The sequence below is a fragment of the Pagrus pagrus genome (genome assembly GCF_965226575.1).
Source record: "Pagrus pagrus genome assembly, chromosome: 14".
NCBI lineage: Eukaryota > Metazoa > Chordata > Actinopteri > Spariformes > Sparidae > Pagrus > Pagrus pagrus.
The window spans coordinates 6,000,716-6,122,611 of NC_140198.1; the positions used below are offsets into that span (position 1 = coordinate 6,000,716).

The 121,896-nt window shown below is 40.7% G+C and overlaps 9 protein-coding genes across 9 annotated transcripts; 3 read left to right on the forward strand and 6 right to left on the reverse strand.

Annotated features, from left to right (window-relative positions):
- Positions 1–189: 189 nt before the first annotated feature.
- LOC311269032 (uncharacterized protein) lies at positions 190–16,634 on the reverse strand. Its single transcript, XM_084373013.1, has 19 exons — positions 14,953–16,634; positions 14,400–14,503; positions 13,464–13,618; positions 13,054–13,225; positions 12,717–12,843; positions 12,010–12,110; positions 11,593–11,807; positions 11,182–11,364; positions 10,725–10,860; positions 6,760–7,234; positions 5,240–5,343; positions 4,998–5,152; positions 4,661–4,832; positions 3,563–3,689; positions 2,886–2,986; positions 2,569–2,783; positions 1,638–1,820; positions 1,330–1,465; positions 190–505 (listed from the first exon to the last, which is right to left on the reverse strand). The coding sequence occupies exons 1-19, from the start codon at positions 15,358–15,360 to the stop codon at positions 427–429; spliced, it is 3,348 nt and encodes a 1,115-aa protein (XP_084229139.1). The 5' UTR covers positions 15,361–16,634; the 3' UTR covers positions 190–426.
- A 10,201-nt stretch (positions 16,635–26,835) lies between these two features.
- On the reverse strand, positions 26,836–32,994 carry LOC311269961 (organic cation/carnitine transporter 2-like). The gene is made up of 10 exons (XM_084374528.1): positions 32,314–32,994; positions 31,788–31,891; positions 31,531–31,685; positions 30,793–30,964; positions 30,459–30,585; positions 29,753–29,853; positions 29,364–29,578; positions 28,925–29,107; positions 28,480–28,615; positions 26,836–27,173 (listed from the first exon to the last, which is right to left on the reverse strand). Exons 1-10 carry the CDS (start codon positions 32,818–32,820, stop codon positions 27,095–27,097), a joined length of 1,779 nt encoding a protein of 592 aa, XP_084230654.1. The 5' UTR covers positions 32,821–32,994; the 3' UTR covers positions 26,836–27,094.
- A 789-nt stretch (positions 32,995–33,783) lies between these two features.
- Positions 33,784–41,837, reverse strand: slc22a5 (solute carrier family 22 member 5). Its single transcript, XM_084374526.1, has 10 exons — positions 41,244–41,837; positions 41,040–41,143; positions 38,582–38,736; positions 38,260–38,431; positions 38,029–38,155; positions 36,958–37,046; positions 36,536–36,750; positions 34,804–34,986; positions 34,547–34,682; positions 33,784–34,231 (listed from the first exon to the last, which is right to left on the reverse strand). The coding sequence occupies exons 1-10, from the start codon at positions 41,631–41,633 to the stop codon at positions 34,126–34,128; spliced, it is 1,677 nt and encodes a 558-aa protein (XP_084230652.1). The 5' UTR covers positions 41,634–41,837; the 3' UTR covers positions 33,784–34,125.
- Positions 41,838–47,116: 5,279 nt separating this feature from the next.
- On the forward strand, positions 47,117–59,650 carry LOC311269960 (organic cation/carnitine transporter 2-like). Its single transcript, XM_084374527.1, has 10 exons — positions 47,117–47,568; positions 49,151–49,254; positions 50,191–50,345; positions 50,444–50,615; positions 51,198–51,324; positions 53,571–53,668; positions 54,669–54,883; positions 54,980–55,162; positions 56,855–56,990; positions 58,756–59,650. Exons 1-10 carry the CDS (start codon positions 47,170–47,172, stop codon positions 58,838–58,840), a joined length of 1,674 nt encoding a protein of 557 aa, XP_084230653.1. The 5' UTR covers positions 47,117–47,169; the 3' UTR covers positions 58,841–59,650.
- LOC311269033 (organic cation/carnitine transporter 2-like) lies at positions 59,566–67,684 on the reverse strand. The gene is made up of 11 exons (XM_084373014.1): positions 67,454–67,684; positions 66,726–66,908; positions 65,895–65,998; positions 65,484–65,638; positions 65,155–65,326; positions 64,908–65,040; positions 64,569–64,669; positions 63,166–63,380; positions 62,399–62,581; positions 62,170–62,305; positions 59,566–60,042 (listed from the first exon to the last, which is right to left on the reverse strand). The coding sequence occupies exons 1-11, from the start codon at positions 67,658–67,660 to the stop codon at positions 59,973–59,975; spliced, it is 1,659 nt and encodes a 552-aa protein (XP_084229140.1). The 5' UTR covers positions 67,661–67,684; the 3' UTR covers positions 59,566–59,972.
- Positions 67,685–69,812: 2,128 nt separating this feature from the next.
- On the reverse strand, positions 69,813–78,031 carry LOC311270022 (organic cation/carnitine transporter 2-like; the record flags this gene model as incomplete). Its single annotated transcript, XM_084374638.1, has 11 exons — positions 69,813–69,899; positions 71,315–71,450; positions 71,544–71,726; positions 72,392–72,606; positions 73,766–73,866; positions 74,105–74,237; positions 74,352–74,523; positions 74,682–74,836; positions 75,092–75,195; positions 77,128–77,310; positions 77,825–78,031. 11 exons carry the CDS (start codon positions 78,029–78,031, stop codon positions 69,830–69,832), a joined length of 1,659 nt encoding a protein of 552 aa, XP_084230764.1. The 3' UTR covers positions 69,813–69,829.
- Positions 78,032–79,745: 1,714 nt separating this feature from the next.
- On the reverse strand, positions 79,746–93,307 carry LOC311270023 (organic cation/carnitine transporter 2-like). Its single transcript, XM_084374639.1, has 11 exons — positions 92,892–93,307; positions 90,951–91,133; positions 90,015–90,118; positions 89,728–89,882; positions 89,399–89,570; positions 89,152–89,284; positions 88,813–88,913; positions 87,476–87,690; positions 80,698–80,880; positions 80,469–80,604; positions 79,746–80,086 (listed from the first exon to the last, which is right to left on the reverse strand). Exons 1-11 carry the CDS (start codon positions 93,096–93,098, stop codon positions 80,008–80,010), a joined length of 1,668 nt encoding a protein of 555 aa, XP_084230765.1. The 5' UTR covers positions 93,099–93,307; the 3' UTR covers positions 79,746–80,007.
- Positions 93,308–94,753: 1,446 nt separating this feature from the next.
- Positions 94,754–101,548, forward strand: mks1 (MKS transition zone complex subunit 1). Its single transcript, XM_084374637.1, has 18 exons — positions 94,754–95,095; positions 95,280–95,401; positions 95,887–95,939; positions 96,151–96,318; positions 96,427–96,524; positions 96,650–96,778; positions 97,559–97,663; positions 97,898–98,006; positions 98,114–98,170; positions 98,481–98,523; positions 98,609–98,671; positions 98,799–98,869; positions 98,958–99,027; positions 99,160–99,267; positions 99,598–99,731; positions 100,276–100,358; positions 100,856–100,953; positions 101,213–101,548. Exons 1-18 carry the CDS (start codon positions 95,019–95,021, stop codon positions 101,314–101,316), a joined length of 1,692 nt encoding a protein of 563 aa, XP_084230763.1. The 5' UTR covers positions 94,754–95,018; the 3' UTR covers positions 101,317–101,548.
- A 1,001-nt stretch (positions 101,549–102,549) lies between these two features.
- Positions 102,550–118,279, forward strand: ap2b1 (adaptor related protein complex 2 subunit beta 1). Its single transcript, XM_084373939.1, has 22 exons — positions 102,550–102,647; positions 104,732–104,786; positions 104,924–105,029; positions 105,447–105,582; positions 105,848–106,093; positions 107,004–107,194; positions 107,629–107,850; positions 108,015–108,135; positions 108,532–108,627; positions 108,904–109,019; positions 109,359–109,524; positions 109,633–109,731; positions 109,872–110,131; positions 110,569–110,761; positions 111,656–111,697; positions 112,564–112,716; positions 112,833–112,978; positions 113,138–113,267; positions 113,539–113,623; positions 113,919–114,005; positions 114,921–115,075; positions 115,989–118,279. Exons 2-22 carry the CDS (start codon positions 104,750–104,752, stop codon positions 116,061–116,063), a joined length of 2,862 nt encoding a protein of 953 aa, XP_084230065.1. The 5' UTR covers positions 102,550–102,647; positions 104,732–104,749; the 3' UTR covers positions 116,064–118,279.
- Positions 118,280–121,896: the final 3,617 nt, after the last annotated feature.

The window sequence follows — 121,896 nt, forward strand, 5'->3', positions numbered from 1 at the left end:
GATAAAACTCACCTTTTATATTATCCCGTAAAGAAGTTAGCTTTGAAAAAAATGTACACAAATGTAGTAAACTTTGGTTAAGTGAACAAAGAAGCAGCGTTTGGCTCATATGTCAGTGCAGTCTGTGGTTTCAATTTTATTTCAGTCAACATTCAGGCAAAATCAGCAACGTCGCTGCAGTAACTCCACTTCTGCAGGGCTGAGGTCAGTTTACAGCAAACCAAAATACTGATTGATAAAATCAATAAATACATAGCATCAGGGTGTTCAATTATAAATACATAAAATTAGTTGTAATAAAGAAAAGTCTTGAAGTGCAGCATTGTAGTCTGTTGACAATCTGTGACCATCACTGTCATCTCATGAACCTTTGACGTTAAAAAAAGAAAAAAAACAAAAATACAAACAAACAAAAATCAGAACTAACTATAACTTGGATTCTTTACTCTGGTTATCAGCGGTGATCTCTCCATTTTCAGCTTCCTTTCCTTGTTTTCCTCGTCTCCTGTTTGAAGTGTAACAACAGTGTTATCAATGTTGTGTTATCAAAAACATCGATGCATCTATTCACATCGCTCCTGGTTACTTTAAATAGTTTTAGAAAGTGTGATATTTAGTGTTTACTAGTCTTTCTGCTGTTTTTGACTACTAACTATGAAAGGTTGTACGACGTTTCATTGTAACCTTACACACCAAAATAATAATAAATTGGTAAACTTCTTATGTGGCATTTTTGTGGAGCGGTTTAGAAAAGGGCTATACTGTAACATCAAAATAATTAAACAACACAAAGGAAAAAGGTAATAAGCTTATTGTTATGTCTGGCCTTAACCCACACTGTGTCTGTCAATAAACTATCTGCACTGAAAAATGTATTTGCATCTCATTCATCTCTCGTTATAGTAATAGTTGTCTAAATAGCTTAAAGTTCCCATGAAGTCAAAATTGCTGTTTAAGTGTTTTTATCATATGTGTCTTGCTCCATAACTCACCTATACGCCAGTATCAGGTCCAACTATGGCAAAAAAATTGTTCTGAAAGTATTTTTAATGGTGTTTTAGAGTTCGTAACTTCCTTGCACCATACACATCAATTTGGCGTTGCGGCAGGTGGGACCCTATTGCAAGCAGGCTTCTTGTTTCTCTTAATTTTTGACAATATAGTAGTGGAAGAAGGATTGGTCACTGGTGCACCTGGTTGACAGACATTTTATTCTAACTAGCAGCCAAACATAAAGCTGTGATCTTTGCAGTGGCTGCGTCTGTGCTGGTTGTGAAACAGTGTCCAGTGATCATGCATGTACGTGTATGTCCAGTGTGCAAAACTCACCCACATATCTGCTGCATTTGCGGTATGGTCTCTGGCAAAGGCTTTCCATAAGTTTCTGGCAGCAAGAGACTAGAGATGGCACCACAAATGGCTAAGCTTCCCATCAATACGTATGGGAGTGCCTTGTAGTATTGTCCTGCAAAAGAAGACAAAAACACCATGAGAAGCGAAGAGAAGACAAATTGACACATGTCCTGAAGTCACCATTTTGAAGGAGAAAAAAACCCCACAGATATTATGCTTCGTTGAAAAGCTATTCCTCTGTCGCTTTCTAAATGCTCAAAATAGAAAAATAAGTATAAACCTACCCAGATAAATGATGAAGGGGGAGATGATGGTTCCAATTCGAGCGGCCATGGAACAACATCCCATCGCCGTGTTTCTGATAACAGTGGGGAAGAGCTCTGATGAAACGGCATACACCACACAAAATGAAGACGTGACGCCGAACTTCCCCAACATCTCAAGGAACACAGCCACTCCCGGTAAAGCTAAGGAAATAAAAAAAATAGTCTTAATTACAGCAAACACTTAAAAGTCAAATGAGAGTTACATAAAATATCTCAAAGTACATTAAAGGAGTGAAAATAGACCAATTCTCAAAATAAATTTTTGGCGGTAAGTCAGTTCACCACTTTGATGAAGACTAAGAAATATATAACTATTGATGGAATGCCGAGAGATTTGGTACACCAATTTGGTCGTCACAGTTTGTCATAAAACTAAGCAGTGAACCACTGGGTGGTGTTGTCGTGTTTAACACTCACCAAAGCCCAGAAACAACACCTTGAAACGCTGGTCCCTAACCTTCCTTTCGCTGTAGCTGTCAGATTTGTTGTGATTTTCTTTGCTCTTGTACAGATGACGTAATTCATGGAGCAGTTTTACACAAAACTAAACCATAAACCACTAAACCATTGATTAGGTTTCGGATAAGACACTTTGGGTTAAATTAGACCCTTTCAACAACATTAACCACGTGCTACGAAGGATGACTCCTCCCACTTGCAAAGCTATGATATTGGAAAAACATGCTTGGTCAGCTGCAATGATGGTCCTGGAGCAACATTAATGGTCATGTTTGGGCCTTTGCGTTCATCATGAATTACCATATATTTGTTGTATTAGCATTTAGGTCAAAGCACAACTCTGCCAAAGTACAGCCTTACAGAGCTGCTAACGTGGCTAAATCAGAGCCTAGATCAATATGCTTTAGGAGCTAAAGGTTTTGAGTTTTACCCATTGGGATGAGGTGAACACAGAGGATCATAACGCCTCCAAGGAAGAGTGTGGACGACTGGCAGAAGCGCCTGGAGCAGTACTGCAGCAGTAACAAGGCAATAATGTAAGCCGGCACTTCGGTCAGAGCAGACAGGAAGCAGTTCATGTAAGGGTCGCCGTGCAGGTTTGATGTGTTGAGGATCAAAGCGTAGTAACTAATGGTGATGACGACCCTGCAGAGACATTCAAACAACATGTGAATACACATGGGATGGGAAACACCGAAAGCTAAATCAAATTTTTGATTCTAATTTGGGAAGGAAGGTGAGACTCACCACAGAAAGGAACACAGTAATGTAACAGAGAGGACATTGCAGCTGCTCAGGATAGCTGAAATGTTGTATTTCTTGTCTTTCATAGCCAGTGCATCTTCAATCTGGGAAAAACAAGAACAAGTGCAACAATTAAACCTAAAAAAGTCTGGTCCTGAATCTGTAGAAATGAAAACACAAGCCCTGCCAAGCACATAGCATGTTGTTGAGACATGGATTATTCATACAGCCGTATAGATCACTTAGACATAACGGGAAAATGTAATGAATTTGACTGTATCTGATATCGTAACTTGTCACACCTGGTCTTAAATCGTGACACAACAGCATTTGTAGCGTACTGCATTTTAAGAATAAAACATGAAACACCACTTTTGCCATAAAGACAGTTTGTTAAGAAGGTAATGACACACAGGACTGATGATACAACACGGACGGACAAAGCGTTCGGATGTGGCTTATTCTGGTCTTTGCCCCACCATAAAAATAGGATCCTGCATGGTATAATGAGTCACCTAACAAAAACAGGCTAACCTGAAATGTAAAAGTGAGCCCGAACACTGCTTTAAATGACTTGAAAATGTTGAGTTTCATGTCAAATTTAAAAAAAACAACTGCTGAGGCATGTGTAGTTTATGTTAATCATATGAGAAAAATAAAAACTAGCTGACAAAACTTACCTCAGCTGGTGTAAAAATGTCCTGTGGAGCCTTGATGTTGTTCAGTTTGGCAGCTTTTCTCAGAATGGCTTCAGCCTCCTCCACTCTTCCCTGATAGAGCAGCCAGCGAGGAGACTCTGGGAGTAACCTGGAGAGTTAAAACACAGGGTACAACACTGTCAGAAGATTCACACAGACATGCAGGACTACGTGCACCAAACTACCGACATGCTGGTGGAAGTGAAGTAAGGTGAGCCACGTGTGGAGGAAGATTGTTGAGTGGGTCTTTTTTTTTTTTTTTTTGCCTTTTTCTAGTGACCCTATCCCACACTGGAGTAAAAACTTCTAGAGAGAGGTTCTTTAAAAACAGAGAAGGCTTTAATGAAAGAGCAGCTGAGAGCGAAGCGTTCCCAAGCTTTGCTCCAGTAAAGTCAGTCCTACATGGGCCAAGCAAAATATAAACTGCTGGGCAAATGTTGCAGACTGGATTAATGAGCACAGACATTATGTCATCTGGAGTCCAGCACCCGCTTTTTCCAGGAACAAAGAAATGCATTCTGATGTGCCACTTTCTTGACATTTCTTCTGGCAGTATAAATGTTTTTAAACGTCATCACAATGACCCACAAAGTTAACCACCTCAAAATAATAGAATGATTCACACAAGGCTGTCTTTGTGTAATTTAATAAAGTGGCAAAAGCAAAGAGTAAGCAGAGTTAACCCATTTCAGCTGAAAGGTCAGCCTCATCCACCAGGCAATTCTGGCAGAGACTGACAGTGAGTCTCAGACGACACTCAGAGATACCTTGAGAACGGGAGATTTCACAAAACAATAGCCTGATGGCCAGATGGCCTTGGATGTACCAACAACACCAGATGAGCAACCGGACAAACACTTTTCCGATATATCAGCGAGGTCACCGTTCAAAAGTAAGTCAAACAGTTCACACTTAGGCCAGGTCATAATTCACAGTGCTTGAAGGTGTAATAAACTGTGAGGTTATAGGTCAATAAGTGAAGAAAAACAGTGCAAGGTAACAAAAATATGTGTGATAAACCAAATTTATAAATGTTGCTGTGTGAGGGCAAGCTGAAATATGATGTATGCATATTCTTACCACCATAAAGGAATGTAAATCAGGCCAATGGCAGCCATGGGAATCAGCAGCAACCACCATTCACGGAGGAGGTAAGCCACACCTGGCATTACCATGTACCCCACAGCAGAGCTCATAAACACCCCAAGGGAGCAGAAGACCAGTCGGGCTTTTGGGCTGAGAGTTTCTGTCCCTGTAGGTGAGATAAATTTAAATTTAGCAGAATAAATCTGAGACTTTCTTGGTGCTTCAGTCAGTTCTGACCAGGCAAATTTCATGTGAGATAAGTGACTAAGAGGAAGAGTTTATGATCAATGCCACTGTCAAAGCGAACGCAAGTGCTTGATGGAAAACATACCCAGCACAAATGCAATGGTATAGTTGGAGAATCCTCCTGCACCCGCGAAGAAGAAAAGGAGGGTGAAGACCTCCCAGCTCGGGGAGAATATCTGCGCTGTGATGGACACAGTCTGAAGAGCCATCATGAGAAAGAGAGCCGGCCTCCTCCCATATCTGTGTAAGAAATACAGTTTGCAGCTGAGTAAGTGATGAAAAAGGTTCTCTAAAAATGTTTGGACAATCGTGAGTACGGTACAGCACCTGTCAGACATCTGGCCTGAGAGAAACGCTCCCACTAGCACACCGATGTAATGGATGGAGGTGGTCAGTGGAATTTTGTACGCGTTCTCACACACCAGGTCCCACTGCAAAATCAACACATTTTGAAAATTAAAAAGAAGCAGCTTCTATCTCACACAGATCTCTCGTGTGAGATAGAAGTGAAAGCTAAATCGTAAACTGAAGCTGTTAAAATCGCTTTATCGATTTTATTTAACTAACAGTATCCAAAGTCTAGTCAGAGCTGTCTGCGCTGGAGAAAGGTTTGCCTGCACCAATATTAATTTTGGTACTGGGGTAAAAAATGCTCTAGCTTGTTTCTTTAAATCAATCACGGTCAAATTGGGCAGCACTAAACCCTGGATGCAACCATGCCCCTGCAAAATAGCGTAGTGGGGAACTTGTTTCACGTGTGAGGAGCCAGGCCCTGGACAAAACATTACTAATATCCTGCAAAAGAAAAGGTAAGAGCTGCTAGTTTGTTTGTGCTGTTAGTGATGAGGTTAGGGTTAGGGTAAATTCTTATTTTCAGCCTATAGGATGCTAGCTGGGGGACTGTTGTTGTTGTTTCCCATTGTGATAGGGACTGTAACACGAAACTAGGTCTGATATTAATGTTGTATCATGCCCAGCCCAAGCTTACAAGGCAGACAGTCAGCATGTACCCAGATGTGACTTGTGAGAACAAATGTATACAAACGGGAGAAAGACATGATTAGTACAGGCCCTATTCTGTGTGCCTTCAAACTTAGCATTGCATGAAATCTGATCTAATTGTCAGAGCTGCAGAAATAAAACGAGGCCCTACTTTCTGACTCAGTCTAACAGCACTCTCAGACAGGTTTTGCAATATCCTCCCACATATAGTCTCACTTTCATTCCCCAACTAGAAGGAACAATAACAAACATCCCCCCCAAACGTACGTACACTATTTCACACGTAGATAACTGTAATGACTGACAGGCTTGAAAGCTTCTAAGCTTCACTGACTTCCTAGAAATCCAAGGGACTGCAATAAACAGTCAGTTTTACCTTGGCTGAACTCTTGTATCTTATCACTCTTATCACACTCATAGCAGAGCAGTTAAACACAGACTTGTCACCCAGCCTGTTACAATATTTACAGGGAAGCAAACATTACTGTGCTCCGGTGCAGTAACTAGTAACTAATGTTATCAAATAAATGTACTGAATAAAAAAATGCAGTATTTGCCTCCAAAATGTAGTGGAGACGAAGTATAAAGTAGCAGAAAATGGAAACACTCAAGTAAAAGTACCTTGCAAAAGTACACTACTTGAGTGACATTACAACGTTTCACTCTTGCAAACCATTAAAAATACAAACTATGCAAACTAATAAACAAAGAAAGCAATGAGTTATCTTATACTGGATTATATTAACTCCTCCTGAAAACTAGACATACTTACACAAGGCTTCTAAATATAATTCCTCTGTGAAAACCTTAAAGTATTTAAAGTTAATCGATGACTTATCACTCACCTCTGTGACAATAGTTGACTGGTAGATCTTCTTGCTGTACGTCCAGCCATCCAGACAACTCTCCAAAGGAATTTCACTCACATTCACGTTCACGTTTGGGATGATTTCATTCATGGAGTAGTTCCTGACAATTTCCAGGTTGAGCCTCGAGCAAGAGCTGCGCTTTTCAACGCCATCGACTGTCTCCAGTGGGATCGTCACATTTCTCCACATTTCATTGATGCTGTAGTTTTCAGGGATGTAGCACTCGTGAGGTGGCGTATCGGCAACAAATACTATGTAGATGCCAGTAAACCCATTCGGAAAGATGCTGATGGCCAGGGCTAAAAAAATCCTTAGCTGAAAGGGTCCCCAAGATCCAAGAAAAGATGTAATACTGTCATAGTCTCTAATTTTTGAGTTGCCCATTACCTCACCAGAATCCTCAATATTTAAAAAAAGAAAGGAGGAACAATAAGCAGACACTTCTCCAATACTGAGAGGCACGAAAGAGAGTGTGATCTACTGCTCGGTCAGGCTTATGAGCCATCAAGCATGATTCAGGTTTTATATGCCTGGGAGGTTACACAACTACAGTTCACACCGTAGAGCGCTCTGGAAAAATAGTATAACTCCCTCTTTAGCTTATGCACAATTTGATGTGTTGCAAAGAGCTTTCAAATATATGTACTTCATAGATTTAGATGTTCTCTATAAAACTTGAAAAATAAGAGAAAAATAGTCCTTGTGTAACGTGTTATAAAAGGAAACATCATTCCAGGAATCCTTGGATAGAGAGTTAATCATTTTCAAACAGAGGTGAAACATTTATGAAGCCTATCAGCTTGTGTTGTTTTATTTTTCTTGACAGGTGGTTTAAAGATAGGATAAAGAAGACGTCGAGGCTCGAGCCTGTGTTACTGGCAGTTTATCCATAAAAACATGGCTTCTTTGTAACCAGTATCAAAGCAACAAAACTGTTAAGTGTACTCTGTACTTTCTGAACTTGCATTTTAATTAGACTCCAATAAAAGACTCACTTTCGCTCCCCAACTTTAGCTCATGCACAATTTGTTCTGCTACAAAATGCTCTCAGGTTTATTCTTTTCAGATTTAGATTTTTTCTATCAACCTGCTTTGCATTCAGTCTCCTTCAGATAGTTTGCAATGGGGGTCACTTTAGTAGTTTTTTTAAAAAAACCTTTCATTTTACCTCACTTTAGTAGTTTGCCGTCTCAGTTAGAGTTTATAACGTGGCCGAGCATACACGTGCATGAGCGTGACCATGTATCAAACTGAAACAAAAAATGAAAACTTATTTATAAGAATAACAATTCAATTTAAGCATTCTAATTGGAAATGTTGCAATATTTTGAGAGTAATAACTGTATGTTTTTTAATTAATTTTCACTTTTTCAAACGCACATCTGGAACTCCTCTCCCTACCTCTAGAGGGAGCCTCCATACCACCAGTGGTACTCATGCCACAGTTTGGCAATAGTGGATGTAAATGATTGCTGACCCTACCTACAGTATGTCCTATCTAAGCGACTGGTATGTACTTACACATGTTCTGGGAACGTTCTCCAGTGGACAGATTTTATGCCTCAGTTGCCTCTAGCCTCTTTAACTTTACTTTAACTTTATTTTATTTGTATGGCACTTTTCATACATACAGTAACACAAAGTGCCTCACAGAGGATAAAAACATAAAACACATTTTTTAAAAACCCAACCCTCCCAACCCCACAAATGAACACATATAAATACATAAATACATACACACTCAGGCACAAACGCAGGCGTACACACAGACACACACACCGACAGACAGACACACACACACTCACACCCACACACCTACACTGACTGTAACTGAGGAGACATGGCTGGGCACCAAGACCTGAGGTGAGGAAGAAGCTACGTTTGGGGGCCACGCACACTGAGAGAAATCATGGTCTATAACCACAGGGGGCGCCGCCATAGGGACCACCCCAGCCCAGGCACACAGGAGGTCCCACACCACGGTGCAAAGCCCTCTAGGCACCCTGGCCAGAGCCGTCCACGGGACAGCACCCCCATCGGCAGACCAAAAACAACTCCCAGTGTGGTAGGCCCCCATTATGGAAACACCGGAAATGCGAGGGACTAAAACAGTAAAATAAGATAAAAGTATAAAGCTAAAAACTGAAGTAATAAAAACGATTAGGACATTAAAGAAAAACAATAAAACAATAGGATAGCGTAAAAGGTAAAAAGGCTAAAGCTGATGGATTAAGAGAGTAAAAGCTAAATTTAATAGTAAAAAATAGAATAGAATAATAAAAAATGATAAGAATAGGGGGAGGACCTCAGGGTCCGCGAGGGAGATGTTTGAGATCAGTGTGTCTTTAAACACTCTTCAAATGAGCTTGACACGGTTAAAAAAGAGTGCTTTATCAGGTGTTTCTTACAGCAGCGGAAAAAACTGATTGCAACACGCTGGAAGCCTCCTCACTCGCTCTCCTTTCAAGAGTGGGTTTGAACATAGCTATCAGTTATCTAAATTGAACGATGATAAAGATGTTGTATCTGCTTTTCTGGTATCTTCAAAAGCCTTTTTATTATGATCATCTGTTGGGGCTTGGATCTGAGGGTTAGAGGGGGTGTCCTTTTCATTTTCTTTCTCTGTTTTTTCACCTTTTCTCTTTCTTTCTGTTATTTTAAGTATTGGATGCTGATTATGCATACTGTTGTTATTCAACACAATCCTGTCCTTGTTCATCTGTTAGTTTATATTGTAAGTACATGGTTATACTGTTAATCAAAAGGTATATGAACAGCTTATTGTTAAGAGCCGTATCTCGCTGAATGACTGAATGAGTGTTTATCAAATCAGAACAACCACCAATAAAATTATAGTCCAGTCAGGCATGAGAATGGAGACATGTATGGGACAGAAGATAGGTCACCGTAAGAGTCCTTCTCTCTTGTGAATGCAATAAAATATATTTGTGTTCACAGAGACATTGCTTTTGACTTTTATTAAAGAAAAGTACACAATTCCTCCACAACAAGGGTCAAACTATTGCTAAGTGAAAAGAGCTTGCACCATTAATCTCCCTTCATTCGAGAGAACCATAATAATCCAGAACCATTTATATAAAAGACGAAAACAGGAGGCTTACAAGACACCACACAAAATTGTCATAGCACTTAAAAAGTATTCAGTTGAAAAATCTTTATTGATCACTTTTAAAAAGCAATGTGTTTACAGTAAGTTGAGTAGGATGCAAAGACACTTGTAAATTGGGACATTTGAACAGATGTTGTCTTGTTACAGTCTATGTCCACCACTGTCGTCCATGACAGAGCCTTTGACACTAACAAAGAACAAAGGAAAAAAATATAAACAAACAAAAATCATAACCAACTATAATTTGGATTCTTTGCTCTGATAATCATCGACGGTCTCTCCTTTTTCAGCTTCCTTCTCTTGCTTTCTTCTTCTCCTGTTTGAACATTAAGAGGACATTTAACATCAGTGTAACAGCAGAGACATAAAAGTGAATTGTTCAACTATAGATTCGTAACAATGCACACATCTTGGCATGTTGCACAAATAAGAGCAACAAATGGTAATAATCCTGCTGGAAAAGGACCTCGCACCCAATGTGTGAGGTCCCAGATGAGCACATTCTTTGTCACTATGAAAACCGGAAAAACATTTAGTGTACTATTTAATGTTATCGATTTAATTTCCCATTGAAGTTACTCGTAAATGTATAAGTTGTGTGCACAGAGAGCTATGTTGGCATGTGGTTTAATGCTCCTTAGTGACTAAATATTTTAGCACATGATAACGTTTGTGCTTTAAAATGGCCAAATGAGTACATTATGATGTGTGTGTAGCACTAAAACAGAGCGGAGTAGATTAATCATTAGACAGATAGACAGAAGATGTCACTGAGTTCAGTTTCTTAGCCTGCCTCAGTGTGTAAACTCACCCGCATATCTGCTGCATTTGTGGTATGGTCTCTGGCAGAGGCTTCCTATACGTTTCTGGCAGCAGGAAACATAAGACGGCACCAAAAAGGGCCAAACTTCCCATCAATATGTATGGAAGTGCCTTGTAGTATTGTCCTGCAAAAGGAAGCCAAAAATACCACAAGAAGGGAAAAGAAAACATAAATGAGAAAAACTGACACCTGATTGAGCTGAGATTGAGATTGAGCTTATTGTCACATCTAAGAAGCTGGAACCAGAGAATATTTTGCATTTCTGCTTGAAAAATGAATGAAGTGATTAAATGATTATCGAAATAGTTGTTGATTCATTTTCTGACTGACTAATTGTTGCAGCTCTGCAGAAATGATTACAACTGCGGCTATTTCGGTCAAAGGAACAAACCTTATTACCGGCTTTAAGTCCAAAACAGAAAGAAATACAAATAAATATACTTACTCAGATAGACAATGAAGGGGGAGATGATGGTCCCAATTCGAGCAGCCATGGAACAACATCCCATTGCTGTATTTCTGATAACAGTGGGGAAGAGCTCTGATGAAACGGCATACACAATACAGAATGAAGACGTCATGCCGCATTTCCCCAACATCTCGAGAAACACAGACACAGCCGGTAGATCTGAGGAAATAAAAAATAATAACTTTAATTATAGCAAAGAAAAAGAAAGTCAAATTAAAAAAAAGTCCATTAAATACTAAACTAAGATGGTGAGCTGATATACCTGCTAACCTTTACCTGCAAGATACCTTGTGAAGTCAAATAAATCACCTTGCACACTACTCTCTGCCTCACTGTCCGCTTTTGGGTTCAACTACCTACAACGAAGTGTAACAATTTCAGATGTACCTATTGGGATGAGGTGAACACAGAAGATCATAACGCCTCCAATGAAGAGTGTGGACGATTGGCAGAAGCGCCTGGAGCAGTACTGCAGCAGTATCAAGGCAATAATGTAAGCTGGCACTTCGGTCACAGCAGACAGGAAGCAGTTTACATAAGGGTCGCCATGCAGGTTTGAAGTATTGAGGAGCAAAGCGTAGTAACTAATGGTGATGATGATCCTGCAGAGACATTCAAAACAATGAAGTGAATACAAATAAGAGGGGAAACAACAATTTTTAGGTGTGACTATCTTTTATAACCAACAGTTTTTTTAATTTGGGCATGAGCTGTGAAGGAAGGCTTGAAGTGTGACCATTACTGATTTAATCAACTTTTGGTGTACAGGAATCACTGTATGTTGTGAGGAAATCGTAGACGTACCACAGAAATGAACACAGCAATGTAACAGACAAGACATTGCAGTTGCTCAGGATAGCTAAGACGTTGTATTTCGTTTCTTTCATAGTGAGTGCATCTTCAATCTGTGAAAAACAAGATAAAAAACAGTTGTAAGAGTTAAATAAAACACGAGCCCTGCCAAAGACAAGGGGAACATGGAATTGGATTGATTGATTGGAACATGAGTTGATTTTATTCAAATAAACTGCATGTAGACTCCTTCCAATGTTTGCTCTTAGGCTGAGTGCTGCTTGCGCTAATTGTTGTGCCGACTCAAAAATTGAGCAACAGTGAGTCAATACGACACGAACACTGCTACGTAGGACAAATGGTTTTAAAGCTATATTAATTTAATAAACATGTTAGGGTCTCATGTTGGCATGTTATGTTGTTACGTTAGATTACGTTATGTCGTGTCATGTTATGTTGTAATGTCTTTTGTTATGTTGTGTTATGTTTAGTTCTGTTTTGTCATGTAGTGTTAAGTTCTGTTGTGTTGTTTTGTGTTATGTCGTGGTTATGTTGTGTTACGTTACGTTACGTTGTGTTAAGTTCTGTTGTGTTAAGTTCTGTTGTGTTGTGTTAGGTATTATGTTTCATTATGTCATGTTATTAAATATGTTATTTTCATGTTGTGTTGTGCTGTGCTGTGTTACATGTCATAGATAAAAACTAGCTGATACATTTACCTCCTCTTGTGTAAAAATGGCCTTTGGAACCTCTACTTTATTAGCCTTGGCAGCGTCTTTCAGTATGGCTTCAGCCTCCTCCACTCTTCCCTGATTAAACAGCCAGCGAGGAGACTCTGGGACTAACCTTTAGAGTTAAAACACAGGGTACAGCATTATCAGCAGATTTCACACAGAGATGCAGGACAAACTACAGCAAACCAAACTGAGCAGCAATTGTTTTCAATAAATATTAAGGGATATTAGTCTGCACTGGTGGTGCCTGACGAGAATTCTTACTTAAACCAAGCATGTAAAGGCTGCTGTGTAAAATACAATATATAATAATTATTCTTACCACCATAGAGGAATGTAGACCAGACTAGAGGCAGCCATGGGAATCAGCAGCAACCGCCAGTCACGGAGGAAGTAAGCTGCAAGTGGCGTTGCCATGTACCCCAAAGCTGAACCCATAAAAACCCCAAGGGAGCAGAAGGCCACTCGAGCTTTTGGGCTTAGAATTTCTGTACCTGTAGGTGATAAATTAATAGACTTATGAAAAAAAACAGTCTTCATGTGCACATGGGGGCTCTGTTGGAGGCTGCACAGAGTGACTGGGAATGTCTGTCTCTGGGGACTCTTCAAATTTCAAACCAGAATATTACAGATGTTTTTTTCTGTTTTCAGGTCAATGGGCTCTAAGGACATAATAAACACATCAAGCAGTGTCAAATTCTCCATGTTGGAAATCCTTTCTGGAAAACGTACCCAGCACAAATGCAATGATACAGTTGGAGTATCCACCCGCACCCACGAAAAAGAAAATGAAGCTGAAGATCTCCCAGCTCGGGGAGAATATCTGCGCTGCGATGGACACAGTCTGAAGAACCATCATGAGAAACAGTGACGGCCTCCTCCCATATCTGCATAAGAAATACAAGAGTTGAGTTAATTACATGACGATGAAGCTTGGAGTGTTTATATGTCTAAAAATAGACTAAATAAACATAATCTAAAGAAATTGTATATATTTTTTTGTGGAAGTTTTTGGGGTTCAATGCCTGTAGGCAATATTGTACAATAATGGTGCATAAATTCAATACATTCATTCTGTAATTGGAGGAAAATACAACTAATAATAATAATAATAATAATAATAATAATAATAAACAATAAATAGTACAATATACAGATTATGATGAATGGTATGCTTTTAAATATCATATATACCTAAACACACACTACCAACATTTCATGCTGCCATGGTGATTCCATAATGATTCACTGTTGCCTCAAGGCAACATATGTAATTTTCCATAATGGTACATTGTTGCCTCAAGGCAACAGTTGCATTTTAACAAGTTTCCACTATTTAATGAACAATTAAATTAGTAGTAAAGTTTTCTCCCCTTTGAGTGTGCATATATTTTTTTCACGACGGAAAAGGGCCAGGAAATTATGTTTTCAGCCACTTTTTAAGGAGCAAAATGGCAAAGCTTTTTTCTGTCTGGGAAAAGGGGTTTCAAGATGGCTTCCTTCTGAAGGCCATGTGACAAATTATAGCATCGGTATTGGTTCCTTATGGTCTTCCCACTCTTTTAAAGGATTACATCCTTGAAAGGAATGCATTGTGGTGATGTGACAGGCCAAAAATGGGTTCATGGTACCATAGAGGGTTAAGACAACGTTGTATACAATACAGACCTGTCAGACATCTGGCCTGAGAAAAACGTTCCCACTAGCACACCAACGTAATGGATGGAGGTGGCCAGGGGAGATTTGTATCCGTTCTCGCACACCAAGTCCCACTGAAAAATCAACACATTTTTCTTTTCACTATTTTAGTTATCAATATTATACAGTAACAATATCCACTGTCTAGCACCAGCACACGTCTTAGTATTTATTGTAATTGCAGCAGAGTTATGAATAATAAACAAAAAGTATAAATAAGTACACTATTTCCAAATCGATTACACATGCTAAGTTGAAAGGTAAAAAAACAATAATGATGATAATATAAAAAAAAACCCTAGATACTTTTATACACTTAATAATAATAATAATAATAATAATAATAATAATAATAATAATATTCATATATTCAATTTCTTCCAATAGATCCCCCTTGAATTCTGCACACTGGGACTTAGTTTGACCTTTGTAAAAATACCATTTTGTAACTTCTAAATACAATTTCTTTGTGGAAACCTTGAAAACATTTTTCAGGGGAGATAAGTGATATCTTATCACTCACCTCTGTGACAGTAGTTGACTGGTAGATCTTCTTGCTGTACTTCCAGCCGTCCAGACAACTCTCCAAAGGAATTTCACTCACATTCACATCCACATTTGGGATGATTTCATTCATGGAGTAGTTCCTGACAATTTCCAGGTTGAGCCTCGAGCAAGAGCTGCGCTTTTCAACGCCATCGACTATCTCCAGCGGGATAGTCACATTTCTCCACATTTCACTGATGCTGTAGTTTTCAGGGATGTAGCACTCGTGAGCTGGGGTATCACTTACAAATACTACATAGGTGCCGACAAAGCCATTCGGGAGGATGCTGATGGCCAGGGCTAAAAAAATCCTTAGCTGAAAGGGTCCCCAAGATCCAAGAAAAGATGTAATATTGTCATAGTCTCTAATTTTTAAGTTGCCCATTGCCTCAACAAAATTCTCAAGATTTAAAAAAAAAAGAAAAAAAAAAGAAAAGAGGAACAATGAGCAGACACTTCTTCAATGATGAGAGGCAATAAAAAGAGTGTGATCTAAGGCTTTGTGACAAGGGTTATAACACCTCCAGCTGAGCTCAGGTTTTATAAGCATGGGAGGTTTCATAACACACGAATTTAAATTTCGCTGCTTCCTACTTCCGGTGACGCCCACTTTGGTACCTCCGCGGGACCGAAAGCCTTTGTTCACTGTGTTTCTCTCCTTGACTATCCATCTTAGTCGTTTATTCTTCGATTTCTGACTCTTTCACAGTCCCCAACTGGTTTTGTACCGTCGCTAACTTTAGGCTTTTAAAGCGTGTTCGTATTTTGTTGAACCGATCTTCTGTTACTGGGTAGCATGTTGCTACCCGGGTTAGCTTTCCTCATCCTAGCTTAGCTTACTGGCTTGTGCCTTTCACCACAGTGAACAACGAGTGTTACGATGGCTTGCTAGCCTCAGCATTAATTCAGTGTCGCCGGCAGCTGTTGTGGAGTTTGTCCCCGCTCGGTCGCGGCGTTTTCTGTCCTCGCTAGCCCGGTTGTTGTGGGGCTAAACTCGGGATGGGAGACTCCCATTAGCCGCGACGTTAAGCTAGCGTCGCCAGCCACTGTCTGCTGCATACCTGGGGTCAGGGCTCCCGACATAGAGGCTAATCACAGCAGGCTTACAGCTATGAGCAAGGATACTGGTTATTGGATAACTGGCCCGCTTTCTGGGGTCGCTACCACAGACAGCCTTCATCCTACTGGAGTCGGCGCCGCTGTTTCATCTAGCGATATCGCCAGGTGTTTGAAGCAGGTGTGACGCGAGGGATGTAGCACTCGGCAGGTCGCAGGTGACTAGAGAGCCTGCCAGTAACAGTAAGCAGACACCTCATTAATACTGACAGGCATGAAGAGAGTGTGATCTACTGATTTGTGACAAGGTTACGACACCTCAAGATGAGTTCAGGTTTCATAAGCCTCGGTGGTTTCATAACAGGTGAATTTAAATTTAGCTGCTCTTGTGACTAGAGAGCCTGCTAGTGACACAGATAGTGCTGATATGGGGTCCACTAGCCGGTTAATGTGGCTAGTCAGGGATAAAGTGCATAATATAAGACTGAAACCTTAGTATATAGCATTGAGGCTGTCACCTTCCCTCGCCACTCTCTCATCGAACCATCCTGTAAATGTATAAATCACAATAATCTAATTTGGATCTGCGCCCCTGAAAGTGGGGACATGTCTCAGCAAGCACCTTACACAGTCTTACATAAAATAAAATACCAAGTTAATAACTACTGCATCCCATCATCCCTACCTGCAAAGGCAGCCAAAACATACTATTACTAAAAGGTACCTTGTTCCTATTCATAGATTAACTGCCATGAACTCCAATGAGAAACTGCCGCTCCAATTAGCTCAAAACCCTCAAATTTGGCTTCGTTAATATTATATCACTGTCCACCAAAGCTACTTTTCTGCCATTATATGAAGCCTCCCCTCCTGACTACAACTACGCCCATGTTGCTTGGGCTTCTAAACGGGGGGGAGGTGTTGCTCTAATCTACAAATCTATTTTCAGTTTAACCTCCAACCAGGATATTAAATTTACTTCACTTGAGGCTCTGGTTTTAAAACCATCTTCATCAAGTAGTAATGGCCTTGTCCAGGTGACAGGCTTTCATCTCGTGGTAATCTACAGACCTCCAGGGCCTTACTCCCAATTCTTAGAAGAATTTGGTGAAGTTCTCGCAGATCTTGTGACTTGTTCAGATAAGATCCTAATTATTGGGAATTTCAATACTCACTTAAATAAGCCTTCTGGCCCTCTAAGTAAAGCTTTTCTGGCACTTCTTGATATTTCTGGATTCATTCAACTTGTTCATGAACCTACTCATTCCAGTGGTAACACAGCCCTGAATGTCGCTTCTGTCTCTTCTGCCATGTCGGACCACTTTCTTATTACATTTGGGGCATCATTAGCCTCTCCTTGTACCGGTGATGTAAACGTTTTTACTTCTCATTATATCAGCCTTGCAGTCATGGCTGCAATGTGTGAAAAATTGCCTGGGGTCTTGGCTCCTTTTTGCAACAAGACAGAACCTGTGGAACATTTCACAAAGTACTTGTTTCTGGCTTTGACTCTGTAGCATCTGTCTTGATGAAGACAAGAGGACCAAAGAAATCTACTCCCTGGTTTACTGGTGAAACCCGAGATCTCAAGCAGACCTGCAGGAATATGGAACGTGCATGGCGAAAATCCAAATTGGACATGTTTTATCTTGCATGGCGTGATAGTGCACTGAATTATAAATGCGCTCTTAATGCTGCTACTGTACAACAGCATATTTCTCAAAAACCAGTCTGTGAGCTGTGCACCCTTTAATGCAAATTATTTCTCAGATTTCTTTTGCAATAAAATTGATGAGATTAGAATCAAAATGATCTCTTCATCTCTGGCTTCCTCGGCAAAGTTGATTGTAAAACATCCCTCTGCCGTTTCTCAGTTAGTCTCAGCTCTTGACACTTGTTGAAGTATCTCTCTTGAGAAATTGTATAAACTTGTCTCAACCTCTAAACCAACTGCCTGCATCCTGGATCCCCTTCCGGCATTCTATGACATTCTACTTACTATGGACTCAAACTCTACCTCGGTGCTTCTGTGACTTGATCTCAGCGCTGCATTTGACACCATAGATCATGGCATAGTGTCAGACCGACTTGAAATTCGGTTTGGCATCTCTGGCCTGGCTCTCGCTTGGCTAAAGTCTTACCTTTCGGAAAGAACACAGTGAGTTTCTTACAATAATATTACCTCTCCTCAGGGGGGCCGCTAGGGATTTTGGGCCCCATGAAAAGAATCTTTACAGGGCCCCCCAACACAGCGGCAAAACTTTTTGATGCTATTTTAGCATATCATTTCATCATCATTAGGGGCCTCTCTGGGCCCCCCTCAATCATGGACCCCTAGAATCCGTCTCCTTTACCCCCCCCTTTTCGGCGCCCCTGCCTCTCCTGGCTCCTGCTGTCCTGGTGTTGATGCATATGGATCCTCATACCCTGGTACGTGTTATGAAAGGAAACATCATTCCAGGAATCCTTGAAAAGAGAGTTTATCATTTTCAAGCAGAGTTGAAACATGTATGAAGCATATACAGTGAGTCCAATATGTATTTGATCCCTTGCTGATTTTGCCGGTTTGCCCACTAATAAAGACATGATCAGTCTATAAATTTATGATAATATGTATTCAAACATGGAGAGACAGAATATCAAAAAAAAAATCCAGAAAATGAACCTAAGGAATATATATTAATTGATTTGTATTTCATTGAGGGAAATAAGTATTTGATCCCTTAGTATTCATTAGGAGTTCTGGCTTTTACAGACCAGGTAGACACTCCCAATCGACTTGTTACCTGAACTGAAGCCACCTGTTCTCACTAATCACCCGTGTGAAAAACACCTGTTCACAGAATCAGACAATCAGACAGATTCCAAACTGTTCACCATGGGGAAGACCAAAGAGCTGTCTCAGGACCTCAGAGTCAGGATTGTTGATCTCCACAAAGCTGGAATGGGGTACAAAAAGATTAGCAAGGTGTTGGATTTGAAGGTAACAACCATTGGTGCAATTGTAAGAAAATTTAAAAAGCATAACATGATCATCAACAGACCTCGGTCCGGTGCTCCTAAGAAGATTCCACCTCGTGGGGTAGCAATGATTCTGAGAACGGTCAAAAATCATCCTGCAACCACTCGGCAGGAGTTGGCAAATGACCTGAAGGCAGCTGGGACCACAGTTTGCAAGGAAACAATAGGCAACACTTTGCGCAGCAATGGGTTAACATCCCGCAGTGCCCGAAAGGTACCCCTTCTCAAGAAGGCACATGTGGACGCGCGCCTTAAGTACGCCAATGATCACCTGAAAGATGAACCAAGTTATTGGGAGAAAGTTATGTGGTCGGACGAGACCAAAATTGAGCTTTTTGGCCTCAATTCTACCCGTCATGTGTGGAGGAAAAAAAATGCTGCTTATGACCCCAAGAACACTGTGCCCACCGTCAAGCATGGAGGTGGAAGCATAATGTTTTGGGGGTGTTTCTCCGCCAAGGGTACAGGGCTACTTCACCGCATCACTGGGAAGATGGATGGAGCCATGTACCGTACAATCCTGAAGGACAACCTCCTCCCCTCTGCCAGGAAGCTGAAAATTGGCCGTGGTTGGGTCTTCCAACATGATAATGACCCGAAGCACACAGCAAAGGCAACAAAGGATTGGCTCAAGAAACATCACATCAAGGTCATGGAATGGCCCAGCCAGTCACCGGACCTCAATCCGATCGAAAATCTATGGAGGGAGCTGAAGGTCAGAGTGGCCAGGCGACAGCCCACCAACCTTCATGATTTAGAGAGGATCTGCAAAGAAGAGTGGGCCAAAATTCCACCTGGTGTGTGTGCTAAACTTGTGGTTAACTACAAAAAACGTCTCACTGCTGTGCTTGCAAACAAAGGCTTTGCCACTAAGTATTGAGTGTGTTTGGCCAGAGGGATCAAATACTTATTTCCCTCAATGATATACAAATTAATTAAAATACATTCTTTAAAGTTATTTTCTGGAATTTCTTTTTGATATTTTGTCTCTCCATGTTTGAATACATATTATCATAAATTTATAGACTGATCATGTCTTTATTAGTGGGCAAACCGGCAAAATCAGCAAGGGATCAAATACATATTGGACTCACTGTAAGTATGCTTGGGCTGTTCTATTTTTCTTGACAGATGGTTTAAAGATAGGATAAAGAAGGCAAGGCAAGTTTATTTGAATAGCACAATTCAGACACAAGGCGACTCAAAGTGCTTTGCAGTGGCATAAAAATTAGATTAAAATAAATCAAAAAATTGCATTTAAAATAAATTAAAAACAAGTAGGGAGACACCAAGAAACAAAACATAAAGTCACAATGCAGTTCAAAGCCTTAAAATTGCTTCAGTCTTCAGCCTTGATTTAAAAGAGGTGAGAGTTGGAGCAGGTCTGCAGTTTTTAGGGAGTTTGTTCCAGATATGTGGAGCATAATAACTGAAGAAGACGTTGAGGCTCGAGCCGGTGTCACTAGCAGTTTGTTCATTAACACATGGCTTCTTTGTGACCAGTATCAAATCAACAAAACTGTTAAGTGTACAGTGTACTTTCTGAACTTTTTTTTTGCATTTTTAAGTTGCTCATTACCTCACCAAAATCATTTTGAAAAAGAAAAATAAGCAGACACTTCTTCAATACTGAGAGGCACGAAAGGGAGTGTGATTTACTGCTCTGTGACCATCAAGCTGAGTTAAAGATTTAACTGGGGAGGTTACATAGTCACTGTACTCACAGTGCTGTAAAACAACATGCAAAAAAGTACCTTCAGTTTACCACTTAAGCTCGAAGGTGACATGCCACAAAATTCTTTCAAATAAATCCTTTTTAGATTAGATATTTTCCTTCAAACATAGCGATACGACAATTAAATTCATTATATATAAGTTGTTACATAATTTAAGGCATACTTGAAAAGGGAGTTTATCATTTTCAAACACATATAAAACATTAATGACACCTGTAACTGTGAAACATAAGGATGTTTGAGTTATTCTTTTACAGTCAAACTGTTTAAAGATAAAGTAGTTACGACATTTTAGCTCACGTGCGCATCTGTGCTCCTCCATAAACAATTGCAGAGGACCAAAGTCCTGTAGGAGAGCAGCCCATGAGGAGTTTTGCTCAATCATTACTGTAATACAGTTTTGGCAAAAGAAAAAATCTGTTTAAACAATGTATAAAGCCTTCTTTTTATAATCAATAATATTTATGAATTTTCAAGCCTCCTCTTAATCTCTGATTGGCTTGACTGCAAAGATAAGCAGAATAGAATAGGTACAACACAGGCTGATGTATGAAATATGTCTTAATTTGAAAGCTTTATGCATCCCAGATTCAAAACTCAGCTGTGTGTTTACTTGTTGAAGCATGTAAGGTTTTAAAACCACCACCAATAAAACTTAAATACATATGCAGTCACGTGATTTATCTGTCGTGATATATAACCAGTATAACTGAAAAACTGTCATCACAGGCATTGATTCAGTATATAGTCCACATTACTCCAAAATGTTTCACCTTTTCAAAATTGTCTGGACATATTCAGTTCAGCCTATAGGGTTGCCGCGGTGATGAAAATTTCCTGTAACACAGGCTAATGAAAACTGAACATTTCCTACTGCTTCACATTAAACACATTTAACTGGCTTTGATTTTGAAGTGGGCTAGTCACAGGAAAGGTAATGTGTTCAGTGAGTTAAGGACTTACCACTATCTTTTATCAAAAATGCATCTACAGTCATTTTTTTAATTTGTTGACGGCAGAGCAGTTCAAATATGTCAGGGAGTAGTTTATACAGTTTGTGGGAGTAACAGAACAAGAAGCCGCTGTTAGTTGAAGAGCTGCAGGCGACAGGATGCACACCTCCAACTTCTCAGTGAGGTAACCAACTCCTAGTCCCTCATTAACGTTAAATAACGTTGAACCCTATTAGCATTGGATTTAAATCCAAAATATTTAACATTTTTGCATTTCGCTTTGACAACAAATCCATCATCTCTTTGGTCAACATAAGTGAAATGCGACTCCTTTCATTTTTTGAGTTCATAATTGTAGCATCAGTTGTCGAACAAAGTTTTGATTTTTAAAATAGAAAAATAACAGTGGGAGCGGTTGGAAAGTAATGTAATCAGTGTATGCCTGAACACAGAGTAATGCTGGCTATGGCAGAAAGCTGAATGTAGAAAAGTAACAGCATCCCAACATTGTGTAGGGTAATCTGGCTGCTGAGAAATCAATCTTCTTGCACATAACTTTGACCCAGAAGGAATGGCATGCCTTTGTAGGACAGAGGGGTACTTCTCTTTGTGTGGGTGCAGTTGATCTCGTGCAAGTCATCAAGGCTGGGATATAAACTGTAGGTTTTATAGATTTGGATTCAACTTCAACGAGTCTGCATTAGGTAAACTGTATTGTATGAACTGTATATAATTGTTTATCAAACAAAATAGAATTTGATAAAGAGAGGTGTGAGTTAGATGGATTTTGTTACCTTTGGACGGACCCATGCTAATTCTTTCACCTATTCCAGTCTTCATGCTAAGCTAAGCTCGCCAGCTGCTGACTGAAGCGATCATTTTCTCAAATATTTCCCAAAATGCCAAAAAGTGAAAAGAGCTTGCACAACGATAACACAGAGATCCATATTCATTCAGGATCTCTTTTTTGAAGGACAAAAACAACTCAGACTGTATGAGGAGGGTTCAAATGTTCATATTTTAATTACACATACTGTGTGAACGAAATTAGAGACCAATCAGACGTGTTTCAATTTCATACAAAAATTTGAGGATCTAAAAATTTGCAAATACTTTGCAACATTTCTATTACAAAAAAAATAAATCTGGAATTAGCCAGCATCATATGAGTACAAAAATAGTTTGTTTTTTTGTTTTAAACAAGTGGACATGTGGATCCCACTGTGCATGTTTTGGATTTCATTTTCAGTTTACTGACAAGCAAGAGAAATGTTCTTTCACTTTTTCCATTTAAAAGTGAAGCAAGAGCATTAAAAAAAAAGAGTTAGAGTTTGCAAATCAGATTTGGTCTCAGGTTGTGTGGATGGGTTGCCACTTCCTCCATTTTCTACATATTTCTTCTTTTTGGGTCCGTTGCACAACCTATAATCAAAAGGAACACCACGTCAGAATAGCCAATAAGCAACACAGCTCCCACAGATGAAAAAAAAGGCAATTTCTACACTTACATTTCTACTTTTCTTCTGTTCTTTCATTGTGCTTGATTGTGCATCGTGCCCGGTGAAAACTATGTCTGTTTTTTAATTCCCTGTTATCGATATAGTCATAATGTGCATCAGCACATACTAAAACTACTGTAACTTCATGTCTGTACATCAAGTTCTCACGTGACCGAGGAAGCGAGTTCATCTTATCTAATCAAGTGTGCTTTAAAACAATGTTTTTATGGTGACTTGAAAATTATGTGAACGACAGTAACCTGAGTGAAAGCGTACCTACCCCTGACATTCTTGCATTTGATCCACTGTTTCTGGAAGATCTCTATTGAAGGTCTCCGGGAGGAAGAGGTTCACCACAGAGGAGGCAATTGTGAGACTTCCCATGAGAATATAAGGCAGGACCTTATTATAAGTACCTGTAAACAACAAAGGAAAAGTTCTACATGAGAAAATGACGAAACTTTTACTTGAATATAGATGAACATTTCTTACATTAAGACATATCACTGATATTATCCGGTGCAGGCTTTTACATTCCTAAATAGATGACATAAGGAGCTGTGATACTGCCCATGCGAGCAGCAGAGGAGCACATTCCCATGCCGACGTTTCTGAGTACAGTCGGGTAAATCTCTGCAGTGTAGATGTAGACGATGCTAAAGCCATGGTGAAGCCGAACTTCCCAGTCATTTCCTGGGCCAGAGCAACGTGCTGGAGGGCTAAAGAGGACACAGAGAAGTTATCTGGAGGGACTTATGATTGAGCATTAACAAGATCTATATTTTTTAAAAGTTGGCTTCATTCAGTCTGGCAAGGAGTCTTGTTCATGACAGAATGGCTTTTATATAAACCTCTTACTCCCAACTCGTCAGCTTGATCAGTGGCCATAAACTTTAAACAGTGACACTCTACTTAACCCTCTCACATCAGTTCTTCATGTGAAGGGCTCTGCGGTCAAGTTAGGAATACAACATAATATGCAACTTGCGGTTACACTTTGCTGACAAACATCTTATGACCTTTAGGCACAAAAAACTACTTGGTTAAGTTTTGGAAAAGATCATACTTTGGGTTAAAACTGCATTCAAGTCTCGTAACGTAGGTGACACAAGTTACGTCATTTACGTATGTTCACTCGCCTTCATAACATGACTTGAAAACAAGTCACTGTTCCTTGGTTACAGGACTCATCCAACCACCCTTAGCACCCTCTGACACAGATTTTTCTCGATCTTTACTACTGAACAGAGCGGTTCTTCAAGAAGCGACACTAGAGAAGTACCTACAGCCTCCAACTTAGAAGTGTAAAGTGAATGACCATGCTGCTGTACTTGACACTCTGGGAGAGAGAACATGCTGACAAGTGCCTGAAAAATGTCCTCTTTTCTGTGACGTAGTCTTTTGCACTTCAACAAAACAAAAGCAGGAAAGTGATACCCCCATGAACTCACGTTCAACAAATTAAATAATCGGAGGATGCAATCATCTAGAGGTCTTCAACACCGTGAAAAATACAGTAGAGGGTAGAAGGGTGAAGTTGCTTAGCTCACGTGGCTCTGTTTAATGTAGCTCCATAAGTAGCATGTGATGAAACGCTTTCATTTTTTTTTTTTTTTTACAGATGTTGCATCATCTTTCCTGGAAGAAGGTATGTTACTTATATATTCATCACGTCTGTGAACTTCAGACTGCCTAACCCTCAGTGGACAGACCTGAGTTGCAAAATCAGCAGCATAGACACTAAATTATATTTGTGATAATCCCATTTCTGAGTATTTTGCATCATACTTTAGCAACATGGGTACATTAATCGACATAAGTTAATGTAGTAATAACCATTAACTAATAGTTACCTAATGTGTTCATGTTAATTATGGTGTTAACACATTATTTAATTATTGTAAAGTGTAACTCAATCTGCTTTTGCTTAAAACACATTGTAAGCCTACACAATAACTTTCATTGCGTGTGATGTGATGCCACGTTATAGAAGATGGTTAGCTGTATGCAAAGACCCAGAGTCTGTGTGAAGCATAATTCAACTAACGTCAAATTAGTCGTGTAGCAAAGCAAACTACCTATAACCTGACCTGAGATCACAATAACAACCAAACAGTGAACAAACACATAGATTGAACACATGTGCATTACATCAACCAGAGTTTAAAGTCCTGTGCTTAGCCATGCTATGCTATGCTGTGTGCTGTCTAGGCCCAGTTCAATGTTACCAGCCTTTGAAGAAAATGTGCTGGTGGTTCCTTAGCTGATGACCCAAGCAGGAGAAGGTTGTTATTCCAATATTGAACAATGCTGTTCGCGCTGTGCAAGGTCTGATGAAAGACAGCAGGTGGAGGAAACTGGTCACTTCTTTCCTGTGCAAAGATAGCAGCTTGTTGCTAACTTGCTTGGTGTTCCTTGATTTGTGGAGTTAGCTGGTAAGCTTTGCGGTTAAATGTAAAAACCTTTGGCAAAAGGGTTCAAGATGTGGATCTCAAATTTTAGCACTGGTCAAATTATGCTGAAATTCATATTGCACAATTATGACTGATTGCCAACAGTGCATTGCCTCACACGGGGTACCATATATATTGCTTCATGCAACATTAGGGAGTTAGGGGACAATAGGGAGTTTTGGGTAAATTTGGCTATCAATAATAATTAATGATTATCAGGGATAATTAATAATCATGATAAATAAAGAAGAAGGGAAAGAAAAGAAAGCCAATTTACCAAATCAGTCTCAGGAAAAGGTACTAAACTGTCACTAAACTAATAATTCACTTAATAACTACAACCCAATATTACCATAACAGCTAGTAATGGTCGAAGGATTTTGGAGTCCTTGACAGAGTAGAGGTTGGCAACATTCACTCTTGTACAATACAATACAGTACAGCACAATATTAAATAGACAGCATGAAGGTTCAGAAGGCTTTTATTTAACACAAAGATGAAAACACAATCTAACATGTACTGTATACGTGTGTGTGTGTGTGTGTGTGTGTGTGTGTGTGTGTGTGTGTGCATGTGTGTGTGTTTTTTTGCAGTGGGATCTGGTGTGTGATGACAGGTGAAAGAACCTGTGACTGTAAACAGCAGCAACAAGATTGGTGATGATGATATGGTCTGCATTCTTCTCTCACAGGATCGCCGGCAGCCCAGCCAATCGGCAAACCTACTCAAACACCCCATATACATACTGTTAATCGAAAGTTATATGAACAGCTTATTGTTAAGAGCCGAAGCTCGTTGAATGACTGAATGTTAACATTCAGTCATTCAAAGAGCTTCAACATTCTAATATTGTCTTGCTAAGAGAGCATACTTGAAGTGTGTGCAGCAACCAGTCCAGTCAGGCATGAGAATGGAGACATATATGGGACAGAAGATAGGTCACCGTAAGAGTCCTTCTCTCTTGTATATGCAATAGAATATATTTGTGTTCACAGAGACATTGCTTCTGACTTTTACTAAAGAAAAGTATACAATTCCTCCACAATAAGGATCAAACTATTGCTAAACGAAAAGAGCTTGCACCATTAATCTCCCTTCATTTGAGAGAACCATATCAATCCAGAACCATTTATATAAAAGATGAAAACAGGAGGCTTACAAGACACCACACAAAATTGTCACAGCACTTAAAAAGTATTCAGTTGAAACATCTTTATTGATCACTTTTAAAAAGCAATGTGTTTACAGTAAGTTAAGTAGGATGCAAAGACACTTGTAAATTGGGACATTTGAACAGATGTTGTCTTGTTACAGTCTATGTCCACCACTGTCGTCCATGACAGAACCATTGACACTAACAAAGAACAAAGGAAAAAAATATAAACAAAAATCGTAGCCAACTATAATTTGGATTCTTTACTCTGATAATCATCTGCGCTCTCTCCTTTTTCAGCTTCCTTTTCTTGCTTTCTTCTTCTCCTGTTTGAACATTAAGAGGACATTTAACATCAGTGTAACAGCAGAGACATAAAAGTGAATTGTTCAACTATAGATTCGTAACAATGCACACATCTTGGCGTTTACACGCAATTGTGCATGTTGTGGGTGGAGAAAATGTAAATATATTAATTTAGCACATGCAAAGTGATTTATCAAACCGGAAAGCAATTTTGCTCATAGAAACTGCGTCTATATTTAACACGTCTCAAAGGGAGGTGCAAACGGTTTGTATGCGTAATTGCGCACACATGCCTGCCGTTATTGTTGCAAGAAGGAGACGCCGAAACAATGGAAGGAGACGCCGAGAACGCATTTTTCACCCTCGTGTGAACATTTTTGGGATGAATGAGGAAACTATCATTAGAACATACCGCCTATCAAGCCTTGCCATTTTGGATCTGTTGGAGGGACTCAGAGCGGATTTGGAGTCACGCAATAACCGCAATAACAAAACTCCTTGCAAGTTTACTATAATTATCATATTTATATTATTATAGGCCAATTTGTCTTTGTTCTTCTTCTGATGTCTTGGTATCTCCTTTTCACTTCATCCACTGTTTGCCTGTTTTTTCCAACAGCATTAACTTTTTTACCGATTTTCTCCCACACGGCGTTCCTTTGCGCGACCGTCGGATTCCTTTGCTGCAGCTCATTGAAATGTTTATTCGCTTCCTCTACCAACACTTCTAATTCCAAAGGGTCCAATTTCACTTTGCGCCTTCGCTCTCTCAAACTCGCCATGCTGAAAACCATGAAACACGCTAAACCCTCATTTAAATAGGCGTGTCTCCAACACGTTTGCACCTGTTGTCATTAACGCAATCACTCTTAGTAAAATCGCCCGCAAACCGCGGTTCAACCCCACACGCAAATTTCTAGATTGGCCACGCAGATTAGTACAAGCAATTTGGGATCTTAGTAGATCCGGCCCTTAGTGTACTATTTAATGTTCTCGATTTAATTTCCCATTGAAGTTACTTGTTGCCTGTTCGTGAATTTTGGATGCATTTGAAATCTGAGAATTAGAGAAATGTATGAGTTGTGTCAACAAGATGATCTATGTTGGCATGTGGTTTAATGCTCCTTAGTGACTAAATATTTTAGCACATGATTACGTTTGTGCTTTAAAATGGCCAAATGAGTACAGCTATATTAGAATGCGTGTGTGTAGGTGCACGCTGTGTCCATAGCACCAAAACAAAGCGGAGGAGATCGATCGAAAGACAGATAGACAGAATATATCAATGAGTTCAGTTTCTTAGCCTGCCTCAGTGTGTAAACTCACCCGCATATCTGCTGCATTTGTGGTATGGTCTCCGGCAAAGGCTTCCTATACGTTTCTGGCAGCAGGAAACATATGAAGGTACCAAAGATGGCCAAACTTCCCATCAATATGTATGGAAGTGCCTTGTAGTATTGTCCTGCAAAAAGAAGCCAAAAACACCACAAGAAGGGAAGAGAAAACATAAATGAGAAAAACTGACACCTGATTGAACAGCTTATTGTCACATCTAAGAAGCTGGAAGCAGAAAATATTTTGCATTTCTGCTTGAAGTGATTAAATGATTATCAAAATAGTTGTTGATTCATTTTCTGTCGCTTGACTAACATTGACTAATTATTGCAGCTCTGCAGAAGTTATTACAACTGCAGCTTTTTCGGTCAAAGAAACAAGCCTTATTACCGGCTTTAGGTTCAAAACAGACAGAAATATGAATAAATATACTTACTCAGATAAATGATGAAGGGGGAGATGATGGTCCCAATACGAGCAGCCATGGAACAACATCCCATTGCTGTATTTCTGATAACAGTGGGGAAGAGCTCTGATGAAACGGCATACACAATACAGAATGAAGACGTCATGCCAAATTTCCCCAACATCTCAAGAAACACAGACACAGCCGGTAGATCTGAGGAAATACAAAATAATAACTTTAAGTCCATTAAACACTAAAATAGGATGGTGAACTGACATACCTGCTAGCATGGATGCTGTGTTTGTATGTTGACGGTAGCATTTAGCTCACAGCATCACTTTGCCTAAGTACAGCCTCACAGAGCTGACATGGCTGTAGACTCTTTGACTTGTTACAGTTTTGGTAATATTAATCCAACTCATGTTAACTGTTCCTGTCTAGGTGTCAAGCTAAAGCACTTCAGCTGTACCTATTGGGATGAGGTGAACACAGAGGATCATAACGCCTCCAAGGAAGAGTGTGGACGATTGGCAGAAGCGCCTGGAGCAGTACTGCAGCAGTATCAAGGCAATAATGTAAGCTGGCACTTCGGTCACAGCAGACAGGAAGCAGTTTACATAAGGGTCGCCATGCAGGTTTGAAGTATTGAGGAGCAAAGCGTAGTAACTAATGGTGATGATGATCCTGCAGAGACATTCAAAACAATAAAGTGAATACAAATAGGACAGGAAACAACATTTTTTTATTCAAATATTAGCATGAGCTGTGAAGGAAGGTTTGAAGTGTGACCATTATTGACCATACACTATTTTTGGTGTACAGGAATTACTGTATGTTGTGAGGAAATCATAGACGTACCACAGAAGTGAACACAGCAATGTAACAGACAAGACATTGCAGCTTCTCAGGATGGCTGAGATGTTGTATTTCTTGTCTTTCATAGTGAGTGCATCTTCAATCTGTGAAAAACAACATAAAAAACAGTTGTAAGAGTTAAATAAAACATGAGCCCTGCCAATGACAAAGGAGAAAATGGAAGCATGACAACAGTCGAGAATCATATTGTTGTCTGAATGATGCAGAGCGGCACGTTGTCAACACACAGCACCACAAATCTGCAGCAGATGACAGATGGTGTTGATTTTTATTGAATCTGAGGTGATAGAAACAATAAATAATAAAACATTGTTTGATTACCTGAACAAGATGCTTATACAGCAGAAAGTATAAGCAGAAATATTTTTCCATATAAGTATATTTATCCCATTAGCATTCCAGTTTTTTTCTCATTACTTATTTCAATTAAACAGTGTTACGATAACATTTTCACCTTGTAATTATGTTAAGTTGTGTTAAGTGGCGTTGTGTTGTGTTAACCTCTGTTGTGTTGTGTTTTGTTATGTGTTGTTATGTTTCATTATGTCATGTTATCATGTGTTATTTTATGTTATGTTATGTCATGTTATGTTATATTGTGTCATCTTGTGTTGCATTATTTTATGTCATTTTATGTTGTGTTGTGTTAGATTACATGTCATGGATAAAAACTGGCTGATACATTTACCTCCTCTGGTGTAAAAATGGCCTTTGGAACCTCTACTTTATTAGCCTTGGCAGCGTCTTTCAGTATGGCTTCAGCCTCCTCCACTCTTCCCTGATAAAACAGCCAGCGAGGAGACTCTGGGACTAACCTTTAGATTTAAAACACAGGGTACAACATTATCAGCAGATTCACACAGAGATGCAGGACAAACTACAACAAACCAAACTCAGCAGCATTTTATTTCAGTAAATATTTATGGTATATTAGTCTGCACTGGTGGTGCCTGAGGAGATTTCTTACTTAAACCAAACATGTAAAGGCTGCTGTGTAAAATGCAATATATAATTATTCTTACCACCACAGAGGAACATAGACCAGACTAGAGGCAGCCATGGGAATTAGCAGCAACCGCCAGTCACGGAAGAAGTAAGCTGCAAGTGGCGTTGCCATGTACCCCAAAGCTGAACCCATAAAAACCCCAAGGGAGCAGAAGACCACTCGAGCTTTTGGGCTTAGAATTTCTGTACCTGTAGGTGATAAATTAATAGAGGACTTAAGAAAAAAAAAAATGTTTTATTTGTGTCTTGGTGCTTCATTGGTAGTCCGTTCTGTTCAGACAAATATGTGAGATCAACGACACAGAGCAAGAGCATGCTTTTTACTGCAGAATTTATGATTATATTAAACTATTTTCCATTAGCAGCAAGCATTTTTGGGAAAGTATAGAAGAACTTTAGCTGCTGAGCTTTAGTATGAGATGGGAGGCACACCGAGGATGCAACTTTCAAAGTTAAGCACTAATTCCAGCCCTTTTACCACCTAGACCTACTGTGGTAGGCACTGAAGATTTTCTTTAAACATACATTCAATCTACATGAACTCACCTGTATTTTATTCTTGCACACTTTTGTACACTACAATGATACATTGTATGTACATTTTTTTGTTTTTACTTGGGTCCCCATTAGGTTTCAAACCAGAATATTACAGATTTTTTTTTTTCTGTTTTCAGGTCGATGGGCTCTAAGGACATAAAAAACACATCAAGCAGTGTCAAATTCTCGGTGTTGGAAATCCTTTCTGGAAAACGTACCCAGCACAAATGCAATGATGTAGTTGGAGTATCCTCCTGCACCCACGAAAAAGAAAATGAAGCTGAAGATCTCCCAGCTCGGGGAGAATATCTGTGCTGTGATGGACACAGTCTGAAGAACCATCATGAGAAACATTGCCGGCCTCCTCCCATATCTGTGTAAGAAATACAAGAGTTGAGTTAATTACATGATTTTTTTCTTTTACCCCTAACAGCAAAATAAGAGTGTTTAAGACAACATTGTATACAATACAGACCTGTCAGACATCTGGCCTGAGAGCAACGCTCCCACTAGCACACCAATGTAGTGGATGGAGGTGGCCAGTGGAGATTTGTATCCGTTCTCGCACACCAAGTCCCACTGAAAAATCAACACATTTTTCTTTTCATTATTTTAGTTATCAATATTATACAGTAACAATATCCACTGTCTAGCACCAGCAGTCATCTTATTATTATTTATTGTAATTGCATTGAGTTATGAATAATAAACAAAAAGTATAAATAAGTACACTATTTCCAAATCAGTAACACATGGTAAGTTGAAAGATAAAAACAAAAATAATAAAAACATTTAAAAAACTAGATACTTAGATTTAGTTAATTATACACTGAAAACATAATAATAATAATAATAATAATAATAATATATTCCATTTCTTCCAATAGATCCCCCTTGAATCCGACACACTCGGCCTTTAACTTGTAACTTCTAAATACAATTTATTTGTGGAAACCTTGAAAACATTTTGCAGGGGAGATAACTGATATCTTAACACTCACCTCTGTGACAGTAGTTGACTGGTAGATCTTCTTGCTGTACTTCCAGCCATCCAGACAACTCTCCAAAGGAATTTCACTCACATTCACGTCCACATTTGGGATGATTTCATTCATGGAGTAGTTCCTGACAATTTCCAGGTTGAGCCTCGAGCAAGAGCTGCGCTTTTCAACGCCATCGACTGTCTCCAGTGGGATCGTCACATTTCTCCATATTTCACTGATGCTGTAGTTTTCAGGGATGTAGCACTCGTGAGGTGGGGTATCACTTACAAATACTATGTAGGGGCCAACAAAGCCATTCGGGAGGATGCTGATGGCCAGGGCCAAAAATATCCTTAGCTGAAAGGGTCCCCAAGATCCAAGAAAAGATGTAATGCTGTCATAGTCTCTAATTTTTAATTTGCCCATTACCTCACCAGAATCCTCAATATTTAGAAAAGAAAGGAGGAAAAACTTCTTCAATACTGAGAGGCACGAAAGAGAGTGTGACTGCTGCTCTGTGACCATCAAACTGAGTTAAGGCTGTATAAACTGGGGAGGTTACAGAGTTGCACTTCCAGTGCTGTAAAACAAAAAACAAAAAAGTACCTTCAGCTTACCACTCAAGCTTGAAGGTAACATGCCACAAAATTCTCTCAAATAAATTCTTTTTAGATACGATATTTTCCTTCAACATAGTGATAAGACAATTAAATTTATTATACATAAGATTTTCAGACACATGTTAAACATTAACGACACCTGTAACTGTGAAACAAAAGGATGTTTGAGTTATTCTTTTACAGTCAGACGGTTAAAAGATAAAGTATTTACAGCTTTTTAGCTCACATGCTCGTCTGTGCTCGCAGACGACCAAAGTCCTGTATGAGAGCAGCCCATGAGGAGTTTTGCTCAATCATTATCGTAATCCAGTTTTGGCAAAAGAAACAATCTATTTAAAGCCTTCATTTTATAATCAATAATATTTATGAATGTTCAAACCTCCTGTTAATCTCTCGCACAACAGAGGCTGATATATTGAATATGTTTTCATTTGAAAGCTTTATGTACGCCAGTTTCAAAACTCACAGCTGTGTGTGCTTACTTTTTGAAGTATTTCAGGCTAAATAAGGTTTTAAAACCACCACTAATAAAACTAAAATACAAATGCAGTCACATGATTTATCTGTCGCGATATATAACCAGTATAACTGAAGCACTGTTATCACAAGGCATCAAAATAGAATTTGTTAATGAGAGGTGCGAGTTAGCTGGATTTTTTCCCCTTTGGATGGACCCATGCTAGCTCTTTCACCTGTTCCAGTCTTGATGCCAAGCTAAGCTCGCCAGCTGCTGACTGAAGCCATCATTTTCTCAAATATTTCCCAAAATGCCCAAAAGTGAAAAGAGCTTGCACAACGATAACACACAGAGATCCGTATTCATTCAGGATCTCTTTTTTGAAGGACAAAAACAACTCAGACTGTTGAGGAGGGTTCAAATGTTCATATTTAATTACATTACAAATTACAAATTAGAGACCGATCAGACGTGTTTCAAATTCATACAAAAATTTGAAAATCAAAAAAATTGAAAATACTTTGCAACATTTCTATTACCAAAAAAAAAATCTGGAATTAGCCAGCATCATATGAGTACAAAAATAGTTTGTTTTTTTTGTTTTAAACAAAAGACAGTTTTTGGCAGTGGACGTGGATCCCACTGTGCATGTTTTGGATTTCATTTTCAGATTTCAGATCACTACTTTCAAGCAAGAGAAATGTTCTTTCACTTTTTCCATTTAAAAGTGAAGCAAGAGAATTGAAAAAAAAACTATGGCGTGAGAGTTTGCAAATCAGATTTGGTCTCAGGTTGTGTGGATGGGTTGCCACTTACTCCATTTTCTACATATTTCTTCTTTTTGGGTCCGTTGCACAACCTATAATCAAAAGGAACACCACGTCAGAATAGCCAATGAGCAACACAGCTCCCACAGATAAATAAAAGGCAGTTTCTACACTTTTATTGTCTACTTCTATTCTTTCATTGTGCTTTTACTGGTTGACTGGTGAAAACTATGTCTGTTTTTTAATTCTCTGTTATTGATATAGTCATAATGTGCATCAGCACATACCAAAACCACTGTAACTTCATGTCTGTACATCCAGTTCTCACGTGACCGAGGAAGCGAGTTCATCTTATGGTGACTTGAAAATGATGTGAACGACAGTAACCTGAGTGAAAGTGTACCTACCCCTGACATTCTTGCATTTGATCCACTGTTTCTGGAAGATCTCTATTGAAGGTCTCCGGGAGGAAGAGGTTCACCACAGAGGAGGCAATTGTGAGACTTCCCATGAGAATATAAGGCAGGACCTTATTATAAGTACCTGTAAACAACAAAGGAAAAGTTCTACATGAGAAAATGACAAAACCTTTACTTGAATATAGATGAACATTTCTTACATTTGTACATATCACTGATATTATCCGGTGCAGGCTTTTACATACCTAAATAGATGACATAAGGAGCTGTGATACTGCCAATGCGAGCAGCAGAGGAGCACATTCCCATGCCGACATTTCTGAGTACAGTCGGGTAAATCTCTGCAGTGTAGATGTAGACGATGCTGAAAGCCATGGTGAAGCCGAACTTCCCAGTCATTTCCAGGGCCAGAGCAACGTGCTGGAGGGCTAAAGAGGACACAGAGAAGTCATTTGAAGGGATTTATGATTGAGTTCTGTTGCTCTTTAAGATGAAGATGAAGATGAAGAAGGTCACAGAAGAGAAAACATTCAGGCACTCGTAGGAAGAGCATTAAAAAGATCTATATTTTTTAAAAGTTAGCTTCATTCAGTCTGGCACGTTGGATAAAACAGCGACCAGTTTGTAACCTCACGGAGTCTTGTTCATGACAGAATGGCTTTTATATAAACCTCTTACTTCCAACTCGTCAGCTTGATCAGTGGCCATAAACTTTAAACAGTGACACTCTACTTAACCCTCTCACATCAGTATTTAATGTGAAGGGCTCTGCGGTCAAGTTAGCAATACAACATAATATGCAACATGGGGTTACACTTTAAAAAGAAAGCTTGCTGACAAACATATTACAACTTTAAGGCACAAAAAACTACTTGATTAAGTTTTGGAAAAGATCATACTTTGGGTTAAAACTGCATTCAAGTCTTGAAACACAACTGACATAAGTTATGTCATTTACATTTTTTTTACTTGCCTTCGTAACATGACTTGAAAACAAGTCACTGTTTCTTGGACTCATCCAACCACCCTCAGCACCCTCTGACAGACTTTTCTCGCTCTCTACTACTGAACAAGAGCAGCGCTTCAAGAAGTGACACTTGAGAAGCACCTACAGCCTCAAACTTAGAGGTGTAAAGTGACTGACCGTGCTGCTGTATTTGACACACACTTGGAGTGAGAACATGCTGAAGAGTGCCTGAAAAATGTCTTCTTTTCTGTGACGAAGTCTGTTGTACTTTAACAAAACAGAGGCAGGAATGAAAGTGATCAATCGGAGGATGCAATCATTCTTCAACGCCTTGAAACATACAAACATTACAGAGATTGTTTGGGTGAGGGTAGAAGGGTGGCGTTGCTCAGCTCACGTGGCTCTGTTTAATGTAGCTCCATAAGTAGCATGTGATGAAACACGTTCATTGTTATTACAGACGTTGCATCATCCTTCCTGGAAGAGGTATGTAACTTATATATTCATCACGTCTGTGAACTTCACACTGTGTATAACCCTCAGTGGACATACCTGAGTTGCACAATCAGCAGCATAGGCACTAACTTACATTTGTACATTTGCACAACCCACTTATATAAAGGCTAATTCTTTGAAAAAGCCTGCTCAGGGAAACTTGTGAAAAGCTATACATTGAACCTGCTGGACTGATTCCAAAACTGTGAAAACTTCTCTTATCTTACTTAACACCTTGTTTTTTAGCTTTCTACAATAAAACAATAGTCTTTATATATGAACAGTGTCCTGTGGATTATCCAGAGTAACGGGAAACTATTTTTTGAAAGAGATGTTGCTTATCTCTTTATTTTGTTGTTACGTGAGGTACATGAGAAAATATTTGTTTCGTATTAATGAATGCTTCTCATCCATGTCTGTTTCAGTCGCAGGACAAGCTGTTATCATGCAAATCGCTGTGAGTGTTAGATATGTTGTCAAAATGCTATTTAGCATAAATGAAAAATAAGTCTTACTATCAGGGATGAACTGGATGAGAAGAAGAACTCCTCCTCCAATGACGAGGAACGATGACAGCAGTGCTCTTCTTGGACATTTCCTCAGCAGCCAAGTAGAAACAACATAGGCAGGGACCTCCGTAGTAGCTGATAAAAAACAGTTCATGTATGGGTTGCCGCTCAGGTTGGAAGTGTTCAGGGATAATCCAAAATACCCAATGTTTATTGCCATCCTGAAAAGAAAGGAAAAACAAAAGACAGCTGTAATTAATGGTGCACATTTGTATTATCACATAAATGCCTTGGGTTATTTTGTATATTTTTCCTCAAGTTTATCGTTGTCGGGACATGCTTGGTGCATTCGTATAAACAGACGTCTATCTCGTTAATAATTACAAAGGTTTGAATTGTGAATGATCAAGTAAAAAACAACTGCTTACCACAGAAGGAGACACATCAGTGTGATGCATCTGATGTTCTTGGATTTCAGAATATCAAGCATGGTATACGTCCTGAATTGAGACGTTGCCTGTAGGTTAAAAAGAATTCATGTGGTTACACTGTCCAGACAAGTCACAGGTGAAGGCACTGTTTTGAGGGTTTCCATGTCTGAGAAAAGTCATTTTTGACCCAAACTTTCTTTCTAATTCAAATGTCACAAATGATAAAGTGCAGTCCCTCCTCATCAGAAGAACAACCACATAGGTCATCAGTGCAAGCAGCTTATTACAGCCCATATTTGTGTCTTGGTAGGCGGTGACCTCTAGTGGCTGTAGTCATTATTAAGGCAAGTTAGATGAAGTCTTGTTGTCAAAAGTATCAAAAATATAGATACATATCATATATACAGATTCTCAATATTTGAAATGCATTCAATACCAATTTTTCACAGTATCGATACAACAGTACTAGCTGTGTCTTAATCGATTTCTTTTGGGTTTTTTATCCCACCTCCTCCAGAAGTAAATTAACTTAGATGCTGGTGTTCTTATCACACTGTACACAAGCTTTGTTATATTTACAGTTTAATAAAAATCTAATGTTTTTTTCCCTGTGGTATCCAACATGGTATTGAATACTGATATTTTTCATTGGTACTGGTATTGTATCAAAAGTTAGAAATTATACTATCGCGACAGCACTAGTATAAAGAGTGACAAGTGGGCATAGTGAGGAGGACAGTGATGGATGGTTGGGTCAAACAAGCACAGGACTTTCACCCAAGACACCACTGTGTGAAAGCAAAAGTGGACGGTAATTTATGTTATGTACATAAGTTGGTGCAGTCATAAATTAAGTTGCATAATTAACATAGTTATTTTAATCCAAGCCATGTTTTCTTACATCCAACCAAGAAGATATGTTGCTGAAACCTAATCAATCTGCAATCGTACGATGAAGGTCATGTTGTTTTGGGAATGGTGATCTATGTCGTTATGGTAATCACGGGATTTTTGCATGGGAATGTGTTCATAATGTGATATCATCTAAAGAAAAGAAAAAAAACTCACCTCAGACTCTTTAAAAATGACCGCCGGTGCCTGAACTTTATTTTTCCTCGCAGCTTCTCTCACTATGGCCTCAGCTTCTTCCACTCGTCCCTGAGTGATCAGCCACCGAGGAGACTCTGGGATGAACCTGTGCAATCAATTCAGATTTACCATGTTGAACCATGGATGCTGACAATGGGACCAATATATTCATGCACCCAATATTAGCTTAAAAATCCATGAGGAACGTACCACCACAATGGGATGTAGACCACAGCAGTCATGGACAGAACGGCAAGAAGAGTCCTCCATTCTCTGATGCCGTATGCGATCCAGGGTAGCATCATGTAGCCAATGCAATAGAAAAGAAAGGCCCCAAGACTTGTGAAGATCACTCGCATGGTTTTACTCAACACCTCCGTTCCTGCCCAAGATCAAATATAAATGTTTAGTGATGAGTCAAACTATTTATTTATATAGCTGGCAAACACAGGATGATAGATAGATAGATAGATAGATAGATAGATAGATAGAAAACATAAATGCAAACATATAGTAAAAGATCAATTCATACCTAGTACAAATGCAGAGATATAGAGGGAAATCTGAGAGGCTCCAACAAAGAGGAACATGATGCAGAATGTCCTCCATGACTGAGAGAAGGACTGGAGCAGGACCGAGACACACTGGGCCGCGAGAGAGGCGAAAATAACCTTTTTCCTTCCGAACCTGAATAGAAAATAATTGCATATCAAAGACAGTGATTCACAAGCACTGTACATTTAGAAAATATGACATTAAAACCTGTAATCTGGGGGAAAACAGTTGGGAGGTGATCATAAACATGAAAACGAGAAATGTTCCTGACTAACCACCTAACTAAAAGTGAAACAACAAAACAAGCAACAAGTAAAGAGCAAAGTTATGCAGGTGTTGTGGATTTCAAAACGTGCTTAAATTCAAGTTTAGAGGTGGAACTTTACCCTTATAGTCGTTTCCTTTTAAATGCAATGTGCTGGAGAACAGAGCCAAACCTTTTTTTTTTCAGTTTTCCAATGAACCGTTTCTGTATTCACCCAATTTGTTTGCCTCCCCCCGCAAGAAACAACAATCTGCGGGTCACTTTGTTGCGAGGGTACATTAATTAACATTAGTTAATGTAGTAATAACCATTAACTAACAGTTGCCTAATGTGTTCATGTTAATTATGGTGTTCACACGTTATTTAATAATATATAAAGATTGGGTTAACAGTTACAACAATAATGATACATCAGTTTACATTAGTTAATGATTATTACGCTATTAACTAATGTTAATTAATGTATCCTTATTGTAAAGTGTTATTCAATCTGCCTTTGCTTACAATAGACACATTGTAAGCATATACAATAACTTTCAACATTATCTATATGCACTTGAAATGGTGCAGTTTGGATTGTTTGAAATGTTTTGTGTAGAAGTGAAGGTCATGCTACTCCTCAGCACAACAATTCACATGTATTGTTTTATTGCATAATGCTATAACCTTTAAGATACTGTGCCTTTAACATGCAGATGGCCACAGCATCACAACTCCAGAGCCTGAACACTACAAACTGATCTCAAAAAGCAAACATCAGGAGAAACCAGTTTAAATGAGCAATTTAAGAAAAAATTAATTATGCAACATGTCAGACCGTCGCAAATGTCTCTGGTTAAGGATTGCAGGTTTACTTTTTAGCAGCTTTAACTCCTCAACGTGACCCAATGCTCCAAAAGTCTTGAAAACTCTTGCCTGTTCCTCCCTCCTTCTCAATCATTGACACACAGTTTTCACAGCTGCAAAATAGTTGAACACACAAGTGCTCCACGCTGCTGTGTCCTGAGCCCCCTGCTGTTCTACTGTCAGAGCTGCACAACAGTGTCTGTCAGGAACTCTGAACACAGCAAACATCAAATACTTTAAACTCTGCCACTACTCAGCACACACTTAACGAGCTTCTTCTGATCGCTGATTGATCAAGCTAATTTGCATTTGCCAGTGATGGAATGTAACTAAGTACTCAAATTCTACAGTTATGAGGCACTTGTACTTTACTCAAGTACTCCCATTTCTGATCATTTGTACCTACTCTACTACATTTTGGAGGCAGATACATACTTTTTACTCCACTACATTTATTTGATAGCTTTAGTTACGGGTTGCTGTGCAGATTGCATGCTGCATCAGAGCCGAATATTCATTTATTTTATCTGCAGTCAATTAAAAAAACACTAAAAGCTGACAGAAAATTCTGAGTATCAGATCCGATAATGAGCCAAACAAGTATATACTTACTTTTTGAGGTAACAGTATACTTACATGTAAATATATGGATTATTTTGCTTTCACTTACTACTAAGCACATTTAATGTCAGATACTTTTACTCAAGTGCTAATAGTATGGGTTAAAAAAAAAAGAGGCTTTTAGGTACTTTTGAAAAACACTGCTGACAGCTAATTGTCTTCTAATCAAGCTAATTTGCACTTGGTTTCCATGGGCTTGGACGCACAACCAATACTCCACGACACTGCTAAACTACCAAGTAAGTTTCTGGGAGAAATTCAATTCTTAATTCAATCAAATAACCACAACAAAGAACAGCTACAGTACCACTAAGGACATGATTGTGTGGTAACAATTTGAAACTCTTCTTAACTATTGGTGACGGTACACATGATAACAACATCCATCCAACACCATCAATATTAAACAAATTTGTCCATTTAAGATCTCTACTTGGTACTCTACACCTGGGTCAATCTCTCTCTGTCATCCCAGATCCTTAAATAAATTGTTTTAATGTAAGACTTTAGTAAAAACAATTCCTCTCTTCAACTTCAACAGTAGATGGAGCTGTTGTCATGATAATGACAGTTCATCAGGTTCAAGCCTCCAGGAACATTCACCCTAACACCCTAACTTTCAGCATAAGTTCATGAGTGATAAAAAACACTTTAGTCTTACTACATGTTTATGGTGTGTTTGGATAAGAAAAGGATAAAATACCTGTCAGAAAGCTGGCCTGAGATTAGGGACCCGAAGAGGTATCCAACGAAGAGAGTTGAGGATGCAAAGGGAACTTTCCACTGGTTGTCACACACAAGGTCCCACTGTGAAGGAGACAGGAATTTGACACGTTTCAAACAAAAATAATTAAAAAAATGAAACTTTCTGCTCACAGTGAAAACACACATGCACTCTCACACTAACCTCAGTGACTATGTTGGACTGGTAGATCTCTTTGCTGTAGTTCCATCCATTCAAACATCCCTCCTGCTGCAGGCTCGTGAGGTTGACATCCCTTCCAGGAACGTATCCCTCAGCAGAGAGATTTCTCACCACATCCAGCCTGTATCTGCTGCACTGGCTCTGCACCTCCTCACCATTCACCAACGTGACAGGAATGATGGCGTTTCTCCACTCCTCAGTTAAATTAACGTCTGGAACGAGACAATGGTGCTTCGGAGCCGCCCCAATGAACACCATGTAGAGTCCATTGAATCCAGTTGAGACAAAAACTGTGTTCAGGAGGAAGAATGTGGCCCAGAAATAAGGACCAGTCTGTCCGAGGAATGCTGTGTCTGTATCATAATCTCCCATTCTTTATAAAAAAAAATGACTCCCTGCTCTCGAGGGAGTAAAAGATCCTCTGAAATTCCTCAGAGTATGAGACGTGGTATCCCTCTCAAAGTCCTCGGCTTAGTACCAGAGTGGTCGGGTCGAGCTCTCTGTGGGGTAGACTGAGCTGGTCCCCTCGGAGGGACGGAGTCACAATTGAAAAGACAGTTTCCAGTCCTGAGTGAGTATTTAACCTCCTTTTCAGGGGTGACAACTCTTTGATCCCAAAGACTGCTTCCTCCACTGTCTCTCAATTTACGAGCAGACATGGAAACAATTGATCTGAGATTAATGAATGGAACACCTCTCATCAATGATTTGATTTGATTTGATTTGATTTGATTTGATTTACTAAAAGGGAAATGATCAAAAGTTTCTGAGTGGCCAATCTGTCCACCCCGCCCCCGCACCACTGTGGTCAAAGTGGCATTTTCTCTAAACAACATTCCTCACTTTTAAATACCCCAAAGTCGTGCACGTGCCTGTACTCTAAATGTTGCTAAGTAGCGAGTAAGTAGACTCCCATTGGACTGTTTTTAAGCCACACTGCAGAGGAAAGAGGCCTGTATGAAGCAGTCCTGTATGAAGGCTTTGAATCGTATAATAAGCAAGTTCATTCAGCTGTTTTTAGAAAAAAAACTGCTAAATGGGCTTATTTACAAAAGAAAACCTTACACATTTGAGCCTGTTGCATAAACATGTTCAATTCTAGTTATAGAATGTAGTTTGGTACATTTACTCAAATGCTGTGCTTAAGTTACTTAAGCACTCGTTACTTTACTTGAGTATTTACATTACATTACATCTGCTATTTTATACTTCCACTTCACTAGATTTTGGAGGGACATTGGAGGGTTGTATTTTTGTTTTACTCCACTTCATTTATTTGATAACTTTAGTTTGTAGTTACTTTTACAGATTGCATGTTGCATCAGAGCCAAAGTAGTGAATTTTTGAATAAATGTATTTTATCGCCAATCATATTGAAAAAAAAACACTAATTCTGATAAACAGATAATTATTTGAGCATTTAGTTACATTTATTGACAAAAAATACTTGAGTACATTTAATATCCGATACTTTAAGACTTTTACTAAAGCACTGTTTTGGTGCATCCCTTTCACTTTTACCAATGTAACATTTTAACATGATGTCTTTATTTTTACTCAGGTATGACTTTTGGGTACTTTTTAAAACACTGCTTAAGTATATAATTTTGAGGTACTAGTATTTACATTTTCTGCTACTTTATGCTTCCACTTTCATAGATTTTGGAGGCAAATCTAGTACTTTTTACTCCACTACATATGTTTGATAACTTCAGTTACTAGTTACTGTGCAGTTATATGCTGCTTCAGAGCCAAAGTAGCAAACTTTAAATTTAAATTAATATTTAATTGGCAATCTGATAAAAGACAGAACTTAATCTGATAATCAGAAAAATGCTGAACATAAGAGCCAATAATTGTCCAGGCCGATAACATTACATTTACATTTGTTTTTTCATTTATTCCCAATTAATTTTTATACTTAAGTCCATTTAGTTTCAGACACTTAAAGACTTCAACTCAAGCACTATTTGTATGGATAACTTTCACTTTTACCAAAGTGATATTTTAACACCATATCTTTAATTTTACTCAATTATGACTTGGGTAATTTTTAGTACACTGTTCAAATAATGCTTTTATCATATTAAATACTTCTACTCCACTACATTTTGGTAGCCACTATTGTACTTTTTACTTCACTACATTGAGTTGCCAACATTAGCTACGAGTTACTTTGTTGATTCAAATTATAAATACAAAATATAAATCAACTAATAAATGATTATATTTTATTATGGATTAATCTTCCTGACAGTGTATAAAGTAGTTCATGTAAGCCTTTACCAGCTAACACATTAATGAACTACTACTTATAATAAATACATTATACCTTTCAGGAGGATAATCAGCTGATATAAAGAAAAACGGTGATTAAAGACATGATCAAGGACCATCGTCTCCTGTGGTCTTCCATCAGTGATGACACCAAATGGCTTTCAGAAGAAACTCGTCAAAGGTCTGCTGATTGAAACAAAGTAAACTGATACTAAGGATGCTCACATGCTACTGTAGGTTTAATATTGGAGTAAGTTAGTGACTGTATTCAAACTCAGTTTCTCATAAGTGGATAATCAGCTTAAATGATTTATTCTAACCAAGTTATAATCACATGACAGTCCTGACAAACAGCAGTTTACTGTACTCAGAGTGAATTTCTCCAACCCATTAAAACACACTTTTATAGACTTTCTTCGAAGTCTTCTTTTTCTTTTATTACTTCTAGTCTTTCAATTATTTTCTCCTCACTGTTCTAAGTCTTTTTATATACCTTCCTATTTCGTCTTATGTGGCGTATCTTTTTATTGTCCTTTTATTGCTTCTATTATCGATCTAAAATTGTCTACACAAGGCAAATGCTTGCCAATACCAAGCAGAGACTTTCATCCAACGTTTTCCATGATTTATTACAGGAGGAAGTAGATATAGAATGATGCACAATTAGATGCATTTTACATTACATTGCAAGATGCAAATAAAAACAACCCCTTTTATAATGTCTGTTTACGTGGTCAAAATGGTGTATTATTACTACTGTCTACAGCCCAATGCAATAAACAGGAGTAAGATGATGTCTCATCCAACATAAAGCCTGTGGCTTTAGTCATTTCTGTCTCATGCTGACACAGACAGGGTAACTTATTCTACTTTTGTTTATGCAGTTGTGGAAATAAATGTTTCTGAGTCTGTTTAATTACCTTATTAACTTTGTAAATATGACCTTCCAGAGGTTGAATTTCTAATCCAAAACTACATATCGCACCTTTAACACAGGAAACTGTTTCTCTCTCAGCAGGAGTGGATTTTTCCTTACATGGATCAGAATTGCATTGGTTGAAGGACTCACTGCAAACTAAGTCTTATCTTAAAGATGTGACACTTTGTTGTAGAAATAAGACACACACACGCTCGACTCACGTATATAACTGACACACTTTGTTGCAGAAAATGTGGAGAAAACAACAGTTTCCCTGCTGCTTGAATATATAGGTTGACTGGAACATGACTCATCAGGGAGTTTAAACAGTATGCGGTCATAATGTTAAATAACTAACTTTCAAAGCTTTCTTTGTTGATATTTTACTCAGGTGTTAAGTGAATATTACAATGTTTTAGTTGACAACTCCGAGCAGGTGATTTGTGACTTAATATAAATCAACTTTTAACATTTTAACAGGGGGGACACCACCAGCATCCCTTCTCAACAGAGATGAACATTCAAACTCAAAGAGGTCAAATTAGCGAACATTAGCAAAGGTTCAGAGTCTCACTATTTCTAACTTGTGTTATGACTCAGTATCATATGAAATATTTTGTTTCCTGCGCCCTCCGTTCTTATTTACGTTTGCTCAAAACATGCTCTGTGCTTTCTCTAGTAGTGCTCCTTCACAGTGCCACTTTTCATAAACTTTACTGGATTCATATATGAGTCATACAAGGAGCAATAGAAAGCATCCTGACAGGAGACATCACAAAGTAGTATGGTTTGTGCACGGCCAGGACAGGAACGCTCTACTGCGGGGGATAAAAAACGCCCAGGACATCACTGGTACCCATCTACAGAGCATCAGCGACATCGACAAAGTGAGATGTTTGCACAGAGCCCCGAAGGATGCTAAAAGACGACACCCACATTTTTGAGATCTGATTGGCTGAGTAGCGTCACCTGAGTGTTGCCAAACTGTTGTGTCTTTTTCATTTCTAAACGTTTTTCAGCTTGTTTTTAACTTGTTATTTAGATGTTTATTACAGTTGAAAGCACTGATACACATTGGAGCTGGCAGAAACAGTATTTCCTTTCATTTTGTGTATACAAATACTCCACAGGGAAACAACAATACAGTGAATCTGAATCTGAATCTGATTTGTGTAACCTGTCTGAGAGTTTCCTGGACTTTAGTCCTGTGAAGGCTTGAAAAGCTGCAATGGTTTGAACTGAAACGCTCCGTCAACACAAAATAATTTTCAAAGATTCAAAGGAAACTTGGGTATTCTCCGACTCTAATCTCAGACAACATCTGAGATTTTTCTTGTACATTTCCTACTTTAATCTCAGAATTTGACACTTTAACTGGTGGCCAACAAACACAAAGTCCACCTACCAGCTCCTCTGATCACTGGCCTGTTTGTTTAATCCATACAAAACCAGAAGGTTACAATGGGTAACAAGGGTTATTTCTTGGCTCTGAGCTGTTACGAGGTAATATCCTAAGAAGAAACTCAGAATTTCCAAGATTAGAGTGTTATTATTAACAAAAATGGTAAACTATTCCCTTTCACGATCGTTGTGTTTGAGGTTATGGCTCTTCCCTGTCACCCATGTCTGTGAGAGGCACTGGACAGGAAGTGTCTGCTGTTCTGGAAAGGGAGACAGGAGACCGTGAAAGAGTCATAACAAAGGAAAGTACACAGCCTTGTGTTCTGACCTTAGCCCAAAGGTAATATCTCATTGCAGATAAAAAAAGGTGCAGAGTGCATCTCATCTCTCTTGCGGGGCAAGTACAAAGTGTAGAAATTCATGAGCTTCTCCAGTTTTCCTGTGCCTCCAGCCTCAAAAGATGGTAGACAGTAGTGTTTGGAGTGGAACAACCCAATCGCCAGGATATACGTTAGCTCGGTATTTTTCTGCAAATACACAGATAATATAAACTGAATGGTTTTTTATGTTGCACCTTTACTTGTTTGTTATCTTGAACTGATCACTTGGTCAGGGTCAGTTTTAATGCCTCAATCACGGATGGAGATCTGAAAAATAGCCCTTTTTTTGGCAGCCTCGCTAGCTTGTTATATCGCTACCAGGTATTTGATAACAACTGAGACTTAACGTTAAAACTGGGAAAAATCTGTGTATATATGAATGTCAGACGATATTTCGATATCGGAATAATTTTATTCCCTAATGTCGTTATCAGCATCGATCCCAGAAATCCAGAATCGGTTGGGCTGTAGTTATCATATCATATCATGTCATGTCACAATGACATTATAGGAGATCATCAATTGTGCAAAACTGAAAATTTAGGCTTTTTCAGCTCACTGTCCCAGGCAAACCTTTAACCCCATGGAAAGCACAGAGAACACATTGATTGTACTATTGTGTGGCATTTTATCACAAGGTGTATTATTCTTCTATTGTGCAATAAAAGGCCAAATAATGATTCTCGGAGTGATAAGAGACCACTGTGTTTTGATTAATCCTACATTTTGATCTCGGGTTGTGCCTTTAAAGATCAGTTAATTTAGGGTGGGTGGGATGTTTCTTTCTTTCTTTTTTTCTCCCCCCTTTTATTCCAGCTGGGAAAAAAACCCACTGCTTCTGAAATGCCCACTCCAAAGTTCCTCATTCCTGTCTGCCTTTAAGTCCAGCTCCACTCTGTGCGCCCTGCGCGTAAAAGCGACCACAAGCAACATGAGCGACGTTGAGGATGCAACCGCCTTCCTCGGGGAGTGGGGAGGTTTCCAGCAGCAAGTTTTTTTCCTCCTCTGTCTGACCGTCATTCCCAACGGTTTCACCGGCCTGTCCATCGTTTTCATCGCCGACACGCCGCCCCACCGCTGCCTCATCCCCGCGCACGTCAACCTCACCGCCGCCTGGAGGAACAACAGCATCCCGCTGGAGGAGGAGAGCCACAGCGGCGCTCTGGTGCCCAGCAAGTGCTCCAGATACAAACTTGAAGATGTGCAAAGTTTCTCGGACAGAGGCTTGCTGCCCGGCGTCGATGTTAATATGTCTAATGTGGCTACGGAGCGCTGCTTGGACGGGTGGGAGTACGACCGGAGTGTGTACATCTCTACCATCACAACTGAGGTACCTGCGCTGCTCCTCAGCTGCTTTCGTGACGACTTTACAGCCTGTTGCTGGTGTTACTGTCAACAGGAAGTGTGCTGGTTCAAAGGATAATGTGCCTCTTTGAACATAACTTAAGATCAAATTTGATTATTTCATCTCAGAAGAGAGTTTATATTCTCCAGACACTCAACAATGTCCTGAATATTTGCAGATATCATCCTCTGAAAACTTGCATATTTGCATATGAGCATTAAGGGGGTTTAAAATTGTGTGTCCACCCTCATTGGATGCATGTTTGAACATACATATTAGTTTCTTACCGATACATTGTTTAGCCGATATTGGCCAATCGTAAATGTATCGGTATTGGCGTTTGTGTGCGGATATGAGACCATATCTCAGGATTATTGGGCAGTAAAGGAAGGAGGAGGAAAGTGAAGATCCCATTTTGGGACCATTGCAAAAAAAATGTGTGTTTATGTATAGATCCTGTGTGTACAAGAATATCATCTGTTTTATTTTTTTGCTCCCCAATATCGGTGTGAGCGCCGACCCCCCAAAATTGCTTATCGGTCGGGCTCTGAAAAAGCAAGTGAAAAAGATGACAAATTAGGAAATCACCTAGTTGTGTCCCGGGGCACCACCTCCGAGGGCACTTTAAAATAAAAACACATTTTCTTAAAGGTGCAATATGTCAGAATCGGCCACCAAATTCATACTCAAAACACATAGGGGGCAGCATATCACCAGTTACTGTTCTAACTGTATAGTTCACGATCGGGGCTAGCTGGTTAGCATGCTAACTTCAGTAGATATTCATGCAACATAGAGATAGACATCACAACGTCAAAACTATCTATGTACGTTCAGTTGATAATTGTAGTTATTTTTTGAATGATGCCAACTAGAAATTCATACATATCTTTAAAGTGCAGGACATCCACTACACAACTAAGCTGTCAAACAAAACAAAAATATAATATGCACAAGATACAAATCAAATGGAAAACAGTTTATTTTCTCTTTTGGGAGAAAAAGAGAGAATGTATATTTCTTCACACATACACATGCACACTATACAGCGATTGTAACTGATGTTTGGTTTATTAAAGCACAGCAGCCAGGAGGCCTTTTTTTTTTTGGACAACACTGACATTGTCGTTTCCGTTTAATTCCCCATGACTCTGTCCTTAGATCAGATCCAGACCCTCTCAAACCCTGCCAATTTCAAGAGCTCAATGGATCTATGAATCACACAAATGAATTTTTTGGATCAACGGAAAAATAAAATCGCTGATATCCAGTGAAACACCAGAGAAATTTGGAAAATGGCCTGAAATTTGAGTGCTTAAGTTAAAAAAAAACAGCTCAAATAAAAGTTAAAAGAACTTTTTTTTGTTTTAGAAATATGATAAATGTTTTTTGTTCTTATTGCTGTAGAAGGTTGCACTTTTTGATACACACTTTATTTTCTATAACTGTTTTTCTTGTCAAGGAATTCCAACATCAAGACTGACACTTGTGTACTTAATGTACTCGATGACCTTCGTGTGTGTGTGTGTGTGTGTGTGTGTGTGTGTGTGTGTGTGTGTTTTTGCAGTGGGACCTGGTGTGTGATGACAGGTGGAAGAACCCGTTGACTTCCTCTCTCTACTTCTGTGGCGTTCTCACTGGCTCCTTCATTTCGGGACAGTTCTCTGACAGGTCATGGACAAGATGAACTCAGTTGTTTTCAAAAATGCACACATCACTCAACACGTATGTAGTTTTCTGCCTAAACCCAAAGAATCCATGCATGTGGCAGGCTAATCTGTACAAGTAACTACAAGAGACTACAAGTTTAACAATGACAAAAATCTGTGAGTGTGGAGTGGAAAAGAAGTGAGGTTACCGGACCTCTGCAGCCTGCTCACCGACGCTTGAGGCTAGCAGCTGGAGGCTAGCAGCTGGAGGCTACCATAGCTGCTACAAGCATGCAAAGATTTATAATAGAATTAGAAAGTGAATAAAAAGATGGCGTCTATTCAGTCGCAAGTTGCACATAGTTTCCCCTGCTGGCCCCGTCTGCAAGTTCCCACTCTGCTCGTAGACTTTATGTTGTGATGACGTCACAACTTTTTAAATCGCTTTCCAAATATAACAAATTTTAACAAATAAAAAAACCTCAGTGGATTAAAAAATCATAACAGAGAGAGCCATAACCAACCTTGTTAACAGTCCAAGGTGTCCTGCAAACCTGGAAATCGGTTAGCATTTTTGCACATCCTGTTCCCTCATCTCAAAGCGTATGAATTTTTTTTAATTGGTTTTTCGGTTAAATGCCTGAAATAAGGTCTTTGGTTACCGCAGTCTTAAGATATTTATGTCGTTTGCTCTACAACATGAAATACATCATTAAATGTCCCACAATTTAATTATAAAGCGCTTGTGTGTCAGTGGTTACCAAGAAGTGGGACTACAGAAGTTGTCACTGACGTTAAACGTCATCATGCCGAACACGAACACTCATCTACTCACTTGTTTGTCTTTACAGGACAGTAAAGTAATTGTCTGTTTATAGCCTGACATTAGCTGTTTACTTCTACCACTACATCTACACAGCATGCTTATATGCTTACCTGTGCGTTGTATCATTTTCAGGTATGGGAGAAAAATAGTGTTGTGTGTTACCGTGGCCCTCCAGACAGTGTTTGCGTTCATCCAGGTCTTCGCTTCATCCTGGGCCGTGTTCTGCGCCATCTACTTTCTCGTTGGGATGGCACTCATCTCCACTTATGTGACTGCGTTTGTGCTAGGTACCTCTGTACTCCTCTACTCACTGATTCTCAGATGTATTTAGTTGCTTGACTGTGCAGGACTGTGTAGTTAATTCCTTGTGTTGCCCCCCCATCAGGAACAGAGATATTGGGCCCACGTGTTCGGACCATTTACTCCACCGCAGGTGTAAGTCTTTTCTTTGCCGGGGGCTACATGCTGCTGCCGGTGTTTGCTTACTTCGTCAGAGACTGGAGGATGCTTCGCTTAGGCCTGGCCCTGCCTGGCCTCCTCTATGTGCCTCTCTGGTGGTAGGTGGGTGTGTGTTTGTCTGTGTGGGTTTTTTCTTCTTCTTTTTTTAAAGGTATTTAGCCTGGGTGATCACTCACATCTCTTGTCATACATGCTTTTTATCAGGTTTTTAGAGTTTTAACATCTGTCCAGGGATAACAGATGAAATCCAGTTTTAACTGTCAATCAATCAACCGATCAGCATAGTTCCTGCAAAAATAACTACATCAGGAGTACCCAAAAAACTGAAAACTGAAACTAAATAGTGGGTAACGAGCCATATCACAATTATTGTCACTCCTCAAGTATAACTAAGGCATCCAACATATTTAAAGAGCATTTTTGCATCGAAAAAATAATAGAAAGGTATTATAGTACTACTTTTTTTCATAATTTTACTGATAAAATCATTGGCCGATTAGTTGATAATGTCATAAGTTGATTAAATTATCACTGATTGCACCAGTGCAACCACAACAGCGTCAGCTCATTGAAGACTTTGCACGGAGACGCTTGTTTTAGTACGTAAGGAATCAAAATAAGTAAAAAGAAAAGCCTCAGTCGATTGAACCTCTGTGTCTCGCTGTTGTTAAATCACGCAGGTACATCCCAGAGTCTCCTCGCTGGCTGCTCTCTCAGGGAAGAGTTGAAGAGGCAGAGGCCGTAATAAGAGCTGCTGCCAAGAGGAACAATATTGAGCCCCCGCCGGTCATCTTTGGTTCTTTGAAGGTGAGATCTCACCATAAAACTTCTGTACTGTAAGTGCATAAACACCAATGCACTGGGCAATTTAATGACTTGTGGTAACCAGATGTAAGTATACAATATAGTGGTATATACACATATAGGTACAAACTAGGGTTGGGTAGGTTACTCTGTTGATATGCTGCCCTCTACTTGTTTGGAGTGTGAATTTGGTGGTAATTTCTTACATGTTGTACCTTTTAAAAAACAGGTCATACCTGTTTTCCTGATGATTAGGGTTTTCTTTAGATCAGCATGTTTCCATCCCAGATAGGAAGAGACAATGAGGAGTGACCCTTTCATGGTTCACTGCTCAGTTTGATGTAATCATTTACTTTTCTGCACAGGGGTGTGCACTAATCTGGATGACAGCTGACTGAGACTGTGCCAAGATTTGACCTATTTTGACCTGTGAACTTTCCTTCAGAAACTAAATTGCAGCATCCATGACTTTACTCATTGCATATGCACGTTATCCTGCATGTTCCTCCTGGACTCTCTGCTTGGGCCGGACAGTGTTGGTTTGTTAAATCAGTTTTACTAATTCATGTTATACACAAATCCAGGGAAGCAGTGGAACTAGACAAGTTGCCATAACTGTTTCCCTACAATAGCTGTACATTTTCATGCAATCTGTTCTAAGAGGTGAACAATTTTCTTCGCTCACCTTTACTTTCTATGCAACATTACATTTGACAATGATGCCTCGTGAACCAGAAAGAGCCTTCAAGCCTTTACTTAATTACTACTATATGGTGGTACACACAAATCGATTGCCTCATTCATCTATACTATTCACTCAGCAGTCCAGCTTTGTGTTTATGTATGCATTTCCTCGGTGTTGCCATATTGCTGCGTGTGTAACCACTACTTTGCACCACTAATCTTTCTTTTGCCTCTTCTTGCTCAGTCCTGAAATCTGGCAGCAGACTTGAGGAGATGGTGTTGTTTTCTCCTGTATGTCAAACAAGTCCATATTTAATGGTTTGTGTGGGGCCGGTCATTTTTGGCACGTGGCGAAGATTTGAATCCTTCTTTTCGGCAGTCTTTTTGTATTGCTACATCTTGAAACTTTTCCATTTTGTTTGGAAAATCTTACAAATATAAAGTGGTAGCGCTGCCAACAGCAGCTGCACAGAGAAAAAACGAAATGTGAACAGGGTGAAGGTACTGATAACGACAACAATATTTGTGAGTTTAAAAAAATCCAATAATAGTACAGTTGTAATTTTGACTTGTTTTTGAAAGAATGTGTTAAATCACCAGTTTTTTCTTGTGGACAAACAATGTAACAGTGACACTTTACCTGAAATCACCCTAAACCCTACAGTAGTTTCTGTGCTACAGTTTTTCATCACTTATCTGCAGTGTCGGGTTGTGTTACTTTCTGAAAGTAACTTATGTTTCAGCGTTACCTACTAAGAAAAGTAACTCGTTTTAAGTACTTTTGCGTCACCAAAAATGAAAACCCCTTTGCCATTCATTGTGTATATTGACTCTAGCAACACTGAATAGCATATTCTATGACAGACGCAATATCCACTTCTGGCTAATTATATATGTTTGATTATAAAACATGATTCAGCATGAGGGCTCATGTAACCTATAACAAGTTCATACAAAATTTACTATAACCAGAAACTGAGTTTAGGTTACTAGACATGTTTTACATACCAGTTTAGCAGCTGCTTCTGTGTCAAAAACAAGACTATGCTGGCTCATATGGCCTACACTGCACCATGTTTCAACATGTGTCTAATGAGCCAGAGGCTGCTGCTCTGGCTATGAGAAACAGAAAGGTAGGACTGCATCAGGGATTTTTTTTGTTTTGTTTTTAGTGGCAACAAAAGGAACAGGGAAACATGGTGAGATTCGTACAGTAGCGGAACACATCAGGTTACTTGTTACCACAAAAAAGTAATCAGTAATTAAAGTCATTAAAGTTACCTCCAACACTGCTTATCGGCCCAACTTCAGCCGATTTATAAATCTAGCTCAGCTCTCAATTATTATCAGCATTTTCCCCTCCGTTCTTCATTAGACATTGAACTTTTGCCTCCATCAGTCCTCATCCTGCCGTTTTTGGTACGGTATGTGTGCACACGTGCACATGCATGTGCCCACTCAGCAAGTGTCCATGCATTCACAAGCCTCTCTCTAATGAAATTATTTCCAGACTGATGGCTGTGCTTACTAAGTGTTTGTTGTTCCACGTGCTCCGCTCCCCACAGAAAGAACTTCAATCTGAGGGGAGGAGAGCCCACAACATCTGTGACCTGCTCCACTCTCGAAACATCCGCTGGATCTCTGTCACGCTGTGGCTGGTCTGGTGAGTCCCTGCTGTCCCGGCCTGACCTCCACATTCAGTTCAGTGACCCCGACATGTACTGTACACACGCTGTTACAAACACACATACGTGCACGGACAGTTTCAGCCTGTTCATGCGTCACCTTCGACCGCGTCAGCTCCATTTCACTAACAACACTTAATGACCTGTCAGGTGCTGTGAAGAGCTGCAACTGAGGCCAAAATCTGTTTTGTGTAACTGCACAGTATGCCTCTACTGTCCCTGTGCTCACCTCTGAGAGTCCGGAAACAGTTCGATTTTTTTTAAAGAAAAACGTTGTTAGTCGATCAGAGCAGATGGATAAACGTGAAGTTGAATGTAGTTTTTGAAGGACTTACCAACTTTTAACAGTTCAACTCATCCCTTACCATAGCTCAGTTAAATGCTGTATAAACCGCACTGCTAATTGCATTTACAGTTTAGCAGTTAGCAGTTAAAACACAGTCCGTTTATTATGGAGAAGGCGGCACACATGTTGTCAATCAGATCAGGCAGAGGAATCAGAATCAGCAGGCAGAAAAGGCAGCCAATGGTCAGATGACTAAACTCACACAACACAAAGACTCACACAAGACATCAAGGCAAACTGGCACAGAGGGAAGGGAACACAGAGACTAAAGGCTTCATCCGAATATTGGGACTTCACTGGTCTTGCAGACTCGCAGAATTTGTGGGCACGTTTGTAGGAAGTCCGTGAGTGCTGTCCAAACCCACAACTCATCCAGTCCACAAGGGCCCACAAGAGGACTTTCTACAGACTTCCAGAGAGTACAATTGACTAATTAGCACTATAATTTCGTTATCTGCCGTAAATCATGCATCCCTAATAAATGGCTAAAACAATTACTTTGTTATAATGTTACTTGAATCATGCAGGCTGCAAATAATCTTCAAACACATTATAATACATAAATATTTAGACTGTAGAGGTCATCAAACATTTTTTTAGTTTTGATTTATGCTCAACAATTGTCCCCACAGGAACACGTTGACCATCGCCTACTTCGCTCTTTCCCTGAACACGGCGAACCTTCACGGCGACGCGTACTTCAACTGTTTCCTGTCGGCGGTGGTGGAGATTCCAGCCTACTTTTTGTCGTGGGTTATGTTTCGCTGGTGTTCCAGACGACTGAGTCTTTTCTCAACCCTCTTCATGGGAGGATTGTTCCTACTCTTCATACAGCTCGTACCAACAAGTATGACCAACTTTTCAGACATTTCAGTTCAAGCTGAATTTATTTGAATGGTCAGCGCATATAACCCCGAATAATGCAATGCTGTCTTCCCTCTAGACCTGATATATGTAGCCATATCACTCGAGATGATGGGGAAGTTTGCCGTGACGACAGCATTTGCTCTCGCGTACGCGTACACAGCAGAAGTCTACCCGACTGTACTGAGGAATACCGCTGTGGGCGCCTGCTCCATGGCCTCCAGGATAGGCAGCATCACTGCCCCATACTTCATTTACCTAAGTAAGGATGAGCTTACCTCTGCCTCAAGTACACTATTTTCAGCCTGTTGATCACTATGGGGATAAATGTAGAATGTGTGTCCAACTCTTTCTTCTCCTTCAGTTTGTACAAAGCAATTCAAATGTGTGTCCTTACCTAACTGATCAACCCAAATTAACTACTACACTTACTATACTGTTCTTTGTCTTGTTCTCTCTTTATTTTTCCTGGCCCCTCAACCTCAATGGGCCTCATGCAAAAACGACTCACTGAAATACAGATTTGTTCTTCAGTTGCACAAACAATTCATTCAAGAGAATTTATGGCTTTCACCAGTTTTCTCTTAACTACAAACAGTTTCATGAGTGTTGCAGAACAGTCACGAAAGCACTTGGCTTTTATGGCTTATGGCTTGGCAATTGAATGTGAGGTTTATTTATTTCGACACAGCAATTTATAAAGCTCACTTATTGTTTGGCTCTTTATGCTGGTCTCTGTCCAGGATAATCTTTGTTAACCCTTTTTTTGTAGCCCACAAAACATTTCTGGAGCCTCACAGCAAAACAGCCTTGCAGCATTCTCCCAAACAACTGAAGAAGATGGGGACTTGTTTTAAAATGTAACATACATCCACCCATCGTAGGCCAATTCTCTGGAAGCCCAAGATACCAAATTGATTTGAAAAGACATTATTTACACCCTTGTTTAAAATGAATTTTCCGTTGCAGCGGCTAAGTGTTAGCATGCACCCCATCTGAAGTGGGTGCACGAGTCTACAGTACCTTTGAGAATTTGGGATCTCGAGGCTCCCAGAAACTCAACTCCTAGTTTATTTCCTCTGGGACTCTTTTGGTCAAAAAAAGAAAAACATGTGATACATCACTACTTTAATTTTCTCATGCGTGGTGTTGAGTGTTAAATGGTAACTCCTCCAATTTTACACATTGAAGAGGAAGCTGCATGTGATCTGATAAATTGCCTGCAGTGATGTCACCCAGTGGCTAAGTTGCATTGTGGGTAATGTAGGCATCAGGTTTAACACGTGAATTTCCCCACTGAGGGATTAATAAAATATTATCTTCAGCCGGCCTTCAACAACCACAGCAATGATCCGGTTGGATCAACGACCCACAAGTGGCCCTAACAACTCTGTAAGGACACTCCCACACAGAGTATAAAAGCCTGCAACTCCCCTCCGGTTAGTTAGAACTAAAGAAGCCTCTTGGATGAGAGGTGAAACGTCTTCAAGAAACTGAAACACACCCAGTTGCCTACGATACAGCTCTTAGAAATGCCACTTAACCACTGAGTGACATCACAGGAGACAATTTAGATCAGAATTGGTGGAGTAACCCTTTAAGAAAAGCTGTTTCCCTTCTGATTCCTGACTTGCACTAACACTGTTACACTGAAACAAAGGGCTAGCAACAAGCTGGTGCCTCCACAGAAACAAAACAAGAACAAAACTCGCTAGAGCAAGAACAAAAAAGCAGACTTAATTAGCACTCAGCTCAGACGGACCAGTCTGCAGAAAATCCAGAAGCTTTCAGTTAAAATTTAGACGCTGCTTTTAAATGGATTGGATTTAAACTCTACTGATGCAGCCACATCAAACTCCTTCAAGTCTTTCCAACTTTTGTGTTTAGCTTCGCTGCGGTACCGTTGTAGCAGGGGATGTTTTTCAATGTCTCTTCCTTTGATGTGTTGCCACAGGAAGCTATTCCATTTCACTGCCTTACATCCTCATGGGAAGCCTCACAGCTCTGTCGGGGTTGCTGAGTCTCCTGCTGCCTGAGAGCTATGGAATGCCCCTGCCTGACACCATCACTCACATGCAACACTTCCCCGGGTAAGAGTACACCAAGTGTCCAGACGTTAACCAACGTTACTGTAGATTTGGATTGGTCCTTCGTTTTTTTCTATTATTGTACAGTTCTCCGTTTCAGCGTAGTGTCAGTAAGGTCATCTGAGTGTTTCATTTTTCGATTAGAATCTTTTAAAATTTGAATTGAGCCGGTATCACATGTAGACAAGAAAGTTTTATGTCTCGTCTATGTGGGTGTTGTTCCTAGATCATAAATAACGTCATGCCAGAACCATCACTGTAACAGCCCAATCACGCTGTTGTGATGTGACATTGTTATACTGCTCATGTATCTTTTTTACACTTATTTTCCGGTTTTTTTCTCCACTGTTTGTTGCAGTTTGGTTCGGTTTGAGAATGAAAACACTAACAACAGGTTCAGGCGGCAAAAACACTTCATGAGGTTTAGGAAAAGATGGTGTGGGTAAAAAAAATAAACCCTTTCACAACATTCAATGCGTATTTGAAAGTATAACTTCTCTCGTGAGCATATTTTCAGAGATGGCTAAAGTACACACATTCTTCACTCAAGTAGAAGTACAGATACTTTAATACTAGAGTAATAAAGTACAGGCTCTGAAATGTACTCAGAGTATAAAAGTAAATAGCATCCCTCTCCCAGCCATTTCTGTGCAAAGCTAACTGAACCTCACCTCATATCAATATAATTTGATGACTAATAAACTTAAAGGTAGAACCAGTAGGATTTGTCCGATCTCTTTGTAAACACACAAAAATAAATACTCAAGTAAGTTACTTCCCACCTCTGCATATTTTTCCAGTCTTTATCTCTGAGTCACATGGCTATGACATTACAACAACGTGATTGGTCAGTTGCCATGATGGTCCATGGTCCAACACCAACACGGCGATGTCTGATTGTGCATCCATATGTTAATGTAAAGTAGGACAAAACAAGTGCGTGGACTTTTTGTTTTTCTCTCATAATACATCATTAATTTGTTGTTCAAGGGCCAGATGTGATTAACTTTACTTTGTGCTCACAAAGCATTTACCTTTTGAACGTCAAGCTCAACTGAACGTGAAAGAACATGAGGTTATACCCGCTCAATAAGTAACTACTGGCAGTGCTAAAATCACTTTTACATGCCCTCATCTTACTTGCTTTGTATCTGCACGCAGGCCTTAACATTAATTAATACTGTACCTCGGGTGCTGACAGGCAGATTTTGCTGCCTTTCAACAGAGCCAGGCTAGCTGATTCCTGTCTTTGTGCTAAGCTAAGCTAATCTAACTTGCTGCTGACTGTAGCTTCATATTTAATGAACAGATATAAGAGTGGTATTGATCATCTCATCTAATTTAACACCAGGAAGTGACACTTGTTTCTCAAAATGTCAATCTGTTTCTTTAAACAGATTGAGAAGTGCTTTGAGTCTTGTACACAGGTATGAATATTTAACTAAGCATGTAGAGTATGGTGCAACGTATTGCTCCCAATAGATGTTACTTGTAACTTTTACAGAAGTTTAAACTTGGTGTCACAGAGTCATTAGAACCTTTTTAGTCATTTTAAAGAGTGGGCATCACACATCAGCCATACAATCAAACTTTATTTATATAGCACCTTTCAAACAAATCAAAATGCAATTCAATTGTTCAACGGTTATTTTTAAAAGCTTTAGCTGCCTGACGAGTCACCTGCATTAAGTATAAAAATGGGCACTGACAGCTGTGTTTTATGTCCTGTTAATAATGTGGGAAACTGTGTCACTGTTTTTTTCTCTAGATGTTGTCAGAAGACACCTTACACACTCACGCACACAGAGGAAAAGGAAAACAAAGCTGGAAGGAAGTCTCCAGTTGTCCCCTGAACAAGGAGCAGCACTGACATCGGCCTTGAGGCAAATAACTGGACAAAAAATCTTGTCTCTGTCCACGTTGGCTCTGTATGTGTGAAATGATGCGACTTCAACAGGACGAAGGAACATCACAGTTATTCAAATAATATAATGATGCTTTTAAAATAGCCTGTCAAAACTGAAGTGAAAGTCAAAATACTGTGAATTGCAGCATGTAACAATCTTGTGTTTAGTGACAGACAGCATGCACTTGGCTGGCATGGACTCCACAAGTTTACCAAAAAAGAAAACAACTGATGGATCCTGTTATCCCAGCATGATTTGACAGAAAGATCTTTGGAACACTGTCAAATCATGCTGGGATAACATGAGTCACCAGGTTTTGTGCAAACTTGTAGAGTGATGTGCATGCAAAAGGGGAAAAAAACCAACAAACACGTAGATATTCAGAAATTCTTGGATTTTATTTTTTAAAGATTCAACTTTTCACTCACATTTTTAGGCCGATATAATCATTTCTACTGGAAAACAGCATTACATTCGAAAATAGAAGCATCTTGACTAGTGGTCTCAGTATTTTTGACCCTACTGTACAAAGTTTGTAATATTTTGATACCAATTAATCAGAACCAGTGGCCACATTTAGGGTTTTATGCACCTTTAGCTTCACATTTCACACTTAATTTGTGAATATTTTGTATAGACCTTTAGATAGAGTCCAGGCACAAGTAGGAGTATGTAAGTACTCGGCAAGCTTTATTTTCTTTGAATTCACTTCTTACAAAAAGGTCATGTAATGTCATTAAATATAATTGTACCGATTGACTGATTGACAGTTGCTACCTCCCCCTCCAACTGAGGTCTAACACTAGACAAAACAACAAGTTGTAGGTTAAAAGAAGGTAAATGTATTAATTAAACAGCAAACACTGACTGAGACAAGAGCCTAGTGCCCTCCTCTTTTTATTGGCCATCCTTAATCAGCCAAACCACCATCACCTGGAAAAGCAGGAGGCCAAGAATCAGCCATAGCGACACATCCTGGCCAGCAGAGGGGGAGCATGTATCAACAGTTAACAGTAGGAATGGTACTCAAAAACAGTATTTATTAATAATTTGTACATGCAAGTGAAGTTTTAGACAATCAGAGTCGACTTTCCACACCAATCACAGGTTTTGAATGTTCCTCTCGAGTGGTGAATGGGCACGTGATGCTGTTGGGACAAAAAAAAAAAACCCACAAACAAACAAAATACAATTTTAGTGTTTGAAAATAGGTGTTTCACTTTTTTACATCGCTATTCCCATTTTCTCTTGAGTGTCACGTGTGTCATCACGAATGCGCAGCACTGAGCAGTAGAAAGCAGCAGATCACATACCTCATCAGACTATATCCAGAGACGTTAAAACATGTTTTCAAAAGTCTTAATCAATACAATTCTGAGTTAGACACAGTTTTTTTCTGGAGTTGATAATGGAAGCCACTAAGGAGAGTCTTGCCTTCAAGCTCAGCACAGACTGAATGATGTTCAAGTGCTGCTTGAACAGAGATGGATGAAAAAGTATTAACAAGCAGCCTTAACCTCAACACATGTCATGGCATTGCGTCTGAAAAGGGGAGTAAATTAGCGTGCTGACCGGTGTGTTTTCATCACAGCCGATCAAAGCTGGAGCCGATAAATACCCATGACTACTGCAGAGTCATTTGACGCAGGAGTAACTTAAGACTTAGGACTGAAACGTGGTCAGATGAGTTCAGATGTCAGATAAAACCATAAAACCATAAAAACAGAACCATAAAATCTTCAGAGAAAGAACCAGGGCTGTGATTCGGGCTAAGCACGCAGGCCTACTATGTATAATATAGCCCCGAAGATTAATCTACACTGGCTGTGTGTGGGCTGTGACAACTGACTAATTATAGACTTTTTTGATGGTAGATATGCTTTAAAACAATTTATAAATCCACGTAAAAGTTAAGGGTTTAAATCACCATTGTTGTTGTTCTCTTTAAAGGTCCCATATTATACTGTTTTTCATCAATTCCACACAGCTGTCAGAGGTCCAACAACACTTTATTCGAAATGTATTGCCCCCAAACCCATCAGTGGTCCTGAATATCAGCTGTCTAAAAGTGCTGCTGAGAGCAGGCTGTTTCTGTGCCTGCAGCTTTAATGTTAATGAGCTCCGTCCTAACACACGCCCCTCTCAGGAAGAGGATGCCGTTCACGCTAGCAGTAGCATGTGCTAATGTTTACGGTGGATGTATCACTATGGCTCGCGAGATGCTGTTGTTCAACCACACCAGTTTGACCCAGAATCGGACCCAGAAGGAGAGGCTCAGAAAACTACAGACTCTGCGACTGAAGCAGGACTCCCCAACACAACCACCGGCTCCCATCCCCCACTGACTCGCAACAGGTAACATCTAAAAACAGCTAGCGAAAGCTGTGTTTGTCTCCAAACTCTTGGACACTGTTCGCATAGTCTCTGTCTCCAGTCTGCACGTTTCCAGACTTTTCACTGTGACAACCAAGCTCCCTCGTAATGTTAGTGACATTAAAGTTGCTTCAAACGCCGTTGCATAGCGGACCGAAGCAGAGCAAACTAGTTAGCCGGTTTCAGGCTGACTTCACCATACTCGTAGGCAACTGTAAATACTATCAAAACGTGGCGACACTGACCTGTGGCTCGGGTGCAGTTGCTGGGTCCCGTATGGTTGGGACTGATCCTTTTACGAGGGTCAGTGTCGAGGCAAAGCCAGCTTTGTACTGACCCTCGTTACCAAAGCAGTCCGATGTGAAGTGGTTAGCACACACAAACAGACTTAGAGGAACCGTAGCCGGCACGTTGTCATTGAAAATGAAACGCAACCACTGTCTCTTCTGTAGCTGGGACAGAGTATAGGCACTTATGTTGATTTTTACAAAACAGAGCACTACTCGTTGCGCTTCGACACAGTGCTTTTGATAGCGTAATGGCGGATCTCCGAGACGGTAGCGCTGTACCTGGTGGTTGGACACTGTGGGTGGGATTATTCAAATTGCCGGTCGTCGACGTCGACGACTGGTCGAGATTTGACTCGCTCATCTGGAAACTGCAGGCAAGACACCGTCAGAAATCTGTATCTCACTCAAAAAAGCACGGATGGTCTTTTTTCAAAGTTTGTATGCTATTGGCAGCACCATAGACCCAAAATAACACCCCAAATCCAAGAAAAAGTGAGTTTTTCATAATATGGGACCCTTAAAACATAAACAGATTATTTATAATTTATGAAGTACACTTATAATGACATTTAATGAGTTTATAAAGATGTATGTGTTCCTTTAGGAACCCACCTTTTTGTCTTACACATCTGTTGAATGGTTTGAGGTAGAGGTTGTCCGAAACTCTCTGGCAGGAAAAAAGCACCAAAAGCAGACACAGCAGCCAGAGTCCCAAGTATAATCTGAGGCAGGTACTTAAAGTATAAACCTGTACAAGGAGAAAGGAAAATTAAGTCCTTTGTTAAGATAAATCCAGGTTAAACAAATATTAGTCATTACAATTAAAAACTAGTTGACTCACTCAGCTTTAACAAAAAAGGTGCAAGGCAGGATCCCACTCTGGAAACTGTGCAACATGTCCCTGTTGCTGTGTTCCTGAGGACCGTTGGGTAAAGTTCTGCTGTGTACGCTAACATCAGGGTTACACCAACAGAGACGGCAAATTTACCCAGCATCTCCAGAGCAAAAGACAGATGTAATAGACCTGAAAAGAAAGAAATGGTTTGTCGAGGAGCAAAAGAAGAAAGTCTGTCGCTGTATGATCCATTTTGCAGCAGATTAAATTAATGGAACTGATTGTGAAGACACTTCTGCTGTTTTCTTCCTCTTTAAGTCTTCCTCTTATTTGTATGGAAACAATGCAGAAACAAAAAAGACAAAGCAAAAATCAATGTACAGGCTGACAATAATCACTTACAGTATGACCCACAAGAAGTGTGTGGCGGTGTCTGTACCTGCAGAGACCCTGCCCTCTGCCTGTATTTTCCTATTGAGACACCTCACACATTCAGGTTTCTCTTATAATTCAAAACTGCCTTCATCTCACAAAAAATGTCACACTTCCTTAACACTGTGCCACTGCAACCAAATTTGGTGGACGTGTAGGGTGAGATGTCTGACTGACCATAATAAATTTGGTGCCATTTGGCCAACAGGTGGCACTGAAGCAGCATCATAAATTTAACTAGCGCATAATGCTCCTGTTTGGCCCTAACCATTTTCTGCCTCTGTATATAAGCTCCCATTGAAGCCTAAAACTATTTGCTTAGAAATATGACAGTATCGTACTTTGAGGCACCAGTGGAAGGGAGTAGAGTGACACTGCTTCAAGCAGCAAGACACTGATGACAGACACTCGTCGTGGAAGGTATCGCTGTGCCAGCCAGCTGGAAATGTCAGCTGGTACTTCGACCGCTGCTGAGAAGAAGCAGCTGATGTAAGGGTTTGCATGAAGCTGAGAAGTGTTCAGAGACAAGCCTTGGTATCCAGTGCATATAGTGACCCTGAGAAGACAGAGATACAGAAGAGACAGATGGCTGAAAATACATTTGCATGAAGAGCATTAGACTCACTGCCATCAAGACAGAACAGCTTAGCGAGCAAGACATGGTTAACAGCAAACATAAATCAATAACAAAAAAAACAAAAGAATACCAAAGAAGAGATAACAAGGTGTGGTGAAATGACAGTACTTTGTTTATAACAGTGATTAGTGTCTGCTCCTTCTGGGAAAAGGGATCCCCATCTGTGTCTCTTCCTGAAGTTCCTTGCTAAAAGAGTTTTTTGTTAGGAAGTTGTTGCTTACTCAAATCAAGGGTCCAAGGACAGAGGAGGGGGTCATACACTGTACAGATTGTAATGCCCCCTCTAGGGCAATGTGATTTGCGATATTGGACTATAAATAAAAACGACTTGACTTGAATCAGTGTTGATGGGTGTTTGAACATTAACATACCAATGTTAGCTCAATACGCCGTTAAACTTTAAAAAATGTAACTCTTGAAAACATTTTCCAAACGTACTGCTGTACGTATAGGACCTTTGAACCTAGACTGGGCTAGCTGGTTGGCATGCTAAACATAGCAATACAATATGTGTCATAACATCAAAACTGTTATTCCTCCACATTCTGTTGATAATGTAAGTGAAGTTTAGTTTTCAACCCAAATTCTGGGAAAAAATTTTGCACTGATATAGAGGTCAAACATGAGTAACTACAAATTAATATTCAACCGTGTTTAACATTACAATATACATGAACATATATTGTAAAAATTAGCAACTGTTATTTAATGCCTAAGATTTACTTTGTATTTGCTGCTTGAAATGCGCAGACTGGTGGTTACATGCTGGCATTTCGACATACCGCCATTCCGACATGTCACCATTCCGACATGTCACCATTCCGACATACCACTATTCCGACATGCGAACATCCCGGCATTCCGACAAAGTTTCACCATAATCCGCAACCCATAACCCTAACCCTAACCCTTTTAAAAGATGTGTCGGAATGGCAAGACATTTAAAAAAGAAATAAATACCACCATTCCAACCTTAGGAGGCAAAAAATGTCGGAATGATGGGATGTTTCATTTAAGGTTTAAGTGTTGCCATTCCGACAATTAGGGCCTAATGTCGGAATGGCGTTATGTCGGAATGGCGGTTGCCTCCCCAGACGGGTTACTCACCACAACAGGCACAGGATGAAAGTTGTGTTTCTGATGTTTCTTGTGCTCAGAAGGTGGACGAAATTGTGGTGGTTCTTAGGATGTATATTAGTCTCATCCACCTGCAAGACACAAAACTCACTCTGACTGTTTCTTGTTTTGTAGTTGGATGGTCTATAACTACAACTACCACTTTGGTTGAAAATTAATCATCTCAACAACTACCAAAGGATCACCATGAAATTTGGTACAGACATTCATTTTCCCCACAAGGTCAATTGCATTAACATTGTGTGTCCTGAAGAAGTCCTGTTGGTTGTTGTGTCTGGTCCTGCATGATTTAAGTCAAAGTAGACTTACATGAGCACTGTAGTCTTCAAAGATGACCTGAGGAGCCTCAACTTTGTTGATTTTAGCAGCCTTTCTTATTATGGCCTCCGCCTCTTCCACTCTTCCCTGAGAGAGGAGCCACCGAGGAGACTCTGGGATCAACCTGCCACAGTATTCGACAGAGATGCACAAAGGTTCAGGTGGGGATCAGTGGGGCTTCTAAGACAAAGTGAGGTCAGCTTAACATGACAAATTCTCTCTTACGAGTGCAACCTACCACCAGAGGGGGATGTATGCAAAGCAAGGTAGAGAGAGACCCAACAGCAGAGATTTCCAGTCTCTTAGAAAGTAAGCAAAGAGAGGTAGCAGCATGTAGCCGAGAGCAAAGCCCAAAGACATTCCCATGGTCGAAAATATGTCCCGCGCGTTGCCAGTCAAAATCTCAGCACCTGCACAGAAACAGAAAAAGAGAGAAAGAAATGCATATTAAGTGTGATACAATAAAACACGTACAGTATACAAAATATATGTATATTATTCAAAAACACTGACCACTGTATAGAAGTATTATTTAATGTTACTAAAGTATAGAATGTTCACATTTACCGAGCACAAAACCAGATATGTAGTTGGAGATCTGTCCCAAACCATTCATGAAGAAGAGGATGGAGAACACCGTCCAAGAAGGTGAAAAGATTTGAACAATGGTAAAAATTGTCTGAACTGCCATGGTTGCAAAGAGAACAGGCTTTCTTCCAAACCTAAGATAAGAATTCAAACAATTAAATAATAAAGTCTACAGGAAAGGTTGCTGAAAATGATATGTGAATGTAGAGTATCCTTACTCTATTACTATCTCATCTTCAGGAATAATTATAAAGACTTACACTACACTGTTCACTTAAAGAACTATACATACTAACAAGTTAACCAGTGTATAAGGAAGAGCATTAGCAGAAAGTTTAAATGTCATCTTTCCATCCCTTGTGTTTACTTGTGAGATGGTGTTTTCAGTACCTGTCTGAGAGCTGTCCTGAGATGAAGGATCCAAAAAGAACTCCCAGTAAAAAAAGCGTGGTGGTGAACGGCTGCTTCCACTGGTCCCTGCACACCAGGTCAAACTGGAGTATGAACAATAAAACAATTGAAAGTTTAATATTTTTAAATTATAAATCCACTTTTTAATTTTCCAGAAGTTCAGAAGTAATCCCTGAGGTCTCCGGCTCCGTATCCGAGCAGCATCCGAAGTGACTCCAGATGTTTATTTTCTAGCTCTGAGCTGTGTAATGTTAGCTCGTGACTCTAATGTTAGCTAGTGTTAGCGATGTTAGCAACGGTAACATTAGCTAGCTAGCAGTAGCAACGTGCAACAAACTGACAACCATTTGGGGGGGCAATTGATCTGAACAACAACGGTGTTGTAACGTGAATGCAATGGAATTATAGCGGCTTCTTGCTTCCGAGAGCTGCTGAGAGGCTGAGACTGGGAGGATTCATTTTTGTATTACACGCCGTCCAATGATTAATGTCCACTCCAACTTGTTCCGTTTTAAAGGTTGTATTGAATTCTTCAAAGAACAAAAAACTGGTAAAGACTGTGAGCTTATCGTGCGGTAAAATAAAATGTGCACTCCCGGATCACCCCCCTCTCTCCAGCCATGGATGCAAATTCTCCACAGAGTACATGCAGTGCTCTAGTCAGGTTTAATGAGTAATTATGATCCTGAGAGAGCCCTGTTGATGTATAACCTGTGTAACCTGTATTACTGTTGCGTTCAGTTACTTTTACAGATGTAAACTCTAATTCACACAAACACACATAGGCCTTCAGCCTGGGTGCACACTCACCTCAGAGACTATGGTGGATTGGTAGATGTCTCTGCTGTAGCTCCATCCGTCCACACAGCCCTCCTGCTCCAGATCCGTGAGGTTGACATCCCTGCCAGGAACGAGTCCCTGAGCAGACAGATTTCTGACCACATCCAGCCTGTATCTGCTGCAACTGCTCAGCTCCTGCTTCCCGTCCACCACCTCACAGTCACAGTGACATAAACTAGATTGGTAACATTTCCGACCACTGTACGTACTGTGCATGGTGCCAGCTGTGTACAGTGTCAACAGAAACTGTACCTTTCTACCTTCACATAAACGTTGGAAGTAGCAATATGGCTTTATCTGCATCTTGAGGAGTCGATTTTGTACAGCAGATGCAGAACAGGTACATATATAAACTACTCCTACTAAAAGAAATTGTAATTTAACAATAACCATTACGTTTCAAGCCTGCACTGAAAAAAGGTCTCACTGTAGTGATTCCACATCAGTGAATGTTTGACACTGAGGTCAAACAGTATCTAATAATATTAGAAACCAATAATAAATTCAACTTCTGTGCATGTCTGTTGTCTGAAAAATGTATTTATGTTTGATCAATTCAACAATTAGCCTACGAACATAACAGTAAATACAAAATATGAACCCTTTAAGTAAACTAAATATCTATTTGAATATTAGAATAAAAAACTGTTACGCTCCACCTTTTGCTTTTTAGGAGTTGTGTTCCAGACCTTAATTACCTCTGTTGGGATGGTAGCATTGCGCCAAGCTTGGCTCAGGTTGACCTCAGGAACCAGGCAGTGGTGACTGGGAGTGTCAGTCAAGAAGACGGATAAGAAAGAGCTAAATCCATTGGGCACTATGCTGGAACAGAGCAGGAAGAAGACAGTCTGCTGGAAACGTCCCCACTGACCCAAAAAAGCGATGGCATCATCATAATCCTTCATTGTTCTCTTGTTCCTTCATTGAGTCCTAACTGTGCTATCCACTGCTTTTATCACTGCCTTCACTACTGCAAATAAAAAACTAATCAGTCTGCCTTCATGCCATCTGCTAATATGCCCCACCCCTTACGAATTAATTTTTGCATGCCCAAGGATAAATAAGAAGAAACAGTGTTCAAGATTTCTCAAGCAAGTTTTGACACGCCTGACTGCTTTTTATTTCCATGAACTGAAAATAGTGCTGTATTACAGCTTTTTATGGTTGCATTTATTGTCCTTAGAGGGGAACTACCGTTTTTTACAACCTGGACCTTATTTCTAGCATAAAATACGATCATTTACTCAGATAACTTTGGTGTCATTTGGAGTCGTTAGGACAAAATTAGATCCAGTGGAGTGCCGCATATATCCATATAATGCGAGTGATCAGGGCACTGAAGCGCAGCCTCTATATAACGCATTATCTGCCGCAAAACTAGTTCATTTCACCAATATTTTGTTATGATACGCTAGTGCTATTACCCTCTGAGTCCGGGGTTGCCTGTTATCAACATCCGGGGTCTGTAGGTTGATCTACTAAGCTCTGACCTGGATGATGTCATCTCTGAAAGCTGCGCGCACTGGCGACAGCCGGCTTGTTTGCCTGTAGTTTGCTACTGCTAGTTTTTTGTAACATGGCTGTATATATTTTTTTAAAATCAATATTTACTGATGTAAAGTATGGAGTTCCACAGGGCTCTGTTCTGGGCCCTTTGCTTTTCTCTTTATATATTTCACCTCTTGGCCAAATTATTCGGAGTTATGGAATACATTTCCACTGCTATGCAGACGACACTCAGCTGTATGTGCCCATAAAAGCTGATGATGAATCTCAAATCACGAAACTGGAGACCTGCCTGGGTGCAGTGAAGAACTGGATGTCAGAAAATTCCCTGCTCCTAAATTCAGATAAAACTGAGATGCTGGTCATTGCTCCCCCTCGTCAGAGACACCACTTTGGTCACGTGACAGTAACTCTCGACAATTGTGTTATCTCTCAAAGTTCAACTGTTAAGAATTTAGGTGTTACTTTTGACTCTAGCCTCTCTTTCGATCAGCACATAAAATAAATTACCAAGATTGCTTTTTACCACCTGCGCAATATAGCTAAAATTAGGTCCTTCCTGTCCACAGCTGACGCAGAGGTCTTGATTCATGCCTTTGTTTCGTCCAGGCTGGATTGCTGCAATGCCTTATTTTCAGGTCTTCCACGTGAAAGCACTAAAAGTCTTCAGATAGTTCAAAATGCCGCAGCTAGAGTCTTAACACGTACAAGAAAATTTGATCATATTACACCAATCCTAGCCTCACTGCACTGGCTCCCAATACATATAAGATCAGACTTTAAAGCTCTGGTCTACGATCTGAGAAAGGTTTGAAAAAAGCATCCCCCCCAACACACACCCCTCCCCTGTGTGCTCCTAAATCGCTCCCCTCCGAGCTCGTATCGCTCTCCCCTCGGAGCCTCCCGCGACACGCCCCCTCCCGCAACAAGAGCAACAAGCCAGCAGAAACCAAATACAGCCCAGCTTTGAATGCGGAGTAATGATGTCGGATTCACAGGTAAAGTTATTACAATGCACGTTGAAACTCACTTAAATCTTGTAAGTCATTACAATGTCCACAGCCAAGCTAGCGTAACGTCATTAACATGTTACAGCTACGTTACGTTACAGCTAGGTAATAAGTTACTATTTATTAACAGCTAAGTTAGCCACTTCTAAAAGTTATTGAGGGCCAAGAGACTAACAGATGCTGCCGTCAGCTTTAATCACAACGATCGCTTCTACATTGTGGCTGAAAAATAAACCTGTGTGAGTCCCGGACCAGCTGTGTCCCAGCTGTTGTCTGAGTAGCACCAGACCGCGACACAAACGTGCCCGTAAACTGTAATCTCTTGTTTATGACAGATATATCTTTTCAGTTTTGCAGGCGTTAGAGAGAATGGATTTATTTGGTTCCTTTTACTCTTCACATTGTGTAGGTGGTACTATTGGGCCATAACCACCATCTAAATGATGTTTATAATAACGACAACAAATCTTTCAAATCGTAGACCATAACTTTAACAGTAGGAATGGTACTCAAACACAGTATTTATTAATAATTCGTTCATGCAAGTGTTTTAGACAATCAGAGTCGACTTTCCACAGCAATCACAGGTTTTGAATGTTCCTCTCGAGTGGTGAATGGGCACGTGATGCTGTTTGGACAAAAAAACACACAAAAACAAAATACAATTTTAGTGTTTGAATATTTTTTCACTGCTACCAAAATTCATTAATATCGTCATGGACAGTTCACTGCAAAGACTGATGCCACCATTGTCACATCCTCACAGAGTGATGATATTGATTGTTTTTGGTGTTTAATATTAAAATAAATAATTTGTGACATTGTGTGTTGTTGTTGTTTTGGTATTTCTGTGTTGGGAAAAAATCTTAGGCCTGAACTTACAGCAGTATATTACTACTGTCACAACAACATTAGTGAATACAAGCAGGTCTTTTAAACGCGGGTAAACACGCTCAAAATAGGCGTTTGACTTTTTTACATTGCTATTGCCATTTTTTTCTTGTGTCACGTGTGTCATCACAAATGCGCAGCACTGAGCAGTAGAAAGCAGCAGATCACATACCTCATCAGACTATATCCAGAGACGTTAAAACATGTTTTAAAAAGTCTTAATCAATACAATTCTGAGTTAGACACAGTTTTTTTTCTGGAGTTGATAATGGAAGCCACTAAGGAGAGTCTTGCCTTCCAGCTCAGCACAGACTGAATGATGTTCAAGTGCTGCTTGAACAGAGATGGATGAAAAAGTATTAACAAGCAGGCTTAACCTCAACACATGTCATGGCATTGCGTCTGAAAAGGGGAGTAAATTAGCGTGCTGACCGATGTGTTTTCATCACAGCCGATCAAAGCTGGAGCCGATAAATACCCATGACTACTGTAGAGTCATTTGACGCAGGAGTAACTTAGGACTGAAACGTGGTCCAAATGTCAATCCTCAAGGGGGCAATATAGAGCTACTCAGAGCATTTCCATTGTCGCAGCAGTGAACCAACATTGTGTCTTTGGAGGAATGTGATCTGCTGTGTCTACTGCACATATGGAAGAGGAAAAGAAAAAGAGAAGGGAGCAGGTGACAAAGTGTCAGAAATATGCTGATGCATACGGAGATGTTCAGCTAGAGCTTCAAACTGGTAAACTGTAGTTGTTTACATTGACCTTTGAGTTTAGATGTCAGATAAAACCATAAACCATAAAAACAGACAATAAACTCTTCAGAGAAAGAACCTGGGCTGTGATTCGGGCTAAACACGCAGGTCTATTATGTATAACACAGCCCTGAAGATTAGTCTACACTGGCTGTGTGTGGGCTGTGACAACTGACTAATTATAGACTTTTTTGATGGTAGATATGCTTTAAAACAATTTATAAATCCACGTAAATGTTAAGAGTTTAAATCACCAGTGTCGTTACAGTTGTTACATTTCAGATCCAAACATGGGGACTTTAAAACATAAACAGATCATTTATAATTTATAATCTGCACTAATATTGACATTTAATGAGTTTATAAACATGTATGTGTTCCTTTAGGAACCCACCTTTTTGTCTTACACATCTGTTGAATGGTTTGAGGTAGAGGTTGTCCGAAACTCTCTGGCAGGAAAAAAGCAGCAAGAGCAGACACAGCAGCCAGAGTCCCAAGTATAATCTGAGGCAGGTACTTAAAGTATAAACCTGTACAAGGAGAAAGGAAAATTAAGTCCTTTGTTAAGATAAATCCAGGTTAAACAAATATTAGTCATTACAATTAAAAACCAGTTGACTCACTCAGCTTTAACAAAAAAGGTGTAAGGCAGGATCCCACTCTGGAAACTGTGCAACATGTCCCTGTCACTGTGTTCCTGAGGACCGTTGGGTAAAGTTCTGCTGTGTAGGCATACATCAGTGTTACACCAACAGAGACAGCAAATTTACCCAGCATCTCCAGAGCAAAAGACAGATGTGATAGACCTGAAAAGAAAGAAATGGTTTGTAGAGGAACAAAAGAAGAAAGTCTGTCACTGTATGATCCATTTTGCAGCAGATTAAATTAATGGAACTGATTGTGAAGACACTTCTGCTGCCTTCACTTCTTGCAGCCATTTTATCCTCTGCCAAAGAAACTGAAGTTTTCTTCCTCTTTAAGTCTTCCTCTTATTTTTATGTAAACAATGCAGAAACAAAAAAGACAATGCAAAAATCAATGTACAGGCTGACAATAATCACTTACAGTATGACCCACTAGAAGTGTGTGGCGGTGTCTGTACCTGCAGAGACCCTGACCTCTGCCTGTATTTTCCTATTGAGACACCTCACACATTCAGGTTTCACTTATAATTCAAAACAGCCGTCATCTCACAAACACAAACACAAACACAAACAATACATACAATACAAAAAATGTCATACTTCCTTAACACTGTGCTACTGCAACCAAATTTGGTGGACCTGTAGGTAAGATGTCTGAGTGACCATAATAAATTTGGTGCCATTTGGCCAACAGGTGGCACTGAAGCAGCATCATAAATTGAACTAGCACATAATGCTCCTGTTTGGCCCTAACCATTTTCTGCCTCTGTATATAGGCTCCCATTGAAGCCTAAAACTATTTGCTTGGAAATATGACAGTATCGTACTTTGAGGCACCAGTGGAAGGGAGTAGAGTGACACTGCTTCAAGCAGCAAGACACTGATGACAGACACTCGTCGTGGAAGGTATCGCTGTGCCAGCCAGCTGGAAATGTAAGCTGGTACCTCGACCGCTGCTGAGAAGAAGCAGCTGATGTAAGGGTTTGCATGAAGCTGAGAAGTGTTCAGAGACAAGCCTTGGTATCCAGTACATAGAGTGACCCTGAGAAGACAGAGATACAGAAGAGATAGACGGCTGAAGATACATTTGCATGAAGAGCATTAGACTGTGGACTTTCTTCACGCTTCACTGCCATCAAGACAGAACAGCTTAGCAAGCAAGACATGGTTTACAGCAAACATAAATCAATAACAAAAAAAACAAAAGAATACCAAAGAAGAGATAACAAGGTGTGGTGAAATGACAGTACTTTGTTTATAACAGTGATTAGTGTCTGCTCCTTCTGGGAAAAGGGATCCCCATCTGTGTCTCTTCCTGAAGTTCCTTGCTAAAAGAGTTTTTTGTTAGGAAGTTGTTGCTTACTCAAATCAAGGGTCCAAGGACAGAGGAGGGGGTCATACACTGTACAGATTGTAATGCCCCCTCTAGGGCAATGTGATTTGTGATATTGGGCTATATAAATAAAAACGACTTGACTTGAATCAGTATTGATTGGTGTTTTATCATTAACATACCAATGTTAGCTCAATATGCCGTTAAACTTGGGAAAAATTTTTTAAAGAGAGATGCATAGAATTGATCAGTCAGGAAGCTAATTTCTTTATGCTAACTTTCTTTGGCACAGAGTGTCGCAAGAGTTGCATTTTTTAAACGTACTGGTGTACGCATAGGACTTTTGAACCTAGACTGGGCTAGCTGGTTGGCATGCTAAACATTGCAATACAATATGTGTCATAACGCCAAAACTGTTATTCCTCCACATTCTGTTGATAATTTAAGTGAAGTTTAGTTTTCAACCCAAATTCTGGGAAAAAAATTTGCACCGATATAGAGGTCAAACATGAGTAACTATTAATTAATATTCAACCGTTCAATCGTTTGCTATGCTAGCTTACATAAGTTAGCATCTCACCTTTGTGAGTGAGGCCTTCCACTGTTTATTCGATATCCAACATCTCTCCTCGTGCATTTTTTGTCTTCAAAGAGACGTGAATCCCAACTCTAAACTTTTAGGATATCGGCTGTAAGTCAGACTTGCAGGTTCCATAAGTACTGGAGGTTTACTGGATTGAATTGTGCTGACATGTTTTTAAAACATTACAATATACATGAACATATATTGTAAGAATTAGCAACTGTTATTTAATGCCTAAGATTTACTTTGTATTTGCTGCTTGAAATGCGCAGACGGGTTACTCACCACAACAGGCACAGGATGACAGTTGTGTTTCTGATGTTTCTTGTGCTCAGCAGGTGGATGAAATTGTGGTGGTTCTTAGGATGTGTATTAGTCTCATCCGCCTGCAAGACACAAAACTCACTCTGACTGTTTCTTGTTTTGTAGTTGGATGGTCTATAACTACAACTACCACTTTGGTTGAAAATTAATCATCTCAACAACTACCAATGGATCACCATGAAATTTGGTACAGACATTCATTTTCTCCACAAGGTCAATTGCATTAACATTGTGTGTCCTGAAGAAGTCCTGTTGGTTGCTGTGTCTGGTCCTGCATGATTTAAGTCAAAGTAGACTTACATGAGCACTGTAGTCTTCAAAGATGACCTGAGGAGCCTCAACTTTGTTGATTTTAGCAGCCTTTCTTATTATGGCCTCCGCCTCTTCCACTCTTCCCTGAGAGAGGAGCCACCGAGGAGACTCTGGGATCAACCTGCCACAGTATTTGACAGAGATGCACAAAGGTTCAGGCAGGGATCAGAGAGGCTTCTAAGACAAAGTAAGGTCAACTTAACGTGACAAATTCTCTCTTACAAGTGCAACCTACCACCAGAGGGGGATGTATGCAAAGCAAGGTAGAGAGAGACCCAACAGCAGAGATTTCCAGTCTCTTAAAAAGTAAGCAAAGAGAGGTAGCAGCATGTAGCCGACAGCAAAGCCCAAACACATTCCCATGGTCAAAAAAATGTCCCGCACGTTGCCAGTCAAAATCTCAGCGCCTGCACAGAAACAGAAAAAGAGAAAAAGAAATGCATATTAAGTGGTGATACAATAAAACACGTACAGTATACAAAATATATGTATATTATTCAAAAACACTGACCACTGTATGGAAGTATTATTTAATGTTACTAAAGTATAAAATGTTCACATTTACCGAGCACAAAACCAGATATGTAGTTGGAGATCTGTCCCAAACCGCTCATGAAGAAGAGGATGGAGAACACCGTCCAAGAAGGTGAAAAGATTTGAGCAATGGTAAAAATTGTCTGAACTGCCATGGTTGCAAAGAGAACAGGCTTTCTTCCAAACCTAAGATAAGAATTCAAACAATTAAATAATAAAGTCTACAGGAAAGGTTGCTGAAATGATATGTGAATGTAGAGTATCCTTACTCTATTACTATCTCATCTTCAGGAAGAATTATAAAGACTTACATTACACTGTTCACTTAAAGAACTATAAATACTAACAAGTTAACCAGTGTATAAGGAAGAGCATTAGCAGAAAGTTGAAATGTCATTTTTCCATCCCTTGTGTTTACTTGTGAGATGGTGTTTTCAGTACCTGTCTGAGAGCTGTCCTGAGATGAAGGATCCAAAAAGAACTCCCAGTAAAAAAAGTGTGGTGGTGAACGGCTGCTTCCACTGGTCCCTGCACACCAGGTCAAACTGGAGTATGAACAATAAAACAATTGAACATAATATTTACTATTTCTGCATTAAAATGTCTGAAAAAGACTAGCCCTTTGTTATATATTATGTTGAGTTTTGTAATTACATTATCCCAAATGCTTGGGATACGCGCCAACAGCGTGTTTGTTTCTCTGTGTTTATTGGCTGCTCACAAAACAACTGTAAAGGTACATACCACTAATTACTATGTGTAGATGCTGAACTTGTTAAGTTACCAAAAGCAATTTTGCTTTGTATTATTGGCTCTATTTATTTGCTATAATTTCTCTATCTGCTGATAACCGATAATGTAAATTTTCCATTATTGGGCCGATAATTTATCTTTCCGATATATAACGTGCATCCCTAGTTCAAACCCAGAGATATCCATAAGGTTACTCAAAGTAACAGTACATTTAATTAGGCCACGCCACTACTTCCAGGATATATTCATGCAAATAATATTATCTCTCTGCCCCAAACAGCCAGCTAACTTTACTGTAAACCAGCCTTGGGCTAATGTTAGCGAGAACAGCAAATATCGAGGGTGTTTGTATCCGTCTGGTCAAGTTAAGGAGAATTCTCAGTGAATTCAGTAGATTCTGCTTCTCTCTCTACCTTTTCTTTTCTTGTTTTTTTTTTACAGAACATAAACACCTGAAAACAGAGGGCTCCTCTGCAGATCCCTGCTGCAGTCAGGTTGATAAACAGGAGTGGAGATAAATCCACTTTTTAATTTCAGAAGTTTAGAAGTAATCCCTTAGGTCTCGGCTTCGGATCCGAGCAGAATCCGAAGTGACTCCAGATGTTTATTTTCTAGCTCTGAGCTGTGTAATGTTAGCTCATGGATCTAATGTTAGCTTGTGTTAGCGATGTTAGCAACGGTAACAATAGCTAGCTAGCAGTTGCAACGTGCAACAAACTGACAACCACTTGGGGGGGCAATTGATGTATTTGTATTACATGCCGTCCAATGATTAATGTCCACTCCAACTTGTTTAAAGGTTTCATTGAATTCTTCAAAAAATGAAAAACTGGTAAAGACTGTGAGCTTATCATGCGGTAAACAAAAATGTGCACTCCCAGATCACCCCCTCTCTCCAACACCAACATCCAGATGACAGGTGAAATTATATAGTTTAATAATTAAGGGGTCCACCCCACAACACATGACCACACCAAAATAAGTGAAAATAAACAAAAAACAAATCTAACGCAAATATAATTTGATATTATCGGGCAGCCTCAATCAGTCTGTGAGCAGTTGAGGAGGCTCAAGAATGTGTACACCCGTTCTGTACACCCCTCACATTACCAGATAATCGATGCCAAAAAGCACAGACACTGCATTATTCATGCAACTAACTTAACAAAATAGGCTCAGTTGTATTTTTTTTACTCCTTGTGGTTTCAACTGATCTGCACATTTCCCCTTTCAGCATACTGCTTAGTGACTTTCTCTCATTCACAAGTGTTGTTGACAGTGCCAATGAGAGGCCAATGAGAGGCGGATGAAGGTGTGGAGCCATCAAACTACTGTAATTAACAGGGAGACATTTCCAAGAAGACTCATTGTTAGTGTACCATTGGTTGAACTGCCAAAATTTGCCAACTGCTGATGTATTCCCACTAAACTGTGACACATTATTGACACATTCTCATTGACTACTGTATCTCTATCTGTTGAAATCAACAAAAGACCATTTGTAATTAAAAAATGATCAAACACTGCCGTTCTGAGCAAAATACTAGAAAAAAAATGTCAAGTAGGTGAATAGTGTCTTTGTGCTCTACTCAGGTTTCATGAGAGAAGAAATAACCTCCCAGGTGTATAACCTGTGTAACCTGTATTACTGTTTGGTTCGGTTACTGTAACAGGTGCAAACTCTAAACCACACAAACAAACATACAGCCTGGGTGCACACTCACCTCAGAGACTATGGTGGATTGGTAGATGTCTCTGCTGTAGCTCCATCCGTCCACACAGCCCTCCTGCTCCAGATCCGTGAGGTTGACATCCCTGCCAGGAACGAGTCCCTGAGCAGACAGATTTCTGACCACATCCAGCCTGTATCTGCTGCAACTGCTCAGCTCCTGCTTCCCGTCCACCACCTCACAGTCACAGTGACACAAACTAGATTGGTAACATTTCCGACCACTGTACGTACTGTGCATGGTGCCAGCTGCGTACAGTGTCAACAGAAACTGTACCTTTCTACCTTCACATAAACGTTGGAAGTAGCAATACGGCTTTATCTGCATCTTGAGGAGTGGATTTTGTACAGCAGATGCAGAACAGGTACATATATAAACTACTCCTACTAAAAGAAATTGTAATTTAACAATAACCATTACGTTTCAAGCCTGCACTAAAAAAAGGTCTCACTGTAGTGATTCCACATCAGTGAATGTTTGACACTGAGGTCAAACAGTATCTAATAACATTAGAAACCAATAATAAAATTCAACTTCTGTGCATGTCTCAACAATTAGCCTACAAACTTAATAACAAATAACAAATATGAACCCTTTAAGTAAACTAAATATCTATTTGAATATTAAAAATAAAAAAACTGTTACGCTCCACCTTTTGCTTTTTAGGAGTTGTGTTCCAGACCTTAATTACCTCTGTTGGGATGGTAGCATTGCGCCAAGCTTGGCTCAGGTTGACCTCAGGAACCAGGCAGTGGTGACTGGGAGTGTCAGTCAAGAAGACGGATAAGAAAGCGCTAAATCCATTGGGCATGGCGCTGGCACAGAGCAGGAAGAAGACAGTCTGCTGGAAACGTCCCCACTGACCCAAAAAAGCGATGGCACCATCATAATCCTTCATTGTTCTGTTGTTCCTTCATTGAGTCCTAACTGTGCTATCCACTGCTTTTATCACTGCCTTCACTACTGCAAATAAAAAACTGATCAGTCTGTCATGCCATCTGCCGATATGCCCCACCCCTTACTAGATAACAGATGCATGCCCAAGGATAAATGAAACAGTGTGCAAGATTTCTGAAGCACGTTTTGACACGCCTGACTGCTTTTTATTTTCGTGAACTGAAAAAGTGCTGTATTACAGCTTTTTATTGTTGCATTTATTGTCCTTATGCAAGAACTCACTTCTGCAACAAACATGAACCTTGTAACTTAGTTAACAGATGACTGATTAGTATTTACAATTCCTCAACAACAACAAAAAATAAATCATGATGGTTGGGTAAATAGTTAATAACTGCTAGAGTTCAAGAAGAGTTAATGACGTTGAAGACTTGATAGTTGTTAATGGCAAGTCTTAAATTGTGTTATTATTACCGCTGGTGATGACTATTGTGAGTGTGTGTGTGAGTATGTGTGTGTGTGTGTGTGTGTGTGTGTGTGTGTGTGTGTGTGTGTGTGTGTGTGTGTGTGTGTGTTAAAACAAATGGGACTAGTAGTTGCTGCCTGGATGATGTCCAGTTTTGTATGAGTATGTGCATAGATAGGCTAATAAACATGGTTACACAAACTCAGTGCTTCAGTTTACTTTAACTGCGTCAGACGTAAAAAACAGAACACCTGTCATACTCGGTTTGGGCTTGGTTAAAGCTCTCTGAGGTTCAGTCGGGTTCGGAACAGAAACATTCGGCCAGAGCCGCACTCTAGTCTACATCGGTGGAGCTGAGGTCAAGTAGTACCCCTTCGACCATGGTGAACCAAGTGCTGGTTCTGGGCCGGTGCTGGTTCAAAGTTGGTTCAACATTAGTTGGTTCAAACTTTTAAAGAACCAGTTTGCTTTTCCACAGGCACAAAAGCCACTGTCGAATCACATCATTAAGTCACTGCATAATTATGTTTTCAATTTACCAACACTGCCAGGAGCAACTATGGTGGACTACATTGATTCTCTCAAGTGTTGCTCCTGGCTTTGCATGCCTACATTGGAATCCAAAATTGCTTGGATTCGGCATGCATTTAAAAAAGCTTTTGTTTGTTCCCCTGTGGTTCAGTCAGAGCGGTCTATACTAACTTGGTCCTTGGACGTGTCAACTCCACCCTCAGCCCCTGACTTAAGTGGTTCTTTGTCTTAGACCAGCAAAGAGTTGGTGCTGCTCTGGAACCAGTTTTTCTGTCCGGGAGCTGGAGAGCTGCTTATGTCAGGTGATGAGATTCAATGTGTTTGTAATGAAACAAAATATCTGGGGCACTCAGATGACATGTATGGTTAGTGCTGTATATTATATGCTCATGCTAATCATGTTGGCAAGAAAATTCTACATGTTTTCAGACCGTGTAAAGGTAAGTCGCTTTAGAACATATTGTAGTCAAGTCTATACTGCCCCCTTGTGGTCCAAGTTTAAAAGGTTGTGCTTACAGTACATGGAGCACAGGTTGCCTCTGTTACCATTGTCATGCTGCTGTCAAATCCTAGTTTTAGTGTTGTACGATCATTGTGATTTAAGATAACATGCACAGAATATTATTTACTTAATTTACTCCAAAATGGTCGTACTGTTTGTTCAAATCAATCTTTAATTATTTTAATTTCACCTCTTCCAAAAAGTTCATGTGATGTCATTAAATCTTCTTACATTTTAGGGAGGCTTTTGTCCAAAGCGACTTACAGTTATTCATACATACATACACTGATGGCGGTGGCTGCCATGCAAGGTGCCAACCAGCACATCAGGAGCAGTTTTGGGGTTCAGTATCTTGCCCAAGGACACTTTCACATGCAGACCAGGGGAATCGAAACCTTGTTGACATTTTCTGATTAGTTTCTGAATACTGGATAGTGAGAACAAGGACTGATACTCAAAAACAATAATTTTTGATAACTCATTCACGTAGGTGATGCTTTACACCATCAGAGTCGGGTTTCGAACGTTGTTTTCGAGTGATGAATGGGCACTTCATGCTGTTGGGGCAAAAAACACACAAACATAACAAAATGTTAGTGTTCAGCAAAAAAGCTTTCAATATGTTTTTACTGCTACCAAAATTCATTTTCATCATCGCCATGATTCACTGCAATGATGGATGCCACAATTGTCACATCCTCATAGAGTTACGATGATGATTTGAGTTGGTGATATCTTTGATATGATACATTAATTATCTGTGACATTTTGTGTTATTTTTTTTACTCGTCTGTACACCCAGTATCAGGGAGGTCTGTGTGGAGAAAAACCTCAAAGCTGCCACTGCGACCACACCCCAGATAAGGGAATGACAATGGATGGAGTAATGGTGTTTCTGAAGGGGTTAATAAAGATGTATGTGTTCCTTTAGTAACTCACCTTTTTGTCTTACACATCTGTTGAATGGTTTGAGGTAGAGGTTTTCCAAAACTCTCTGGTAGGAAAAAAGCAGCAAAAGCAGACACAGCAGCCAGAGTCCCAAGTATAATATAAGGCAGGTACTTAAAGTATAAACCTGTACAAGGAGAAAGGAAAATTAAGTCCTTTGTTAAGATAAATCCTGGTAAAACAAAATGTTAGTAATTACAATTAAAAACAGTTGACTCACTCAGCTTGAACAAAAAAGGTGTAATGCAGGATCCCACTTTGGAAACCATGCAAAATGTCCCTGTTGCTGTGTTCCTGAGGACCGTTGGGTAAAGTTCTGCTGTGTAGGCATACATCAGGGTTGAACCGGCAGTGACAGCAAATTTACCCAGCATCTCCAGAGCAAAAGACAGATATGATAGACCTGAAAAGAAAGAAATGGTTTGTCGAGGAACAAAAGAAGAAAGTCTGTCACTGTATGATCCATTTTGTAGCAGATTAAATTAATTGTACTGATTGTGAAGATATTTCTGCTGCCTTCACTTCTTGCAGTCATTTTATCCTCTGTCAAGAAACTGTTTTCTTCACCTTTAAGTCTTCCTCTTAGTCTTATGTGAACAATGCAGAAACAAAAAGGACAAAGCAAAAAACAATGTGGCAGAGCCCACGCCAGGTACACTCGCCCTCACAACCCTACCGACCATCCACTAAAAATATTTGTCCCCAGGGGGGACAATTAAAGGCACATGGCGTAGTTGTACACAGACACAGTCAGCACGTTAAGTACACAGTCAAATCTAGTGTAGGATCCAGCACATCCCTCTAATAAACACAGTGGGAAGCCTTCTATCATGAAGACCTGGCTACATTCACAGACACAGTACTGTCTTACATCAAGTACTGTATTGGAAATGTCACTGTGGAAAAGGACATCTGGGTGTCCCCAAACCAGAAACCCTGGATGACAAGCCAGGTCCGCACGATCCTCCGGGCCCGTGACTCAGCCTTCAGATCAGGTGACAGAGCATTGTACAGCGCCGCTCGCGCCAACCTGAGGAGAGGCATTAGGACTGCCAAAGCAGAACACAAGAGGAGGATAGAGGAACAGCTCAACAACCCCCAGCAGGTGTGGCAGAGCATACAACACATCACCAATTACAGAGGCTGTGCTGTGACACCCGGGGACTCAGATGCGGCACTGACAGAGGAGCTGAACAGCTTCTTTGCCCGCTTTGAGTCTCAAACACAGCACTCAGCCACATCACCCCAACCACCACTACAACCCCCACCAGCCTCCAGCACCCCCCCACTCACTCTTGAGGTACAAGACATAAGGCGGGTGCTCAGTGCAGTTAACCCCAGGAAGGCTACAGGTCCAGATGGAGTACCAGGGAAGGTGCTCAAGGCATGTGCCAACCAGCTATCACAGGTCTTCACTGACATTTTCAACCTGTCTCTGGAACAAGCCGTCATCCCATCCTGCTTGAAATCTGCCATAATCATCCCGATCCCAAAAAAGTCACCCACAACCAGCCTCAATGACTTCCGCCCTGTAGCACTCCCCCTGGTCATCACCAAGTGCTTTGAGAAACTGGTTTTGAGACACATCAAAGCCTGTCTCCCCCCCACCCTAGACCCGCACCAGTTTGCATACCGGACTAACAGATCCACAGATGACGCAATAGCCATCGCTCTCCACTCAGCACTGAGTCACCTGGAGCAAGGGGGGAGCTACGTCAGGATGCTCTTCATTGACTTCAGCTCAGCTTTTAATACAATAATACCGGACATTCTGATCCCCAAGTTAGCCAACCTGGGGCTCCCACCACCCACCTGCTCCTGGATAAAAGACTTTCTGGTCAACCGACCCCAGCAGGTGAAATTGGGTCCTCACCTCTCCTCCTCTTGCACTCTCAGCACTGGCTCTCCCCAGGGCTGTGTGCTGAGCCCACTACTCTACTCCCTCTACACATCTGACTGCAGTCCCGCCCACCCAGAGAACATCATTGTCAAATTTGCTGATGACACAACGGTGGTGGGGCTGATAACAGGGGGCAACGAGGCAGCCTACAGAGATGAGGTCCTGAAACTTGGTGAGTGGTGTGAATCAAACAACCTGGCACTGAACATCACCAAGACCAAGGAACTCATCCTGGACTTCCGACGGAACAGAGCCGCCCCTGCCCCCCTGTACATCAACGGTGAGGGTGTAGAGCGAGTTGAGTCCTTCAAATTCCTCGGGGTCCACATCTCTGCTGACCTCTCCTGGTCGGTTAACACCTCAGCGCTGGTCAAGAAGGCCCAGCAGCGGCTACACTTCCTGAGGGTGCTCAAGAAGGAGCAACTAAACACACAGCTGCTGGTGACCTTCTACCGTTCCATCATCGAGAGCCTGCTGACCTACGCTGTGACAGTGTGGCACTCCAGCTGTACGGAGGCCGACAGGAAGAGACTGCAGAGGGTGGCAAACATCGCACAAAAAATCATTGGCTGCCCTCTGCCTTCCTTATGCACCATCTACAACTCCCGCTGTCTCAGCAGGGCCAGAAACATTCTGGAAGACACCACCCACCCCGGCTTCCATCTCTTCAACCTGTTGCCCTCTGGCAGACGCTTCAGGACCATACGAGCCAGAACAAATAGACTCAGGAACAGCTTCTTTCCAAAAGCTGTCACCATATTGAACTCAAATGCACATTGAAATAAAACTGCGCATTTAAATTTCTTGTGTATTTAAATTTCTTGTGTATTTAAATTTCTTTTAATGTAGAGTTTTTATTTTGTGATAACTGTGTGCACTTTTAAGGAGCTGCTCTTTGAATTTCATTGTACTATGTATAATGACAATAAAGCTTTCTATTCTTCTATTCTATTCTATTCTATTCTTCTATTCCTCGGCACCATCCCCGACACACCTACCTCCGAAGCCTCCCTCCCAACCGGGAAGCTACACCTTATCTCCTCCGCTGCACTAAGCACCAGCTCGACCCCCCTTCTTTCACCGTCCAACGCTCTCGAACCTCCTTCCGTGTCGCGCAACAATCTCGAACCCCCTTTCCGTTTGCAGCACACTCGACCCCTCTTTCCTTCATCCTACACACTTGACCCCTCTTTCCTTCATCCTACACACTGGACCCCTCTCCTGCGTCCACCTCTTTTCCTTTCATCAACCTACCTCGACCCCTTTCCACACAACCCCCTTTCCATTTCATCCAACGCACTTGACCCCCTTTCAGTTTGTCCAATGCACTTGACCCCCTTTCAGTTTGTACAACGCACTTGACCCCCCTTTCCATTTGCGCAACGCACTCAAACCCCCCTCTCCTACATCCACCTACCTCGACCCTTCTCTCCCTCATCCATCTACCTCGACCCCTCTCTCCCACATCTAACTACCTCGACCCCTCTCTCCCTCATCCAACTACCTCAACCCTTCTCTCCCACATCCAACTACCTCGACCGCTCTCTCCCTCATCCAACTACCTCAACCCTTCTCTCCCACATCCAACTACCTCGACCCCTCTCTCCCACATCCAACTACCTCGACCCATCTCTCCTACCCTCATCAAGCCTTCTATCAATTCAAATAAAATTTAAACTTTACGCTACTCTTTACCCTTCAAAACCTCCCTTTCCCTTCCATCGACATTGTAAGAATAATCAGCTTCATCACATACGCCCACACGGTTCTAAAAGTCAGAACCTCCACCATCCAAATATATTTCAGCGGCATCAAATTCTTCATCAAACTGCTCTCCAGAGCTCCAGCCCCCTCCATTTCTCATCCCCACGTCACCATGCTGATTAACGGCCTACGTAAGGCAGAACCCCAGCTTGCACCGAAACACTTACCCTTAACCGCAGACCTCCTCAACTGCCAACTGAAAAGCTACTATGTACCTCCTTGTTCATATCCAACTACCTCCTTGCCCACCACTGCACCAATCACCAGCTTCTCTCCCTGCTCAGGCGACTCAATTATGTCATCCGCATTATCTCCCAGGGCCGATCCTTCATCTCCCACCTTCTATCCCTGTCGTCTGCCATTCCATCCCTCCACGACTACGTCACCCTGGATGACTCCTGCAACATGGAGCCAAGAATGTGGCGTGATTTTCTGTCTTTGTGGAACGGCATTTCTTTCCTTAAGATGACTGAATCACTCAACCAGAGGACATCCAGCTTTACACGGACGCTGCACCCTCAGTGGGTTTTGGAGGCTATTACGGCGGCAGATAGTTCGCCTCCGTCTGGCCCCCAGAACTGTCCCCACTCTCCCCTTCCTCTGCCCGCTATGAACTTTATCCGGTCATAATCGCCAAACTTCTTTGGGGGCTTGAATGGTCCAGAAGTCATCCTCATCCACTCAGACAACCTCCCTGCCGTCTACATCATCTACACGGCTGCTCACAATCACTGGACATCACAAAATTCATCCGATGCCTCACCTCAGTCTCAGCCACCACCAAAGTCCTCGGCCGCTGGTCCTCCCAACCCTACAACAGCTACATCCGCAGCCACCCCAGCAATATCCATCAAGCACATTTCTGCATAACCCAGTAATACCTTTTGGGGCACAATGAAGCCACGCCGACCAAGACATGCGCCCATCGAGACGTACCCCCATTCTGAGTCTCAACCTCCCTGGTTCCTAGATGGTCAAGCCAATCTGCAACCCTACTCATCAAATCAAATCAAATCAAATTTTATTTGTATAGCCCAAATTCACAAATCACAGTTTGCCTCAGAGGGCTTTACAATCTGTACAGAGACGACACCCTCTGTCCTTCGACCCTCGATTCGAGTGAGGAAAAACTTGCCCCAAAAAAGGCCCTTTTAACAGGGAAAAAATGCGGAAGAAACCTCAGGGAGAGCCACAGAGGAGGGATCCCTCTCCCAGGACGGACAGACGTGCAATAGATGTCGCATGTACAGAGCAGATCAACGAGATCACAATGTATTCAATTATAAGCGATGGTTGACAGGAGTGAAAGTACACAAAGATGTATTACAGCAATAATGATGAAATGCACATGGAAATGTGATTACTAGTGATAACAGTAGTAATGATCAATGGCAAGGATGGTATGTAGCAATGCAGTATGATAATAGTAGTGGAACGTATGTAACAGAGATGTGACTAATATTAGCGACAGTAGTGGTGGGTGTCAGGCAGGGTCATGGCAGTAGGTGCATCCACGATCAGGCAGGGCCATAGCAGTAGGCGCATCCACGATCAGGCAGGGCCATAGCAGTGGGCGCATCCACGATCAGGCAGGGCCATAGCAGTGGGCGCATCCACGATCCACGACCCGGGCGCGGCCAGGATCCAAGGGAGCCTGTAGGACTAGAAAGCACAAGGACTCCGGGGAAGAAGCAAGTCAGTGACATGCAGAGATGGGGCATGTATACAGGCATAATGTATACAGATGGAGAGGAGAGGAGAGGGGAGGAGAGAGAAGCTCAGTGTGTCATTGTCCCCCGGACTAGGCCTATAGCAGCATAACTAAGAGCTGGTCCAGGACAGGCCTGGGCCTGTCCTGGACCAGCCCTAACTATAAGCTCTATCGAAGAGGAAGGTCTTAAGTCTACTCTTAAAGGTAGAGAGGGTGTCCGCCTCCCGGACCAAAACAGGAAGATGGTTCCACAGAAGAGGAGCTTGATAACTGAAGGCTCTGGCTCCCATTCTACTTTTGGAGACTTTAGGAACTACAAGTAATCCTGCGTTCTGGGAGCGTAATGCTCTAGTTGGGTGATAGGGTAATATGAGCTCCTGGAGATATGATGGTGCCTGACCATTAACAGCTTTGTAAGTGAGGAGAAGGATTTTAAACTCTATTCTTGATTTTACAGGGAGCCAGTGCAGAGAGGCCAGTACAGGAGTAATATGATCTCTTTTCTTAGTTCCTGTCAGTACACGTGCTGCAGCATTCTGGACCAGCTGGAGACTCTTTAGAGACTTGTTAGGGCAGCCTGATAATAGAGAATTACAATAGTCCAGTCTGGAAGTAACAAATGCATGGACTAGCTTTTCTGCGTCTTTTTGAGACAGGATGGGCCTGATTTTTGCAATGTTACGTAGATGAAAAAATGCAGACCTTGAAATTTGTTTTATGTGGGAGTTGAAGGACATATCTTGATCAAAGATAACTCCCAGATTCCTGACGGTGGTGCTGGAGGCCAAGTTAATGCCATCCAAACTCGCTATATCATTAGATAATGCATCTCTAAGGTGTTTAGGACCAAGTACTATAACTTCGGTTTTATCTGAGTTTAACAGCAGAAAATTGCAGGTCATCCAGGTCTTGATGTCCTTGAGACATGCATGGAGTTTAGTAAGCTGATTAGTTTCATTTGGCTTTATTGATAGGTATAACTGTGTATCATCTGCATAACAATGAAAGTTTATGGAGTGTTTCCAAATTATATTTCCTAGAGGGAGCATATATAAGGTGAATAGTATGGGTCCAAGCACGGAGCCTTGAGGAACACCATGACTAACCTTGGTATACAGGGATGACTCATCATTAACATGTACAAACTGAAATCGATCCGATAAATAGGACTTAAACCAGTTTAATGCGGGTCCTTTAATGCCAATTAAGTGTTCCAGTCTCTGTAGTAGAATGTGATGATCAATGGTATCAAATGCAGCACTAAGATCTAGTAAGACTCAAACCTCCTTTCCTTCATCCACCCACCTCAAACCTCTTTTCCTTCATCCAACAACCTCAAACCCCCCTTCCTTCATCCAACAACCCCATCCCCCCTTTTCCTATCCTCCCAAAATCTTCTACCAATTAAATTAAACTACTTTAACGTTAAAATGTGGTGTGGTCTCGTTAGTGAAGTGACCATAATAAATTTGGTGCCATTTGGCCAACAGGTGGCACTGAAGCAGCATCATAAATTTAACTAGCACATAATGCTCCTGTTTGGCCCTAACCATTTTCTGCCTCTGTATTTAGGCTCCCATTGAAGCCTAAAACTATTTGCTTGGCAATATGACAGTATCGTACTTTGAGGCACCAGTTGAATGGAGAAGAGTGACACTGCTTCAAGCAGCAAGAAATTGATGATGGACACTCGTCGTGGAAGGTATCGCTGTGCCAGCCAGCTGGAAATGTAAGCTGGTAACTCGACCACTGCTGAGAAGAAGCAGCTGATGTAAGGGTTTGCATGAAGCTGAGAAGTGTTCAGAGACAAGCCAAAGTATCCAGTGCATATAGTGACCCTGAGAAGACAGAGATACAGAAGAGACAGACGGCTGAAGATACATTTGCATGAAGAGCATTAGAATGAGGACTTTCTTCAAGCTTCACTGCCATCAAAACAGAACAGCTTAGCAAGCAAGACATGGTTAACAGCAAACATAAATCAGTAACAAAAAAACAAAAGAATACCAAAGAACAGATAACAAGGTGTGGTGAAATGACGAAGGATGTTGAGGTGAAATAAACATACAGTACTTCATTTATAACAATGATTAGTTTCTGTTCCTGAGGTTCCTTCCATTTCTATCCCTGCTAAAAGAATTTTTTTGGAAGGAAGTTGTTGCTTACTGAAATCAAGAGTCCAAGGACAGAGGGGGTCATACACTGTACAGATTGTAATGCCCCCTCTAGGGCAATGTGATTTGTGATACTGGGCTATATAAATAATGTAGCTCACATATGTTTTTACCAATTGCAAGCAAAACTTAATCATCTCGCTTTTCCTTTTGTTTAAAACAGTAAAATATGTCAGAAATAGCCACTTTTTGAAATTATGCTCACACCAAACAGGGGGCAGCATATCAACAGACTAACTAACTGCTTCCAGCTGTTTCTAGCTAGTTAACCCAGTTAGCTGTGTAGCTAGCAGTCCAGGCTAGGAGGGCCAGGGAAGTGTATGCATAGGACCTTTGAACCTTGACAACTCACATACCTGATATAGAGGTAAAACATGAGTAACTTTTAATTACTATTGAACCGTGTTTGTTTACTATGCTAGCTTACATAAGTTAGCATCTCACCTTTGTGAGTGAGGTCTTCCACTGTTTATTCGATATCCAACATCTGTCCTTGTGCATTTTTGTCTTCAAAAAAGCCAAGAGACGTGAATCCCAACTCTAAACTTTGAGGATATCGGCTGTAAGTCAGACTTGTTCCATAAGTTGCTCTGCACCACCTGTGTGCCCAACTCTGTGGTTTCTGGCTGTTGTGTGTACTGGAGGCTTACTAGAATGAATTGTGCTTACATGTTTATAAAACATTACAATATACATGAACATATATTGTAAAAATTAGCAACTGTTATTTAATGCCTAAGATTTACTTTGTATTTGCTGCTTGAAATGCTCAGACTGGTTACTCACCACAACAGGCACAGGATGAGAGTTGTGTTTCTGATGTTTCTTGTGCTCAGCAGGTGGATGAAATTGTGGTGGTTCTTAGGATGTGTATTAGTCTCATTCGCCTGCAAAACACAAAACTCACTCTGACTGTTTCTTGTTTTGTAGTTGGATGGTCTATAACTACAACTACAACTTTGGTTGAAAATTAATCACTCAACAACTACCAAATGGATCACCATGAAATTTGGTACAGACATTCATTTTCCCCACAAGGTCAGTTGCATTAACATTGTGTGTCCTGAAGAAGTCCTGTTGGTTGCTGTGTCTGGTCCTGCATGATTTAAGTCAAAGTAGACTTACATGAGCACTGTAGTCTTCAAAGATGACCTGAGGAGCCTCAACTTTGTTGATTTTAGCAGCCTTTCTTATTATGGCCTCCGCCTCTTCCACTCTTCCCTGAGAGAGGAGCCACCGAGGAGACTCTGGGATCAACCTGCCACAGTATTCGACAGAGATGCACAAAGGTTCAGGCGGGGATCAGAGGGGCTTCTAAGACAAAGTAAGGTCAACTTAACATGACAAATTCTCTCTTACGACGGCAACCTACCACCAGAAGGGGATGTATGCAAAGCAAGGTAGAGAGAGACCCAACAGCAGAGATTTCCAGTCTCTTAAAAAGTAAGCAAAGAGAGGTAGCAGCATGTAGCCGACAGCAAAGCCCAAAGACATTCCCATGGTCAAAAATATGTCCTGCACGTTGCCAGTCAAAATCTCAGCGCCTGCACAGAAACAGAAAAAGAGAAAAAGAAATGCATATTAAGTGGTGATACAATAAAACACGTACAGTATACAAAATATATGTATATTATTCAAAAACACTGACCACTGTATAGAAGTATTATTTATGTTACTACAGTATAAAATGTTCACATTTACCCAGCACAAAACCAGATATGTAGTTGGAGATCTGTCCCAAACCATTCATGAAGAAGAGGATGGAGAACACCGTCAAAGAAGGTGAAAAGATTTGAGCAATGGTAAAAATTGTCTGAACTGCCATGGTTGCAAAGAGAACAGGCTTTCTTCCAAACCTAAGATAAGAATTCAAACAATGAAATATGAACAAATGCAAACAAGATTTAAAACAAGGTTTAAGTGCAAAGAACAAATACTGACCATTTTTCCATCCCTTGTGTTTACTTGTGAGATGGTGTTTTCAGTACCTGTCTGAGAGCTGTCCTGAGAAGAAGGATCCAAAAAGAACTCCCAGTAAAAAAAGCGTGGTGGTGAACGGCTGCTTCCACTGGTCCCTGCACACCAGGTCAAACTGGAGCATAGACCTTTGTTATATATTTTGTTGAGTTTTGTAATTCACACCAGTGACGACATGTGTGGCTCTTGTCTACATTACGGGGCTCTACACAGGTGCAGCAGTTTGACGTTATGAGCGCTTTGTTTGTTTTTCTGTTTATTGGCTGCTCACAAAACAACTGTAAAGGTACATACCACCAATTACTATGTGTAGATGCTGCACTTGTTCAACTGATCTGCACATTTCCCCTTTCAGTACCTTTCACCTTACTGCTTAGTGACTTCCTCTAATTCACAAGTGTTGTTGACAGAGCCAATGAGAGGCCAATGAGAGGCAGAGTGGGGCGGGTGAAGGTGTGGAGCCATCAAACTACTGTTATTAACAGGCCGCACAACTGCCAGTTCTGTGGTATTTTGGCATGGTGATGTGAGCACCCACTCGCGATGGGAGACATTTCCAAGAAGACTCAATGTTAGTGTGCCATTGGTTGAGCCACCAAAATTTGCTGACTGCTGAGCTATTCCCACTAAACTATGACACATTATTGACACATTCTCACTAACTGCCGTGTCTCTATCTGTTGACGATCGAAAATAACCATTTGTAATTAAAAAACGACCTTTCTGAGCAAAATACTATAAAGGTTTTTTCAAAAAGGTGAATGATTGTCTTTTCTATCCACAGAGTACATGCAATGCTCTAGTCAGGTTTAATGAGTAATTATGATCCTGAGAGAGCCCTGTTGGTGCTTAACCTGTGTAACCTGTGTTACTGTTGGGTTCAGTTACTTTTACAGATGCAAACTCTAATCCACACAAACAAACATACAGCCTGGGTGCACACTCACCTCAGAGACTATGGTGGATTGGTAGATGTCTCTGCTGTAGCTCCATCCGTCCACACAGCCCTCCTGCTCCAGATCTGTGAGGTTGACATCCCTGCCAGGAACAAGCCCCTGAGCAGACAGATTTCTGACCACATCCAGCCTGTATCTGCTGCAGCTGCTCAGCTCCTGCTTCCCGTCCACCACCTCACAGTCACAGTGACACAAACTTGTCACAGCAGATGCAGACCAGGTACATACATAAACTACAATCAAAAACCAATACCGATACCAATTATAGGTAATCAAGGAGACCAACAACCAATAATTGAAGCTGATATACATTTGCAGTAAAAATAAAAATCTTACCGATAAAGTTGAGAATAGTAGCACAAGAATACATCTCCATTTTCAATTTTCTGCGACTTCACACTTTCACTCCACTACATATATTTTGTCTCTAGTTACTTTGCTGACTCAGAATTCTCAGTGTTGATAAGCTTACTTGTGACATGAAACCAATCAGAGAGTGTTGTGGGCAAGACATTGAATAAGACCCCAGAGTGGTGAATACAGACAGTGAGAGGAAGCTGTATCAGAGCCAAAGTGTTGCATTGTTAAAACAAATTATTTTATGGGCAATCAGACAGAAAAGATGCAGAAGATATCAGACCCGATAATCGGCCAGGCTGCTAATCGGTCTACCTCTGGTTAAAAGCAATAATTAATTCAACTTCTGTGCCTGTCTGTTCAATATGTATTGCTTTGTGAAGAAGTTATTTATGTTTAATCAATTCAAGAATTAGCCTACAAATGTCACAACAAATGCAAAATATGTGCTCTTTCAGTAAAAAAAAAAAGAAATCTATGGGAATATACATAAACGTATATAAACACATACATACATATATATGTGTATATATATACAAACACATAAACATACATATATACTGTATGTGTATATATATATATTTAAAAAATATTGGGTTGGGCGGTAGCCCAGAGTATTTAAAAATAGCAACAATGTCCCATCATGAGGAGAAACTTAAACTTTATGCAGTGGGTACAGCAAATTGTAAATCACTGGTGCCTTCTTGTAAAATCAGCAGAAAACACAACACATTAAGATGCCTCTTAAAAAGTATCAGGTTGTTGCGGTATCACTGTAAAAGCCTGGTTTTCGTGTTTTAAGTGCATCCTGTCTGCTTCTGTGTCTGAAATGCATCCTACCTCTGCTGTTTGAACATTGCTTCAACAGATTTCGCCATTTACACCAAATGTATTATCGAATATAACCTGTTGACGGTAAACGTGAAATTTTTTTAATCCAGTAATGGGTTACTGCTTCTCTGAAGAACAAAGTGGGGAAAGTCACCAGACTCCCTTAAAAAAATGCTAATTTTTTTAGACTTGTTGCATTACGAGAAACTGTAGAAACTTTGAGAATCGCTGTCTACAACAAATTCTTAACTATTTATGCATTCTTGCTCATTCGGCTGGGAAGTGAGATCCGGTCACTGATGCATTTAATCCCAGGTGTGAATTGATGAGCTCTCTCTCTCTCGGACAGAGCACACCTGTTTTGCTATGATCATATTATTCTATCTGCCTCAGCGTTAGCTAGGGTTAGGATTAGTTATTTTAGAGACCCCCACACAGCTCACATTAAAGCTCAGACCCTGGTCTCCCCAGTAAACAAGCCGCCTTCTTCGACTGTTGCAGTGCCTCTAACTGGCTGCTGCTCTTGTTTATTCTTCCACTGAGCTGCCTGGGAGTCTCAAGGCGAGACAAGTAGATGTCGGAAGGGCAGGCTGCCTCTCAAAGAGCAGCACTCCCCTCAGAACTCCCGCCTGTCAACCCTACACAGCCCAGAGACACCCGCGTTTAACGATCCTAAAAATTGAACACCGCCCAACTGCATGCAATCTTTTGCATTTTAGGAGCTGTGATCCAAAACTTAATTACCTCTATTGGGATGGTAGCATTGCGCCAAGCTTGGCTCAGGTTGACCTCAGGAACCAGGCAGTGGTGACTGGGAGTGTCAGTCAAGAAGATGGTTAAGAAAATGCCAAATCCATTGGGCACTACGCTGGCACAGATCAGGAAGAAGACAGTTTGCTGGAAACGTCCCCACTGACCCAAAAAAGCGATGGCATCATCATAATCCGTCATTGTTTCAGAGTGCTATCTGTGCCCTCCACTGTCTTTATCCAAAGTAAAAAAAACTGACTTGTCTGCCTTCATGTTACCTGCCGCAGATTATGCCCCACCCCTTACTAGATAGGTACGGAAGAATATTAGGGCCAGGGGTGGGAAAAAAATGTCATTCATTTTTTTTTTCATTATGCACTTCAAGAAAAAAGTCGAAATGTCGAGAATAAAGTCGAAATACAATTTTGTGAAAGGCTGTTGGCGTCCTCCTCTCATTTTTTTCCCCTCATCTCTGGCCCCTAATACTCCTCTGTAAGATAACATATGCATGCCCAAGCATACATCAAAAGAAACATTGTGCAAGCAAGTCTTCTAGTTAAAATGTAGTTAACAATTTCTGGTGCAGAAATTCACTTGAGCTTGTGTCAGATTTCCACAACAAACATGAACCTTGTAACTGTAGTTTATAGGTGACTAATGAGTATTCAGTGTCTTTTTTTCATTAAACTATGGAAAACCTGCAGCCTGTGCTGTTGAGCATGCATACGCGCAAACATATTTATATTTATTTATGTGACTTAAAGACACCAGAGCAAAGAGCAGTTTGAAAGATATTAATTGAAACTCTTGGGTTCAGGTCAGGTGAAGATGGGTGAGTATAATAACATAGCAGTGTATCAGAGACCACAAATCATTTTCTGAACTTGCATGCTTCAGAGAGTGGTGTAGATGGCAGATTAGAAGGCCCTTCTCCAGCAGCTGCTGGAGGCTTCTGCAGAAATGTCCTAAGTGCATCTGGACAGTTATAGAGTAGATTAGCCTGATTGTTACTGTACAAGCAAAAACATGTATCTGCAGCAGACAGAGAAGGACAAACAATTGCTGCAGCCTGCACACTAGTGGTTCAGCATAGCACATTATTACCTACTTGTGATTGAGGTTGCACTACGATTTAATGATTACACATGCCCAACAATATGTGTAATCATTTGTCCATATTGGTCAGTGAATTTCAGCACAATAACAACGGCGCACCTCCAGCATGTGGCGCTCTAGGTGACTGCCTATATGGCCTATGCCAAGAGGCCTGAGTCTATTATATTAGATTTTTATCTCATAGTTTTAGTAAACAACAGTCATACATTTTAGTCACCTTTAAGTCAAAAATGTTTTTCTAATGTTCAGTTGTGACAGAGGTGCAATATAAAGCATTCTGACTGAAAACAAATTGGCATGGTTTGTGCACAGCTCAGGACATGAAGGCTCTACAGCGGGTGATCAGAACATCACTGGTACCCACCTGCATCTGTGACATTGGTGAGGTGAGATGTCTGCACAGAGCAGATCAGACAGATTCAAAGGTGGTTTCTTATATAAGCTGTTAGATACAGTGGGATAGTTAATAAACAGATGGACTAAACCTCAATATGCCACCAATTACAGGAGTGCATTACCTGCCTGGGGTGGTATCAACAATGCAGCAAACCAAAAACAAAACATCACATCTGCGTCGTCTTCCTGGGATTGCAAAACTATATATTTTTTATTATTATATATTTTGCAGTCAATCTACTGCGTCCCTCTTCCGATCAGTAGGTGGCGGTAATGGTCGTGTAAGCTGGTTTGCAAACCGCCAAAATATCCAAACAAGACGAAGAAGAAACTACATTGTCTCCATGGCAACGACAACTACCCATTAGCCGTGCACTTGTTAGCTTCTCGTGGTAGCTGTTATTTACAATATCGACTGTTTTTTTACTGACACTGGTGTCGCATACTTTTGCAAACGCTACTGGCGGTTAGCTAACTTAAAAATATTCACGCCAAGAACGCAAAAGACAACAAAAAACTAGATATGTTCTACCTTTAGCTAGCTAACGAAGCGTGCTAGCTAGCATAAACCCAACAGCGGTTTCGTGAATGTTTACGTACTGAGTGTTAATGGCAGACTGTTGGAACACAGACACCGGAGAGGCCGTGTTTTGGACTCGAGATGTTGTCAAAAACTTGAGAATAAAGTAAGTGGATGATGGTAACGTCACCATTAGCTTAGCTACAACTAGCATTGACCAGAGGGGTGGGGGCTTACAGTGGACTGTTGTGTTATTTCAGTGTGTGTCTTTGCTTCTGCACACCTTGTGGTGAGCTCCCCAGTCTCAGGACACGTTATTTCACGATATCTATTTGCTTTCCCCGCTTCAGGGTGCGTATAGAGAGGGTGACCTCCACAGCAGCCCTCTCTCAGCACCTCCAGTCGCAGACTCGAAGCCAGCAAGACCGAGGAGCTATTGAGCTGGAAACCCTCACCTCACAATGCCAGACAGGTAACGCAATGATTTCTACTGCACGGAGATGGACTGACGGTGATGGTCAGAGGAAAAATCCACTGCTGGACAGTCTAAGTCGTTTCACTTGTCTATATTAATAATTTATTTGTCTCTTGTTTGCTTGTACTCATTTGTTTCATGACTTATATCAACTTGCTTCCTTTGCTTGATCTAAAGAAAACAGTGGTTTTCCTGCTTGACAGCTGAGCTGTTGCTGGCAATTAACAGCAAGTACTTTTTAATTTAGAAATCATTGTGGGTGTTATTCAAAACAAAATATGTCTTGCTTTTGTTAATAAATAATTCTTGCATAAGGTCAAAAGGGTAAAAAAACTAAAGACAATACAAGACAACATTTCAGGAAAGAGAAAAAAAAACAGACAAAACCAAAAACCCTATGGATAAAGCTGTGCTAACATATACACATATATACATTATATGTCATATACTGTATATTGTCATTTCTGTTACTCTCTCACCAGATGATAATGAGGAGGAGCTGGTGGTGGGCTGGCAGGAGAAACTCTTCAGTCAGGTAGGACTAATAGTTTTTAGTACCATCATCACAAAGCAAATTATAATAAACTTTCTTTCGCTCAGATTTCTTTAGATGAAAAAAAAACAACAACCTAGAGGTCAAGAGATAATGCTCATTTTAAATTGCCTTGCAAAAGTCCAAACGTATCTCTCATTCTCATGTTTATGAACCTCACCTCCTCACCATGTCTCTTCGTCTGCGGTCCCAGTATGAAATGGAGCTGTTCCAGAATGAGGCAGCATGTCAGACCCCTCTTGACCGTCAGTACCACACAGAAGTCAAGGCTCTGAACAAGGCCAAGGGGCGACGAAATCACAGAATTTTCACATACACTGATCATGACCGCTACACCAGCTGCCTTCCATTCCAACAGCTGGTAGGTTATTCATATCTGACCAGCACACAAATCAGGAGAGTCTGTTTCCACAATTCTTGTCTGTAACTGTTTTTTAAGTCACTTGTTGTTTTTTGATCCTGAAAACAGAACTCCACTGAATTACTGACCACAACCAAATCCGGCCCCACATTCCTGGCTGAAAGGATGGCCAACGTGAGACACAGGCGGCAGGACAGACGCACCATGTAGGTGCAACAGCAGATCATTTATCTTATCTGAAAGGATTTATTACCCAGTCCTGCATGGGAAAACTCTGTATTCTGTTTGCCTTAAACAGGGATGTGATAGGATTGTCTGGCATATTTTGCAGGGATTGTAGTGTCCCAAAATCAAAGATCATCAACTGGGAGCCCACAGAGGAGTTTGTGAAGAGCAGTCATGTGTTGACTACTACCATGCAGACCATGCACATCATGGGAGACCTGAGTCCCTCAGGCAGGTAAGACTATTAACACAAAGCTGACCATTTCCATTCAGCTCAGCCTTACTGTCCCACATGGAGGCAACAGACACAACAAAACAAGAATAATCAGTAACTTTGAGAAGAATGTGGTCGCTCTGTAAAGTAGAGCTGCAACTATAAGTAAATCAATTGATAAGTCGATCAAAAGAAAATTAGTTGCCAACTATGTTGATAGTCATTATAGTGATTTTTCAAGCAAAATTGTTCAACATTTGCTGGTTCCAGCTTCTTAAATGTGAGAATGTGTTGGTCTTCCTCATCACTAATGATAGTAAATGAAGCATCTTTTGGTTTTGAACTGTTGGTTGGACAAAGAAGAAACTTTTAGGATGTAACCGGACTTTTTCAGACTAACGATAATCAGTTAATAGTGAAAAAAATCGCCCGATGAATCGATAATGAAAGTAATTGTGTGTTGCAGCCCTACTCTACAGCTGTAATTTACACCTGGCTGAGATCTGAAAACAATATGAATGACACCATCTCTAGATGTCGTCTGGCCCATTTCATAGCATAATAATGGCAATGTGTTGTATGTGTATTTACACCTGCATTAACATGATTTATCCTTATTTTTCCTCCCAGGTAGAAATGTTCATTTAATACACAGTATAAAAGGTTGTATTCTAACATTTAGGAGGGACTTGACCAAGTGAAGGAACCTTTCGCTATAGCAGGTTTCAGCATAAATTAATCTCCAACTGTGGATGTTGTGTGGTTCACTGGTGATATTAATCTCTGCATTTGCTTTCTCAGGCTGGGCCAGAAAGAAAATGAATGTTTGCTGGTAACCATCAAAGCAGATGGCAATGGAACAGTCATTGTGAAACCTGACTTCAGTAAAGGCAAAGAGCCCTACAGGCAAGTTCACTATGTGCCTGGACACTGCATGTTGCTCCATTACTGATGGATACTATAACATATCAACATGTTTGAGAACAACCGTTTGACCCGGTAGTCCTATACTATTAATTTTTATGAACTATGAACTTTGGTCGAGACCAAAATATCCCAACAAGTATTGGCTGGATGTGATGTGTTGTATGTCTTTGGACAAGTTGAAGGAATATCAGCTGTGTGTGTGCTGCTGTGCAGGATCGTGACAGGCGGGGAGAAGAGAGACGTTTGGCGTCTCACTCTGGAGAACGTATCCACAGCCATGAAACCCGAGGAAAAGGAGAGGGAGCAGAGCATGTACAAAGATGTGAGTTCATCTCCATCACATTCCCTGCAGGCTCAGAGCAGAATTGAAGAGTGTAGCTTGTAATGTTCATGTTCATACTACTGACTTTTTTTTCTCTCTGTTTCCAGCTGTATCTACGACACAAGGAATACCTCAATAGCCTTGTCGGACAGGACTTTGAAATGGTAAGTCATTTAATGAATTACAATTGGAGCTGAACTTTATCTGGAAACGGCGATCAGAGCCCATTATATTTTCACAGAGGCCAAGCTTACAAAATGGTTTGTTTACTGTTGTATAGAACAACAATAAGCAGCAAATCCTCACATTTCAGAAGCTGGAATCAGCACATTTGATATTTATGCTGGGAAAATGACTAAAATGATTGATCAAACATTACTGGACAAAAAACTAAATGTTAAATTAGCTCACGTTGTTTTTATTTTTGCTCTATTTGACAAAGGCTTTTGGACTTACTTTATGTCTCTCCCTTAGCCTCCTGCAGGGGTTCTGCGTTACCTGATGAATGGCGAGATAGGTGAGTAGGAAATCTGCAGTCATAACGACTGTATATATTTCTAAAATGCCAATCATTTAATCTGCGTTATCTTCTCTTTACCCAGTCTCGGCCAAAGGCTTTGAATTTGATAACTTATACATCCACTTCTTCATGGAACTGCCCAACAGTAAGTCACGTACAGTACTGTATATGACACCATTTTCATTGTGATACATGTTGAGATAATTATTTTAAGTCAATTAAACTACATTAAATTCGACAGTTCAACTTGTATTGTTCTTGTTTGTTTTAAGACTGGTCCAGCTTGCCATTTCAGTCTCTCTCGGGGGTTACACAGACCTGTCGAACCAAAACATTAGGGAAGGTGTGTATACTGTAAGATTAAGTGGTGAACAGCCTCAGAGCATGCCTTCTGAGATTTATTAAACTCTCAACATTCTCTCTGCCAACAGGAAGACGTAGCTTTCTTCAGTTACCCCTTCAGTTTTGAGGCTTTCTACATGTGTGAAAAAGAGAGCGAGGGTTAGTATCGGACATTGAATATTGTGTTTAAAGACTTTGTTTCCTGCATTAGGTAAATGTTAGTGATTTTGTTTATTTCAGTGATGTATTTAAAAGATAAGACTGATTGCGTGAGTTTTCTCCTTATTTCAGAGTCAGTTCCCCAGTGGCCTGTGCTCTACTTCAAGGTTCTTTCTCTGGACTCATGGCAGCGCTATCGAACTGAAGGCTATGGCTATCTGCTTTTTCCTGCCATTCCTGGTACGCTGTGTACACTGCAAAATTGTTGGATTGGATTAGCGCTTCAACGAACAGTTATTTTCATTACTCATTAATCTGATTATATTTGCAAAAACAAATTCCAGAAAATGTCAGAACGGAGTGAAAATGACAGCAGACAGCAGCACTTCTCTGACTGTTTAGATGCTCACAACAACAAATGTTGTACAATTTTGCATGAAAAATGACTGATTGATTCAAATGATCAAATACTTGTACTATTGAACTTTTTCAGCTCTAACGAAAGTGCATTTAATGGATTTTTCGTCCAGTCCTTAATTACCCACATTTCATATATTGTGTGTGTGTCAGGTAAACATACAGTAACATGCCATACATGGAGACCCCTTCAGACGGGCACAGTCTCTGCTCTGAGGCGCTTCTTCATTGGAGGTTCTCCAGAGCTTGAAGACCACAGCTATGTCAGAATACCAGGGACCTTCAAGGTAAGCTCAAACCTGTGTGGAGATAAAGAGGGGATGTGGACAACTGAAGCTCAATGTTTTCCCTTTTTTTGCCTTGTTTCACCTGGATTTTATGTTGACACACACTGAATAGTTTTACTAAAATATCTGAACTTAAAATAAAATATGAATAAACACAAATTATGATTATATTTGAGTACTGTATCAATACTGTGCACAGTTTCATTCATGTAAATGATGCTGTTGATGCCTAAAAATCACATTTATTCTATTCCAGTTAGCATTGTTGTTAAATGAATTGTGCTTTTTACAATTTCTTTGTAAAGATTATAATCATAGCATCTCTCCTCAGATATTAAAGTTACTTTGTGGAGTTTCCTTGTAAATAAACGCAATTCTGGTCACGTTTAGTTTTTGTCACAAAGACATATCAGTGTGTTTTGGTACAGATTTCCCTCCTGATGCATTTGTTACACTAGATATTTTGGAACCTGCGTTGTCCATGTCCATGTCCATGTCCATGCTATGTCAATGATGATACTGATACTTCCATATATGGCTGTAGGGGGAGAGGCTGAGTCGCTTTGGCTTTTGCACTGAAACCACAGGAAGTGTCACCTTTAATTTGCACTGCATCCAGCAAGCCAGGTAAGCACTAAGTGGACTCGACCCATAAACTACATTTGTGTGATTGATTTGCTCTGGATCTGCATCTTTAAAAATCTATTATTGGGTCCTGATGTACACATTAGTTTCACTACAACATCTGCAAAATCACTCCAGTCTCCAGCACCACAGTGAATCATTAGGACACAAGAACAATTATTGTACACTCTCAGTTGTCCCATGGCTCTACATTTGAAGATCAGGAGTGAAATGTAGGCTCTGTCCATAGTGTAGCTCATTTTGCAAGCTGTTTTGTAGAACATATTATACAACATGTAGTTCTGACCAAGTAATCTGATTAGCTCGCTCTCTCGTGTAATATTGCCTAAATTAATTATTTGAATTCTTACCCCAGATCTGTAAACATAGCACATCGAAGGTGACTCACGCACTTTAAATATGTCAGTATGGTTGTTTTTAATTCCTTGTACCGCAGCTGTACAGTGTGGTTCAATGTATCCATGTTTTGTATGTTTCAGGGCCTTTGTTGATGCCACCATGTTGAAGAAGAGGAGGCAGAAAGTCTTTGACCAGCTGGGAGGATTTAGTCAGCAAGGAGCTGTTTGCACCATCCTTGGTAAAAACACTGTCAAAATTAGTTATTGTGTCTTTTCATGTAGCTTAGGATCTGGAGGTTTAAAGTTCAGCTGTGTGGGAGATCAGCTCTCAAGTTTACAGGTTTGTTTCAGTGCTTAAGCCAAAAAATATTTAGGATGTGGATCTCTGAGTGATGAAGCATTTGTATTAAGATTGCTTGGTTGTAGCCATGGGTCTATGGTTTATAAGAAAGGAGGTTTGGCAAACTGTTGTTTATTCATATTTATTCTCTCTGGCAGAGGCCTTCCAGAGGGCCAGAAGAAAGATGCAAGAGGCCCGAGAAGCTCTTCCCAGAGATCTCATCAATGCCACCTCTCAACTCCAGATCGAATCCTCTGCGTAGGTGTGAAAAACAGCGAAGGGACTGAAGCCAGATGACTTAAACGTACTATTTTGCTGATAAGAAATGAAGCAACATTACTAGCAAGGATGAGCTGCCGTTTAAAATATTGCTTTACATATCATATACTGTGGCAAGCGACAAAGAAGAAAACAGTTTCTGATTACTGTTTATTCTTTATAAAGACATGTCGGCAGGTCTAATAATCGAGCTTAACATGGATTCATGTGGTGATGAGTAAGGGCAAAGCCAATACGCCTTTTAAGTATTGTATCACCACCTAATGTATTTTATGTACAGTCACTGTTTGTTTCAGATTTGAGTAAATAGTGTAATTTTCAGAGTTATATACAGTGAGGCTTTTGGAAACTGTTGTAACAGAAAGTAAAATACTTTTTTAGATTTGGATTGTATATTTTCTATTGGTTATTTCAGACAGAATCATTTTTGGTGTATAATAAATGTTTTATATAAAGTATAAACACTATTTTTGTGCATTCTGTTCCTCGTGATTATAGCCATTTCATTCATCTATGTTATCCAACTCAAACTTATATTTACACTATATTTTCTGTAATTGCAGCTGAGGGCAGGATAATAATAATAGTTTCTCAGTCCTCTCCATGTAGTTACAACTCAAACTGCAAAGCATGACACTGTATTATTAATACTTTTACTTCAGTAAACTGTCTGAGTACTTCTTCCACCACTGCAAAAGAAAAAAAGCTGAATGTAGCGTCACGACGAGACCAATCATCACCAAAAACATCTGTCCTGCAGCCTCCGCTGTGACTGTCAGGACATCACCAGGACCCCGGCCAAGGCTCTCCTCTCGTGTTACGTTCACTTGTATGGGGAAAATGTAGGACAGTAAGCCGTCACGCCTGAGATCCGGTGGTTTTTAAATGTTAAATTCAGTTTTTAGAAACAGCGATTGCACTGAATTATTTTACTCCTGAGCCTATCGACAGTGGATCATCGACACGTAGATGATAATGCGTGTTGTCAACGCCTCTGGTGACCTTGGTGTGTCCGGCCCTTTACATGCATGATACAGGACAGTGCCTTCTTCATTATTCGCAGTTAAAAAACATATGAACTCGAAGTATAGCCCTCAATAAAGTATCGCTTCTTCCTAATTTCTCCATGGCACGAAACACCTTTGTATGCAATTTTTCCTAAGAGTCTTGACTCAAGAGGGAAGTTGTCCGGTTTCCGATGACAATGAACGTGCCATCTCAATCCATATTCTCCATCTTCCTCCAACTAGGCAAGGGACCAACCTGCGTCTTGAGCCCAACATAACATTTTCCCGCTGTCATACACGCAACCAGGTATCTGTTATATTTTGCAGTCCATCATTACTAAAACGTTATTGCTATTTTTCGTGATTTCGTGTCGACCAGTCAGCTGGGCAGCTCACCGCGTACGTTAACGCTAACATAGCTCCTGTCAGCAGCAGTGAAAACTGGGCCGCCGATCACTTTTCTGTTTTGAGGTCTGATTTAATGCTATAAACGTTGTCAATCAAACCCGACTGGAAAAGCTTGCTGATGCTGGACATCTAATAGGTGTTTCAGTATGGTAGTTTGTCCTAATTAGCAAGCTAGGGTAGCGTTAGCGCCAGTCATTATACTGCTGCTTTTAACGTTAGCATGCAGCAGGCTAACGTTAGCAAAGTGTAAGGTCCGAGTTAATGTTAAGTGGAGCTAGCTTGACATCACACCCAGCACACTATCTGATATATCAGGATTTATTTAGGCTTAATTTAACAAGTTACTAGATGAGATTAACACATAGCCACAACGGCAGATTGTTAGCTTGCTCAGTTACGTCAAGATAAGGTCAGCTGTGTGTACCGTGAAAGATGCAAGCTAGCTAGCTAAATTGCGTTAACGAGAGGTACTTTATGTTTATCTCAAACTGAATTGTGTAGCTTTAACGAAAGCTAGCTAACACCTACAACAAACGTGAAACATAAACCAAAATGGGCTGCAAACCAACTGTGTGAGAGGCTGTTTTAGTATTCAACATTGAGCATGTCTGTGTAGCATCCTACAAACGGTAACAAAACCAGCGCCCTGTTTAATCTAGAGGAGTACCACGTCCTTGGAGATGCTGTAGTTTAGGAAAACATGTATCCCAACTGTATATTTGAATTTTCCGTCTTCACTGACTGACCCACCTCACTGTCAGTTTATGTTGGGTTGTCTGATCATGAGGACGAATGGGCAAATGTAACCAACCTGATGTTGACACAAAACAACATGGTCAGACGCGTGTACCTGAACATCTCACTCATATGTGGTCGGTCATTTACATGCTGCCACAACAGGAAGTCTTCCCACAGTATTGTGGAAGCTGCTGCTGTAGATTAAATTGCCCCCCTTCAGTCACAATTAGAGGTCAGCTTCTCCCACATCAAACTGAGAAAACCATTTTTCTTGTTTAGTGCACAGGACATTGTTCATGTTTAAACAGGAAAGGGCTCTTCCCAAACTGTTGCCAAAAAGTTGGAAGCACAGTTTTGTCTAAAATATTGTTGTGTGCTGAAATTTGGGCTAATGCATACAAAACAAATATGGATCCTATAATTCAGCTTTATAAAAGAGCTTTTAGAATAACATATAAAGCTGCTGTCATTTTTTTCATAAGATCCTGCACCTTAAAATCACTACACATGATTTAAAAACATTTTAAATACTTTTTCGAGCCTTCCTGTGTGTATTGTAATTTTCTTTTTAAATTAATAGGAAATTATAATTTGAGAGGGTGAAACATGCATAGTGAGAACCAATATAAAATACATGTGTTTCAGTTTTGGGAGTCAAACTATGGAGTGGACTCAGTGCGGAGCTGAAATTATGTTGCTTTCTGTTGAGTTTCAAAAAAGCCTTAAAATGTCAAATGATTATTGATTATATTTTATATATATGGACTCTCCTGGCGTCTGCCAAGCACATATTGGTCCATCAAACTGCCATACAGTAAAGCCTGACTCAGCCCTTTAGACATAATGAGAAACTCCACAGTCAAGTGGTAGTGTGCTTAAAACAACTCCAACAGACACTGTGCACTGTGGTTGCTCCACCATTATTTATATCTAATGTATATAAATTATGTTTTGCAGAGGAAATAAGTGTCAACTCACCTTTTAATAATTATTTTATTCTTTAATTAGTATTTCATATCATTCTCCAGCAGATGTTTGTCAGTGGCGATGCACTCACTAACTAAAGTGGGCATCCACATAAATAAAGGTCCATATATTGTATTTCCCTCACACTAAGCATGGAACAAGAAGCTTAATTAAGAAGTGAACACTGTATGTGAAAATCATGGTACTCAGGAATGGTTGGAGGGGATAATGAATGCATGTTTTCCTGATGACATAATGAAGTGTATTTCTCCTCTGCAGACTTAAAGGACCACAACCATGACGGACTCCAAATATTTCACGACAAACAAAAAAGGTGAGTATCCAAGAATCTGTCTAGTGAGGAATTCTTTTAACCTCAAACATTCAGCTTCCTTTAATGTGCACTTCAGTTAGCTTAAAGGTTTGAAAAATCATCTAATTTCCATTTTGATACTATGATTCATCTTCCAGGGGAGATCTTTGAACTCAAGGCAGAGCTGAACAATGAGAAGAAGGAAAAGAGAAAAGAGGCGGTGAAGAAAGTCATTGCTGCCATGACTGTCGGCAAGGATGTCAGGTACACTAGAAATGTTAAACTCTTACATAGACCGGTTCTGTAAATGAACCAACTGTGGTGTGTTTGGTGATTGGTCAAGCTAAACTATCAATGCAGTGGGAACGCGAGCGAGAACATTGTGCCAAAGCATCACAAGGTTCTCAAAAGTGAAAACAGAAGTGAACACAGTCAGTGGTGGAAGTAGGAATGCGAGGAATGTGGATAAAACTGTCCGTGGAGCACTTGGAGCTGTGCCCATTGTCACACCTTTTCACATCTGGCCAAGCGGCTCAGAAATCAAGCATCAGATCAGGAAACTGTTCTGAAAGTTACAAAAACGAGGGCTCCTTGTCAGACGTTTGAGCTTTTCACCAGCAAGAAACAGCCTAAAAGCCTTGTGATGAAAACTTTGACTAAGTCGTTCTTCCTTTCTTTCAGTTCTTTATTCCCAGATGTGGTGAACTGCATGCAGACCGACAACCTGGAGCTGAAGAAGTTGGTCTACCTCTACTTAATGAACTACGCCAAGAGCCAGCCTGACATGGCCATCATGGCCGTCAACAGCTTTGTCAAGGCAAGGCTCTAAAATACTTTACTGCCAGGGTATCCCGACACTGTGACTACATCTCTGTATAAATGCTGTTAATTTCACACTCAGATGAGAAAGCAGCCTTTTCAGATTGATTTATTCTGGACAGTGTCTCTGCTTAGCTTTTTGATATCATAAAGATGGATTTTCAGATTTAGCTGGTGGAGTATGGGCAATTTTTAATCTTATCTTTAATTCTCATCAGAGCGCAAAGTTAAGTAATCATTTTGTTGATTTTCTTTCCATCCAGGACTGTGAGGACCCAAACCCTCTGATCCGTGCTCTGGCCGTCCGCACCATGGGCTGCATCCGGGTGGACAAGATCACAGAGTACCTGTGTGAGCCACTGAGGAAGTGTCTAAAGGATGAGGACCCGTATGTGAGGAAGACTGCAGCCGTTTGTGTGGCTAAACTGCATGACATCAACGCCCAGATGGTGGAGGACCAGGGCTTCCTGGACTCCCTGAGAGATCTCATTGCTGATTCAAATCCCATGGTGGGTGTCAGTGCTTTTCCAACTGAGCCTTATTTTTTTATGTTAGGAATTCATTCCCACAACAAAGAAGAAATAATGTAGTGTGACACACTTTATCAGTGATGAAGAAAATAATACCAATTCTGCCCACTTGACTTCTCTATAGCTGTGTTTACTGTGTTAGAGATTAAAGTGATGCAGTGTTGTCATGATACTGGAATTGCTCACTTTAATACAGTCACTTAAAAATATGAATACGTGATAACTTTTTTGATACCACAGGGAAGAATTGACAATGAGGGCATACGATTTCACATTTACATTTCACAATAGATATGACAGGGCTTGTGTACTGTGTGTTAACCTTTGCTGTCTGAGGTTCCTCCAGCCTGACAGCTCTCTATAGACGTTGGCGTGTTGGTGCTTCAGGTGTTCTGCTAAATTTGTTGTTTTAGCACGTTTCATTGGTGCTGGTCTGTGGCGTCGCTTGCAGATTTGCATGCTTGTTTGCTTTGCTTTTCTTTGTCATTTTGCCTCAAATGCAAATTACTTCCAAGCAGCACTCTGACAGTTTTCTTTGTCGCAGAGCTGTGCACTTGGCAGCTTTAATGAGCTATAACACCATAACAAAAACAGAGCAAATGAGACTAGTGACGAGAAGACAGGGCTATGTGAGCGCTGCAGCAGTGTGTGTCAACTTACTTTCAGAAAGAAGAGAGTCAGAAAGCCCAGCTGTATGATGCCGTTTGAAATATTCAGAATTGATGTGTGTTGAAGAAAAACAATATTTTGACAACAATATAGTGATGAACACTGCTCTTTGCATCCCTCAAACATGCGTTGATTTACAGTGAAGTTGCTGATGAAATCCAAACTATAGCTACAGAGTTCTCCTGCAAGCGTCTCACCACAGAACACCTCCTTCCTTTAGGTTGTGGCCAATGCCGTTGCTGCCCTGTCTGAGATCAGCGAGTCTCACCCCAACAGCAACCTGCTGGACCTCAATCCCCAGAACATCAACAAGCTGCTGACGGCCCTCAACGAGTGCACGGAGTGGGGACAGATCTTCATCCTCGACTGCTTGTCCAACTACAACCCCAAGGATGAGCGCGAGGCCCAAAGGTAGCAATCACTCTGAAGTAAGACGTGTAGGCTTGTGTCGATCACTGTAATATCGACTATTGATGATTGAAGAGATGATTGTAGACAGTTTCATTGTATTTACTCTTTGGGTATAAAAATACTCATCAACAATCTTTATTTATTTTTTAGATTATTTTTACGTATCTGATTTAGTTAGACATCTTCAGTACAGAGATGGCAGGAAATGAGGGAGAGAGAAATGCAACAAAAGTACCCAGCCAGACTTGAATCTGGGAAGTTAACTAGTTATTCTGTGATGCTAAAGAAGAATGATGAAATCTAAAACTGTATAGGCAGACATAATCTCAACACAAACACTAAACCTCTCTCCTTTTTTAAATTAATGACCCTCCTTGTGCAATTCGTGTTATGTTCCCCTCTGACTCTCACCTTTCCCTCCTTCAATTCCAAAGCATCTGCGAGCGCGTCACTCCCCGGCTGTCTCACGCCAACTCAGCCGTGGTGCTGTCAGCTGTCAAGGTGCTGATGAAGTTCTTGGAGCTGTTGCCTAAGGACTCTGACTACTACAACACCTTGCTGAAGAAGTTATCCCCACCATTGGTCACCTTACTTTCTGGAGAGCCGGAGGTCCAGTACGTGGCTCTGAGGAACATCAACCTCATTGTCCAGAAAAGGTGTGTGATCACAAACTGCAGAGGCTCAGTCGTATTTTTCCCTGCAGTGAAGTTTATATTTCTACTACTCATGATGTACTGATACCTTGATTTTTAAAATTAAGACTTAAATTCAAAACATTTCCCACAGTCTAATGTGTTGTTTTGTCTTGTGTTGTGTGCAGGCCTGAGATCCTCAAGCAGGAGATCAAAGTGTTCTTTGTTAAGTACAACGACCCAATCTATGTGAAACTGGAGAAACTGGACATCATGATCCGGTTGGCATCTCAGGCCAACATTGCCCAGGTACCTAATTTAAAACACAACTACATGAGAGCATTGTTAAGAGAAAAAGGATGAGGCTTTGCTTTCTTTAGCAAATATGGTTTAGATGGTGTATTTAACATTTATACATAATGAAAGAGGTAATGAATTGTGGTTAATTTCAGGATAGTATTTGTCCTGTCAGGGCTCAAAAGAACCAATAGGTGATTTCAGGATGGTGTCTTCTTTATATGTACCACTATGTATAGTGAATATTTACACTTTGCATTGTTCAAATAATGTAGTCTATTGTACACTGAAGGTCGACTTTAAATGTGTCTTCAAAAAATGCATCAAACTGCAACAAAATCAATAAAATTGAATCACAACTTCAAGCTGTTAAATATGTGCGTGGTGTTGTGTTGTGTTCACTTTCAGGTGCTGGCTGAGCTGAAGGAATACGCCACGGAGGTGGATGTTGACTTTGTGCGCAAGGCTGTCCGAGCCATCGGACGCTGTGCCATCAAAGTGGAGGTGAGAAATGCTTTCATCATCATATATATTACCTGGCCAGTTTCTGACATTTTCGCTGCAGACCATCAACAATTACAGCACCTAGTCTTAAATGTTTTTACCTTTTGGCTCTGGTTCGATGTTATGGATTGCAGCTTAATTGCATGTATTCGAATGCATCTGTTTAGTAGCTCAGTTTATTAATATTTATCCTCCCACCATGCTCCAATTTGAGTTTCTGTGACGTTTTTAAAACAAGTAATGGTATCATGGTGCCTCTGTCCTGTTCCTCTCCAGCAATCAGCTGAGCGCTGTGTCAGCACCCTGCTGGACCTGATCCAGACCAAGGTCAACTATGTTGTCCAGGAGGCTATTGTGGTCATCAGGGACATCTTCCGCAAGTACCCCAACAAGTATGTGTCCTGCTAAACCTGTAAAAACTGCTAGACAAGAATTATTGACAAACCAGTCCTTTGATATAAACTTTTATTAATTGATGTAGTCCATCCAGGACTGTGTATCTCACTGCTGGATCACTCATCTATCAATGCAGTCTGATTCACATGAGGTTGTTTTTATTTTATGTGACGTATCAACTGGGTTTTCGATTTGACCAGTAATCACATTTACAGCACTTTACCCAAGGTACTGACCTTTAACTTCCCTGGAGTATTTACTATAAATTGTACATTTAAGCCCCTAAGCTACTGTAAAAGTTTCATTCTGGCCACTAAGATACTGGTGCTCTTCAGGTATGAAAGCATCATCGCCACGCTGTGTGAGAATCTGGATTCCCTGGATGAGCCTGATGCTCGTGCTGCCATGATCTGGATTGTTGGCGAGTACGCCGAGAGGATCGACAACGCCGATGAGCTGCTGGAGAGCTTCCTCGAGGGCTTCCATGATGAAAGCACCCAGGTGGGTTCACCTCCCAAAAAACAAACACACAGCTTCCACAGCTTGTCCACCTCCCATAGCAAGAATGAGACTTTTTCGATATATGACATTATGTGCTTTGATTTACAGGTCCAGCTCACTCTGCTGACTGCCATCGTCAAGCTGTTCCTTAAGAAGCCGTCAGAGACTCAGGAGTTGGTGCAGCAGGTCCTCAGCTTGGCCACTCAGGTAAGTGTCGTCTTTTATTCTGAAGGTGCTTTATTTATTTGGTTTTTGCTCATGATCTATTTCCTCACTGTATAAATGCAATGGGAAACAAAGAAATAGAATTAACATAATGTGTGTTGAACTCTGCTGTTCACCTGCAGGACTCTGACAACCCTGACCTGCGTGACAGGGGCTACATTTATTGGCGCCTGTTGTCCACTGACCCTGTGACCGCCAAGGAGGTGGTGTTGTCAGAAAAGCCCCTGATCTCAGAGGAGACGGACCTGATTGAGCCCACCCTACTGGACGAGCTCATCTGCCACATTGGCTCCCTGGCGTCTGTCTATCACAAACCCCCCAGCGCCTTCGTCGAGGGCAGCCATGGAATCCACCGCAAACACCTTCCTGTGCAGCACAGCAGGTCAGACACACACACATTACGCACATTGTTAAAGGCTGGTCACTGTATTGATAATATATAGCTATCGTGATATGAGACTATGTCTTTTTGGATGTCGTTACATCCTGATATGGCAAAAATAGTGTCATTGCCTGGTTTCGAAGGCTGAAGGCTACAGTAAAGTGCTGTCATTTTCTAAACTTACCAGACAGTTCTACTTGTGCTAATACTTGCTTTTACCAATCCGTATATCTATTTTATCTCACGTGACACGCAAGACAAGGTTGCATTGTGTGTGCCTGAATCAATCACTGATTCAGATCTCAGGGTGTCATTTTAAGGCTCTTGAGCAGTGTTATATGGCTCAAAAGCAGCTATGACAAGTCAAGTCAATAACTTGGTAATGGACTTGAAAAATACCTGTCCCTCACCAGTGCCACTGTTTTCTCCTATGACAGCATTGATACTGGTGAGAGCCCAGTGAGCGGTGGGCCAGCAGCTGCCATGGACCAGCCACATGTCATCCCCAGCCAGGGTGACCTGCTGGGTGACCTGCTGAACCTGGACCTGGGCCCTCCAGTCAATGTGCCCCAGGTCTCCTCCATGCAGATGGGTGCGGTGGACCTTCTGGGAGGAGGCCTTGACAGTTTGGTGAGCTTGAACACACACACACATTGATTTTGCAGTTGAGTGGATGCATTGGCTAAACTTGGCTGAAGACCCAATAAACATTTTCCATGCATCCTTGTTTTTGTATCAACGGGATGCATATGTTGAACAACATTGTAGGCTGATATTTTAAGATGCTGCAAATAACATCCAGTTATAAAAAAAGCCAGAAAAGCCGAGAGATGGAACGGAAGTACAGAAAGTCGTTGCAATGGAGATCAATTCTGAACGTAGTTTATCTTTGCTAATTAATGTGAGGCTGTTTTTGGTTATCACGAGCTGACGGGATTGTTACGAGTGTGATGCTGACTCACAGGCAGCCAGCGAAAGGAGATAAATCAGCATTTTGACTAATGTTCCCCTTTTTCCTCTTTTTTTCCCCAAGAAAGCTGTATGTGCTCAAATGTCGGCTTCCTTCCTCTGATTAAACATGAAAGCAACAACTGACTCTGAGTATTGAGGAAAAGCCTTTTTATCTTATATTTCCTTTTTATTTGTAATTAAAATAGTGCATATTTTGTCTTATATATAACAAAAAATGTTTATCTTGATATAATGCTCATGTAAGTATACTTCTTGTGCCTTTTTTTTCTATATCTGTTTTTACATTCAACACATAAGTTCAGAATTGTTTTTATTGTATATGTTAATGGTCACTTTTTTCACCTCTCCAAGCTGCTGGAATAACTCCACTTCTTGATAATCTTCTTGCAGATTTGAAAGTCTTATTTTAACGTCTAACCTACCATGTGGAGTTGCTAATTTCCCAGAAAGTGAGGGCTCCTCTTGATGGGTTGCGGTTGCTAAGAGTCTCTGTCTGTGTTTGTGTGTTCGGTCTGTCCATCTGTCTTTGGGGGCCTCTCTTCTCTCCTGTAGCTGGGGGGAGACCTGGGCGGAGGTGTTGGGGGAAGTCCAGCAGTAAGTCAAGCCCTTCTGCCTGTCTGCATGCTGCATGCTTCCTGAATTTAACCCACCACTCTTTCAAACCAACTTCTTCCAGTTCTTTAAACCTGGCTTTTCTGTCTCATGCTCATATTTTCAGTTAGAAAATAAAAAAACGGATGTTTTGCATGTTTTAGCCCATTTTCAGGCCGAGAAAATCTATCTCATGATTTTCACTTGAATTCGTCTTCATCTGGATAGGCCATATTTGAACTTAAATTAGACAGATATAATTTCAAGCAGGCTGTAAAATAGATAATGAACAGGTCTGTCCTTCCCTCGGACATCAGTACGAACCTCTCTTTCATTCTTTTATTCCAGCTTTTATTTTTGTAAGTGCTGAATGGTCTGAAAAGTTTGCAGTCACACCCTTCAAACAACTGGAAAAACATCTGCACACTGTTGCTTCCTTAAGTGCAATTTATAATCACATCCATAAGTAAATAGGGACTGCTATGTACTGTTTGCAGTCATACGCTTAAACAATAATCTAAAACACAATTCTGTGAGTATTATAACTTCATAATTAATGGGCTAAAACACAAAAAAAACAAAGTAGGCTCCTCTAAATTAACGTCACATTTGAGCTTATTCTGACTTTCTCTGTTATTTCTCTGGGCTTTGGCTAATCTCATAAGCTTGCTTTAGTTCGAATGATGTATTTCCTCAGAATCACTGAAGTGTTTTATTAATTGTTACTTCCTTTGGCATGACTTCAGATTGTCTGTGTGATTCTCTTTGTAGGTTTAGAGCAAATTGTCAAGTTGTCAGTGACGCTTACAAAAATTACGCTTACTCAGATTGTGTGTTTTGTACGTGTGTATTTGTTGTGATTGCTATAGGTGGGACAGAACTTCATCCCCTCATCTGTCCCCAGTACCTTTGCTCCATCACCCACACCAGCACCTCCAGCCGTTAGCAGCGGCCTTAACGACTTGTTTGAGCTCTCCACGGGCATGGCCATCACCACTGGAGGCTATGTAGCCGCAAAAGCAGTGAGTTCCTTCATAACAAATAGGCCAGAATTCACTTGAATAATGGATCACAAGCATTCAGTCAGCTCAGTGAGGTTGGATTAGATTTGTTGAATTGCACTGGTGCTTTTTACCAGGTGTGGCTGCCTGCAGTGAAAGCAAAGGGACTGGAGATCTCCGGCACCTTCTCTCGCCGCCAGGGTCACATGTACATGGACATGTCTTTCACCAACAAGGCCCTGCAACACATGACCGACTTTGCTGTCCAGTTCAACAAGAACAGGTCAGTGAGACGACTCAGAGGAAAAGTTATGTTTAACAAGAGCGTAACTATCATCTAATCTATCTAATTTTAGCTTGGTGTACCTCATAAACTGGCTGTATATATTATAACCGAATACATGTACTGAACGTTTGTTTTTTGTTTGTTTCCTAAATGTAGTTTTGGGATGATCCCCACCAGTCCTCTGCCCATTCACACTCCACTGATGCCCAGCCAGAGTATTGAAGTTTCTTTGCCAATCAACACCATCGGGCCAGTCATGAAGATGGACCCACTTAACAATCTGCAGGTACAGAGGCCTCACATTGAATCAGTTTCCTGAAACTAAATGCACAAATACTTTACACTCTGTAGTATTAACTGAAAGCAGTTTGTTCAAAGTGGACTGGAAGAGTTAATGTGAAATAAAACAACTTCTGTTGTTATATGTTATCTAATTTCTCATGAAGTAATATGACGATTATTCAAACCTCAACACAACACAGGATTGCTGGAACATTCTTTGTTCTCTAATGTCAAACCCACGTTTTCTTTTTTCTCCTTTTTTTACTTGTACACAGGTGGCTGTGAAGAACAGCATCGATGTCTTCTACTTCAGCGTACTCATCCCTCTCAATATATTCTTTGTTGAGGATGGAAAAATGGGTATGATTGTCACTCACGACTTTATAGATCTGTGTCACATCTCTCTTCACACCATCACTATCTTATCTTCCACAACCACTGTAGCAGCAACAAAATATAACTTGCAAAATGTTTATTTATATAGTTCTCGCATTGGATGTGAAATTCTTTATGAAATATATTTACTGCAGAGTTTTGGACAAAATATTTGAAAATAGTAATCAAACATCCGGCCTATTTCAGAAATCAATTCTCCGCTTCCACATCACTGTGTGTATGAATGTACTATGTATATTTGTTTGTTTTCCTCCTTCAGAGCGACAGGTGTTCCTGGCTACCTGGAAAGACATCCCCAATGAGAACGAGCTCCAGTACCAGATTAAGGAGTGCCACCTAAATGCAGGTATGCAGACATGTATAAATAAAAAGGCCTTCAGGTGCAAAGCAAATTTTCTAACATCTTGTTCTTTCAAACAGATTAGAAAATGTCTCTGGAGGAAAAGTAAAGTTTATTATTTAATTTTTTATATTTGTTTTTTTATGTCAAGTTATCTGTCATTGTACTTTTATTTGCTGCCACTGGAGACTCCTTTGTTGCTTTTCTTCTATGTCAAAACTAACAAAAATGGTTTCAAAGAAACCATTCAGATTTTTTTCATGTAAGATACAATGTGAACTTCAGAGGGGTTGTACTAAACATGCAGATAAATTCAGTGCATTCATATTTATGAATTTAGCCAATATATTTTCGCCCGACCCCCTTGTTTCATCTCAGATGTCCCCAGTCTGACTTTGTAAACACTTATCCAGCACTGGCCCCAGTATCACCATAAGGGCTTACAAAATTTCATCAAAAATCTGATAACCTCCCTCCTGTTATGCCTGCCACAACTCATCCAATGACCTCTCACTTTTCTCTTTTCTTTCTCTACCCACATGCCTTTCTTGGGATACAACCTTTATTCTTCCTTTGTACATGAAGGACAACTTCTTTCCTTTTAGGAGCTGCCCATAATTGTGCCACTATTATCCTGGCAGCAGGATGGCTAACAGCCCACAGCAGTTGTTCATAGCAGGGTCCAGTGTTGTAGAATACCTGGTCTAAAGGTTGCCAGTCACAGTTCAATAAAATCCTCATAGAGCTAATATTCCTATCAATTCCCAGATAAACCTTTAGTCATGTGTACATTAGTGTTAGTACCTATAGTCATTACGGTTCCAGTAGTGATTACAGCCGTGTTTGTGTGTGTGTTTCTCTTTGTTCAGTAGTTACAGTGGAGATGTGTGTTAATTACTCGTCTTGATTCTGGTCTTGCAGATACAGTTTCAGGGAAGCTGCAGAATAACAACATCTACACCATTGCCAAGAGAAATGTAGAAGGCCAGGATATGCTCTATCAGTCCCTCAAGCTAACCAATGGCATCTGGATCCTTGCTGAACTGCGCATTCAACCTGGCAACCCCAACTATACGGTATTCAAAAACTTTTAATCAGCTTATTATTATGCCTTCAGCAGTGCTTTAGGTTCTTTTGATGTCCAATCATGTGCATCATCTGTGCTGATAGAGTGCTAATTGTGTTTGTGGAAGTACCCGTCTGTAGTCGATTTGTAGGTGTGTCTCTGATTAAGTAGACATTCAACTTTTCTTTGCATATATTTTATGTTTCATGGGTTTTTAAAGGGGCTCTGTGGCACTTCTGTGTTATGCTGGAAGCTAGTGGTTAGTTTAGGTTCGTGCATCCCTTTTCTAAACAAACGTTAGATACTGTAAATGTTCTGCACTGAGATGAGGCACTCGAGAATGTCACATCCTTTGGACTGTCACAGTAAATCCGACCCGAGCCCCTCACAAAGAAATCCACAGTCCAGCAGCATCAAACAACTTTTTTCTTGGAATCAATTATTCTATTAATCATCTCATCTCACTATGCATCAGCTGTTTGCCTTTGATAATTGTTACTACATTGAGCAAAAGATGATCATCCAGAAACAATTTTACCCATTGTAGTAATTACATGCATACAAATGTTTCTACAGTGTTAAAATCGAAATGCGTCCTCCCATAACCTCTTAGATATTTTGCTGTCGTTATCATCAGCTCAGCATGGCTTGCTCATTTTCTCCATTTTGTGTTGACTAAGAGCCAAGCATCAATTGCCAATTCATTGTTCAAATATGTCAGACATTTTTGCCACATTCAAATGGTTGTTCATGACAAAGTAATGACTAAAACAAAGTAAAAAGACCAGCCAGTCATAACTGTTTACTGTTCAGTATTAGCAGTTTATAGCCGGTTTTATTATTCTTTCAAAACAGCATCTTTCAGCTTGAGTATATGAGTGAAGGTTTCTCCTGTTGTAACTCTGTCTTTTCCGTCTCCACAGCTGTCTCTCAAGTGTCGGGCCCCTGAGGTTTCTCAGTACGTCTACCAGATGTATGACTCCGTGCTGAAGAATTGACCTGCTCCAACACTTTGCAACTCTGCTTCATCCTGACAACAAACAGCAGTGTTTTTATCATTTTCTGCCATCTGCTGCTAGAACTGCCAAAAAAAAGGAATCCAACCAGTAAATGATGAAATAATTTGGAATATTGGGTGTATTTTTCCTCTCGGAGATCAACATGGAAAATGTTAGTAAATACAAAAGAATAGTGTGTAATCACCATACTGTAATTCTGTATAATGTACTGAAGTTTAACAGTACAAACACTGTTGATATTTCCTTTATTTTGGCAGTTGAAAGCATTATTCAACTCCCCATTTTGATTTTTACCTCCCAGTGAAAACATGTCTATCATTCCATCCTTAACTTAGTGTCTTAATGTTGTAAAGATGTGACTGATGGTGAAACTGTCCTGAGTGGAAACAAAAATGTTTATTTTCTACTGCGTGTGGCTCACACGTTTTCAGTTTTGATTTATTTTTGATACATGCTTTGCTTCAGTTGTAGCTACAGAGTAATACCAGTGTTGATCTGTTCCTTTTGCCATTAATGTGTGAAAAGTCGAGACCAACAGTGGTGCTTGTCAGAAGCTACTAGTGTCTGCTCTACAGAAGGTTTGGCTCCGAGAGGCCACAGCTTACAATTACTACTTGAGACATGCCAAACTTAAAAATATTATACACCGCATTGAGCAGCACATTGTTGTTGTTCCTGTTATGGCTTTAACACAGCTTTTTGTGTTGTATTGGATTTGTGCAGCATGTAGATACAAAACGTAGTTTTTACTCCATAAGTATGAACCGTTGTAAAGTAATTGAAACACTTTAAATCAAAGTCCAAACAGTTTCAAAGGAAAATACAAATATAAACTCTAATGTAGTTTCTTAATCCTGAACTGATATTGCTGCTCCTCACCTGAATTATGTTTTTGTCATCAGCACTCCACCTTTTTCACCTCAGCAACAGGTAAATGTATTCAGCTTTTTTAAACTATTTTCTTTTAGGCCTCTTAATGCTGAAAATTGTGAACACTTTTACTGGAATAGTAGAGCTCATTTTTACATAATAAAGTCATGTTGAAAAATACACAATACATCCAGTGTAGTGAGGCATCTGCAGGCTGAGTAAGTGGGTCCCTCCACAAGCCGTCAGTAGAACAGACAATTTAAAAGCTTCTGACAGGCAAGTAACGCACAGTACGTTTGTTTAAATTCTTGGGTCAAACTTGCCAAGCAGCCATTCTTTTCAACTTCAAGTCTTTGCTCAGTAGCTTGGAACCACTACACAAACCACAGCAGCTATTGATTTTGTGTTAACACACCAGTGCCACTCCGTTTTAAGAATAATCGCTAATTTGCTCCACATGTAATTCTTTATATAGTAGCCCCATTTACTGCAACCACATAGTTGTACGCGGCTTTATACACCTGTATTTTCATTCCTATTTATTGTGCATCTACCTCTGTGTGTTTCCTTTTTAATTAATTGTTGCAGGAACTTCAATTCTTTATTGTGCTTTAAATGTTTTCACCTTTTCTTTTGATGCCAGTGTTGTTTTTCTAGTCTTTCATGCCATTGTTGTCAAGCCAGTCTAAACCAGTTGCAAGTCAGCCAAACCGATCTCACAGGACCAAGCATCCAAATTAAATGCCAAGCTTATGTTTTAGTACCCTAGTGTCAATATAACCTTCTAATGTTGGAGTTGTTTGTGCTATAGAACATTAGAGTGCATATGCTCTAAGGCCCAGAGTGCAGTGTAGTCCAGTGATGGTGTAGTTTGTGTGGCTAATAAATTAAAATGTTTTGGTATTACCCTGCAAATGAAATGAAGCTCTATCTATTCCACAGAAAAGGCTTTTTCAGGGGATCAGTTGTGCTGGTGAAACTATTTTCCTACATGGTAATGTAAAATTACATATATGTGCCTGCATGAGCCTACTGTCCATTTTATCCTTTTTCATTTAGGCTGTGGATTTCCTCCATTGCGGAAAAAAAAAAAATCTTGCAGCTTAATTTCTCTGTTGATCTCTTGTTTTTTTAACCACCATTGTCTCTAGCACTCCCACAAATAGAAGTATACACAAAACTGTTGCCAGCAATACAGAATGTACGGAGAGAGCATTCATAGCATCTTATGAAATGGAATATTTCTAGCACCATTGCTGTAACCGTGTTGTAAATGATTTGTTATTGTCACATTACCACGTTATGTCAATAAATTGTCAAATATATGTTGCATCAGTGTGTGTTCAGACATCCAATATTAAAAAAGCAGAGCTAAAGAAGTCAACTGACTTGCCATTAAGCCATAATTGTACTTATGGGCTAGACGACATAACTGCTTCCAACATTTTAGTAAACCTACACACGACCGTGATGACATTTCTTTAGCTTCATTGCGTACACAATATTATTGATGTCAGTCACTCGGTATACGAATTGATCAAACAATGACACCCACAACTTTCACATTACCCTGATCTAAACAGACACACGATGAAGAGGGTATCCTTGGAGATGGATTTCAATCAGCAGCGTAAGAATAACTGTCTCTATCAACATTCACTCTTCTGCTCTACCAACTGAGCTATCGAAGTAAGGACTCGGCTTGAAAGACATATCTTTCTAATCTGAACAGACACCGAAATGACAAGTATGAAAGGCACAGCCTTCGAGCAGGAAATGCCTGAATAATATCCTCATTGCACCAGGTATCTTTAGATTGCTGTTCCACGTCCGCCGGTGAACATAGTGGACGACGTCAATCTTCACCAAGTTTTTCACTAAAGTCCCAGTGTTAGGCCAGCAGGTACGTAAAATAACACAGCTGGCTCGTTGCCATGTTACAGGCCATGTAGCTCTCTGTGATTCCTCTCTGAGTGCTTCCTTCGATAGCTCAGTTGGTAGAGCGGAGGACTGTAGGTGTTTAGAGACAGTTATCCTTAGGTCGCTGGTTCAAATCCGGCTCGAAGGAGGAGCTTTTCCTTGGCCTCTGTGTAGATTTTTTGCAATCGGAAAGCACCTGATCTGACGCCTGTGGATTTGGTCACTTGATTTAATGGGGCGCAAGAGGCTTGTCCACGTCCGGCGCTTCACTGAGTGACCGACGTCAGCGTTGGCCAGTAGACGGTGCCCTTCAGGTACCTTTGATCCGCCATCTTCACCTGTCAGCCAACTACCCCACCTCAACTGACGTCCACGCCGTGGAGAGGTTGCGAAGGTCATGCCGTCAGCCAAAACACTAACAGGACCGCCTGAGCTGATTCACAGCGTGTTAAGCCTGTCCATCCAACTAATGTCTAATATCTCACGCTTTTTCACTCATTACCTCCGCACCAGAAGAGAGGAAACTAAAGTCTCTTGGAGAATGCGGGCATCGATCCCGCTACCTCTCGCATGCTAAGCGAGCGCTCTACCATTTGAGCTAATTCCCCTTGCAGGCTCCTGCAAGGCACTGCTATCAGACCTGAGTTGGGTGCAGCTTTCTTTGCTTGTTTATGATCACACACCGCGTGGTCACCCGAACAATCCGAAGGCTCCCAGACGAGGTGGCCGAGTGGTTAAGGCGATGGACTGCTAATCCATTGTGCTCTGCACGCGTGGGTTCGAATCCCATCCTCGTCGCACTTGAGGTACCTTTAATCTGCCGTCTTCACATGTCAGCAAACTACCAGACCTTAACTCGCGTTCAAACTGTGTTTCTCACCTGACTTAAAGCAGATGCTCGCTACGTTTATGGTTCAGGCACGTCCGGCTAGAGGGCCCTGCCTGTCGTCCTCGTCTGCTCACAGTAGAAAGAGTTGAAGGCAATCTTTTTCAGAGCCGTGCGTTTCATTGCTTGATTTGTTGGGGGGGGGGAAAGTCAAAGCTGTTCCACGTCCGCCGGTGAACATAGTGGACGACGTCAATCTTCACCAAGTTTTTCACTAAAGTCCCAGTGTTAGGCCAGCAGGTACGTAAAATAACACAGCTGGCTCGTTGCCATGTTACAGGCCATGTAGCTCTCTGTGATTCCTCCCTGAGTGCTTCCTTCGGTAGCTCAGTTGGTAGAGCGGAGGACTGTAGGTGTTTAGAGACAGTTATCCTTAGGTCGCTGGTTCAAATCCGGCTCGAAGGAGGAGCTTTTCCTTGGCCTCTGTGTAGATTTTTTGCAATCGGAAAGCACCTGATCTGACGCCTGTGGATTTGGTCACTTGATTTAATGGGGCGCAAGAGGCTTGTCCACGTCCGGCGCTTCACTGAGTGACCGACGTCAGCGTTGGCCAGTAGACGGTGCCCTTCAGGTACCTTTGATCCGCCATCTTCACCTGTCAGCCAACTACCCCACCTCAACTGACGTCCACGCCGTGGAGAGGTTGCGAAGGTCATGCCGTCAGCCAAAACACTAACAGGACCGCCTGAGCTGATTCACAGCGTGTTAAGCCTGTCCATCCAACTAATGTCTAATATCTCACGCTTTTTCACTCATTACCTCCGCACCAGAAGAGAGGAAACTAAAGTCTCTTGGAGAATGCGGGCATCGATCCCGCTACCTCTCGCATGCTAAGCGAGCGCTCTACCATTTGAGCTAATTCCCCTTGCAGGCTCCTGCAAGGCACTGCTATCAGACCTGAGTTGGGTGCAGCTTTCTTTGCTTGTTTATGATCACACACCGCGTGGTCACCCGAACAGTCCGAGGGCTCCCAGACGAGGTGGCCGAGTGGTTAAGGCGATGGACTGCTAATCCATTGTGCTCTGCACGCGTGGGTTCGAATCCCATCCTCGTCGCACTTGAGGTACCTTTAATCTGCCGTCTTCACATGTCAGCAAACTACCAGACCTTAACTCGCGTTCAAACTGTGTTTCTCACCTGACTTAAAGCAGATGCTCGCTACGTTTATGGTTCAGGCACGTCCGGCTAGAGGGCCCTGCCTGTCGTCCTCGTCTGCTCACAGTAGAAAGAGTTGAAGGCAATCTTTTTCAGAGCCGTGCGTTTCATTGCTTGATTTGTTGGGGGGGGGGAAAGTCAAAGCTGTTCCACGTCCGCCGGTGAACATAGTGGACGACGTCAATCTTCACCAAGTTTTTCACTAAAGTCCCAGTGTTAGGCCAGCAGGTACGTAAAATAACACAGCTGGCTCGTTGCCATGTTACAGGCCATGTAGCTCTCTGTGATTCCTCTCTGAGTGCTTCCTTCGATAGCTCAGTTGGTAGAGCGGAGGACTGTAGGTGTTTAGAGACAGTTATCCTTAGGTCGCTGGTTCAAATCCGGCTCGAAGGAGGAGCTTTTCCTTGGCCTCTGTGTAGATTTTTTGCAATCGGAAAGCACCTGATCTGACGCCTGTGGATTTGGTCACTTGATTTAATGGGGCGCAAGAGGCTTGTCCACGTCCGGCGCTTCACTGAGTGACCGACGTCAGCGTTGGCCAGTAGACGGTGCCCTTCAGGTACCTTTGATCCGCCATCTTCACCTGTCAGCCAACTACCCCACCTCAACTGACGTCCACGCCGTGGAGAGGTTGCGAAGGTCATGCCGTCAGCCAAAACACTAACAGGACCGCCTGAGCTGATTCACAGCGTGTTAAGCCTGTCCATCCAACTAATGTCTAATATCTCACGCTTTTTCACTCATTACCTCCGCACCAGAAGAGAGGAAACTAAAGTCTCTTGGAGAATGCGGGCATCGATCCCGCTACCTCTCGCATGCTAAGCGAGCGCTCTACCATTTGAGCTAATTCCCCTTGCAGGCTCCTGCAAGGCACTGCTATCAGACCTGAGTTGGGTGCAGCTTTCTTTGCTTGTTTATGATCACACACCGCGTGGTCACCCGAACAGTCCGTGGGCTCCCAGACGAGGTGGCCGAGTGGTT

Excerpts from the sequence above, each read along its gene's own strand:
- LOC311269960 (XM_084374527.1), top strand. The coding sequence starts at position 47,170 with ATGAGCGACGTTGAGGATGCAACCGCCTTCCTCGGGGAGTGGGGAGGT. Across the intron at positions 47,569-49,150 it reads TCTCTACCATCACAACTGAG|TGGGACCTGGTGTGTGATGA; the intron begins GTACCTGCGCTG and ends GTGTTTTTGCAG. Across the intron at positions 54,884-54,979 it reads CATACAGCTCGTACCAACAA|ACCTGATATATGTAGCCATA; the intron begins GTATGACCAACT and ends TCTTCCCTCTAG.
- slc22a5 (XM_084374526.1), bottom strand. The coding sequence starts at position 41,633 with ATGGGAGATTATGATACAGACACAGCATTCCTCGGACAGACTGGTCCT. Across the intron at positions 41,144-41,243 it reads AGTCCAACATAGTCACTGAG|TGGGACCTTGTGTGTGACAA; the intron begins GTTAGTGTGAGA and ends TCTCCTTCACAG. Across the intron at positions 38,432-38,581 it reads TATCTCTGCATTTGTACTAG|GAACGGAGGTGTTGAGTAAA; the intron begins GTATGAATTGAT and ends GATCTTGGGCAG.
- LOC311269961 (XM_084374528.1), bottom strand. The coding sequence starts at position 32,820 with ATGGTCACAGAGCAGCAGTCACACTCTCTTTCGTGCCTCTCAGTATTG. Across the intron at positions 31,686-31,787 it reads TCAGGCCAGATGTCTGACAG|ATATGGGAGGAGGCCGGCAA; the intron begins GTCTGTATTGTA and ends TTTCTTACACAG. Across the intron at positions 27,174-28,479 it reads CAAATGCAGCAGATATGCGG|GAGAAGAAGAAAGCAAGAAA; the intron begins GTGAGTTTACAC and ends ATGTTCAAACAG.
- LOC311269032 (XM_084373013.1), bottom strand. The coding sequence starts at position 15,360 with ATGGGCAACTTAAAAATTAGAGACTATGACAATATTACATCTTTTCTT. Across the intron at positions 12,844-13,053 it reads GTCTACATTCCTCTATGGTG|GTTAGTCCCAGAGTCTCCTC; the intron begins GTAAGAATAATT and ends TTAACTCTAAAG. Across the intron at positions 2,987-3,562 it reads ACATTTTTACACCAGCTGAG|ATTGAAGATGCACTGGCTAT; the intron begins GTAAGTTTTGTC and ends TGTTTTTCCCAG.
- mks1 (XM_084374637.1), top strand. The coding sequence starts at position 95,019 with ATGGCAGACTGTTGGAACACAGACACCGGAGAGGCCGTGTTTTGGACT. Across the intron at positions 98,007-98,113 it reads AGCAGAGCATGTACAAAGAT|CTGTATCTACGACACAAGGA; the intron begins GTGAGTTCATCT and ends CTCTGTTTCCAG. Across the intron at positions 98,870-98,957 it reads GAACCAAAACATTAGGGAAG|GAAGACGTAGCTTTCTTCAG; the intron begins GTGTGTATACTG and ends CTCTGCCAACAG.
- LOC311270023 (XM_084374639.1), bottom strand. The coding sequence starts at position 93,098 with ATGACGGATTATGATGATGCCATCGCTTTTTTGGGTCAGTGGGGACGT. Across the intron at positions 87,691-88,812 it reads CTCATCCTGTGCCTGTTGTG|GGTCACTATATGCACTGGAT; the intron begins GTGAGTAACCAG and ends CTGTCTTCTCAG. Across the intron at positions 80,087-80,468 it reads CAGATGTGTAAGACAAAAAG|CATGAAGTGCCCATTCATCA; the intron begins GTGAGTTACTAA and ends TTGCCCCAACAG.
- ap2b1 (XM_084373939.1), top strand. The coding sequence starts at position 104,750 with ATGACGGACTCCAAATATTTCACGACAAACAAAAAAG. Across the intron at positions 108,136-108,531 it reads CTCAGGCCAACATTGCCCAG|GTGCTGGCTGAGCTGAAGGA; the intron begins GTACCTAATTTA and ends GTTCACTTTCAG. Across the intron at positions 112,717-112,832 it reads GCTATGTAGCCGCAAAAGCA|GTGTGGCTGCCTGCAGTGAA; the intron begins GTGAGTTCCTTC and ends GCTTTTTACCAG.
- LOC311269033 (XM_084373014.1), bottom strand. The coding sequence starts at position 67,660 with ATGAAGGATTATGATGATGCCATCGCTTTTTTGGGTCAGTGGGGACGT. Across the intron at positions 65,041-65,154 it reads GCATACATCCCCCTCTGGTG|GTTGATCCCAGAGTCTCCTC; the intron begins GTAGGTTGCACT and ends ATACTGTGGCAG. Across the intron at positions 63,381-64,568 it reads TTCATCCTGTGCCTGTTGTG|GGTCACTATATGCACTGGAT; the intron begins GTGAGTAACCCG and ends CTGTCTTCTCAG.